Source organism: Gigantopelta aegis, chromosome 2 (genome assembly GCF_016097555.1).
Source record: "Gigantopelta aegis isolate Gae_Host chromosome 2, Gae_host_genome, whole genome shotgun sequence".
Taxonomy (NCBI): Eukaryota; Metazoa; Mollusca; class Gastropoda; order Neomphalida; family Peltospiridae; genus Gigantopelta; species Gigantopelta aegis.
In genome coordinates, this window is record NC_054700.1 from 18,311,434 (window position 1) to 18,425,789 (window position 114,356).

The window sequence follows — 114,356 nt, forward strand, 5'->3', positions numbered from 1 at the left end:
TTGTGAATTACAAGTTTCAAATTGTGAACATGACTTCACCAAGAGGAGAGCGTTCAGGTGATTTATAGACGGTGCACTATCACTCCAATATTGTGAATTACAAGTTTCAAATTGTGAACACGACTTCACCAAGAGGAGAGCGTTCAGGTGATTTATAGACGGTGCACTATCACTCCAATATTGTGAATTACAAGTTTCAAATTGTGAACACGACTTCACCAAGAGGAGAGCGTTCAGGTGATTTATAGACGGTGCACTATCACTCCAATATTGTGAATTACAAGTTTCAAATTGTGAACACGACTTCACCAAGAGGAGAGCGTTCAGGTGATTTATAGACGGTGCACTATCACTCCAATATTGTGAATTACAAGTTTCAAATTGTGAACACGACTTCACCAAGAGGAGAGCGTTCAGGTGATTTATAGACAGTGCACTATCACTCCAATATTGTGAATTACAAGTTTCAAATTGTGAACACGACTTCACCAAGAGGAGAGCGTTCAGGTGATTTATAGACGGTGCACTATCACTCCAATATTGTGAATTACAAGTTTCAAATTGTGAACACGACTTCACCAAGAGGAGAGCGTTCAGGTGATTTATGGACGGTGCATTATCACTCCAATCTCACACGCCCCAACTCATAATTGCACATAATCGATCAATTGTTGGAGCCATATTAAAATCAGTTGTCAAGTGGACGCTAATAGATTAATTTAAAAACACTTGAGCAATGACAAAAATCAAATTCAATCGTGCTTCACATATCAAACCCTACAATGACTACGAATCATAAGTCTACAAATGAATATGAACTAGAAATTGTAATACTTTTCAAGATTTACTACAAATAATATTTGTTTGTTCTGGATTCTTTTTGTTCACGAGTTGTGAAGACTAAGACAGAAAATACTCTAGTTCACAAGTTGGGTTATTTTGCCACATGAACCCTCTTCAGATCTTGTTTAGGACTTCTAATAAAAAGAAAGAAATGTTTTATTTAACAACGAACTCAACACATTTTATTTACAGTTATATGGCATCAGACATATGGTTAAGGACCACAGATTTTGAGAGGAAACCCGCTGTTGCCACTTCATGGGCTAATTTTTTTGATTAGCAGCAAGGGATCTTTTATTTGCGCTTCCCACAGGCAGGATAGCACAAACCATGGCCTTTGTTGAACCAATTATGGATCACTGGTCGGTGCAAGTGGTTTACAGCTACCCATTGAGCCTTGCGGAGCACTCACTCAGGGTGGGGTTTGGAGTCGGTATCTGGATTAAAAATCCCATGCCTCAACTGGGATCCGAACCCAGTACCTACCAGCCTGTTGACCGATGGCCTAACCATGACACCACCGAGGCCGGTCGACTTCTAATGAATGCAGCATTAGTATTGATAGTGGATCTGTGTGTTTATTTGCTAGGTAAAGCCTGTATTAGGATACAAAACTACCAGTATTGAAACTGATGACATACCATGTTGTATATAGCTAGTGGGCGTAATCTTTAGTCTTTCCCAGCTATGGATGTTGTTTTCTTACAGTGGTATATTCTATAATTTTATGTATAAGCACATAGATTTATTAATCCCTGGATTATAGATTTGAAAGCTGTATATCAAACTTCCACATTCTTCATCCATATTTATGGGCCTGGCTATTTCTTGTTCTAGCTAATGCACCAGTGTACTGGTATATCAAAGGCTGTGGTATGTGCTGTCCTGTATGAGAAGGTGCATATAAAAGACCCCTTGCTGCTAATGGAAAATGTAGCAGGTTTTTTCTCCAAGGCTGTAATATCCAATAGCTGATGATTAGTAAATTCCCATTTTTTAATCCAGCCATATTTAAATGTGACCTACTAAGAGCAAGGGGTGGGATGTAGCCTAGTGGTAAAGCACTCGCTTGATGCACAGTCTATCTATGATCGATCCCCGTTGGTGGGCCCATTGGGCTATTCTCGTTCCAGCCAGTGCACCACGATTGGTATATCAAAGGCCATGGTATGTGCTATCCTGTCTGTGGGATGATGCATATAAAAGATCCCTTGCTGCATTAGGAAAAATGTAGCGGGTTTCCTCTGATTACTACTTGTCAGAATTACCAAATGTTTGACATCCAATAGCTGATGATTAATTAATCAATGTGCACTAGTGGTGTCGTTTAACAAAATAAACTTTTTTTTACTAAGAGCAATTTAATAATCCAGGATACACCTAAAACAACACACTTTAAGTTCTATTCATTTTATTAATTTCATGTTACACCACATCATAATATATATAATTGTATATCACAACTTCATGACCAGATATTAGAATATTTTAAATATAGGTAAAAAAACATAAAAACTTCTCAAAACATAAATATAGATTATAAGGCACAAACCAGAGACACAGCCTCCACTCTCCAACTAAATCACAAATATCACAGCTTCTTGCTAAACAATGGTGCGATAAAAAAAACCCTTTAATCTTTAAAAAAAAAGACTTCAGTTACTGACATCAGTTTTATTAAACAAGTATGATATTGTTTATATGATCCGTGTATTTGAAACTCTCCTGGTGCAGAGTTTTTTTCTAATGGTTTGAATGGGGAGCACATGTTGCCTTTCTTAAATCCCGCATTAGGATCTTAGCATTAGGATCTTAGCATTAGGATCTTAGCTGTTCGTGAACACAGTTTTGAATACCACGGTACATGGAATGTTTCTTGGGTTTTGATTTTTTTTTTTTACAGTGAAACAATCAATTGGATTTTGAGACTGACCAGAATTAATAGAAGATTCTTGGGCAAAACAAATAAAATCTTGAGAGGCCGCAATTTGTTGACTATAAGAATACATTAGAGGCTTAATAAGGTGCACATTTCAATAGTGTAGCAAGGCAATGGAAACCTTGCATACCTACCACAGAAATGGTGAAATATGTTCCATCTTGTTGGAGGGGGTATTAAAACAACTGTTTTCCACTTTCAATATTGTGTTTACAATATTCTCATTTATACATGAAATATGATATATATATATATATATATTTAAAAACCTACATTAATTGCTATCAAATTGACATAAAATAAATTATAGTGTAGACACAAAAATAAATATTTTAATTAATTTACAATGTATAATACAAAATGCATATATTATTATTTTAACACAATTTAAAAAATGTAAATACAAAATGTTTTGTCTTCAGTGTATAAAGATATTTATTGTCACTGATTAGAATTGTTTAAACCTAAGACTATATACAACACAGAACATGTTTTGCACCATATATTTGAAATAATTTCAAAGATTAAAATCACATGTTACATTTGAGTTTGTCTTAAAAAAATGAACTAGAAATTGATGTTAACAAAATTGATGCGCCCATCGATAATACACTACTTGCAATATTGTATTATGAATATTATATTATGTAATTACAAATGGGGGTCCACAGCCAAAATAAATGAAGGGAGGACTCATCAAGTATACACAGTCACGGATGCAGGATTTCTGAAAGGGTGGCGGGGGGGGGGGGAGGGGTCCAAATGTGATGACTCATCTCTCCTTTAACACAACATGCTTCTTACAGCTGAACACATGCTCAAATTTACAAAAAAGGGGGGGGGGTCTGGACCCCTGGAACCCCCCCCCCCCCCATAAGTAAGCAACAGTTTAAGAGTAAACCAAAGAGTAGAGTTAGAGTGAATATCAATTGCTTGATTGTGGATGTTTTGTTTTAAAAAATTTACATAATCAAAATAGTCACACAGATTTTTGTTGGCCAATGAAACATCACAATAAATCACTCTTTGATTGGTTGTAACAAATCAATCTTCTGATTGGTTGTAACAAATCGGTCATCTGATTGGTTGTAACAAATTGGTCATCTGATTGGTTGTAACAAATCGGTCATCTGATTGGTTGTAATAAATAGGTCATCTGATTGGTTGTAACAAATCGGTCTTATGATTGGTTGTAAAAAAATCTCTCATCCAACAGGTACTTTACTTGATATCAAATACAGGAATCACATTGACTGAACCGGAAAAAAACATGCACCACGTGAAATGCAATGGAATCTTCTTTTTTTTCATTAGAGGTGTTTCATACAGTGGTTGCACATGTTTCTTTGTTTTTTTACACCAGGTTGTAGTGGAAACTGTATCATTATAACTATTAGTTATATGGACAAAACATTGAGTTTTGTCTCTTTTAACTTTCTTGTTTTAAAGTGAACAAAAACTTTTGATTTTAATTTTAATTAAGTCCATCATAGCAAATAAAGTGTTTTGCTGACACATTTTATTTAGCCTCAAAACAAGAGTGAAAAAATGCTTTTCCCCCCAAGTGTAAATGTTTTTACAGTTTATGCAAATTACTGTCATCCAGTTAAAAATTCCCATTATTTGCAACATCAATTTAGTACCAAGTAAATATCAAAAACTTTAGCTGCCAATCAATTTTGCCACTGCTTTTACAGCTACCACAGATTTGGATGGCTTTGTTACTTTGATTATACACATGTAGAACATCCACAGTCAATAAGTACTCCCAATAAGTTACTGCACTTCCCAAAATGACGTCTCTGAATGGTCACATAATTACTTGTTATTACATATGTGCTTTGTGTGGGTTTTTTTTTTATTAACTTGGTTATGTTGAACAAATGTGGATAATAAATATAAATATTGCCCATCAAATTGCCTGCTGTTGTTTTTGTACTTGGCAATTTTACTAATTAAATATATGAGTATATTTTAAAGGCATATTGTCACGAATTTAAGGACCTTATTTCTCTAAAAATGAATAATAAAAAAAAACCCATTAATTGTTAAAAACCAAATCTAGCTATCACATCACCTTAACTGAAGCATGATGGAGTGAAATCCATGTCAACCCTCTTGACAATTTTTGTTTTTGAATTATGGACCATTGCCATAATTCAGTTATTTTTACAAAATATGATTAAGAAATGGAGTATGGTGGTTATGAAGATGGATGAATAAAGTACATTTAGGGACAAATCGAATTATTTTTGTTCAAGTAATACTTTGTTAGACCATTAAATAGGTCAGTGGTCTGTGACAATATGCCTTTAAAGTTGCTGACTGTCAAATGCCAGGTGAATCTGTGCAGTAGGAGTAACAATACAGATTGTGTAGTAGGTTCAAATCCTGCCAACTGACACATTATGTTTTTTAAATATTATGTTCTTCCTAATTTTTCTTCTCTTTAACCTAACTAATGCTGTTAAAATATAATTTTTTTAATGTGCTACTAAAAAAATTAAAAAACCAATAATATCCAATAATATTGACATCTTTAGCAATGTGTAACGTTTTTTAATTCTAAAATACCAGGGCCTCGTTCCACGAAGTGATCTTAGCACTAAGATCACCGTAAGGGCATAGCTACCTTATGCACTTAAGGTGATCTTAGCGCTAAGATTGCTTCATGGAATAGGCCCCTGGACCATAACATCAGTGATTAAAAATAATGCTTTGCCATGATTTTACATCAAAATAAATGCAGTTGTTGACATTTGGATGAGCTGTCAAGATGCGTACATAAAATATCACAGTTATATAAATAGGAAACACTGTTCTCATGGGAATACACCAAGTCTTACTGAAAACTATTAAACAAAACAAAATGATTTGCTAGTCAAAATATTTTCCATTGTTTTAAAATGGCTATAGATGGCTCTGATTTTGCACAACCATTATACAAATGACTTGAAACGACCCAAGTGATGTTACTATTCATTAAATACTGATAGATTTCTACATTTTCTAAGACGTGAATTGTATTTAGCACCACATTATAAATCTGAATAAGAAAATCATTAGCAAATTCAAGCTCATATATCTGCATAAGACAGTGTTCAAAGGATGTTTTGATACGGTCATGATGGTATGCAGTCATGAATCAGTCAGGTATCACTTCCCAACACATTTCATTTAACACATTAACACATCATTTAAAACATTAGTACAGTCAAACCTGTTCTAGCAACCACCTGTATTAAGCAACCACCTTTATTAAGCAACCACCTTTATTAAAAGGCCATGTTTTGATGCTCCCTTTGATGGCTGCATAACACTGCCATGACATTGCATTGAATAAATAATTAATAACTAAAAATATTTTTCAAAAACATAAAAAAATAATCATATCACAATAAGCACATTACAATACACTCATGAAAAAGTGTTGTATAGTTAAAAGGCTATTTTGAAAGTTACTTTCTATAAATGAACAGTACTTATTTTGTGGTTACTGTAAAATCACATAAATACAAATTTACTGGGGAAAAAAACCCTATCATTTGTTTAGAGTCTATCAATGAATTTGGTCGCAAACACTTTTATAATATACCATTATAATAGATACAATGCTTTTAGTGATTTCCCTAGAAATTCGGCAAGGCATGGTAGACCAAACACTTTGGGGCATTTTCACCATTTTCGGGGCACTTGTTTTTCATTAAAAATACCAAAAAAATTTAATTAAAATAAACATTAATGTAATTTATGTGCTTGCTTTAATAAACAAATGGCAAAAGATATAAAAGGCATATTTTATTAATTAATAATACCTTTTTGGGTGTTTTATAAAGGCAATTTTAGAATTAATTACTGAAAAAGGCTTGTTTAATCTCAGGGCAGCATGGCACTGATTGAGGCAAGATGGCGCTAGACTATTGAGGCATGGTGTTGTACATGCTAAAACAAGCTAGGGAAAACACTAGCTTTATTTAATACTATTTGCTTTCTAATATCACAAAATTATTTACTGAACTCCAAAACAGTTTTTGGCACAGTTGAGAATTTTGTAATATCTTGTCTATAACTTCAAGAAACTCTATGCATTTCTGATAACAAAACAGGCATGACACTAAATATGTATATTTTCAAGCTTTGAATAAAATAAAATAAATGCTAGGTCTTTTTTAATGAATTAAAGCACAGTTTTTTTTATGTATAAAATGAAAATTTGGTTGCAAATGTAAGCAGTGACTCATTTTTCACAATCAGAACAAGATACTTTACTTGACAGGTACATGTACAAGGGTATTAAATATTTTTTATAAATATGTTTTCTGGGGGAGCACAGCCTGACTACTCCTAGAAACTTCACTTTCCACAGTCTATAGGCACCATTCTTCACAACTTTCCTACACACACGCTTGATTGAATACTACGTACACCATATAACAGATTGCTTAAAAAATGTACATTGTAGTACTGGTTTAGTTTAAACTTAAATGTTTTGCATATGAGTAGCATAATCACTGCCTGAACTGATGTGTGGAAGAGTCCATTCTTGGCTAGTGTAAAACAGCCAGCATTGATGTGGAAGAGTTCATTATGACCTTAATCATCTCCGATCCTGAGTGGTTATTTGTGTAGACCTCGTTTACATCTCAAGTACTTTGAGGTACCTGTTAAAAGAAAAGACGAAAACAGTAATTCAATTGATATTTTAAAAATACAAAACAGTTGGAAAAAATGCATCACGTAATTTTGATAAATCTTCTGAATTGTTCAGACTAAGCCAACAGCTAAAGCTGATGAGAAATGGTACATATGTGGCATGGATTGCCACAAGAGACGAGCATCAGTCATGGTTGGAGAGACAAGGGCTGGGAGGTGGAGGTGGACAGCAAAAGAAGTTGAAAGATAGGAGATGCCAGATCAAAAAAGACAAAGGAAAGGGTGCTGTGGATGGGGGGAAATGCTACATACCTACACTTATTTGAACGAAGTTTAGAGTCTATATAGACTGAACTCTTTAAAGACATCATACATGTTTAGATTGGCATATGATGGAGACTTTTTCTCCCATCCGCATTATGTTAAAAGATTCATACTCTCTATCAGAGTTTTGAATCTTAACTAAAAATGTAATAAGCATGGGGCCAGATTTCCTATGGGTTTTTTGGGTTTTTTAAAATCAACATGTATATCTGTTTTTATTTGAAATTCGCCATAGCAAAAATTTGGCAACAAATTAAGACAGGATAAAAAAAATCGTAAATAAACTGAAAATTGGCCTCTTTTATTGCACGTGCTCTTGTCCGCAAATGGTTAAACAAAATCAACAGTTGATGCTATACAGCGGAGACCGGTATTGAGATGGAAAGTCACGGCAAGTAGGAATTGATCTAGAGTGAGCAGAAACATGCACCACAAAGATAAGAAAGGAAATATAAACGTCTCCAAAATCTACATGCAGAAATGCAGGTTATCTTAAAGGGACATTCCTGAGTTTGCTGCATTGTAAGATGTTTCTGACTAATCAATTATTTCTATGATTAAACTTACATATTAATTATATTTTCTTATTTAGAATATCAGTGTCTGTATATTCAATGCATTTCTGGTCATCTTAATATTTGTAAGAAGCCCAAACTGGATTTTGTTTTCAAATAATTTCGTACGTATGAAAAAAACATTTTTAGGAAATAAACTGAAATGTAACCTAGTTAAACATTAGAACGATCAGAAACATGTTTAATGTACAGCCACTAATATTTTATGCAGAAAAATATATTTGATATGTAATTACAATCGTTAAAATCGTCTCTGTTAGTCGATAACATCTTAAAAATTGCAGCAAACTCAGGAATGTCCCTTTAAGAATGAAAATGGACAATATTACTGTACATGTAATAGAAAATAATGGAAGTATAAGTATTAAAGGAAATATAAACAGGTTATGTTAAGAATGTAAACAGCCCATATTACTGTCATGTAATTAAAAATAATGGAAATAAGTATTACAAATCCTAATGTGTCATTCATTTTGTTCACCGGTAAACAGAACAACTGATGAAAACCAAAATCTGATCCAGAAGATAATTTCTAATTTTAAAGCTCAGTTTTGTAAAACGTAAAAATAATCATAAGAAAACAAGCTACTTTAAAATCTAAATTTCAAGTGAAATGAACTACCGTATATCTTCGCCTGTAAGTCGATCTCGGCTATAAGTCGAGTCCCTAATTTCAAGCCCTGAAAACGTATTTTTTTATTGACCCGTTTATAAGTCGACCCATGAAAAACTACTTATAAATATTGAAATATTTCTTATTTTCAGCACATGAGAACAATAATATTTGAACAAAAGAAAATTATTTTACAAACTTCGGTTTTCACGTTTTGTACATCGCAATATGATCAGACTATTCCAATCAAACTATCATTATTACATAGCATCAAAACGAAATATTCCTTTAGTAGAGAGTGAAAGCTGTTTGACTGTTACTGTATAGTACTGTACAGATGGTTTTGTGCACAGACAACAACTTTATTTATAAACACTGACAACAGATCACTACGATAAAACTGAAAGTATCACGTTTTGCCGCCATATTAATACATGTAAGGAGGATAACTCTGGAAAGTACACTGGTTTTTTGTACCAAATGATGTGTGTCCCTATTGCTCTAGATAAGTGAACTGCAGAGATCAGTCTATTTTAAGGGAAAGCTTAGTAATATTCATGAAGTTAATCACCGCCAAAACATTGTTTGAACAACCATTAATGCCAGTGACCAGATTTCAAAATAAACTCAGACAACAGGTAGTTAGTATTGTTTACATTTTTACTATTAGTTATGACTGTTAATTTAACTAAGTGGACTGTTGTTTTGGCATGTGAGTGAGATCGTACGCCTTTTCGCATAACCAAAACCGTTCTAATGCCAAAAAAAATAGGTTATAAAAAATAAATGTGTCAAATTAACATATTTGAGTATAAATACATGGCATACTTCAACAATAAAACTTGTAAAATAATCCCCAAAACAGTAATATTTTTTGGTGAATTTTTTTTACCCTCTTATAAGTCGACCCCCCAAGTTATAAAATAATTTTTGGGTGAAAAAAATTCGACTTATAGGCGAAGATATACGGTAACTAAAATGAAGATTGGAAGGGGGGGGGGGGGGAGGTGTAGATAGCCAAAAAAGCTATTTTAAATTAGCATAATATAGCTTCGTTTGTTAATGTATGTATTGTAATTCTGTATTGTTTGTACCTGAGGGCCTCAGGGAAGATTAGCTTTTGCTAACTGTGTTACCCTCACTAAATAAAGAATTTATTATTATTATTATTATTATTATTATTATTATTATAATGAACTGTAGCCTAACCAATAACACCTTCTAATGTAGATAACTTTTATAAATACTAATCAGGAATAAAAGATAATCTAAAAACACATAGTACAGGAAGAAAGGAAATGTTTTATTTAATGACGCACTCAACACATTTTATTTACAGTTATATGGCATCAGACATATGGTTAAGGACCACACAGATATTGATAGAGGAAACCTGCTGTCACCACTTCATGGGCTACTCTTTTTGATTAGCAGCAAGGGATCTTTTATATGTACCATCCCACAGACAGGGTAGTACATACCACAACCTTTGTTACACCACCGACAGGGATCGATCCTAGACCAATTGCACATCAAGCGAACGCTTTACCACTGGACTAGATCCAGCCCCTTATAGTCCAGTAAAACCTGTCTAAACAGGACCTAGAATAAACCGGCATCCTGTCAAAAGCAGCCAAGTTTCAAGGTCCCGAAATTTCGAAATTCTAAAATGCGACTCTTTAAACAGATTCTGTCTAAAATTGGATAAATATTAGGTCCTCCTCAGTGTACCAAGTAAAACTTTCAGTAATTTATATAGTATTTATATAATTATCAACATGTTCATGACCATATAAATTGTAAGCTATGGAGGAGGTGGTTACTGTCAGCTTATCCTTTTAAACAAACAAAAAATGTTGACAGAAGTATTCTGTACAAGAATAAACATTTTTGATGTATGCTTTTAGAAGGTGGTGGGGATGGGGACAGAGTAAAAAAAAAAAAAAAAGAGTATGGTTTGTATGCTCATGAAAATGTTGATAGTAGTGAATGGTAACAATGGTGAATTTTGTAAGGACAAAAAAAAAAAGGAGTATTTTCTGTTGGGATATATTGACAGTAAGTTTCAAATGTGTCAACACGTGGCATCAACATGGAAGCAAAAGTCTATAACCAATGACTGCACTCTGCCACAAACAATTGATGCAAGCAATGCTTAATTCTTGGTGTACAAAACCTCTCACTCCTCTGGGTACAGGAAGGAAGGAAATGGTTTATTTAACGATGCACTCAACACATTTTATTTACGGTTATATGGCATTGGACATATGGTTAGGACCACACAGATATTGAAAGAGGAAACCTGCTGTCGCCACTTCATGGGCTACTCTTTTCGATTAGCAGCAAGGATCTTTTATATGCACTATCCCACAGACAGGGTAGTACATACCACAGCCTTTGATATACCAGTTGTGCACTGGCTGAAATGAGAAATAGCTCAATGGGCCCACCGACAGGGATCGATCCCAGACTGACCGCACATCGAGCGAGAGCTTTACCACTGGGCTACGTCCCGCCCTTGTACAAGCAGATTCCAGATTTGACAAATTAATCATAAACATCAAATACAGTATGAAGCAGTGAAATATATACATACATGTGTACAGAAGGTGAAAAAAATATGAAGCCTAACCATATATTTTGCATACAAAATTAGACTTTCCATGTAGTCAACTGATAGTGCCATTATTCAATGCAGATTTCAAAAGATCACACACTACATACTGAGCTTGAAGTTCTTTTTATCATTTTAAAGGAACAAGCCCTATATTTTCAGTTCAGTTTAGAATATTATCAAGATGAGAGCCGTGATCAAATATCTTCATTCAAAATCTATGACTTTCCCAAGAAAACCAATGGAGATATTATACACTTAAGAAAAAAGGGCCTTCTCAAGTTATAATGAAGAAAAGGATGACAGAATTTTATCTCGGTATAAAAGTGATATGCATATAAAATTTACAACAATATGCATGTACTAGTATTACAAAGAAACTTAGTCCAGTAGGTCAATGCGTATTTTGTTGACATAAAAAAAACTCAGCAAAGACAGTTTTGTAATTAAATTCATATCACTTCAAATATTTCTTCACCATAATGTAGATTCTAAACAATTCACTTTTTTGTTCCACTACATCCAGCTGAAAATATGAGCTGAACTACACGTATTATGGATACTGCTTGTCGCATAATGAAACAAGAGTATCGGTGAGGTACATGATACGCCCATCAGGAGTTTGATGGAAAACCATATCTATATTAATGAATATTTTACAGGTATGATTCAATTCTAATTTTGTGAAATTTTTTGCAATGGGATGGATGAACAGTTTGTTTTGGACCAACCACCAAGTTGTTCCTACATGTGAGGTTTGATGGTCCTATATGCATCTCTATGCAAGATATGGTCCGGACAAGGATTTACTGTTGTGTGCAGTAGACCGTGAAAAGTAGGTCACAATGACCTAGTAATAGAACGCAACATACCGCCATCCTAAGTTGTTCCTACATGTGAGGTTTGATGGTCCTGTATGCAACTGTATGCAAAATATGGTCCTCACAAGTATTTACTGTTATGTGCAGTAGACCGTGAAAAGTAGGTCACAGTGACCTAGTAATAGTACACGACACACCACCATCCCAAGTTGTTCCTACATGTGAGGTTTGATGGTCCTGTATGCATCTGTATGCAAGATATGGTCTGGACAAGAAAAAGTTAAGAGACGGACGGACAACATCATATCACAACACGACCCATAGATGTTGCGTATAATAAAAAAGTATAGCATAAACACACAAGCATTACTAATTTACTGAGTGTATGCCTATCAGGGCTTCTAGAATCAGTGATTTAAAAAATGTACTAGCCACAATTAAAAATTCACTAGCCGTACTTTACTTTAAGTTAATACAATTTTACTAAATAATAGTAATAATCAGATATGTCACCAAAAGAGGGAGATAGAGCTTAAAAACACTAACATTGGGGGGGGGGGGGGGGGGGGCAAGATATTTATAATTACAAAATAGACATAACTGCTACATTTGACAATTTGTTTTTCACTAGCCGTCGGGCATGGCAATAATAGTTATTTACTAGCCCAACATGAAATATCACTAGCCATGGGCTACCATAATCTAGAAGCCCTGATGCCTATACTACTTAAATCAAATCCCATAGACAACAATAACAACATAAGTGGCTAAAACTGTTACACAGAGTTTCAGCCAACATATACACCATGGATACGATTGCTACAACCCTCACTCTTAAAGTAAATCAGAAACAAAATAGGGGGTTAAGCTGCTACTTTCAGTTGTGGTGCACTTGCTGGAATGGAATGAGAAATAGCCCAATGGGCCATTAACGGGGATCGATCATAGACCAACCGTGTATAAGGCGAGTGCTTTACGCTGACGCTAGCTACTCCCCGCCCCAGACTCTATTAAAGAGTTTTGAGTCTAGACTCTACAACAGTTTTATAAGCATGCATTCAGAATTTGTACCGAGGACAGATGGGTGTGAAACTTCAGTGAATATTGATACATTAACCTACCCAGCCCTATCCCCTGTGAACTAAATGCCTGCAATCACCTTGGCAAGAATTTGTGCCCAGTACTTCAGTGAATATTGGTACATTAACAGAGTTTCCCTACCCACCCCTTCAGTGGATATCAGCATGTTAACAGAGTTGGCCTACCCAGCCCTATCTCCTGTGAACTAAGTGCCTGCAATCACCATGGCAAGAATTTGTGCCCAGTACAGATGAGCCTGAACCTTCAGTGAATATTGGTACATTAACAGAGTTTCCCTACCCACCCCTAACCCCTGTAAACTAAATGCCTGCAATCACCTTGGCAAGAAGCTGAGCTAGCTATAGCCACACGTACATCAAACAAGTCAACTAGATGCAAACAAGTCCACACTGCGGCACACAGCTGGCTTCGTCCGCAAGAGGCCGGCTATAACCTTACTTGTAATTTTTGGCGGATGGACGGAAAGAAGAGATTTAGTCGGAAGGCGTGGCCTGAAACGTTAAACAAGCAGATGTAATATGCTGCACAAAAACAAAGAACAAAGGTTGACAGTCATTGGAAGCATAATATATAGGGATGTGAATTATTTTTTTTTTTTTTTTTTTTTTTTTTAAACTTCTTCAAAAAGTAGGGCTCACACTAAAAAGAATTTTGATTTGAGCGAATTTTTACATATTTAGAGTATTTCAATAAAATTTTTTTTCAAAAGTGGCAAATTTAAAGAAAATTTTATTAGCCAAATACGGTACGGTACTAAATGTTGTAACCACTTTGTATAAAATTTTTTAAAATGGCTAATTTTGTAATAGACAGGGTAAGCCCTAAAAAAGAAGACTGGGTTTGATATGAAATGAGAAAAAATACCTAACCATTTAAGTATGGTGTGGATTTTTCAGTTTTTAAAAATCTTTTCAGCTTTTAAAGTTATTTCAGCCTTTAATTTTAAGTGAATATCACATCCCTGCATATATACATAAATATATTTGAGAAACAAGTAGTTGTCAAGCCATACACACATATATTAAGAACATAAGCATTACAGAACAAAGATTTTTGCAGAATATAAAATATTATATGTACATATAAACAGATCTGACAAAGAAGCATAGATTTTTCATATCAATATTTAAAAAAAACCCGAGTTAATAAATGATGTATTTTAAAATCATAGGCAGAAACAGGAGGAGATTACAGTGGTGCTCATAATTCATTGTTTTTACTGCATTGAATAACGTTTTTAATGCATTCTGATAGAAAAAGAAATAAGGGAAGTTATGTAATATATATTTTTTTTTTTTTAATTCCTCTTTTTGTACGAACGGGAAATTGTGGGATAAAACCACGTGATCTATGATTTAGCCGCCAATCTAGACGCCATTAGAAGTGTGAAAATGGCATAGAGATGATAAGCAGAAGAATAAATATCTGCGAGTTTTATTTCAGAAAGGTCTACAACAATGAGTACAAGGGTTAACCACTCAGTTGTGAAATTATAATATTAGTTCAATAAACCAAATCTCTTGCTTTTTCAATACAAATCTCCTGCTGTTTTCTTGAATAAAGGTTGACAGGTCTGACATGCACTTAACATTTCACCAATACACATTTCATACCTCTTTATTTAAATGTCTGTTGTTACATTAAAAATCTGTCAAACCCATAAACTAAATATATAATCTTTAATATCCAACCAATCAAAAAGTACTTAGTAATTTTGCAATTATTCCTAAAAGAATATTTAATAATTGTATTATCCAAACAAAAATGCTTTTTTAGGGGACGTATCGTTAATGAATATTCTTATGCTCTTTTTTTTCACCACAAAATATACAGTATACAAAATAGAACTGATACATATTATTGATAAAATAATCATATAAGAATAAAATAGATGATTCCTAAAAGAGTATTTAATAATTGTATTATCCAACAAAAATGTTTTTGTTCTTTTATTGGACAATTTTATTTTTTATTTTTTATTGATTTGGGTTTTTTTTACCACAAAATATACAGTATACAAAATGGAACCAATACATGTTAATAAACTAAACACATCAGAATAAAACAGATGATAAATTATAAACAAATATTGTGGACATTTCAGCGTAAAAAATGTGGTAAAAGTGACAAAGTGCAGGTGAGAAGGTGCAGATAAATGCATGCATGCAGGTGCAAAAACAAACCTTTTGGGTGTGGTTAAATCAAGTTTCATAAGAAAATACCGGACAAGGAGTTTATTTCCACATTTTTATCTGTAGATTTTTATACTGTAACCATTTCATGAGTTACTCCTTCAACTAGTTATTTTGGTGAATTTTAATGAATAATCTAAAACTGAAATAAAAAGCCAGACTTTTATTATGAATCTATATTAAAAAGTTATTTTGAACACAACAAAATAGGAATATTTTAAGACAGAATTTTATAACATTGAATGAAACATGTTTTGAATTTAGTATTAAATTAATGCATTTTTTATTTTACAATTACTTGTACATGCAATGCTATAATAATGCAGCAAGGAAAACAGAAATTACATAAGGAAAATGGCTCAGATATTAAGCATAACAAAACCTTGAGAATTACATATGTTTTAAAATATTTTATTTTCTCTAACCTACATTTGTAGCTGTCCCACTCATGAAAATCTAGCTCTCTCACAACATGGTTTCAGGAAAAACACATAAAAAAAATAAATAAATAAATAAATATATATATATATATATATATATATATATATATATATATATTTTATCTTTCACTTAAACATATTCATGAGATAAAAATAAAGATATATAATAAAATATCCACAATACAAATGGTGAAACTGGAGGATAGTGCGTTATGGACATTGAACAGTCACCCACCCTTGCTCTGATGGCACTGCATGGCAGTCAGGGGCAGTGGCGTAGCGTGGGCGGGGCCACCGGGGCGGTTGCCCTGGGCACAAAATTCTGGACTGGTGGAAGGGACTCGGAGAGTGATAACAGTCTACAGGTTAAGGGGTGCGATACTTGCCTTGCCCCGGGCGCTGGCAACCCATGCTACGCCACTGGTCAGGGGAGGCCATGCCCCCTCTTCCAATCACACCTCTTTCTCCTTATCACCTTTATATTTTCGAACAGTGTGATTATTTCGCACCCCCCCTCCATATAAAATCCAATGTCTGATGGCCCTGCTACATGTAGTTGGCATATAAAACAATGACAAGTTGTTAACACAACTATTTCAGCTATACAAGGTTACAAACGAATCACTACACATTTTTACATGAATTACAACTAATTTTGCAGGTAGAATGATGGAAATACATGGTAAAAAGGTCTCAGGTTAGCACATTTTGCCCGAATATCTCTACTGCTTTTGCTCGAATTTGATGATTTACTCCAACAGTTGTCCCCCCCCCCACCCACCCCCACCCCAATCTCATACACTTATGATACTGTATTGGAACTGGTGATGGAAGAACAAAATCTGTTATACTTTTATGCACTAAATGATATATAAATTAATTATTATCTGCGTGAGTATAAAAACATTGTCCAGTTTAATATTATTCTACATGTAGTCTAGACCAAAAATGACCCATGACCTGTTGTTCTTTCTTTTGATATCATTCAGGGCACCGGCCTTGGTGGCGCAGTGGTTAAGCCATCGGACTACAGGCTGGTAGGTACAGGGTTCGCAGCCCGGTACCAGCTCTAACCCAGAGCAAGTTCTTAAGGGCTCAATGGATAGGTGTAAGGCCACTACACCATCTTCTCTCTTACTAACCACTAACAAACTAACAACTAACCCACTGTCCTGGACAGGCAGCCCAGATAGCTGAGGTGTGTGCCCAGGACAGCATGCTTGAACCTTAATTGCATATAAGCACGAAAATAAGTTGAAATCAATCAATCATTCAAGGCTAGCTCTGGCATTCACCAAATTCACCAATTGCGAATTTTGAAAGCAGTTGGTGAATTTTATTTTAGTTTGGCGGAATAATTTCATGTAATAATTGACATTTTAAAGAAAATAACTGTTGATTTATGCAATATTTGAAGTTTAATAGACAATTTGGCGAAATATTTTGCTCACCCAGAGCTAGCCTTGTCATTTGTGTCCAATGAAAGAAGTAAAGTTTGTTTTATTTAACGACGCCACTAGAGCACATTGATTTTTTATCTTATCATCGGCTATTGGACGTCAAACATATGGTCATTCTGACACTTTTTTTTAGAGGAAACCTGCTGTCAGACAGCAAGGGATCTTTTATTTGCGCTTCCCACAGTCAGGATAGCACAAATCATGGCCTTTGTTGAACCAGTTATGGATCACTGGTCGGAAAGCACCAGTGTTTGTAAACACATGTATTATGATTGGCAGATCAGTGATCCATCAAAATTACGAGTATTTAACAAAACATGGTGGATAGGAAGAGATCAGAAATCAATACAAATAATATAAATTACTACTGATATTAAAGCCTCAAAATTTATCTCTTTTATTTAAAGTTGTGTATAATTGCCATTGTAATAATATTGTATAATTTTAGACAACACTTTATATTAATATTACTGTAATGTGAAATATACAATGTACTTCTACAAATGTCTACAAATGGTTTAATCAGAGAGCTATGATAATTAAAATACAAATTTAACAAAAATTACAAGATATTTGAGTAAGTTTTTCTTTATTTCTATAACAACATAATTATATCCTCCCCGCTCCCACAAGGAAATTAACAAGAAAAAAAGAGTAAAATAAAACAAAGCAAGCTATCAAAATAGTAGAAACATGCAACGTCACAGAAACTGTGTCTTAATTATGAATAGGTAGAATGAATGAATGAATGAATGAATGAATGAATGAAAATGAATGTATGAATGAATGTATGAATGAATGAGTGAAAATGAATGTATGAATGAATGTATGAATGAGTGAATGAATGAATGAATGAATGTATGAATGAATGAATGAATGAATGAATGAATGAATGAATGAAAATGAATGAATGAATGAATGTATGAATGAATGAATGAATGAATGAATGAATGAATGAATGAAAATGAATGTATGAATGAATGAGTGAAAATGAATGTATGAATAAATGAATGAATGAATGAATGAATGAATGAATGAATGAATGAATGAATGAATGAATGAATGAATGTTTAACAACACCCCTGCACAAAAATCCACATTGACTATTGGGTGCCAAGCAAAGGTACATGTAAGTATATGAATAGGATTAAAAGACACAAAAAAAAAAAAACCTGGGTCAAAATTTAGCCTTGTTTACCAGTATTCTGATGGATTGGAATAGTGAATTTTAAGTATACTATTTCTTCCGAGAATTTTCTATCCCATTAAAGCACATTTTTCCATTAGTAGCAAGGAATCTTTTATATGCACCATCCCACAAACAGGATAGCAAATACCAAGACCTTTGATATACCAGTCGTCTGGAACCAGAAATAGCCCAATGGGTCTATCAATGGGAATCGATCCTAGATCGACCATGCCTCAAGTATGTGCTTTACCACTTGGCTACATCCAGCTCCTAAAGAGACACAGATAACCAGAGAAAGAAATAGCTTTGGAATGTGAAGATGTGAAAAGACTGTCCACTGAAAGAGAACAGGGCCCCGTTCCACGAAGCGATCTTATCCCTAAGATCAACTTAAATGCATAGGGTAGCTATGCGCTTAAGGTAATCTTAGGGCTAAGATCGTTTCATGGAACGGGGCCCTGATGTCATCAAACTGTATTTAAGCAAAAAGCGTGCACTGAAGAAGAAACATGCAGCAAAACTCATCTACTAGTATATGTATTTATTTACAAAAGCACAAAACAGTAACTAGTATGTTTTATGCAAAGAAGTGCATGCTGAGAATAATATCCTACTACTAATCAGCAGGAAATCCATGAATCCATAAAAGGTACAAGTAAGTTACTTTCACAAAACATAAAGGGAGGTAATAAGTTACTTTCACAAAACATAAAGGGAGGTAATAAGTTACTCTCACCAAACATAAAGGGAGGTAATAAGTCACTTTCAGCAAACATAAAGGGAGGTAATAAGTTACTCTCACCAAACACATTCATGAACAATACTCAGCACTTTCAACAGGCATCATCATTGTAATGATCCAACTTCGGCAAACCTTGCAAAAATATACATGAAAGAAAGATGAAAAACTCTGACAGAAAAAAGAAGTTAGATACCCTTTTTTCTTTTTTATAAATATTTACTTTTATATTCTGTATGCTTCAATCATATTATTAGATATAGTTGTTTTCTGGCTGGGTTTTTTATTGTTTAACAACAAAGTAATTATTGTATAGTTCAACACAATTACTTTAAATGTATAAATACTAGTTGTTGTTTTTTCATCAATAAATTAAAACACATACCGGTATTAATTTTTTTAAAAGAGACTATGAGAAAAATACTTTAATAAATATTAAAGTTGTTGGTTTTTAGGGGATTTCTTTTTCGTTTGGTTTTTAAATACATCTTTTCAGTCAGTTATACATGTACCATAAGCTATAACAATTCTTAGATATGCAAAACAATTATGTTTACAGATGTATACATATGTACTCATATATTATGAATGTTTAAAGGCATATTGTCACAGACCACTGACCTATTTAATGGTCTAACAAAGTATTACCTGAACAAAAATAATTTGATTTGTACCTAAATGTACTTTATTCAACCATCTTCATAATCACCATACTCCCATTTATTAATGACATTTTGTAAAAATAATTGAATTATGGCAATGGTCCATAATTCAAAAACTAAAATTGCCGAGAGGGATGACATGGATTTCACTCCATCATGGTTCAGTTAAGGTGATGCGATAGCTAGATTTGGTTTCCAATGATTAATGTAATTTTTATTTATTATCCATTTTTAGATAAATAAGGTCCTTAAATCCATGACAGTATGCCTTTAAAATAGATGTATGTATTAGAAATATGTATGTATTAGAAATAAATAAGTAAAATGCTAGATAAGTTGCTTGTACGTGTATTATAATTTACATAATATTATATTAATAAATAAATTAGCTTAAGTTAAAATTAAATCCATTTTACATAATTATAATAAATGTTTTCAGACATACATGTACAATTATCTAACCAAGGTTTTACACTCATAAGAAAAAAAGTTGTTTTTTTTGGTTGTTTTTTTGTGTAACTTTTTAATATTTTTACTCATCAAGAAGCCAATATCCAGTCACGACAGCTAAATATAACATTTCTAACATCTCATTATTTGAGGTACCATACAAAATTGCAATTAACTTAAAACTACAATCAGTTTTAAACTATGGGCATAAGAAAAGAAAGCTGTTGAACACTGAATGTACATGTAAGTAATGAGTTAACATGAACAATTATATATATATGCAGCATTTGTTTCCAATACAGTACACAACTACAATAGTGTCATAACTAAAAAGCATCTACAGATCCATTTTTTTAGTGGAGAAGCAATAGAAGTAGTTTCTACGCTAAATGTAGTATGTATATCTTAGAAATAATAAGGTCATAATCTGAATAATGGCTAGGCCAGTATTATAGATGTGGCTATTATAAGTAGAAATATGGGTGGGCCAGTATTATAGAGTTGGTTATTATAAGTAGAAATATGGGTGGGCCAGTATTATAGATGTGGCTATTATAAGTAGAAATATGGGTGGGCCAGTATTATAGAGTTGGTTATTATAAGTAGAAATATGGGTGGGCCAGTATTATAGAGTTGGTTATTATAAGTAGAAAGATGGGCAGGCCAGTATTACTTGATTTGATTATTGCAAGAAAAAAGATGGCTGGGCCAATATTATTATTGCAAGAAAAAAGATGGCTGGGCCAATGCTCATACTAATGATGTGGTTGTCATGAACATATAGATACATGGATCAATGTTTGTTTATGAGTTTATGAATGTACAGACAAATAAACTAATAATCACTGCGCTACTGACATGGTTGAAAGATCGGACGACCAATATTACAACAAGGTTATCCGAAGTTAAGACAGAGAAACTAAAATCATCATACGGATGGATCAATGTAGATTAGATACCACTGACATGTTCCCATGAATAAGCAGATCGATAAATTTCTCAAGTGATGTGGTTGTAATGAATGGAAAAGATGATGACAAAAATGCGTTTTCAATGCACAAAAAGAAGGAAGGACGGAAATATTTTATTTTACGACACACTCAACACATTTTATTTATGGTTATATGGTGTCAGACATATGGTTAAGGACCACACAGATATTGAGGGAGGAAACCTGCTGTTACCACTTCATGGGCTACTCTTTTTGATTAGCAAGGGATCTATTATATGCACCATCCCATAGACAGGATAGCACATACCACAGCCTTTGATATAGCAGTCATGGTACACTGGCTGGAGTGAGAAATTTCACAAAAAGAAGTTACAAGATCAACAAAATGAGCCAGGTGATAGTGCAGCTCGTTAATCTGAATTTATAATGAAGTAAATGTCTGTAGTAATAAATCCAACAGAGATAGATCCTGGGGGGGTTGACCGGGGGACCCATCACACGCTACTTATAAATATTCACGTGCCTCTTTTTTTCTGGCTTTAAAAAACAAACAAATTCTATCGGGTTGCCCTTTTCACGAGATGGTCCATGTGCCCTTTTAGCCTTAGTCCCCCCCAACCCTTAAATAAACCTCCTGGGTCTGTCCCTGATCCAACATCCTTGGAAAATGTCATGCAGCACTAGAAATCCTTGACAATTATTCACTGCTATACAGTAGCGCAAGTTTAATGTCATAAACACATAAACTGTGAAATTCAAAAAGCAACCCTTGTTCATTTTTAAAATAAAATTTTGCTTATGGCCAAGAGTTACATGTATAGTTTGAAGAACATACAAGATACGGCCAACTTGGCCATTTTACAAGCGGTTTTCATTTCTATAGTGGATTACAGGCATAAGGGTGGTAACTGGGTATATTTTCTGCAGGTGAGTAAGTAGGTGCTTACCTCCCCTACCATCAGAGTCATCTCCTGACTCCATGTCGCGAAGAAAACCTAGGTGAGACTTCAAGCAACTGTGAACCAAGTAAAGCATTGATAATCTAAGACTAAGTTACACTAATCAAGTAGAATTACAAGCCGGATGTGAATGACACACAAACTGCGTAATCATCAAATCTAATTATTCTATATTATAACTTTCTAACAGTACTGAAGCAATACTAAATATAAAATTTTATACTTAGACCGGCCTCGGTGGTGTAGCAGTTGAGCCATCGGCCATAAGGCTGGTAGGTACAAGGTTCGCAGCCCGGTACCGGCTCCCACCCAGAGCGAGTTTTAATGACTCAATTGGCAGGTGTAAGACCATTACACCCTCTTCTCTCTCACTAACCACTAACCACTAACCCATTGTCCTGGACAGACAGTCCAGATAGCTGAAGTGTGTGCCCAAGACAGCATGCATTGAACCTTAATTGGATATAAGCATGAAAATACGTTGAAATAAATAATAAAAATTATACTTAGGCCTAAAAAAAAAAAGTCTCTGGTCAGACCAACATTCCAGAATTGATGCAGCTTTTTTTTTCTTTTTTTTAAACATGAAAACAGAAAAGGAGGGTATATTTAGCTTCTTATGTCTGCCTCATCTGCCTAGGTCCATCCTCAATGGCCATCGTGTCCCCTCCTTTGCCTTGGTACCCGAAATATTTTCTTAAACAGTAGCATGGAGAGTTCTGTACAACCCACTGGTTACTAAGCTAGGATTTTCTGTTGGGGGGGGGGGGGGGGGGGGGGCCAACTGAGTAGTTAATAGTCTAAAACTCCTTAAACGGTTAAGAAGAGAATTTTCTTCAAGTTTCTATAATTTTTTCTGGATTTTGCCCCCCCCCCTCCACCACCCCCCGCTAGCTATGGCCCTGTTACTCCTACAAACATTGACGTCAAAACATGGAAATTAAAATTTAAAAAAATGTTAAGACACAGAAGTCTTAATCTATGTGCACGCTGACCAGAGACCAAAAATTTATTTCGGTTGGCCTTAAATATATAATATTTATAAATTTAAATTTAATTTAATTGTTCATATCTATGCAGGTTAACTATGGTACATTTTTATTTTAAAAAAAACCCCAAACATTTTCGACAACTGTAGCCTAAAACAACCAGGCACAGGCACAAAGAAAAAATTGGGTCATAGTGATATATAGCTTATTATAGGGTCTTCTCCAAAAAGACAATAATACACTTTCAACCTGAAAATGGGCACTTTTTCATACTTGCTGCCTATTCACCCTGCTATAGGTACATGTATAATAGAACTTGGGCTTCTATCAGTTAACTGGGCCATTTCATAAGGATCTAATTTTTGTCCTGTTTGGAACACTTTGTGTATTGCTAATATTTTCAAAACTAAAACAATGCTTCAAACATGTGTGATTTAGTAATTATTCCAAGGTCTAGTGTTGTATAAATGCAGCTTTTGGTCTCTACAATCTACAAGAGTATTCCGGATAGGACAAAAAGGAGATTCTTATATAAAGTGACTTAATTTAATTTCAATTTCTTGAGTTTAGGCTTTCAACATCAACTTCAACTTGTGCCTCTCCATTTTCAATTGTCCTCTCTGAAATATGTTTGTTCAACCCAAATGTTTTTGTTAAAAGATCAAGCAATACTAAGTTGTCCCTTTTTAACAGCAAAACATCTGGGGCCTAATTCACTAAACTCTCGCAACTTTGCGATCTCACAGTGCAATGCTAAAAGACTTGCAAAGAGGATGCTTTGTTGTCTAGCAGAGCCTAAGAGACCTTTGTGAATTAGACCCCTGCTCGATTAATAACAAAACTGTCAAACAAATATACTAGGTATTAAATTAAGTACAAAAAATACCATTTTGTCTATATATTGTTATTTTCATTTGACTTGTCCTGTAGGACAGGTTGTTAGAACAATTTACTTGTCCTCCACACAATACTTGTCCCAGGCAAGCGGACAAGCCTTAACACAGAGCTCTGGCACACTACACCTTTTCAATTATCTACAGCAAAACACTACAAGCTGAATTTTGTTTGATTTAGATTGTACCTACATTAAATTTTTAATTCTAAGATGGTTTCATATCTATAATCCGTCCCATCCTCCTACAAAAATGTTTATTTTTGTAAATAATTTCAGTTTGGTTTGACGTAAACAGAAAAGTAAAAGTGTTTTAGAAACAACAAAAAATACTATTTTTGTGTGCAATTTAGAAAATAATCGGTTCAGAAATAAATAACTTAATGTAGTAAATTCCATAGTATGAAAAAGGCGTTCCCTGTAGGACGGATTATAGGTTATTCTTTAATAGCAAAACACTACATGCTGAATTGCATCAAACTATCAAGTACAATTCTAACTAATTTTAGCTTATATATCCACCCTAGATTTTTAATAAAAAGGACAACCTTCAAATCTAGCTTGTTCTAAAACAACTGCTGTGAGATTAGTTTTGGTCTCATATAAATATTTCTTAGACTTTTTGGTATATGCTTATTGCAAATTTTAAAACTCTGTAGATAAAGACATAAGAAATACTGGTATAAATTTCAAATATGTCCTTAAAGTTTACTTACACTATTATAAGTAATAGCGTTTTACTAAATTGCAAATTATTTTAAAGCAACTTACAATTACAATCTAAAAATCATATCTATTGCACTTATTTAGACCTTATTTATGCTAATGAACTCAGGACCCCATTACCAAAATCAATGTTGATTACTGAAGGTTTTAATAATTAAGTTATCACAAGCATGGAATTGTTTGTGAAGTATGTGTAAACCAGTGACTTGTTATTATGAACAAACATTTTAAAATGTTACATAGCCATTATATTTTAGGATATATTATTACATATTATTCATACCTACCTTAAACATTTTCAAATATGTCATAATTTCTAAATCACAATTTTAACAAATGAATATACTTTTGGTTTTCATATTATTTGTGCAAACTCCTGTTCAAACAATGTTATGGTTACAAAAAAACAAACCACAAAGTTAGTGTGAAATTTGCCTTCAAAACACAAAAAAATACATGTGTAGGTTAAACTAATTTAACAAAAAAATGTATCAGAGAGGTATACTTATATACAGGTATATATATGCTTTTTCAGTCCTTGCACAATTAATACTAACCCTTATCTTGAGGAAATCATCAACTTTGTTCTTGAACAAGTGTCCTTTTAGGTATACATTGCATTTATAATTTGTTTTCCCATCAAGAATATCAAGAAAAGAAAATTGCATTTGAACTGGAAAAGAATATATGTTGAGAGAGACAAAAAGTGAGAGAGTAAGAGATGGGGAAAGTCAGATAGAATGAGATATTGGGAGAGACAAGAACAAGGAGAGACAGAGAAAGAAAATGAGTTAAAGTTTCTTTTGTTTAACGACACCACTAGAGCACATTGATTAATTAATCATCGGCTATTGAATGTCAAACATTTGGTAATTCTGACAGATAGTTTTTCCTAATGCAGCAAGGGATCTTTTATATGCACTTTCCTAGACAGGAAAACACATACCATGGCCTTTGACCAGTTGTGGTGCACTGGTTGGAATGACAAAAACCCAATCAGTTGAATGGATCCACCGAGGTGGTTCGTTCCTGCGATGCAAGCACCTCAAGCGAGAACTCAGCTTGTTGAGCAAAATCCCATCCCAAGGAGAGACAGAGAGACATAGATACATAGGAACAGTGAGAGACAGAAAGAGGAAGGAACAAGTAGAGGGATAAGGAGATATAGAGACATAAAGAGAGATAAAGGAACAAGGAAAAACACAGAGAGAGAAAGAGAGAGGGTGGGGGAGAGGAGAGATTAAAAATCTCAATACTTACTTTTGTATAAGTGCATTGATGTCTCGCTGTTCCTGGGAATCCATCAGAGAATCAACAGCAGACGCTTGTGTATGGTCCTGAGATGAATTGGCAGACGGCGAATCTGTCACGTCTTTCAGTCTTGACAGAGTACCAGTACTAGAATTAAACTTCACTTTTGGCTTTGGAGGCGGAGGGGGAGGAGGACCTTTGTGTCCAGTTCGAGGTGAGCTTAGTCCCGTATCACTTTCAGAAGAGTACACTTTACCGTCGGGGGTTTTGGGAACAGTCAAACCAAACGCTCGACTTTTGGAACCAAGTCCCAGCCTCCCAGATGTAAACGTGTGTGAGTTTGGTTTCTTCTCCGGTGTAGCAGGCAGCTGGCTGTGGCTGCGGTATTTTGATATTAATGTCTGCAGTCGCTCATTTCCCTCAGATTGTTGAGATTCTAGAAACAAACATCAGTAATATAAAATAAGTGGGGCTTTTTAGACGAGAGTGGGATTTTAAAGAATAATAAAAAAGGCATTTATCCCAGTAATATTAGTTTGAAAACAAATATAAAAAATTACTGAGTAGTAAATAATTTAATATACAAGCATATGCATTGGACGCAATACCAGGAACTAGAATAGTCCAATATATTAATTCACTTAACAACTTGAGGGACCAATCCATAATCTTCAGAGATGGTATAGGTCATTGCCCCTCTGATGCCCCCCACCAAAAGCTTTTGAGTCCAATAACTTGGTCCAAAGAAAAAGTGAAAATACAGAGTAAGAAACACCTTTAATCTTTCACATTCATAAAAAAAAACCAAGCATAAAATCACATCAAGAACAAATTAAGAAATCTGTAATAAAACTGAACAGTTACCTCAATCTTTAATTCATAATTATAATGGATATAAAATATGCTTAAGAAGAGTACCCATGAGGTACATAATACGCCTGTTATTTGTATCACAGTGACCTAGTAATTGTATGTGAAAAACCACCATCCTAAGTTGTTCCTACATGTGAGGTTTGATGGTACTGTATGCATCTGTATGTAAGATATGGTCTGGACAAGGATTTACTGTTATGTGCAGCAGACTGCAAAAGGTAGGTCACAGTGACCTAGTAATAGTATGTGACACACCACCATCCCAAGTTGTGAGTATATTTAGAAACAACAACAATCAAAACACAATAAGAATTATAGCTATTGTATCTATTTTCTAGCAAACATGCAATTAAACGAAACTAGCAACAAATACATATAAACATGCAAGCAACAAGAACCACCAACACTTAACAGCTAAATGCATGCTATCACATAAAACTCTCACAAACATCATGCAAATAGCAATGCTGAATAGTTTAAACATGAAAATGGTTAAGAACAGTTCTCATAACTAAAAACAAACAATGGCAAACGAATGCTGAAAACAAAATTAATTTTATTTAGGTATTTTTAAAAATATATTAGTCATTTTACATACAACAGAACAACTATGACATTATTGCATGGTAGAGGTAACATTTCACATTCATTACAAAAAAAGAAAAAAAAAAAAGAAGAAAAGATCAATTGCTCTTTTAATGAGTACTTAACCTGACCTCTCACTAAATGCATCCCCCCCCCCCCCCCCCCCCCACCACAACCCATGGACTGGTCCACACATCCCAAAAGCCAATCTAAATGTTTATATATTTATTTTTGAATTTTCCTATTACTTTCATGATGCAGGTTAATAGTAGAATGTATCTCATCATTTAATGTTTCTTTGTGCAATCTGCTAATACACGTTTTTCATTGGATATTTATTATTATTTTCATATAAATTAATATTATAATATTACTTGACTATGTATAAAACAATATCTAATAGCTAAGCATTAAAATATTACCGAAATGTTTTTATCTTTTGAGCATAATTTGAAATGGACAGCCAGATGTAACAATACTTTATTAAAATCAATTTTAATAATTTATGAAACTTAATCATGGCTCCACTGTTATTAAACTTCCACAGTCTATACATTGTATTAAGGTTAAAATCTGAGTGCTGACTCTACTTCTATACATTGTATTAAGGTTAAAATCTGAGCGCTGGCTCTACTTCTATATATTGTATTAAGGTTAAAATCTGAGCGCTGACTACTTCTATATATTGTATTAAGATTAAAATCTGAGAGCTGACTCTTACTTCTATACATTGCATTAAGGTTAAAATCCGAGTGCTGACTACTTCTATATATTGTATTAAGGTTAAAATCTGAGTGCTGACTTCACTTCTATACATTGTATTAAGGTTAAAATCTGAGTGCTGACTCTACTTCTATACATTGTATTAAGGCTAAAATCTGAGAGCTGACTCTACTTCAATACATTGTATTATAAGGCTAAAATCTGAGCGCTGACTCTTACTTCTATACGTTGTATTATAAGGTTAAAATCTGAGCGCTGACTACTTCTATATATTGTATTAAGGTTAAAATTTGAGCACCGACTCTTACTTCTATACATTGTATTAAGGTTAAAATCTGAGTGCTGAGTCTACTTCTATATATTGTATTAAGGTTAAAATTTGAGCACTGACTCTTACTTCTATACATTGTATTAAGGTTAAAATCTGAGCACTGACTCTTACATCTATATACATTGTATTAAGGTTAAAATCTGAGCACTGACTCTTACTTCTATATACATTGTATTAAGGTTAAAATTTGTGCACTGACTCTACTTCTATACATTGTATTAAGGTTAAAATCTGAGTGCTGACTCTTACTTCTATACATTGTATTAAGGTTAAAATCTGAGTGCTGACTACTCCTATATATTGTATTAAGGTTAAAATTTGTGCACTGACTCTACTTCTATACATTGTATTAAGGTTACAATCTGAGCACTGACTCTACTTCTATATATTGTATTAAGGTTAAAATCTGAGTGCTGACTCTACTTCTTTATATTGTATTAAGGTTAAAATCTGAGTGCTGACTCTACTTCTACCTGTTATCTTGAGTCTGAATGAAGAGTTTGAGTGATAAACCAAGAGCTTATAGTACATGAAAATTCTGTAAGTCTATATCTTTATATAGGTCCTAATATTAAATTTCTGTTTTTAATTAAAATATTTTATTTTTTGGGCTTAAGGAAATCCACTGTCACTAAAAATTTATTTTAAATATACACTTTCCCAGAAAATTAATTTTGAGATTGTCATTCTGGCCAAGGTCTATGACTTGTAACATGCAAATCAATCATGACCTTCAAAGTACTAATAACATAACGAAAAAACAAACATGCCATAACAGTGACCCAAACAATGCTGTGACAGTGTGATCTTTAAACTCACAAACCATGACCTGTGACCTGGTGAACACATTGTGCAAACAACACAGACAGCTACGCCAACATCTAGGTGCCAACATCTAGGTACGCCACTGCACCACGACATGGGAGAAACAAACTGCCCGTACTTACTGAAAAAGAACTGCGCTCCAAATAAACCCTTTCTGACGAAGTTACCTGGGTCAGATGCAGAACTCCCTTGTGGGGATTTAGGCTCAAGCAGTTTCTTACTCAGAAGTGACTCAGGTGGTTTGATTCTGGGAATAGTATTGTCCTGTAAAAAATACAAAATTAATTAAATGTTTCACTTTAAAAGAGTTGGGGGGGGGTCTGTACATTATTCCACTGTGAATTGGTCGATTTTAATATACAATGTATATACATTAAACATAATAAATACAATAAGATTTATTTTAATAGTAAAATGAAGTCCAGAATGATATAATAGTGGAAACAGTTACAGTATTTTTCGTATGATATTTGTAATAGTGCAAACATTCTGAATGTGTTCTATCATTGTTTAACAACATTTAACATATTTAATATGTTCAAAACATAACAACCAGCAATCAGAAGTTGCATTTAAAAACTGAATATACAGTAGAATCTCGTTGGGTCAAACTCGGAAGGGTCGAATACACTGCAACACACGAACCAAAAACGAAGTCCCGAGTTAGACTTACACGATTTTGACCGAATGGTTAGGTCGAACTATTCGGTGGGTCGAACACTTTCTCGAGCACCGACGGGGTTTGAGCCAACGGGATTCAACTGTATTTATTTTGGTGATACAAAAACTTTACCTTCTTTTGTTTAAAAGCCTCTTCTAATTCATCTTTTAGAGATTCTGAAAGAAAATAGATTTTCATAATTATATGATATTTAACCTATAATGGACCATAGCAAATGTATATGAAGCCAAAAGAGACTAAATCATTTAGTCTCTCTGCAGCCCCCTCCCCCCCCCCCCCCCCCCCCCCCCCCCCACCCCCCCAACAAGAAACTAAAATATGAGCAACTTTGGCTTCACATTGGTGGACGTGCCCAAGGTGCTATGTGAACCAGTTTGTTTTTGTTGAAAGAGACAGGGAGAGCTTTGCCCCCTGTTTACCTTCAACAAAAACAAAATAAAGAATAATGCCTCTGCACTTTATTTCGTGTAATTTGAGAAAGTATTTGGTGAGATATTAATACAATTGTAATTAAAATACAACTGATTTCAGTTGAAAAAATGACATCACTACGTTGTTTTGTGACGTAGATTGGCCACACTGTCCTATTTCGGCTGTGTTCAACTTCAAGATGCATTGTAAAAACATGCGATGCACATGGCTTCCATTTCTGGTTTGGTATCTTCGTCTGCAGTGAAAAACGTCGTGAAATTTGAAACTACACAGATTGTTTTTCAACTCCTTTTTGATTTTTAGAGGGTGAAGCCTTTTTCCCCCGAAAAAGATTAAATGACCGTAGTGGATTTTTTTTACCCCCTCCCACCTAGATGAAAATTTTTGTCTCTTTTGCTTCAAAATACTTTTGCTACGGTCCCTAAATGAAACATAATTATATGATATTTAACTTATAAATGAAACATAATTATATAATAATTAACCTATAAATGAAACAATTATATAATAATTAACCTATAAATGAAACAATTATATAATAATTAACCTATCAATGAAACAATTATATAATAATTAACCTATCAATGAAACAATTATATAATAATTAACCTATAAATGAAACAATTATATAATAATTAAACATTACTGGAGGTAAAAGTGACTGAATGTTTTAACCATTTTATTTTCAATATTTGAATAAGATAATATTTTAAAAAGAAAAAAAAAGGTAATCATTTCAAAAACATCTATAGTTAAGAACTATCTTCAACATTATAAATAATAAATATAACTACATGTAGCACAAGATTTAACTAGAACTGGTCAATGAACATTTAGTTTCCTATCATATGTAACATAATCCTAAATTTTTCTATCCTGCTTTTAAAATAAAATGTTGATATTCCTTTACTAAGCTCAGAATAAGTAAACGAATGTCTTATACTATTTGAAAGGCAATTATTAACAATTTGGTCTTAAATATTGTTTCCCCAACTGTGTATTTATTTCCTGGTATAAATCATTAGGCTACATTTCAAAGTTCACAACAGTACATGTACAATGTTAACAAAAAGTGAAATGTTATATTAGATTCCCACTACTGTGTATTATACAAGTACCACAGACACACTATACACATAATGATATATAATACACTGCAAACCTGAAGTAGTCTAGCAGAAACAATTTGGCAGCCACACAAAATTTACCAAAACATTACTTATTTCAATACATTTACAAAAATAATTATGTACAAAAAAACAACAAAAACATTTAAGTAGAAACACACTGTATATGACAATAAAGTAATTAACTTTATATAAAATTTATTGTTGTTTTATGGAAATTTAAAAAATGATCTGGCTTCATACAGATTTAAAGAAATAACTTGAAAATTATATATCTTAAAGTTTATATTATTAAAACTATTATTCAATTTGAGCTTAGCGAAAATATTGATATTCTCATTAATTAATTTTAAATATTCCAGTGGATGCTACTGGATGCTAAATATTTTAAATGTGATATATGGTGTAGAGTATAGTTTAAAAAAAAATCTACAGCCAACAAATGAGCAAAGTTCTATATATAGAATTTCCCATAAACAAGACACACACACCACATCCTTTTATATACCAGGGTCCTGTTTTTCGAAGCGATCTTAGTGTTAAGATCACCTTAAGTGCATAAACACCTTACTAGGCTGATATTAGCTGATATTCGTGAACCTGGGCCCTGTCATGAAGAACTGATTGGTACATGTACATTAAAAAAATTCAGTAGGGCATATTAATCCTATGATTTAATATCACAATTAATCACAACACAGTGCCAAACCACCCCAAAAAGCATTGATTGTTCACAATATACAAGTCACCACAGTTATAACCATAGGCGTACAAGCTCCAATTTTTGTAGGGGTGGGGGGAGGCTGGTTTTTGCCCAAATTAAACAAAAATGCCCGAATTTGGTTAACAACATTTATTCATATTAGCATTACTACCAAACAGCTATGTAGGGAATAAATTAAACGAATGAATGTTTAACGACACCCAAGTACACAAATACACATCAGCTATTGGGTGTCACAAATGGTATGTAGGATTGCAAACAAATCACATTGTGCACAAATATCTGTGTCATTTTTGCCTGAATTTGAGGCTTTGCTCCAGCACTAGGGTGGCAGTTGGCCCCCACCCCCTGACCCCCTGTCTCGTATGCTTATGGTTATAACAGTCTAAAAGCATTGTTATGGTGTTACTTGGTGATCTATTATTCTGCGTATTGGACACAACGGCAACTGGCAACAAAGCAGAAGGAGCAGTTCTAGCGAAATACACGTCATGTTTACCAGATTCACTCCTGGAAATAGAGAAACAGTTACAAATACATGTATTATATCAGTCAGTGTACAATATGACTGGTATATATATATCAGTTATAGCGAGATACACGTCATGTTTACCAGATTCACTCCTGGAAATAGAGAAACAGTTACAAATACATGTATTATCAGTTGGTATACAATATGACTGGTATATATCAGTTCTAACGAGATACACGTCATGTTTACCAGATTCACTCCTGGAAATAGAGAAACAGTTACAAATAGATGTATTAAATATATATATATATATATAATATAATATATATATATATATATATATATATATATATATATATATATATATATATATATATATATATATATATATATATATATAATATAATATAATTGCCTAATAAATTCACTATTATCATATACTATACGCTAAATTTTAAGGTCGCTAATATTTTCCGATTTACAGTAACCATTCCCCACAGCTAATATACCTTACAATTTTGGCAATTGTAAATTCTTATTAAAGTTCCTCTACTTTTTTTGAAGAGTATATTATGTTTGCTAGATTCACTCCTGGATATAGAGAAACAGTTACAAGTTAAAGCTAATATTTTAATGTAAATCATAAAATATTAGCAAATTTAAAATTTAGCAAAATCCACGAAAGAGACATATTAGTGACATAAAATATATCAGCCATTAAAAATAAAAATAAAGCTTAAATTGTAGGATCGGATGACTGAATACTTTTAATATGCAGCTTACAAAAAACTTAAATGACTACATAATAGAAACTGCAGTAAAGTGCAGGCTAGATCGTTGAACTTACTGAAAGTTAATATTCAAGTACACTCTACATGTATGTATCATTGAACTTACTGAAAGTTACTATTCAAGTTCTCTGTGTATCGTTGAACTTACTGTGAGGTATCATTCAAGTACACTTTATGTATCGTTGAACTTACTGAAAGTTAACATTCAAGTACACTTTATGTATCGTTGAACTTACTGAAAGTTAACATTCAAGTAAACTTTATGTATCGTTGAACTTACTGAAAGTTAACATTCAAGTAAACTTTATGTATCGTTGAACTTACTGAAAGTTAACATTCAAGTAAACTCTATGTATCGTTGAACTTACTGAAAGTTAATGTCAAGTTCTCTATGTATTGTTGAACTTGCTGAAAGTTAATGTCAAGTTCTCTATGTATCGTTGAACTTACTGAAAGTTAATGTCAAGTTCTCTATGTATTGTTGAACTTGCTGAAAGTTAATATTCAAGTACACTTTATGTATCGTTGAACTTACTGAAAGTTAACATTCAAGTACACTTTATGTATCGTTGAACTTACTCAAAGTTAACATTCAAGTACACTTTATGTATCGTTGAACTTACTCAAAGTTAACATTCAAGTAAACTCTATGTATCGTTGAACTTACTGAAAGTTAATGTCAAGTTCTCTATGTATTGTTGAACTTGCTGAAAGTTAATGTCAAGTTCTCTATGTATCGTTGAACTTACTGAAAGTTAATATTCAAGTACACTTTATGTATCGTTGAACTTACTGAAAGTTAACATTCAAGTACACTTTATGTATCGTTGAACTTACTGAAAGTTAACATTCAAGTACACTTTATGTATCGTTGAACTTACTGAAAGTTAACATTCAAGTACACTTTATGTATCGTTGAATTTACTCAAAGTTAACATTCAAGTAAACTCTATGTATCGTTGAACTTACTGAAAGTTAATGTCAAGTTCTCTATGTATTGTTGAACTTGCTGAAAGTTAATGTCAAGTTCTCTATGTATCGTTGAACTTACTGAAAGTTAATGTCAAGTTCTCTATGTATTGTTGAACTTGCTGAAAGTTAATATTCAAGTACACTTTATGTATCGTTAAACTTACTGAAAGTTAACATTCAAGTACACTTTATGTATCGTTGAACTTACTGAAAGTTAACATTCAAGTACACTTTATGTATCGTTGAACTTACTGAAAGTTAACATTCAAGTACACTTTATGTATCGTTAAACTTACTCAAAGTTAACATTCAAGTAAACTCTATGTATCGTTGAACTTACTCAAAGTTAATGTCAAGTTCTCTATGTATCGTTGAACTTGCTGAAAGTTAATGTTCAAGTACGCTTTATGTATCGTTGAACTTACTGAAAGTTAATGTCAAGACTTTTTGAGAGTCTTGTCTGCTCTAAATCTTTCTTCAAACTTTCATTATGTCTCTCAAGGTCATCTATGAGATTCTTCATATCATGGACTCTTTTCTCTCTATAACAAAAAACCCAATAATGTTGGAATCTTTGGTATATAATTTTTAAACATTATTTAACCATTTAGAACTGACCATTCATTCATCCTCATTCAGCTGACAATAACTATGATAACCAAATGTTTATTTTGTTTAACAACACCACTAGAGCACATTAATTTATTAATCATCGCCTATTGGATATCAAACATTTGGTAATTCTGACATATATAGTCTTAGACACCCACTACATTTTTCCATTAGTAGCAAGGAATCTTTTATATGCATCATTCCAGACAGGATAACACATACCATGGCCTTTGTTATACCAGTCGTGGTGCACTGGCTCTAATGAAATACAGCCCAATGAAACCACTGACGGGAATCAATTCCCAACTGAACGTGCATCAGGCAAACACTTTACCACTGGGCTGCATCCCGTTCATCCATGATCACAGGCACTTGACACAGATTAGTATACATGAATAAAATTCTAAATTTCTTGTATATCAGTAAAGTTGATATATTTCCGCAATATTTTGCTCATACTCTATTCAACCATGACAGATTTATTGCCACTTAACGTGTATTGACATATACCAAAAATTTCGATCCCTACTATATGAAAGACACTTGACACATAGGCCTATTCATAAGCATACTACTATACATGAATACAATTCTAAATTTCTTGTATATCAGTAAAGTTAATATATTTCCGCAATATTTTGCTCATACTCTATTCAACCATGACAGATTTATTGCCACTTAACGTGTATTGACATATACCAAAAATTTCGATCCCTACTATATGAAAGACACTTGACACATAGGCCTATTCATAATCATACTACTATACATGAATAAAATTCAAAATTTGTTGTATATCGGTAAACTTGATACATTTTCCCAACATTTTGCTTATACGGTCTTCATACATGACAAATTTATTGCCACTTAACGTGTATTTACATGTACCAAAAATTTTGATCCCTACTATATAAAACATCTTTTATATAGTAGGAATCAAAAATTTTGGTACATGTAATTACTTGTTAAATGACAATAAAATTGTCATGTATTAAGACAGTAAATTCAATTATTGTGGAAATTTAGATAAATCAACATTAAACACATTTCATTTTGGTATACTCTTCTTCAAATATATTACATTGATTTATACATTTAGTAAATAAAGGATTTCTTCATGAGTATTTTTCAATATGAAAAATATCAACTGAGTATGTCGAGGCTCTGTCGAGACAAATATCGATTAACTAGACGAGGCTGATATTTTACATATTAAAAAACATGAGTAGCAAATTCTATTTATCCTATAACACTTCTAAAATAACATTTTAATTCAATTTTTAGTAAATTACAGCACTAAAGTCGCCACCATTGGTAATATGACATCATCACAATTAGCACAAATTAGTTTGATGAAAACGTTATGCTTGTAAACAAATGACCCATCCACAGCAATGCATTACCTAGAGACCTTGCAAATGTGAATACCATTATTAACTGGGTTAATACACTAAATTATCTCATTGGTTTATTACATGGATATCATGGGTAAGTTATAGGATAAATGATGTTATAATATGATGAATTAAATAACAACATTTGTCAAAAACAACAATAAAAATAAAAAACCTGGCATGTTTGGACTCATTATGTCCCTATATATACTGAAATATATCAGACTTTGAAATAAAAAAAATTCAACTTACTTAAACTGGCATTCCTCCGTAGACTTCTGAAGTTCATTTTCAAGGGACATAATTGACTGATCTTTGGACTCAATCTCTCCCATCAGATCGTGAAGTTCTCCTCGCATTTTGTGAAGTTCTTCTCCAACATCATCCAGTGATTTCTGTGATACAAAAACATCAAGTTTACTTTTTAAATGATACAGAAAATGCTTAATACAATTGCAAATGGTGAGAATAAAAACAATACATTTGGTGTCGCCTAAATAATTTATAGTAGTCAGATGGTGAACAGGTAAGAGTATAATTTGTGAAAACAATGTTGATTAGTCTGTGCTGGAATTTAAAAGAAACATATAAATATTAAAAATAAACAGAAATTTAAATATTAAAAGTAAACACAAAATATAATTATTAGAAATAAACACAACTGTATATATATTAAAACTAGAAAAAAAATCCAATTCTTAAAAACAGAATTTTAAAAAACAACAAAAAACAATGCTCAAAATGTATTTGCAAAAAAAAAATGCAAACAATTTAAACAGTACAAATAAATACATGTCATCAAGTATTATAATTTCTAATTATATAATTAATAAATTTAAATAGTTTTATTTAAACAATCAATATCTTCATTTAAATGATCATATACTCATTTCAAATGTTTATGTATTAAAATGTAGCTAACAAAAATGTGTTACCACCTTGATTCCATTTATTATAACATGTAGTCACATAGATTTAATGTGAAAAACATTTTACAAAAGTCTATACAGCATACACACATGCACACACACACATACACACATGTACACACACACATACACAATCACACACAATTATATGTAACAAGACTTCCAAACTAAGAAATATTCTGTGCTTTTGCACCATAATCCAAATTATATAATAACAATTTTTCTTTGCTTGTGATAGTAATTAATGGGTATATATATATATATATATATATATATATATATATATATAATTTGTTAAGCTTTTATTAATATATACTCAACAGCGAAAGTTTAGCTAATGTTAAAAGAAATGGCATAACATTTATAAATTAACCTATTTTTATTACCGTAATTATATTCACATCTGAAATGTTTACCATTTACAAACAACATAAACTCATCAACCTTTGCCTTAACATAACAGGAGGACCTGCTTTTCTTTCAAGTTTATTCAACCATGGCAAATTTAGACCGTCATAAAAGATATTTGCTAAACTTTCGTTGTTGAGTATATGTTTAGTAATAGGCAGTTTAAATGAAAACAAAACATTTTTTACTGTACAATTTAGAAGTTGATATTACAAATGACTTATAACATGGTGAAGTGATCAATGAACTACATGTATACTTCAAGACACAACAAATCAATTATGTTTTGAGCATTAACTTTCCTTATTAATTTAATATGGTAAAAATATAGCGAAATAATTTTTGAAAATGTAACAAATAATAAAATGTTCATACTAATTTTGGTTCCAATTTTTTGTTTTTTTAACCAGAAGTTAATTTTTGTATCTGTTTTTTTTTGCAATTATAAAATGTTGTGCATTTCAGATGCCCTTTTTGAACCTAAAGTAAAACAGAATTAAAGGCATACTGTCACAGATTTAAAGGTAGAGTAAACTCAAACAAGAGATTTATGTGTTGGAAAGATGCATACCCGGACCACCAACACATACTAACACTTTAACAAATGAAAAACACGTAATTTTAGAGTTAATAAAAAAACATGATTATTCATGCTAACTGGGGGTAGCCATTTTGTTTAGTTTTTGTGACGTCCGGTGGTAAAGCTTGGGGCGAAGTGACATCAGCTTTGTCCATCTGCTCTATGCGTCAGTGTAAACAAATGGTCTAATTTACGATAAGGCACTTCGCTTTCATCAACCTGACTTGTAAAACAACATAAATGACTTGATAGTATAATAAACTATTTAACTAAATATATTTCAATTTGCATCAATAGAACGAAATGGAGTTATAGTATTTTTCTTTTTTTTTAAATCTGAAGAGAAAAAAGCATATTATTAAGCCTATTGGTATGCTACATGTGTACGTTCGAGCAAAAACGACCACTCATGATACCCAAGTGATAATTTTCTTTTCTTTGGGACTACGTAATTGGTCAGTTTTGTTATTTTAGATGGGAAAGTCTACTTAATCAAGGATTTTACAAAATTACTTACAGTAATAAAACAAGACGGCTGATCGATTATGATTAGCGGGGTGTCCACCCTGTGATCTTAATAAAAGAGGCACGTCTTTTTAGTGTGTCTAAACACAGTGTCTGGGGACTGTCTAAATATACACCTGCCAATCAGGAACCACAAGTACAGGCCACGGAAAGAAAAGACCAATTAACTAAGAAAACACTCCGATTATTATTTCAGTACGTGGGTTAATTTATGTACAAACCATAATACAGTTATTTCAACACTTTGACAATGGTGGTTTATTTTGTATTAAAAGTAATATATAATTGTTGCTGGCTTACTGGGAAGACTATTATTACAAAATATTGCGATGCATCCGCAAAAATCAGGTATGTTTTGTTTCTTCAGTTCGAAGACTAATTCCTGATGTGACACGTTAGGTATTACGTAACCACCAGCTCGCCAGAGGGCGTATTCACTGGGATGGTACAAAATGGCTGCGCCCTTTATATATAATAGCTGTCACATTTAACCGTTTTATTAATTAACTATACGATTATACTTGTTGATATTAAGCAATAATGTGCATTATATATCATTGAATATGCATACCAGGTCAAATGCCTTGATTGTCCCTTCCTTTAAGAACCTATTTCTAAAAAAAAAAGGATAACAAGTGAAAATTACATTAATATTTGGAAACCTAATCTAGCTATCGCATCACCTTAACTGAACCATGATGGAGTGAAATCCATGTCAACCCTGTTGACAATATTAGTTTTTGAATTATAGACCATTGCCACAATTCAATTATTTTACGAAATATCATTAATAAGTGGAATATGATGGCTACGTAGATGGTTGAATAAAGTACATTTAGGGACAAATCAAATTTATATATTTTTAGGTAATACTTTGTTAGGATATTTAATAGTTCAGTGGTCTGTGACAATATGCCTTTAAAGTGTAACTCATGTGTAACATACTGAATCAAATATCTGAAGCTTCAAATCAGAATTAAAGATGCATGACCTAGCTAATATGGCTGCCAGATTCAGTGATACACAACTAGAGGTTCTAGAATACGGTGGCCAGTGGCCAGTGGTTTTTAGATTCGGGCCTTTAAAAATTACTTTGTCGATGGCAAGTGGTAAAAAAACACCCCAAAACTTAAACAATAGCAAAACAAATAATACATTCAAAATTCAATTTATTTTTTTATCCCAGCAGATGGGATGGGGTGAATAACCTTCAAATAGTAAATACAGAGTTATTAAATTAGAGAGAAGACCTCCACCACGTCAGAGTTTGTAAACTTTGTAAATATCCAAGCAAATAATCCACCATCTCCGATGTCAAGTAAACATTCTACATGCACAGCCACCAAACAATGTTACAATATGCAGGAAACTACGTAAAGATTGAGTATCAGGTCTGGTGCTTACAAAACATTTACAGTCTAGACTCGAGACTCTAACAGAGTCTGAGATGTGAACGTCATGGTAATGCCATACAAACTGTATGCAGGAAACTACGTAAAGATTGAGTATCAGGTCTGGTGCTTACAAAACATTTACAGTCTAGACTCGAGACTCTAACAGAGTCTGAGATGTGAACGTCATGGTAATGCCATACAAACTGTATGCAGGAAACTACGTAAAGATTGAGTATCAGGTCTGGTGCTTACAAAACATTTACAGTCTAGACTCGAGACTCTAACAGAGTCTGAGATGTGAACGTCATGGTAATGCCATACAAACTGTATGCAGGAAACTACGTAAAGATTGAGTATCAGGTCTGGTGCTTACAAAACATTTACAGTCTAGACTCGAGACTCTAACAGAGTCTGAGATGTGAACGTCATGGTAATGCCATACAAATTGTATGCAGGAAACTACGTAAAGATTGAGTATCAGGTCTGGTGCTTACAAAACATTTACAGTCTAGACTCGAGACTCTAACAGAGTCTGAGATGTGAACGTCATGGTAATGCCATACAAATTGTATGCAGGAAACTACGTAAAGATTGAGTATCAGGTCTGGTGCTTACAAAACATTTACAGTCTAGACTCGAGACTCTAACAGAGTCTGAGATGTGAACGTCATGGTAATGCCATACAAATTGTATGCAGGAAACTACGTAAAGATTGAGTATCAGGTCTGGTGCTTACAAAACATTTACAGTCTAGACTCGAGACTCTAACAGAGTCTGAGATGTGAACGTCATGGTAATGCCATACAAATTGTATGCAGGAAACTACGTAAAGATTGAGTATCAGGTCTGGTGCTTACAAAACATTTACAGTCTAGACTCGAGACTCTAACAGAGTCTGAGATGTGAACGTCATGGTAATGCCATACAAATTGTATGCAGGAAACTACGTAAAGATTGAGTATCAGGTCTGGTGCTTACAAAACATTTACAGTCTAGACTCGAGACTCTAACAGAGTCTGAGATGTGAACGTCATGGTAATGCCATACAAATTGTATGCAGGAAACTACGTAAAGATTGAGTATCAGGTCTGGTGCTTACAAAACATTTACAGTCTAGACTCGAGACTCTAACAGAGTCTGAGATGTGAACGTCATGGTAATGCCATACAAACTGTATGCAGGAAACTACGTAAAGATTGAGTATCAGGTCTGGTGCTTACAAAACATTTACAGTCTAGACTCGAGACTCTAACAGAGTCTGAGATGTGAACGTCATGGTAATGCCATACAAACTGTATGCAGGAAACTACGTAAAGATTGAGTATCAGGTCTGGTGCTTACAAAACATTTACAGTCTAGACTCGAGACTCTAACAGAGTCTGAGATGTGAACGTCATGGTAATGCCATACAAACTGTATGCAGGAAACTACGTAAAGATTGAGTATCAGGTCTGGTGCTTACAAAACATTTACAGTCTAGACTCGAGACTCTAACAGAGTCTGAGATGTGAACGTCATGGTAATGCCATACAAACTGTATGCAGGAAACTACGTAAAGATTGAGTATCAGGTCTGGTGCTTACAAAACATTTACAGTCTAGACTCGAGACTCTAACAGAGTCTGAGATGTGAACGTCATGGTAATGCCATACAAACTGTATGCAGGAAACTACGTAAAGATTGAGTATCAGGTCTGGTGCTTACAAAACATTTACAGTCTAGACTCGAGACTCTAACAGAGTCTGAGATGTGAACGTCATGGTAATGCCATACAAACTGTATGCAGGAAACTACGTAAAGATTGAGTATCAGGTCTGGTGCTTACAAAACATTTACAGTCTAGACTCGAGACTCTAACAGAGTCTGAGATGTGAACGTCATGGTAATGCCATACAAATTGTATGCGTGTGATGTCATTAGAGATTGAGTCTTAGAGTTTTATAAGCACATGTCCTGAATTACCAAGTGTTTGACAACCAATAACCAATTATTAATTAATCAATGGTTTCACTGAACAAAACCAATTTTTATGTAACATGCATGACAAGTCTTTGTTCCAAGGAAATGTCCAATTCTGTTTTTAGATTGCAACAGGTTTAATAAATAGGTTTCCAACATTTTAAACAGAATAATGATCAAACTCCAAGATGGCCACCACCATATCTAACATAATGTTCCAAGTAGATATTCAATATAATGTCTGAGGAGTAGATACAAAAGATTTATTTCATGTCAATAACTGTCCTTGATTAATGGTTAGATTATGGGTTTAATACTGGTATTTTAAATAAAACCAGTTTACTTTACACAAGAGCTGCGATCGAGATGTGCGGAAACTGATGCTAAAATAAACTACCCAGATTATTGTAGGCTGTTTGGTGGTTGCATCATCTAACTCCTGCAATGAAAGTAATATACTTATCTAAAAATAAGCAAAAAACAAACAAACATGAAACAAAAACAACAACAAAAAATAATGATAAAAACCCCCAAAATAATGATTAAAAAACTCTCTAAAAAAAGCTCCAAAAGCCCCAATGTTAAAATGTTAAAGATTTGTATTAGTTTAAAAGGATCAGTAGGTTTATATTTATATTTAAATCTGTAAATTGTGACTGTACTGCATTGAAAATCAACACATTTTGGGGAAATATTGCAATACATTCCTGTTATTCAATGCAAGACAAAGTGAAAGTACTAAGACCACACGAAATACAATGTACAGTGTATCAACACAAATGTCTTACTGCATGCCATTTGAATAAACCATTTCTTTTAAATTAAGTGATTGCTATTTTAAATCAATTTTGTTTTTGTACAATCATTCTGCAAATTTTGCAAATATTTATCCATGTTTGAAAATTAATTTAATGACAATATTAAATACATTGTACTAGCTACCAGAAGTGAGATTTTAGATTTTAAGTTATATAAAGTTGTGCCCAACCCTTGTGTGTGCATGTGCGTGTATATATATATATATACTACATGTATATGTAATAAAATATGTTTTAATACAATGTTGTGCTGTTTGATTGTTTGTTTTTTGTTATTTTTAATATTTCACTGAACTGTCATTCAGTAATTCACGAAATGTTATCTTAACAAAATACATCATGTTGCATGTATACTTGTTAACTAAAAACAAAGAAGAAAAAAAAACCCATCACATATTTTTCCTATCATGTAACCATTTTCAATGTAATTATTACACAAATTTCCTTTAACGTTGACATCCGAAAACAATAAAGTAATCTATTTCTATATCCATGATTTCTTACAAATTGATTTTGAGAAACAGTTTTTAAAAAACAGGACTCGAACTTAAGAATTTATCTCCCACGACAATTTTTAAAATAATAACCATGGGTGAAACGGCTCACTGACGGCAGTTTTGATCCTGCCTATGGCAAGATTTTTTAAAGTAACATTTGCAGCAAATAAACATGTCTGAAAGGTTATTTTCTTGTATGTAGACATTTCAAACATGCAACTGTTAAATATTGGCAGTTAATGTACACCAGGTGCATACATTTTGGCATTGTTCAGGAGCTTTACTAATGACACAAAAATGCTGTTGGTGATGTTCTCTACAATTTATATCTCAATGATGGCAACAGCCGTCAGTGCCGTTTTAAGTTTGAGTCCTGAAAAATAACATACACCTAAACATAAAAAAAAAATCTCCACTATTACTGTAATATCTTAATCTTGCTGTTCTAGATCATTTGTTGTAGGGAAAAACAAAATCCATCTGAAAATAGCAAACATTTTAATACCAAACAAAGTTTGTTTTATTTAACGATGCCATTAGAGCACGTTGATTTTTTTTATCTTATCATCGACTATTAGATATCAAACATATGGTCATTCCGACACTGTTTTTTAGAGGAAACCCGCTGTCGCCACATAGGCTACTCTTTTATGACAGGCAGCAAGGGATGTTTTATTTGTGCTTCCCACAGGCAGGATAGCACAAACCATGGCCTTTGTTGAACCAGTTATGGATCACTGGTCGGTGCAAGTGGATTACACCTACCCACTGAGCCTTGCAGAACACTCACTCAGGGTTTGGAGTCGGTATCTGGATTAAAAATCCCATACCTCGACTGGGATCCGAACCCAGTACCTACCAGCCTGTAGACCGATGGCCTAACCACGATACCACCGAGGCTGGTAAATAATACCAAACATGTCTGGTGAGACTGAAAATTGGTACAAAGAAGGAACCAACAATATGGCAGCCAAATTACCTCTTTTAAACTGTCCAGCAGTGCATCTTGCTCTGCCTTCCCACTCTCGGCATCTGCTAACTGCTGCTGAAGTTGATCCACCTCTTTCCTGAGTTGCTCAACTTCGGCCTCTGCCTGTCTACACCTGCTGGAAACAACATCACTGGTAAAAACACAAATCCACCCGTTGAATGATGTTAGTCTTAACACAATGTCAAAAAAAATAAATATATATTGTGCCCTCCCAAACATTAAAACCCCCACATTAATTAGACACTTGTTCTATCTGCCCAGTCAGCTGATGAACTTGTTTCTGGGGGTTTAATTTGGTATCATGTGATTGGGTGAACTTGTGTTTAAAGGTTTAATAACTAACTTGATATCAGCCCTGGGAGTTAGTAGTGAAATAACTTAACTCCTGGAAATACCTTATCAGCTGGTGAAGTGAATGTCTAATAACTAACCTGATATCAACCTCCTGTATCTGCCCTATCAGCTAGTGAAGTGAATGTCTAATAACTAACCCGATATCAGCCTCCTGTATCTGCCCTATCAGCTAGTGAAGTGAAGGTCTAATAACTAACCTGATATCAACCTCCTGTATCTGCCCTATCAGCTAGTGAAGTGAAGGTCTAATAACTAACCCGATATCAGCCTCCTGTATCTGCCCTATCAGCTAGTGAAGTGAAGGTCTAATAACTAACCTGATATCAACCTCCTGTATCTGCCCTATCAGCTAGTGAAGTGAAGGTCTAATAACTAACCCGATATCAGCCTCCTGTATCTGCCCTGTGAGTTGGTGAACTTGTTTTTGAAGGTCTAATAACTAACCTGATATCAGCCTCTTGTATCTGCCTCCTGAGTTGGTGAACTTGTTTCTGAAGGTCTAATAACTAACCTAATATCAGCCTCCTGGATCTACCCTGTGAGTTGGTGAACTTGTTGCTGAAGGTCTAATAACTAACCTAATATCAGCCTCCTGTATCTGCCCTGTGAGTTGGTGAACTTGTTTTTGAAGGTCCTCCACAGTCTCTTCAAGGCGTTTCTTGCTGCCCTCAACCAGAATCAACTGGCCGTTAATGAGCTGAACTTGTTTCTGCAGAGCATCTCGTTCCTGTTGTACCTTGTGTAATTCCTCTGTGTCTACAGCAGACAAAAATATATGTTCAGTTTTATTTGCACTATATATTTATATAACAGCAAAACAAGACATGAACATTTTTAAGTATTTATTACATATTAACATCATAATATTTGGCGCTTGGGGACTAACTTGGCTATGTGTGGCAACAACCAGGGAATCTAAAGAGGACACCAATCGGAGGGAACCGCATGGTGCGAGCCAGCACTGTGTACCAGCTATCACCAAGAGTACTGACCAATCGGCGGGAACCGCATAGTACAAGTAGCACCCCTGGGAACATCGTGACAGTGTATGGCCAGAGTGCTGCCAATCGGTGGGAACTGCATGGACGGGCACATATGTTTCAGTGTATTACAAGCTGATGCAGAGAACCCTGGATAGTTGCTTGCTTGGGGGAAAATAAACATTAAATTTATAAACTGAAGTAAATTGTAATGTTTGTAAGATAAAATGTTACAGTTGTGTCTCATATTAATAATCTATTAACACAGGAGAAACATCGTAATGCCAAGCAGTTCCTAGGTGAGTGAGCTGAAGGTGGTAGGGGAGGTGGTGGGAACTCAAAAATCAAACATCTAGCACACTGTGGCCCTGATCTGCAAGCAGGAATGGCCGACAGGGAGCCTGTTCTTACATTCTAAAAATAGCTTGACCTCCAGGAAGAGCATGTACCAGTACTTGGTGCAGGGGCACAGATAGGGTGTCTGCTTTTGCTATGATATAAACCTGGTTTATTTACATAAACCTTAACATATAGCTAGCTAATACTGTGCTTTCTGGATCATAGATTGTATGATGTGTACTTATGGCTTTATTACAATTAATAGTGTGGCAGGAAGTGTTATTAAGTTGTAAAAGAGTGATAACATAAGCAATGATATGTTTCAGGCATAAAATATTCTGGCTGCAATGTAATATCAGACCTTGACCATAACTTTTTTCAGTGGTAGCCCACCGGGCTTCCAGTTTATGAAATCTGGTAGCCCTCAGTAAAATTGGTAGCCTATAATTTTAATGAACTTTTAAAAAAGGAGAGCGAAAAACGAAATAATTTATTTTTATTTAAACGTTTTAGGATGGGTTTTTTTTTTAGGTGTTTAAGCATCTTGTTGAATGCAGAGTAACTGGAGGTGCAAAAAAATCTAGTAGCCCGAGATTTTGGTAGCCAAAACACACAGGGCTACTGCTAAGGTCGACCCCTGAATTTCATTGCAGCAAAAATACTAGGTTCTGATTATCTGTTCAATTCAGTTAGGATTAAGGTTAAGGTTAGAGTTAGTGTTAGTTTTAGTTTTAGTTTTAGACATATAATACCTTTAAGTTATATCCTACCATCTACTAGTAATGTGAGGTGCAATATATGTCCATATGGACTCCATGATATACTATGATAATAAAATCTATGAGAAGATACATATAAACGGATCCTTCACGCTATGGCAGAAGATGGAATCCATTCACATCTGCCCTAGGTAGACAACTAACTAAAGGTAATTGATGTGTGCCATTAACAGAACATCTAAACATTAAAGAGACATACCTTAATTTCAATCCGTGAAAATTAACACTAAGTTTAGTTAATCTACAAACCTGTAACACATTTGGATAAAGTTACAATTGAGTGAAACATAAGTCTGTGACTTTGAAATGGTGAAATACCCTCTAAAAATAGACTAAAACTTGACTCCATAACTGTTACTTCTCAGATGAACATGTGTTTTTAAAAATATGAAAAATGCATTTTGTGATATTAAAAACACCAGGATGACCAAAAACACTTCGAATGTATGGAAATTGATAATCTAAACAATAAACAATAAAGTATGATCTAAGTTATCAAAAACAGTTATAATAGTCAAAAATATGCGTTAAGTGTTTAAAAACTAGGGTATGTCCCTTTAACTGGTCATAACAAAATATGTTATTCAGTAAAGAATAAGACCATCATTGTCAAATGTTACCTCTCTGCTGCTCATCCTGATGGCCGTACTGGATGATAAACTGCTGATGTCGGGATTCCAGCTTGTCGTGTTCTTCCTTTAGGCTATCGTAGTCTGATCGCAGCTGCTCGTTTTCTCTCCTCATCCTGATTTAAAATATATACATATAATTACATGTATGTGTTTTATATAAAACATATAAAGAAGATTTTTTCCATTATAACCGTCATTATAACTTTTAACTATAAACAGTCTAACATTTTATTTTTACATGGATCCTTTTAATATTATGACATGTAATGTTAATACAAAATTAAGCATTTATTGTTTATTTTGTGTGTGTATGTGTGTGAGTGTGAGTGAGTGTGTGAGAGTATATGTGTGTGTGAGAGTGTGTGAGAGTGTGTGAGAGTGTGTGTGTGTGTGTGTGTTTGTGTGTGTGTTTGTGTGTTTGTGTGTGTGTGTGTGTGTGTGTGTGTGTGTGTGTGAAATAGAGAAGTCCCCAGAAGTACATGACGTCAAAATCAAAAGTTACAATGACATCATATATAATATTCTCCCTGGGATGTTCTATATTGTAAATATTTCTCAATGATTTTACCTTTCTATTTCCTCTTCTATGTGAGAGGGAACATTTTCACCCATAGCATTTTTCAGACGGAAATTCTCCTGAAAATTAAGAGAGAAAATATTATGATGAGGTGCCAAATTAAACCTTGACAAGGCCCAAGACAAAGGTTTTCTCTTTTAATCATTCGCTCAATGTTTAAGGGACAGTCAAAAATTGCCTCTGCTATAATCCATCATTTTGAAGATGTATGAAATAAAATGTGTCAGTAACTACAAACGCTTAAAGGTATACCGTCACAGATTTAAGGACCTTATTTCTCTAGAAATGAACAATAAATCAAAATTACATTAATTTTCACAGACCAAATCTAGCTATTACATCACTTTAACTACACCACGATGGAGTGAAATCCATGTCAACCCGCTCAACAATGTTAGTTTTTGAATTATGGACCATTGCCATAATTCAATTATTTTTACAAAATATCTTTAATAAGTGCAGTATGGTGGTTACGTAGATGGTTGAATAAAGTATATTTAGGGACAAATCAAATATATATATTTTTAAGTAATACTTTGTTAGACCATGTAATAGGTTAATGGTCTGTGACAATATGCCTTTAAGGACAAGATCTTCTAAATAGGTATTGCATGAATGCAGAACTCTTTTAAGACAATAATTATTGAAACCTGTATAAAAAATTATTAAAAAGAGGTATTTTATGACAGGCGGCTGCTTAATGCAGGTAGCCACAAGAGCAGGTTTGTCACAGGCAATGCTCTACAGCACTGCAAATATACTGATGTCCAAAAGAAACTATACCATACAAAATTGATTTAATTTCCTTTATAATTTGGATAATAAAAATAAAATGGTGGTTAAATATCTTTCTGCTTTTATGGAATGAAATTTTGTTCATAACATGCCAAAACACCACTCTCATGAATATGTATGTTTTAAACATGCAATATATTTAGGTTTTTCTTCGGTAGTCTCTCAGAGTATTAGTATAGTTTCTTTTGGACGTCAGTATAGCTTGAACGCATTTCTTCCTTAAATGTCGTAATTTTCTCTGAGAATACATACAGTACTTCAAAAGAGCACTTCCTTTAAAATCTGTTATTTAATTTAATACAGTCCAAAATGTATTCTTTAAAGAAAATTCAGAACCCAAACATCCAATAATATAACTGAGCACAACATGATACACATTTAATTAACAATTTAACATGTCAAGCATTCTGAGAGTACTGCTAAAGCAATACATGACCCCTACCGGGTGCAACACATTTTTTTTTATCTTCTAAGTTCAAGGGTCATAACTCTGTCAAAAATGGGTAAATCGCCATGAAAGTCAAACTTGAGGCATTGTGGGAAAAAACGTCCAGAAAAACTATATGTGGGACAGACAGACGGAAAGACAGACGGACAGACAGACAAACAAAAGGACTTAGATGAAACCTATAGTCTCCTCTGGTTGCACTGGTAGGGAACTAATAAATATACAGAACTTCACATACGTTGTTTTCAATTCCTATTTATTGCATGAGTTTATTTTGCGCAAGAATATATACCACGAGACCGTGTAGCAGTCAAGTGGTATGTTCTTTCGCAAAATAAACGAGTGCAATAAATAGGAAGCAAAAACAACGCAGTTCTGTATTTATTACATACCTACTTTTATGCTTTAAATTTTTTTTTTTTAGTTTAACGTCATAACAACACTTTGTTAAATATATGATCAAAACTCCTTTCATGGATTTGCTAACGTTAAGAATCATACTCTGTGGTAGCCTTGTGTAATGTTTCAAATATGATGTGACATAATTTGTATATGACATCAGTAAATAAAAGGCACTAACTGGAGTAACATAAAAAGGGAATTCCCCATTTAAAGGTCCGGTTCAGATCGCACATATGTGCGATACAAAATAAATTTATCACACGGTTTTAAAATGTCTTTATCACTATAGTAAGATTGAATAGGTATGTAATAAAAGATGTGTTCACAAGTTCCACGACTTCAAGTTTCTCAGACATTCTGTCATTGATATCCCTCAGCTGTTTGTTGTGATATATTTTAATAATTTAATTAACTATGTGTTCACCTGTTCTATGACCTCAAGTTTCTCAGATATCTCTCAGCTGTTTGTTCTGATAGATTTAATAATTTAATAAACTATCTGTTCACCTGTTCTACAACTTCAAGTTTCTCTGACATGATGTTATTGATATCTCTCAGCTGTTTGTTGGCATCTCGCAGTTCGTCAATCTTCTGTGCTACGTCATCTAAGTTCGGCTGTTTGTAAATCAAGTCACTGTCGATCTGCAACATTTACATTATATACTCTGAGCATTATCCCCATGAAGCTATCCTGGGATATCTAGAGATTTTCCTGAGATTTTCTAGGAAGCTTTCAATACCAGGGCTCAAGCTTATAAAATTTAGAATATAGACTCAAATCTTTAATGACATCACACTCATACAATTTGTTTGGTGTTGCCATGGCATTTAATTAGAGTTTCAGACTCAGTCTTGAGTCTAGACGGTAAACGTTTTGTAAGTACCAGGGCCCTGTTCCACGAAGCAATCTTAGCCCTAAGATCAACTTAAGTGCATAGGGTAGCTATGCACTTAAGGTAATCTTAGGGCTAACATCGCTTAAGGTCAGGAAATGCCTTAGGGCTGAAATACAAAATTAGAAATATAAAAATTAATATCCAAAAGCCTGGAATTTTTAGGATATAAATTATTTTTTTTTTTTTTTTTTCATGCCTGTTCAAAGGTTCAAGATACCTAGGTGACTTGCAGAGCCTCATTCCATGAAGCGATCTTAGACCGTAACTTCACAGCTGACATATGCACTTAGGTGATCTTAGCGCTAAGATCACTTTGTGGAATGGGGCCCAGGATTGTAGGCCCTTGGTCATATAGAATTATAATAAATACCTCACACCTTGATGAACCAGTTGTGAAGACTGTGGCGTACCTAGGGTATGGCAGGTATGGCACATGCCCTGGGCGCCGCGTGAAGGGGGGAGGGGGTGTCATGCCACTGAGCAGTTTCTATTAAAGTCAGACGTTATCTAAAAGATGGGTGTTGGATTTCAGTGCTTGCCAGAGGTGCTATTTTTCGAAGATACGCCACTGTGTGGAGCACTTACTGAGATGGAAAAAAAGTAAAGTTTGTTTTATTTAGAGCACATTGATTTTTTTTATCTTATCATCGGCTATTGGACATCAAATATATGGTCATTCTGACACTTTTTTTAGAGGAAACCCACTGTCGCCACATAGGCTACTCTTTTATGACAGGCATCAAGGGATCTTTTATTTGCGCTTCCAACAGGCAGGATAGCACAAACCATGGCCTTTGTTGAACCAGTTATGGATCACTGATCGGTGCAACTGGTTTACACCTACCCATTGAGGCTTGCGGAGCACTCACTTAGGGTTTGGAGTCGGTATCTGGATTAAAAATCCCATGCCTCGACTGGGATCTGAACCCAGTACCTACCAGCCTGTAGACCGATGGCCTAACCACGACGCCACCGAGGTAATCGATCCTACAACTAATTGCACCTCAGGCAACCACTGAGTTACATCCTACTCTATTATAGATTTAAAGAAACTGAAAATATATATTTTAAAAATACATGTGTATGGTAATACACCCAAATTTTAACTCAGATAGGGTTGTGGTTAACTCACTGACATAAATTAGAATCTAATAATTTTCCATAAAATTGATGGAAAAAAAAAAAAAAAAAAATCTTTTTATGAATATTTGACCTGACCTCTGACATACGTTACTTTCCACTTCATCCCATGGACTGGCCTGAACATGCAGCCAAACAAATGACTAAAATCCTCCATTGTGTTATGGTCACATGACAGTTTTTTTCTTCTTTTCATGTAGTGCCATGGGGCTAGGCCATGGGACTAGGTGGGATTTTTTTTTTTTTTTTTTTTTATTATTTTTTTTTTTAAACGATACCACTAGAGCACACTGATTTATTAATCATCGGCTATTGGATGTCAAACATTTGGTAATTCTGACATAGTCTTAAGGAGGAAACCCGCTACAAAGGATCTTTTATATGCATCATCCCACAGACAGGATAGATCGGTCCCAAACCGAGTGCTTTACCACTGGGCTACATCACGCCCCCCAGATGGGAAATGCCAAAGGTGAGGTCAGGTTATATAATATGAAAACAAAGATTATTTATAAAAGTTCAGCTAGACATGAAGAAAATAGTACTGGATCCATTTATGAAAATGAATATTCATAGCCTACTTAGGATATTGGTAATGTGAAACAAATAAATATTCATAGCCTACTTAGGATATTGGTAATGTAACACAAATGAATATTCATAGCCTACTTAGGATATTGGTAATATGACACAAATGAATATTCGTAGCCTACTTAGGATATTGGTAATGTGAAACAAATGAATATTCATAGCCTACTTAGGATACTGGTAATGTGAAAAAAATTAATATTCATACCCTACTTAGGATATTCGTAATGTGAAACAAGTATACATCTCCAAATTTAATTATACCTTTATGAGTACAAGTAGAAAAAAGAAAGAAATGTTTTATTTAATGACGCACTCAACACATTTTATTTATGGCTATATGGCATCAGACATATGGTTAAGGATCACACAGATATTGAGAGATGAATCCTGCTGTTGCCACTTCATGGGCTACACTTTTTCTATTAGCAGCAAGGGATCTTTTATATGCACCATCCCACAGACATACCACATAGTACATACCACAGCTTTTGATACACCAGTCGTGGAGCACTGGCTGGAACGAGAAATAGCCCAATGGACCCACCGACGGGAATCGATCCCATGCTGATCGTGCATCGAGCGAACGTCTTACCACTGGGCTACGTCCCGCCCCTGAGTACAAGTAGATACAGTGTATATCACAAGAACGTAATTGTATATGAGCAATTATTATAAAGTAAAGTTTGTTTTATGTAACGACGCCACTAGAGCACATTGATTTTTTATCTTATCATCGGCTATTGGACATCAAACATATGGTCTATCTGACACTGTTTTTAGAGGAAACCCGCTGTCACCACATAGGCTACTCTTTTATGATAGGCAGGATAGCACAAACCATGGCCTTTGTTGAACCAGTTATGGATCACTGGTCGGTGCAAGTGGTTTATACCTACCCATTGAGCCTTGCGGAACACTCACTCAGGGTTTGGAGTCGGTATCTGGATTAAAAATCCCATGCCTCGACTGGGATCTGAACCCAGTACCTACCAGCCTGTAGACCAGAGCAATTATTACTGACATACTATAAAAGTGTTTTAGAAAGCAACAAAAAAATGAATACACAAAGTATATCCACACCAACATGTTACAGTTTGTATATGGATGGTATATATGCATGTTAGTAAACACAACTTGGCACAAATTACACCCATATTAATTTGAATTTATATTAAAAATCAATTAAAGGCATATTGTAACAGACCACTGACCTATTTAATGGTGTAACACAAAGTATTACCTGAACAAAAATAATTTGATTTGTCCCTAAATGTACTTTATTCAACCATCTTCATAACCACCATACTCCATTTATTAATGACATTTTGTAAAAATAATTTAATTATGGCAATGGTCCATAATTCAAAAACTAAAATTGCTGAGAAGGTTAACATGGATTTCACTCCATCATGGTTCAGTTAAGGTGATGCAATAGCTAGATTTGGTTTCCAACAATTCATGTAAAAAAAAATTATTATCCATTTTTAGAGAAATAAGTTCCTTAAATCTGTGACAGTATGCCTTTAAATCTTTTCAATTCAATATAATTTGATCAAATGATATGATTTAAACAAGGCTCATGTTTGTCCATCGTATGCCAGTAAGACGATTACTGCATGTTCTACACTCTGTTACTGTTAAACTCTCAAAGCTGATCTGAAAGTAATTAATATTACAATTCCAAATTATTCACCTAAACTACTACTGAGGTATTAAATTTTCAACAGTGAATTAAGAAAGTGTTTCACGAGCGTAGGAAGGTGCCAAAAAGTGTGTGTGAGGCCCACAATTTTATATTTACACACTTTTACACTATTAAAAAGCAAATAAAAAGCAAAATATTTGAAAAGTAGCCGGGCACATGCCCCCCCCCCCCCCCCCCCCCCCCACTTTCTATGCCAGTGTGTTTTATTCTACTTCCATTTTTGATGGTTATTATTAACATCAATTCCCAATCATGCTTAGTGACTTTTCCTTAATTGTAACTATTCCCCAAAAAATAATTTGGAGTCATTTTAATATCCTCTAGAGAAATTGCGTACATAACTCTCCAAACAGTAAATAATAATCATTAAGTAGTGCCATGGGGCAGGCAGAGTTTTTAATCAATAAAAGACAAGAAAGCCACATGGGTGCAAGGAAATACAACCACTGAGGAAGTTAATAAAATCATTATTAATGGCATTCTTAATTACACCAAACTTAAAATGTAGACACTGCATGCCACAAATACAAAGGTGTATGGTTATTGACTATTATTGACTATTAGTTTATTAGTATGTTCATCACCAAACAATTCGGACAGTTAATGTGGGTATATATTTCACAACAACTGCAGACCTCCAGTTTCTCCGACATAATGTCATTGACCTCTTTAAACTGTCTGTTAGCGTCGCGCAGTTCCTCGATTTGTGAGTGTAAGTCATTGTAACTACTTTGTACGAACATCAATTCCCCTTCAACCTTAAAAACAATCAGTCACCATACTGGTAGATAGACAGTGGTTTCACATTGATTTCTCAAACTTAAAAACAATCAGTCACCATACTGGTAGATAGACAGTGGTTTCACATTGATTTTTCAAACTTAAAAACAATCAGTCATCATACTGGTAGATAGACAGTGATTTCACATTGATTTCTCAAACTTAAAAATTATTAATTACAATATGTGTATATATATATATATATATATATATATATATATATATATATATATATATATATATATATATATATATATATATACACAGTGGACTCTGTCCAAACTGGCATCTGTCTAAACCGGCATTCTGTGTAAACCGGCAGAGTTTTAAAGACCCGTCCAGTTATCGTTAATTTATTAGAAATAAAACTCTGTCTACACCGGATACTGTCTATTCCGGACTTCAGATGCAAATTCAAGAACAAAAGAACAGTTTATGTAGTAATTAATTGTTAAAACAATATTACCATATAATTACATTATATACAATGATTTCAAACAAATTAAAACTGATAGTTTGCCAATATGCACACTAGCTGTAATTTTTAACTTTCAAAACCTATAAAAGTTATTATATGATACATTATTAATGTTATTTATTCAATTCATTAAGTTCTACAAATCATATCTGAATTATGACTTTCACATACAGAGTAAGAATATAATTAATTTTTTTAATTGTTAAAATTCAGGAACCAAAAGTAAAAGATTCTTTTGCTCAACAGCACCATTAGAGTACATGGACTGATTTATTAATGATCGCCTATTTATCGTACTGTGTGTCTGAAAACATTTGGTAATTCTGACATAGTCTTAGAGCAAAAGAAAGAAATATTTTATTTAATGACGCACTCAACACATTTTATTTACAGTTATATGGCGTCAGACGTTATATGGTGTTAAGGACCACACAGATATTGAGACAGGAAACCCGCTGTTGCCACTTCATGGGCTACTCTTTTCGATTAGCAGCATGGGATCTTTTATATGCACCATCCCACAGACAGGATAACACATACCTGTACACGGCCTTTGATATACCAGTCATGGTGCACTGGGTGGAATAAGAAATAGCCCAATGGGCCCATCGATGTGGATCAATCCCAGACCGACCGCACATCGAGCGAGTGCTTTACCACTGGGCTACCTCCCGCCCCTAGTCTTAGAGCAAACAGGACAGCACATACCACAATATTTGATATACCTGTTGTGGTGAATTGGTGGGCATGGGAAAAACATTTATTTCTAGATCATTACTAATGATAATGAAACGTAAACAGTTAGTTATTTCTCACCAGCATCTCCTCCTTCTGTCTGATAAGATTGTCTCGGACCTCCTCCAGTTCCTGAATACGGTCTCTGTTTTGACGAAAGATTGAAAAATAAAATTGACAAAAAATAAAACCCAGGTAAGTACACCCTAATACGGATTTATATATAATGTTCGATATTAGACTTAAAGGGACATTCCTGAGTTTGCTGCATTGTAATACGTTTCCGACTAATAAAATATTTCTATGATTAAACTTACATATTAAATATATTTTCTTGTTTAGAATATCAGTGTCTGTATATTCAATGTGTTTCTGGTCATCTTAACACATCTGGTCGTTTTAATATTTGTAAGAAGCCCAAACTGGAGTTTGTCTTCAAATAATTCGTATGTATGAAAAAACAATATTTTAGGAAATAAAATTAAATCTAACCTAGTACAAATATTAGAACGATCAGAAACACGTTTAATATACAGCAAATAATATTTTATGCAGAAAAATATATTTGATATGTATTTATAATTGTTAAAAAGTCTGTTAGTCGATAACACATAAAAATTGCAGCAAACTCAGGAATGTCCTTTTAAAAATTAAAAAAAAACCTGTTATTAATTTCCACCGGTACAATTTGTTGCCATGAATGAATGAATGAATGAATGAATGAATGAATGAATGAATGAATGAATGAATGAATGAATGCAGGGCTAGCTCTGGCAGTCACCATATTTGCCATTTGCAAATTTTGAAAATAACTGGTGAATTTTATTTTGAGTTGTCGAAATAATTTTACTACATTTTATTATAAAATAACTGGTTTTCTGGCATTTTTTAAGTTTAATAAATAATTTGTCGAAACTTTGTGTTCACCCAGAGCTAGCCCTGGAATGAATGAATGAATGAATGAATGAATGAATGAAATGAATGAATGAATGAATGAATGAATGAATGAATGAATGAATGAATGAATGAATGAATGAATGATAGAATGGTCTAACAACACACCAGCATGAAAAATACATCGGCTACTGGCTGTCAAACAAAGATATAAATGCATAAATGAAGTAATAATTAACATCAATATATAAATTCAAAACATTTGTTACCATAGCAAGGATATGAAAAAATATGAAATCTGATGTACCACAGATTTTTGTCTAAACAAGATTGACATACACAGACATAATGTAATCAGATCATGCTGGATTATATAGATGTCACAGAGTACCGACTCTTGTATTGGTGTCAAATATTAATTATGTCATGCAAATTCTTCATCTTTATCAATTTGGACACAAACAACTTAAGAGTAGAAGCAGAAACTTCCATTTTTGTAACCTCAAATGATTATTTTAAATGGTTTGCTTTGGTTTTGTCTGGAGGTTTTATTTGTTGTTGTTGTTTTTTCTTTGGGTTTTTAACTTTTCTATCCCTTAATGTACACTGTCAGACAATTTTCTTTCAATGTTAATTTTCAAAACTATTAAGAACTAACATTCTGAAATATTGAAATATTTTTTTTACAGTGTAAGACAAGATGATTATTTGTAATTTAAAGTTTTCATGACCAATACCTGAGAAGTTCATTTTCACTGCGGAGCTGGTCCACTTTACCACCAAGGTGTTCCACATCATGGAGTTTGTTCAGGCTACTCTCCATCTACAAAACACAATGAGAAAACAACTGCCACTAAAACACTTACTGTCTGAAGGTGATTGATTTACTTCTTAATAATGTAGAGATAAACTGACTGATGGATGGATGGATGGACGAATGGATGTATGGATGGGTAATTCAGTTGGGTTTTGGGTGGATAGGTGGTTTTTGGAAGGAAGGATAGATGGGTGGGTGAATGGATAGATAGATAGATAGATGGATGGATGGAGATGGATGGATGGATGGATAGATGGATGGATGGAAGGATGGGTGGGTGGGTGGGTATTTGGATGGATGGGTGGATGGAAGGATGGGTGGGTGGGTGGGTATTTGGATGGATGGGTGGATGGATGGAAGGATGGGTGGGTGAGTGGGTATTTGGATGGATCGGTGGAAGGATGGGTGGGTGGGTATTTGGATGGATGGGTGGATGGAAGGATGGGTGGGTGGGTGGTTATTTAGACGGATGGGTGGATGGATAGATGGGTGGTTTTTGGACGGATGAATGGATGGATGGGTTTGTGGGTGGTTGGGTTTTGGATGGATGGATGGATGGATGGATGGGTGGGTGGATAGATGGGTGGATGGGTAGATGATGGATGGATAAGTGGTTGGGTGGGGTTCATTTGGATGGATGGATGGGATGCATGGATGGATGGATGGGTAGAGTGTGGGATGGATGGATGGATGGATGGATGGATGGATGGATGGATGGATGGATGGATGGATGGATGAATGGATGGATGAATGGATGAATGGATGGATGGATGGATGGATGGATGGATGGATGGGCGAGTGGTTTGGTGAGTCGGATTTGGACGGATGGATGGGATCCATGGATGGATGGATGGGATCCATGGATGGATGGATGGAGTGTGGGGTGATTGAACTAGATGAAAGATGGGAGAATAAATGAATGGATGGATGTATAGATGGATATTGGGGCAAACTGACTGATAAAAACCATTCAGGGAACATTTTGTTTTCAAAATCTTGATTAGCGATATTTCTAGTCAATTGAAAATTGATTATCAACTACTGTTTAATGTCTTAAAATTGTGTAGCGATCTCTGAAATCTGTGTAGAGAAATGCAGTGTGATACTGAAAAAAACTGTTCCATGCCATTTGAATCAAAGATGAATGGATAGATTAAAAATGTTGATATATAATTAAGTAGTTGCAAATTTAGGCATTTAGAGTACATGAACTATAATAAAATAGAACACAAAATAATAAAACATCATAACATCATACATACACACATATATTTGATATAAAAACATATTCATGAAATATCATAAAGAAGCAAATGTTAGTAAGTGAAAATCCAATACACATATACAAACAACACCATATTTTAATTTAATATCTTTTTTATCTAGCCAGCATAACATAGTTCACCACTTGAGATGTTCAATAAGCTGACATATATTCCAGTCATATTTTATCCTCAACCCCACACGAACACCGTGGGAGAACGCAAACAGCCGTCTAAATCTCTTGACATATTCAAGTTCTGTTCCTAGACCTGTGATAAGTTACAGCCTTACAATAATACCTGAAAATATCTTAAGCTTCTCCTGAGAGGAAGAGTTATGGTGGTCAGAGCATAAATCAATACACAGCTGACTGAAGCAATCTGAACTAGATGACTATTAGAATCAAGTACACTGTACAGCCATGTCATTATACACTGTAGATATTGGAATTCAAAGCAAGGGCAAGAATATGAAACATTCAAAAGCAAAGTACAGTGTACTTATACATTAAGATGTATGAACATGTCGTGATTAACTGAAGAATGTATCAGGGGTGGGAATTGGTGAACTGTAAAAAAAAAAGGAAATCTAGAGGGGTCCCAGAAATTCTTGAAATCCTAAGTTAAAATCTGTGCCATCTTGACAAATTTTGGAGGAAAGGACGATTAAAATGCGAGGAAACGCAATGTTCCATGAGAGGAAAACCACGGATCCAAGGAGAATTCCTTAGTTTGTTTATATGGTAAAAATCCTTCAGATATTTGAAGTGATAAAAAATGTGAAAATTCCATATAGACACAGATGGTTGAGAAATGACCATATTAAAGTTAAGTTTAAAGTTTGTAATTCTAGAACACACTAACATCAGCTATTGGATGTCAAACATTTGATATTTCTCACAGATTGTCTTAGTACATTTTTCCATTGGCAGCAAGGAGTGGGATGTAGCCCAGTGGTAAGGCGCTCACTCGATGCGCGGTCAGTGTGGGATCAATCCCCGTCGGTGAGCTCATTGGGCTATTTCTTGTTCCAGCCAGTGCACCACAATTAGTAGTCCATGAAGTGGCGACAGCGGGTTTTCTCCCTCAATATCTGTGTGTTCCTTGACCATATGTCCAACGCCATATAACCGTAAATAAAATGTGTTGAGTGTGTCGTTAAATAAAACATTTACTTCCTTCATTGGCAGCAAAGGGATCTTTTATTTGCACTTTAACACTGACAGGATAGAAGATATTATCATGGCCTTTGAAATACCAGCTGTGGGACACTGGTTAAGACTGGGCAAAAAATATTTTTAAAAACCAATCAGAGAAGGGAATTCAATCCTACAATCAAAGCACCTTAGGCGACTGCTCAAAAAATGACCATGATGATTTAAACATTAGTTTGTTTTGTTTAATGACATCACTAGAGCACACTGATTTATGCATCATTAACTACTGGATGTGTAATGTTTGGTTATTTTGACATACAGTCTCGGAGAGGAAACCCACTACATTTTTCCCATTAGTAGCAAAGGGATCTTTTATATGCAACATCCCATAGACAGGATAGCACTGGCTGGAACGAGAAGTAGCTGAATGGTGATTTAAACATAAACCTTAACTATACACAGATTTACATCTTGCTAAATTGAGGAGTGGGACATAGCTCATTGGTACAATGCTCGATTGCTGAGCGGTAGGTCTGGGATCGATCCCTGTTGGTGGGCCCATTGGGCTATTTCTCATTCCAGCCAGTGCACCACGACTGGTATATCAAAGGCCATGGTATGTGCTATTCTGTCTGTGGGATGGTGTATATAAATGATCCCTTGCTGCTAATTGAAAAGAGTAGCCCATTAAGTGGGGACAGCGGGTTTCCTCTCGATATTTGTGTGGTCCTTAACCATATGACTGACGCCATATAACCGTAAATAAAATGTGTTGAGTGTGTCGTTAAACAAAACATTTCCTTTCTTGCTAAATTAAAACATTATACAGTACAGTAAATATCATAATATTGATAATATAAAACTCAGAGCTAAAAAAACCCACAGAGCTAATGTAATCGCATGCTGGAATCATTAGTCTAAGAATTACCCCCAAAAGTAAAATTCAAAGCAAGAACCATAAGTACAATAATTTGTTGTTAAACATTTATTTATTCTTCATGAATAAAAGATACTATTAGACAAAAAATGCCAAATTGTTTTGAAAAGGGTAATAAACACCTTTAAGAGAAAACAAACATATTGCAGTTGAAAAAGAACAACCTAAATCAATGAAAAATACAAAGGTATGTGATAAGAAACAATAACAAAACTATATGATAACAAGTTGTTTATCAAACAGATGCAGTGATCTGTTGATCGACTGGTTTGGCCTTTTTGTTTAGATTCACTTATTACATGTCACAAAAAATAGCACAGCTGCAGAAACTACCATTAAGCTGACAGGATATTAAGCCTATTATCGAAAGTCCTCCGAGGTGTTTCATTCCTGGATTTGGCATTAACACTTTAACCATAGAAAAATTAACAAGGGAGATAACTCTTAAACTTGAAAACCAAAAATATGCAATTGTGTTATTCTGTGTTTAATTTACGAATAGTCTAACAGTGGACTCTATTTATGAGGGAATAATAAAATGAACAGGTATGCACAGTATTCCATATTCAGTTTTTATTTTAAAAATCAGAGTTACGAAATGGGACTTGATGATCAACTGCTAAGCCAAAAAATTGTAGGTATATTGGTATGTTTGTATGTACGTACGTACGTACGACCATCTCATTTTCTATTTAACTAAGGCTGAGCTTGAGATTCTGTTATATACTTTAATTCTATAATGTTCTAAAATAAATCTCTGAGGTCCTAATTTTCCACACACTGTCCCAAACCCTCCACTCAACCCGTGCTGTCTTATTTCTAGCAGAACTGGCTTCAGTGGCGTCGTGGTTAGGCCATCAATCAGTCTACAGGCTGGTAGGTACTAGGTTCGGATCCCAGTCGAGGCATGGTATTTTTAATCCAGATACCGACTCAAAACCCTGAGTGATTGAGTGCTCCGCAAGGCTCAATGGGTAGGTGTAAACCACTTGCACCGACCAGTGATCCATAACTGGTTCAACAAAGGCCATGGTTTGTGCTATCCTGCCTGTAGGAAGCACAAATAAAAGATCCCTTGCTGTTAATCGGAAGAGTAGCCCATGCAGTGGCGACAGCGGGTTTCCTCTCAAAATCTGTGTGGTCCATAACCATATGTCTGACGCCATATAACCGTAAATAAAATGTGTTGAGTGCGTTGTTAAATAAAAAAAAAATTATTTCTTTTTTTCTTTGTTTGATGATACCATAATACAGGGAACATTTTGTTCAGTATTACATCATGATTCTCTATGCAAGATTCAGAGAGTAGCACAAATAAAAGATCCCTTGCTGCCTGTCATAAAAGAGTAGCCTATGTGGCAACAGCGGGTTTCCTCTAAAAAAACAGTGTCAGAATGACCATTTGTTTGACGTCCAATAGCCGATGATACGGTAAAAATCAATGTGCTCTAGTGGCGTCGTTAAATAAAACAAACTTTACTTTACTTTTATTTCTAGCAGGCCATATTTTACTTTTGTTAACTTTTGTGACTGTTATTTAAGGTTTTTTTAAAAATATTATAAGGATGTAGACATGCCAAATAAGACAAAGGGTTAACACAACCTGTCAATTTGGCAAGCTGCCATTCCAAAAGAAACACCATCTGATGCCTGGTTTGATAAATATATATATGATGGCAGTGACAAATTATCATCATTAGACTCTTTACAGAGCATGTGTCATAACCTCATTAACAAGATTGATGACGCTACTCAATACAATTCCACTGGCTTTTGCTGTAAATGAAACAAATCAATAATCCAATCATTATTCACACCAGAAGGTAATAGCAGAGGTAAAAACATGTTTACATCTGGTGTTATTTGGTGTATTATAATAATGTGTTATATAACAATACGCCTATGGTGACAGTTTTGTAAATGAATCCACAGTTGAAACACAGCTGTTGATCAGCACATTGCTGGCTTAATTAATTAATAGTTTCTGATGATCCATTTGTGTGCCGAAAGATACAAAAGAGCTCTGAAGTTCTTATTAGTACCGTAAAACTCATCTAAACCAGGGCTATGCATGAAAAGAAAGAAAGAAAGAAATGTTTTATTTAACGACGCACTCAACACATTTTATTTACGGTTATATGGCATCAGACATATGGTTACGGACCACACATATTTTGAGAGGAAACCTGCTGTCGCCACTGCATGGGCTACTCTTCCGATTAGCAGCAAGGAATCTTTTATTTGCGCTTCCCACAGGCAGGATAGCACAACACCATGGTCTTTGTTGAACCAGTTATGGATCACTGGTCGGTGCAAGTGGTTTACACCTACCCATTGAGCCTTGCGGAGCACTCACTCAGGATTTGGAGTCGGTATCTGGATTAAAAATCCCATGCCTTGACTGGGATCCGAACCCAGTACCTACCAGCCTGTAGACCGATGGCCTACCACGACGCCACCGAGGCCAGTTCATCTATTGGATGTCAAACATTTGATAATTCAGATATTATATAGTCTTAAAGAGGAAACCTGGTACATTTTTCCATTGGTAGCAAGGGATATTTTATATGCATCATCCCACATAGCATATAAGCATATACCATGGTCTTTGATATACCAGTCATGATGCACTGGTTAGAATGGGAAATAGCCCAATAGGTCCAAGTAAAAAACATGATTTTAAGGGATATCCAATTCAGAGAGGTTCTGTTCAGTAATCATATTTAAAAAGGGTCCAAAAAAATATGTCTGGCATTGAGTGAATTAAGTTGACAGATGGTCCTGTTTTGAGTGAGTTGCAGTTTATAGAGGTCCAGTTTTGAGAGAGTTGCAGTTTATAGAGGTCCAGTTTTGAGGCAATTGCAGTTTACAGATGGTCCTGGTTTTGAGGCAATTGCAGTTTACAGATGGTCCAGTTTTGAGGGAATTGCGGTTTACAGATGGTCCAGTTTTGAGGGAATTGCGGTTTACAGATGGTCTGGTTTTGAGGGAATTACAGTTTACAGAGGGTCCGGTTTTGAGGGAATTACAGTTTACAGATGGTCCGGTTTTGAGGGAATTGCGGTTTACAGATGGTCCAGTTTTGAGGGAATTGCGGTTTACAGATGGTCCGGTTTTGAGGCAATTACAGTTTACAGAGGGTCCGGTTTTGAGGGAATTACAGTTTACAGATGGTCCAGTTTTGAGGGAATTGCGGTTTACAGATGGTCCAGTTTTGAGGGAATTGCGGTTTACAGATGGTCCAGTTTTGAGGGAATTGCGGTTTACAGAGGGTCTGGTTTTGAGGGAATTGCAGTTTACAGGGTTGGCGCATTGCAGTTTACAGAGGGTCTGGTTTTGAGGGAATTGCGGTTTACAGATGGTCCGGTTTTGAGGGAATTACAGTTTACAGAGGGTCCAGTTTTGAGGGAATTACAGTTTACAGATGGTCCGGTTTTGAGGGAATTGCGGTTTACAGATGGTCCAGTTTTGAGGGAATTACAGTTTACAGAGGGTCTGGTTTTGAAGAATTGCAGTTTACAGAGGGTCTGGTTTTGAAGGAATTGCAGTTTACAGATTGCGCAGTTTACAGAGGGTCCAGTTTTGAGGGAATTGCAGTTTACAGATGGTCCGGTTTTGAGGGAATTACAGTTTACAGAGGGTCCGGTTTTGAGGGAATTACAGTTAACAGATGGTCCGGTTTTGAGGGAATTGCGGTTTACAGATGGTCCAGTTTTGAGGGAATTACAGTTTACAGAGGGTCTGGTTTTGAAGAATTGCAGTTTACAGAGGGTCTGGTTTTGAAGGAATTGCAGTTTACAGATTGCGCAGTTTACAGAGGGTCCGGTTTTGAGGGGTTTCATGGTATAAACGTTTGATCCATTGGTGTTTCTATACAAACTGTAAGACAACATTTTGTTTCTTCTTTTGCTTGAGGATGATCAGATTATGGATTTATATAACTTACTGTGCACTCTAAAAGTTACATAAGCACACTGTTTGACTGTACTTTCCCTCCTTAGCTAACAGAGAATTTCACATGAAATCAATCAAGAGTTTTCATAATCACTTTCAATTTTGATGAAAGTTGGTGTACACGTTTACATTCAATATGACCTCTGATCTGACTTTACCAAAATTATGTTATCAATGATTTTTGCTGGGTTATATTAAAGCCAATAGATTTGGTAATAACTCTGTAAAGGAGGTGATATAAATTTCACCCCGTTTTTGATTGATATGATATAGAATTAAAATTACCCTACCACATACATGTACACCAACTTATCTCATTATCAATTAGCCGATAACAGCTAACCCCAGTTCTGATGTAATTTTATATTGAAACTTGGATTAAACTGCTTTAAAAGGACAACACTAAAATGTATTAAATTTAACTTATCTGTTTTTAAACATGGTATAATTTTTTTTTTTTTTTATCAAAGCTCATATATAGTAAATTGAATTTTACTGTAAACTAGGCCATATTATTTCAATTTGCAACAACATATTAGTAATTAAAAATTAAAGGCCTTAATATTGTGAATAAAAAAGGAAAAGTGGTAAATATTAAAACATGTTTATTGCGTAGAAATCAAATAACTGCTTTTATTTCAAGCAACATGTGTACAACTGGTAAGAATATAAATTATCTCCACTTTGATTTTAAGTATTCAGTAATTTTATATTATATATATAAGAATCTCATCATGAATATATCCATAACTGGTTCAACAAAGGCCATGGTTTGTGCTATCCTGCCTGTGGGAAGCGCAAATAAAAAATCCCTTGCTGCTAATCGGAAAGAGTAGCCCATGTAGTTGCGACAGCGGGTTTCCTCTCAAAATCTGTGTGGTCCTTAACCATATGTCTGATGCCATATAACCATGAATAAAATGTGTTGAGTGCATCAAATAAATAAATAAAACATTTCTTTCCTTTCATCATGAATATTGTTAAAGACTAGAGCAGTGTATGCAAAGAATACACTACTACTGATTCACTGTGGACTTTCTATGCTTCAGCCAGTGCACCATGACTGGTTTATCAAAGGCCGTGGTATGTGCTATCCTGTCTGTGGGATGGTGCATATAAAAGATCCCTTGCTGCTAATTGGAAAGAGTAGCCCATGAAGTGGCGACAGCGGGTTTCCTCTCTCTATATCTGTGTGGTCCTTAACCATATGTCCGACGCCATATAACCGTAATTAAATGTGTTGAGTGCGTCATTAAATAAATCATTTCCTTCCTTTCTTCTATGCTTCAGACAATTAAAATAATAATTTAAAAAAAAGTTTACAGCAGGTCATAATTATATACTATAAAAATGCCATTTTTGTTTAGAAGTGCCCATTTACTCTAGCTGGAGATAAAAATAGTTTTTTTGTTTAATGACACCACTAGAGCACACTGATTATTAATCTTCGGCTAGTGGTTGTCAAACATTTTGACAGCTGGTCTTAGATAGGAAACCTGCTACATTTTTCCACCAGGAGCAAGGCATCTTTGATATACACAACCTTTGATATACCAGTTGTGGTGCACTGGCTGGAACAAGAAATAGCCCATTGACCCCATTGACGGGGATTGATCCTAGACTGACCACGCATCAGGCTAGGTCTTTACCACTGGGTTATGTCCTGTCCCTCTAGCTAGAGAAGACCATATATTACTATTGCATGTACCTTGCTTCTTTTCTTTTTTTAAAGAACCGTTAATTATTTTAGTCTAAGTATGTCTTTGTTGCAATCACAGTATAACACACACCAGACGTATCTGGCTCTTATGCAAATTACTGTTAATTATGACTCTTGGTCAGTTTTATTCTGCAGGGAACATTCTTGATTAGTTGATTATTTCTTGTCAGTTGGAAATTGATTAGCAACTACTGTTTAATGTTTTAAAACTTGTGTAGCTACTCTCTGAATCTTGCATAGAGAATCATGATGTAATACTGAACAAAATGTTCCCTGTATTATGGTATCATCAAACAAAGAAAAAAAGAAATAATTGTTTTTTTTTATTTAACGACGCACTCAACACATTTTATTTATGGTTATATGGCGTCAGACATATGATTATGGACCGCACAGATTTTGAGAGGAAACCCACTGTCGCCACTACATGGGCTACTCTTCCGATTAACAGCAAGGGATCTTTTATTTGTGCTTCCTACAGGCAGGATAGCACAAACCATGGCCTTTGTTGAACCAGTTATGGATCACTGGTTGGTGCAAGTGGTTTACACCTACCCATTGAGCCTTGCGGAGCACTCACTCAGGGTTTGGAATCAGTATCTGGATTAAAAATCCCATGCCTCGACTGGGATCCGAACCCAGTACCTACCAGCCTGTAGACCGATGGCCTAACCATGACGCCACCAAGGCCGGTTTTTGTTTACAAAGAAGTCCACAGATCGTAGTCACAGTTACTGTTACAGTAATAACATTTATTGAACAACTTTGGTGTCAGCTTGAACAAACACTAATCTAAACAGAATAACCTATCACAGACTTAAATAAAATGATTTTCAAAACAAGGTTATAACCAGCATTATAGTGGTGTAGTGATTAAGCTAACAGCCTTAGGTGGTGCCACACAATACGACTGCCTTGTACGAGAATAGCCTAGAGAATAGCCAATTGCATAGCAACCGATGAAATTGTAATGTTTGTCTTGTCAATCAGCTATTCTCGTATGAAGCACTCTTATCATTTGACGGTGCCTTTAATACAGTGAAACCTGCCTTAACTGGATCCTGAAGAAACCGGAATCCTGTCAAAACCAGTCAAGTTTCATAGTTCCGAATTTTCTCAATTCTAAAATGTGACACTCTAAACACAGGATCTTGTCTAAACTGGACAAATATTAGGTAACCAGTAAGATCCAGTTTAGACAGATTTCACTGTATACAGTTGCTAGGTGCTGGATTACCACCAAATAAGTTTTGATAGCACAATTTCTCTCTTACTAACAACTAACAACTAACAATAAACCACTAACCTCTGTCCTGGACAGACAGCCCAGATAACTGAGGAGTGTGCCCAGGACTACATGAATGCTGATTGAAAACAAATCAATAAATAACAAGGCCATAGATATATGTACATAGATTTAAAAACACATAAACAGGCATTGAAATAAACATTGTGTCTGGTAACCCATTTACAGGTTACCATAAAATATAGCCTAGTAACCTATAGGTTACCACAACTACATGAAAGTTAGAATTGAATTCTTGTTACTGCTACTAATTTTAATGCTAAAATGTGGACGTTCTGAAATTGTATCGGTGCATGCGAACATTGTTACGAGAAACGAAATCTGGAAGTAAATTTATCTAGTGGGCACTGCTTAAACGTGGATTGCCGAAATTACTTGCAATTGCACAAGTGTGCATGAACATCGGTGCAATTCGAACGAGAAAATGAAATGCAGAAGTCCGGAATGCATTGCCTGGTTTACGTTTGAAAACGAAACTACAGTTACGTTGAAATTTTTGTCGAGGATGAAACACCGTTCTCGACTTTTCTTATGTGTGGTAACCTCCCGGTAACCTGAAAAACCATTCTCGACTTATTTTGATGCCTATATAAATAGAGTATTTTGTTCAAAACATGATATATTACATGAAATAGTTTAAAACAAAGGAGCATAAACTTAAAAAGCAAAACCATGAACATGTTAATATATTGTAAAAATATATTTTGTGTACATTACCTAATTTACCTAAAATATTTTGATTTGCTCGTAAAAATTAAACTTCGTGACATAAAGCACAAACCACACATTGTTAGCAATTAGCAGAAATGTTACGAAGAGGACTGGTCACAAAATGTATAGATATAAATCTCAATTGGTAAAAACTTAGTCTATATACTGGCATATCTATACTGTCCTACTCTTTAATTTTCTATTATTTTCTGTCATTTATAAACAGTTATTACGTATCTCACTATAATTATATAGTGCTACACGTACCACATTGAATGTGATTTTTGTTGGAAATGCTGCATGGAAGACATGAATTTCTTTAAAAAATAACTTTGGTAAAACACATAACATTCTTGTTTAACCAAAATATACATGCATACATATGACAGTGAACACTGGACATACATGTATATTATACATGTCCATTGTTTTAGGAAGTGCTTTAAAAAAACATCTTCTCATATTATCTAGTTTCACACTAGATATATGAAGAGTTCAGGCACAAAATGCGATATAAACCATTTTCTTTCTAGTTTTTAGTTAAAGCCATTATTGTATGTCAGTAAGGGCTAATCGTAGGCCCGCTGATTTGCTTCAAAACGTGATTGATCCTTATGATATTGTATTGGGTAAATCCCTTTAAAAAAAAATTAAAACACGATATATACGCCAATTAAAACCCCCACTTTTACTGAAAATGAAAAATGGATATATCGCATTTTGCGCCTGAACTCTTCATATATTATATAATAATTATATATAATTATATATCTAAACATAACGGTACTATCTATATTGGAAATATATTTTCAGGTTTTTTTTCACACTCTGCCACTATAAGTCTTTCTACAGACTACCAGGGTTTTATTTAGCCCAGTCAGTAGAGTGCTCGCTTAGAGGCACTCGGCTGTGTAGGATTAAACCTGCTATGGAGGCCATTTAGTTTTTTCCCATCCCAACCAGTGTCTCAAGACTAGTACGTCAAAGTCTGCGGTATGTGCTATCCTGTATCTGTGGGAAAGTGCTTATAAAAGATCCCTTGCTTCTGATAAAAAAAGAATGTGATTTCTTCTGAAAGAAAGAAATGTTTTATTTAACGACACACTCAACACATTTTAGTTACGGTTATATGGCGTCAGACATACAATGTATGGTTAAGGACCTCACAGATTTTAAGAGGAAACCCGCTGTCGCCACTACATGGGCTACTTTTTCTGATTAACAGCAAGGGATCTTTTATTTGCCCTTCCCATAGGCAGGATAGCACAAACCATGGCCTTTGTTGAACCAGTTATGGATCACTGGTCGGTGCAAGTGGTTTACACCTACCCAATGAGCCTTGAGGAGCACTCACTCAGGGTTTGGAGTCAGTATCTGGATTATAAATCCCATGCCTCGACTGGGATCCGAACCCAGTACCTACCAGCCTGTAGACCGATGGCCTAACCACGATGCCACCGAGGCCGGTAAATTTGCTATGGAGGCCAATTTGTTTTTTCCCATCCCAACCAGTGTCTCAAGGCTTGTACATCAAAGTCTGCGGTATGTGCTATCCTGTATCTGTGGGGAAAATGCTTATAAAAGATCCCTTGCTGCTGATAAAAAAGAATGTAGTGATTTCTACTGAAGACTATGAATGAGACATCCAATAGCCGATGATTAATTTATCAATGTGCTCTAGTGGTGTCATTAAACAAAACAGACTTTAACATTCTAACTGTGACATTGACTTAAAAGGCAGTAGGCAATAGGCACCTTAGTTATTATTTTATATCTACTGCAATATTTTCCTAAAAACATACTTGGTTTAAATAGAATATAATTTTTTTGTGTGGCGTGTATAAAAAACACAATAGCTTGTCACCACCTTCTTATACAATCTAGAATAGCCCAAACTACACACTGGGAGCTGGTCTGGATTTGGGTCTGGATCTGGTGAGCATGGTACCAGTCAAAAAGGAAAGTAAAGTTTGCATTGTTTAATGACACCACTAGAGCACATTGATTTATTAATCATCGGCTATTAATCGGATGTCAAACATTTGGTAACTTTGACGTATAGTCTCAGAGAGGAAAACCTGCTAAATTTATCCATCAGTGGCAAGAGATCTTTTATATACATCATCCCACAGACAGGATAGTACATACCACAGCCTTTGATATACCAGTTGTGGTGCACTGACTGGAACCGGACAATCAAAAAGGAAATGCACTGAATCGAATGTCACAAACAACAATGTCATGTGTTTGTGCTGGCAGGAACTACATATAGATCTGGCAGCAGACGTCATAGAACATGTGCTACATTTTGACAGTGCAAGACTCACCAGACGCCTACATTTTTGTCCTCAAGTGGAGATTACTACGGGCCTGGGACCATATTTTCGAAGCCATCTTACTGCTACGAAATGGTAAAACCATTGTAGGTTGTGACGTCATTACAACACATGCCATAGTGATGTCATAGCTTACGACTGTTTTATGATTTCGTAGGCTAAGATTGCTTCGAAAATATGGGCCCAGACCCCCAGATCTAGACCCAGACTCAGACCCAGCTTTGGTGTGCTCTGTGCCTTAATAAACAAACTTGTGTTACACAGATGGAATGGGAAAATGTTTATGGGAACATTAGTAATATTTTTTACAACAAAAAATTCAAGTTTGTTTTGTTTAATCACATCACTAGTGCACTGGTTAGGATGGGAAAAAAACATAATCAGAGAATGGATCCACCAAGGGGATTTGATCCTATGACCCAAGGCACCTGAAACAAGTGATCTATTGACTGAGCTGGATTTCACAACTGATATTTTACAAAAGCACTAAATAAATGAAGGTAATATACTCTTCAAAAAAAGTAGGGGAACCTGAAATATTAATGTTAATATCAACTATTAGTTTGAACATACGTTTTGACCACAGACATCCTAGTAAAGAACGTTCAGTTCTGTTTATCAACACACCGAAACACATGCCATAGTTTACACATGCATCACGCAGTTGCCCCGTACACGTGCATAGGGTGTCATTCTCGATTTTGACAATTTTCAGGAAGGCCGATTAATCACTGTAGAACATTATTTCTGTCAATTGTTTTCATTCTGTTGATCATACAGTTGTTATTGTTTTGTTTTTAGTAATTTTTATTGTTTGAATTTGCGATTTTCTGATAAAAAACGTCAACTTTCAAATTTCACTTCTGACCCTAGTCGTTCTTCAAGATCTTTGGTGGTCATAAAACCTACTATAATACTGAACTACCCATTGTAATATTTGCCCAATTAATTCACTATTATCATATAACCATTCCCCACAGCTAATATACCTTACAATTTTGGCAATTGTAAATTCTTACTAGAGTTCCCCTACTTTTTTTGAAGAGTATATAAAGAATAGCAATATGAGATGAGGGGTATAAAAAGCATTAGAAATGATGCTTAGCCATTAGAAAACACACACACACACAGTGCTCTGCTGCCTGGTTTAGAGTGAAGCAAACAAAGGAATGTACTAAAATCTTACACTTTTCGTAAGCACTTCTTTCTGTGTCTCTAAAAGCTTAATCATCTGTTCGTTCTCAGCCTTCTCCTGAAGCAGACGACGAGTCTCATCTCTATACCTGTAACAAAAAATACATTCTCATCTTTAACCTTCTGATTACTGCAGGCGAGATACCTGTATCTCGCCCGACGTCACAGCTGTCAACATAATGTACACTATATACAGTGCATTCCTCAATTCATATTTCCCACTGTTTTGCACACAGCACTAACTGGAAACATATATTTAACAACAGGAAACAGTTTAGTTTAGAGCATGTCTGCTTTAGTTTTTTTGGGTTTTTTCGGCAAGTATTTTCGCTTGACAACAATGGCAGCATGTCATGGTCATTTTCAGGTATTGAAAGCTGATTGTGACATCTACCATGATAATAAATTTGATTAGTTTACCAACAACGAAAATCACCAAATATTGGGATATGAATCGTAGTTTGTTTTGTTTTTTTATTCTGTCAGAAAACCACTGTTATTGGGAATAATAGACATAAATACTGGCATGCTGGTCACAAATGCCCGTAAGTAAACATATATAGTTAAGGACCACACAGATATTGAGAGAGGAAATCTGCTGTCGCCACTTCATGGGGCTACTCTTTTCGATTAGCAGCAAGGGTTCTTTTATATGCACCATCCCACAGACAGAATAACACATACCATGACCTTTGATACACCAGTCGTGGTGCACTAACTGGAGCGAGAAATAACCCAGTAGGCCCACCAACGGGGATCGATCCCAGACCGACCATGCATCAAGCGAATGCTTTACCACTTGGCTACATCTTGCCCCTCAACCAAAGGATGCATGATTTTCATATTGGTATAAATGTTTATGGCGATGTCCTACCTTTCAACATCCTCCTGTTTTCATATTGGTATAAATGTTTATGGCGATGTCCTACCTTTCAACATCCTCCTGTTTTCATATTGGTATAAATGTTTATGGCGATGTCCTACCTTTCAACATCCTCCTGTTTTCATATTGGTATAAATGTTTATGGCGATGTCCTACCTTTCAACATCCTCCTGTTTTCATATTGCTATAAATGTTTATGGCGATGTCCTACCTTTCAACATCCTCCTGTTTTCATATTGGTATAAATGTTTATGGCGATGTCCTACCTTTCAACATCCTCCTGTTTTCATATTGGTATAAATGTTTATGGCGATGTCCTACCTTTCAACATCCTCCTGTTTTCATATTGGTATAAATGTTTATGGCGATGTCCTACCTTTCAACATCCTCCTGTTTTCATATTGGTATAAATGTTTATGGCGATGTCCTACCTTTCAACATCCTCCTGTTTTCATATTGGTATAAATGTTTATGGCGATGTCCTACCTTTCAACATCCTCCTGTTTTCATATTGCTATAAATGTTTATGGCGATGTCCTACCTTTCAACATCCTCCTGTTTTCATATTGGTATAAATGTTTATGGCGATGTCCTACCTTTCAACATCCTCCTGTTTTCATATTGGTATAAATGTTTATGGCGATGTCCTACCTTTCAACATCCTCCTGTTTTCATATTGGTATAAATGTTTATGGCGATGTCCTACCTTTCAACATCCTCCTGTTTTCATATTGGTATAAATGTTTATGGCGATGTCCTACCTTTCAACATCCTCCTGTTTTCATATTGGTATAAATGTTTATGGCGATGTCCTACCTTTCAACATCCTCCTGTTTTCATATTGGTATAAATGTTTATGGCGATGTCCTACCTTTCAACATCCTCCTGTTTTCATATTGGTATAAATGTTTATGGCGATGTCCTACCTTTCAACATCCTCCTGTTTTCATATTGGTATAAATGTTTATGGCGATGTCCTACCTTTCAACATCCTCCTGTTTTCATATTGGTATAAATGTTTATGGCGATGTCCTACCTTTCAACATCCTCCTGTTTTCATATTGGTATAAATGTTTATGGCGATGTCCTACCTTTCAACATCCTCCTGTTTTCATATTGGTATAAATGTTTATGGCGATGTCCTACCTTTCAACATCCTCCTGTTTTCATATTGGTATAAATGTTTATGGCGATGTCCTACCTTTCAACATCCTCCTGTCCTACCTTTTTCATATTGGTATAAATGTTTATGGCGATGTCCTACCTTTCAACATCCTCCTGTTTTCATATTGGTATAAATGTTTATGGCGATGTCCTACCTTTCAACATCCTCCTGTTTTCATATTGGTATAAATGTTTATGGCGATGTCCTACCTTTCAACATCCTCCTGTTTTCATATTGGTATAAATGTTTATGGCGATGTCCTACCTTTCAACATCCTCCTGTTTTCATATTGGTATAAATGTTTATGGCGATGTCCTACCTTTCAACATCCTCCTGTTTTCATATTGGTATAAATGTTTATGGCGATGTCCTACCTTTCAACATCCTCCTGTTTTCATATTGGTATAAATGTTTATGGCGATGTCCTACCTTTCAACATCCTCCTGTTTTCATATTGGTATAAATGTTTATGGCGATGTCCTACCTTTCAACATCCTCCTGTTTTCATATTGGTATAAATGTTTATGGCGATGTCCTACCTTTCAACATCCTCCTGTTTTCATATTGGTATAAATGTTTATGGCGATGTCCTACCTTTCAACATCCTCCTGTTTTCATATTGGTATAAATGTTTATGGCGATGTCCTACCTTTCAACATCCTCCTGTTTTCATATTGGTATAAATGTTTATGGCGATGTCCTACCTTTCAACATCCTCCTGTTTTCATATTGGTATAAATGTTTATGGCGATGTCCTACCTTTCAACATCCTCCTGTTTTCATATTGGTATAAATGTTTATGGCGATGTCCTACCTTTCAACATCCTCCTGTTTTCATATTGGTATAAATGTTTATGGCGATGTCCTACCTTTCAACATCCTCCTGTTTTCATATTGGTATAAATGTTTATGGCGATGTCCTACCTTTCAACATCCTCCTGTTTTCATATTGGTATAAATGTTTATGGCGATGTCCTACCTTTCAACATCCTCCTGTTTTCATATTGGTATAAATGTTTATGGCGATGTCCTACCTTTCAACATCCTCCTGTTTTCATATTGGTATAAATGTTTATGGCGATGTCAACTACCTGTTTTTCAACCTTTCAACATCCTCCTGTTTTCATATTGGTATAAATGTTTATGGCGATGTCCTACCTTTCAACATCCTCCTGTTTTCATATTGGTATAAATGTTTATGGCGATGTCCTCCTGTTTTCATATTGGTATAAATGTTTATGGCGATGTCCTACCTTTCAACATCCTCCTGTTTTCATATTGGTATATATGTTTATGGCGATGTCCTACCTTTCAACATCCTCCTGTTTTCATATTGGTATAAATGTTTATGGCGATGTCCTACCTTTCAACATCCTCCTGTTTTTCAGCCAGTATTTCATACTTCTCACGGCTATTTCTTAACTCTTCTCGCTGTTTGCTAATCTAAATTACAAAAAAAAGGGCATTAATCAAAGTTGGCAATGCTGCTATATAAAAGCACTTCTGATGTATCACATATATGCTACTCTCGACTCACTAACGAGCTACACTCGATTCAAAACCTATACTAGCTCAATCATTTACCTTTCGACCGACCGTTCAAAATTGCGCCAAAATTACTCAACAAAACTGCGCACCATTTTCTCTTTGGCTTTAAAATGGCTCCACTCAAAATTCCATAGCACCACCACCACCCCCACCTGCCTGCTACCGATTCAGTCGGACTGCTGGTGCTCCCTTGCACCTGCCAGTGCAGGCGGTCCCTCCCCCCCCCCCCCCACCTTTCCTGTCTTGGACAAAGGGGCCGGCCAAGGCCGGCTCTTGTGCCCACGACAGGTGTGCGCTACAACAGCTTGTTCTGAATGTGCACGTAAAACCCTATGACCTGACCTGACCTGATCACATATGCTAGGTCCCCTTAACGAGCTACCCTCAGCTTACTAATCTTCCAATATCAATACGTAGCTGCCCCCTTTATTTTTTGGCGGACCGTTCAAAATTGCATCTAATTTCCTTCTCAAAAATGCACACCCTTTCTCTTTGGCTTCATCCTCTGGGACTCAAAATTCCATAGCACCATACCCGACCCCAGTCGGACTGCTGGTGCTTCCTTGCACTTGCCAGTGCAGGCAGTCCCCCCCTCCATCCCACCCCAACCCTTTCCTGTCCTGGACGGAGGAGTGCCCAGAACAGGCATGCACTACAACAGCTTGTTCTGAATGTGCACGTTAAACTCTCTGATCTGACCTGATCTGATCACATATGCACGTAACTTGATATTGCATCCAACATGTGTTAACCTGTCTACATAATGTTTTATTAGTTAATAATGGCATGACATGAACTCCAGAATTTTACATCACATGGTACATTGTAAACAAAATTGGGAAATGTCCTCCTCTAAATAAAAAAGAAACAAAAAAGAAACAAATTGGCCAATCGAAACATATTAAAATAAAACTGTAAACACAGATTTGAATTACTTATACATTTTATACTGTGAAACCCCTAAAAACCGGACCCTCTGTTAAACTTAACTCCCTGAAAACTGAACATCTCTGACAGTCCCTTTTTAAATATCTGTACAGAATATAACCTCTCTAAACTGGACACCCTTTTTTACCAGATGTTTTGCTTGATGCCATGGGTGTCCGGTTTAGAGGGGTCCCACTGTACTGTAAAGTACAGGTATTACCGGTAGATGTGACATAATAAACAAGAAAACTCACAGTGGATTCCATCTCACATGTTCGGTCTGTCAGATTCTGTAACTCTGCTTCCTTCCAGCTAACAGAAGATGTCAATCGTTCACAGGTATTTTTCCAAGTCTCCATTTCATCCTGCTGTCTGCTGGCTATGTCTCGCAACTCCTCATTGGCTTTGCGCAGTTTCTAAAACAACCAATCAAAAGGAATCAAATATTTAGTATTTCAAAAAAGAAGGTTCCAGGCATGGGGGAGTGGAGGGGCTAGGGGGCTCTAGCCGTTCCAATAATTCTGAATAAAAAATATTATGGGTAGTAAATCTAAAGACAGAGATGAATTTTATTTGTAGAAATTGCATTTGAGGACATCTAGTTTTTTAAATTTTATGGGGAGGCATAAACCCATAGCCCCTAGAAACTTTGTTTTGTGCCCTCGATCTCAATCAGCCCCTCCAATCTCAGTCAGCCCCCTCAATGTTTACTTGCTTCCGCTGTGCCTGAAGTTCTATTATTTATAATTTGTTTTATGTTACTGTTGTCAACTCTCATCGTTTTGGCCTCCATGATTTTCATAAAGACTGGCTTAAAACATTTATTGACTAATAAACTATGAATAAATTATATACTTCTTAAAACACTTCTCAAAAATGCATACCCTTTCTCTTTGGCTTCGTCCTCTGGGTCTCAAAATTCCATAGCACCATACCCGACCCCAGTCGGACTGCTGGTGCTTCCCTGCACTTGCCAGTGCAGGCAGTCCCCCCCCACCCCTCCATCCCTGATTAATTAATTAATTAATTATGACTAATAAACTATGAATAAATTATATACTTCTTAAAACACTTTGTTAATATATTTTAGTGAACAGGAATTCCACAGAATTAAAGGTCTCGTCTATCATAAACTGACTTGGTGAATACAGAAATAATTTGTGATGAAACATTCAGATTAATCAGGCGGGACGTAGCCCAGTGGTAAAGCGTTCGCTTGGTGCGTGGTCGGTCTAGGATTGATCCCCGTCGGTGGGCCCATTGGGCTACTTTTCGTTCCAGCCAGTGCACCATGACTGGTATTCAAAGGCTGTGGTATATGTTATCCTCTCTGTGGGATGGTACATATAAAAGATCCCTTGTTGCTAATCAAAAAGAGTAGCCCATGAAATGGTGACAGAGGGTTTCCTCCCTCAATATCTGTGTGGTCCTGAACCATATGTCCGACACCATATAACCGTAAATAAAATGTGTTGAGTGCGTCGTTAAATAAAACATTTCCTTCAGATTAATCTACATGCATATTTAGTTCTGAAAAAACAAACCCCACCAAAAAACTAACAAAGCCCATTGTTTACAAACAGTTAATTTAATAAACTTTTAATGTTTCTGAATATGCACTGAGAGCCATGTTTCATTGATTTAGGACTTAAACGTTAAAATTTAACATTGTAGCTATATATAGCAAACGTTGATGCTGTCACCAACAGAAAAGTAATACTTACAATTTCAAGTTCATGATTTCTGTCCAAAAGTTGTGACTTCTCATGTCGCAAATCTTTCAATTCAGACTGAAAATACATGAAATTAATAAATGTCAAAGAAAAATCAAACAACAAAAACTAATTTGTTGCAAATGATATTAACAGAAATTAAAATATATGTACAGTCAAATCCACTTAATTGCATAGCCCCGGTGCGTGTCAAATTTATGCCAATAACCAGTATAACTGATTATCTGATAGAGCCCCACTTCCAGATTATAACCAATGGTAAACTTTACAAATGCCTTGTGGACAGTCTACCTTAACTGCAGAACATTGTCTGAATGCCGATACATGTATGCATTTCATTTGTTTATACATGTATTTTAAAATAATAATAAATAAAATAACAGTATAAATGTTGTAAGATCAAATATTTTTGCTAAATATGCTAAATGGTTCTGTGCAGCCGAATTATATGCAAATAACCGATTTATGCTATAAACCGATATGCAATAAAGTGGATTCGACTGTACTAGTCTATTTAGTGGGGAACAGGGTCAACTACATGTAGATAGATTACGAAATGTTACTATTTGGGAGATTCTAGGAACTTCTAGAGTACAGGTATATTACACTTTAAAAAATAGTTTGTTTGTTTTGTTTAACGACACCACTAGAGCACATTGATTTACTAATTATTCGCTATTGGATATGAAAGATTATTTTGGTAATTTTGACATATAGTCTTAGAGGAAACCTGCTACATTTTTCCATTAGTATCAAGGGGTCCCACAGATAGGACAGCACATACCATGACCTTTCATATACCAGTCGTGGTGCACTATCTAGAACAAGAAATACCCCCATGGGCCCACCAATGGGGATCGATCCTAAAATGACCGTGCATCAAGCGAGCGCTTTACCACTGGACTACATCCCACCCCTGCACTGGCTGCAAAGCAACGTACACCACAATTAGGACCAAGTGTTGAACTGTTGTTTACACACATTACATACAGTGTGTAAAACCCCAAAATTTTATGAATTATATTCCCCACACCCTACTGAAACACAACTAAAACACCACCATAAAAATGCATTTTGTCAATGGCCAGTGAGTGGCTTTGGCCACCAGCATCATATTAGTTCCACATTCTTAGAAAAAAACCCCACTCCACATCCAAATATTACTGCTTACACTATAAGGTCTACGAACATTTATTTTTAAATTAACTTATTTCCAGGTTGGTGTTAGGGATATACTGCAGTACTTGGTGGTTATACATGATTATGACGTTGAATAATATTCATTGACATTTTCTATTTGAAATAAATGTATCTTCCCTCAAAAAGGAGGGTTGATTTAATTTTTGTGGTTAGCATATTTTAGCATTCAGAAAAAAAGCATAATTAATATGTAATTAAAAAAGTATGTAATCAAGTAAATTTCAGATTTATTAAAATATGAAATTGCAAAAACAAACTAAAATTGAAAAAAACCACCCAAAATCTAGTAGGCTCAAAAAAAAATTATTAAGCAAAATTAAATGAACTGCTTAAAATAAATGTGAAAAAAGCAAACTACATTAATTTTGTTATAAAACATGTATTTTAAATGATTCAAAGAAAAAAGCTAAATATGTAATGATTTGCTATTACGGTCATAGCTATTAATGAATATTGGGCATGAAATGACAGTTTTAATGAAAAAATGGCACATGCATTTTGCTATTGCTTTATTGCATAAATTTAAAATAATTAAAACCAAAAGTCTTATCTCAAAATCATCCACTTTAAAGGGACTGTCCTGTATTGAGTTTCCTGCATTGTAAGATGTTTCCAACTAATAAAATCTTTTAACGTCTAAAAATATGCATTAAATATATTTTCTTGTTTAAAATATCAGTGTCTGTATATTCAATGTGTTTCTGCATGGTCGTCTTTAATATTTATAAGAACTGGATTGTGTTTTCAAATAATTTTGTACGTATGAAAACATTTTGTTTTAGAAAATAAAATGAAATTTAACCTAGTACAAATACTAGAATGATGAAAAACACGTTTAATATACAGCCACTAATATTTTAAGCAGAAAAATATATTTGATATGTAATTACAATTGTTAAAAAGTATCTGTTAGACGATAACGTCTTAAAAATTGCAGCAAACTCAGGACTGTCTCTTTAAAACAACAAAGTTAAAAGAAGATAAAACTTGATGTTTCGTCTATATAACTATGGACTTACACAGACTTTAAATTTAAAATGTAGTATTTCTATTATGACTAGAATATAATGTCTATAATTGCTTTACCAGATCTCTAATTAATTTCCCACGTCCATTATCATGATCATCATTCTTTTCATTGTAAATAATGTCAATAATGTGGGTTGAATGTCACAATATTTGGCAGCAGTAGACTCGTTAAATAGCAGAACGACAGTGGCGTGACGTCACTAATGATAGGTTTAGTGCTGAAACATACACAGTGACGTAACAAAAGAAGCAATATCTCCAAGAAGAATATCGCAGGAGATATCGCAAATTGTAGTGTCAGCGATATCTCCTACAAAAACATTTAATGGATGATAAATTATGTTATGTGGCCGGTGAGATTATTTTCAACTGACTAATTTCCTGTATTAAAAGAAGTCAGACTGTGCTAATATGCAATTACATGTAGGCCTATGTGCAAAAATGTGTTTTAAAAAATTTGCCAATAAAAATTATTAAATAAAACACTGTATTCTGACTATATTATGTACCTGTCAGGAGTGGAACTATAGACTTGAATTAGATACAAGCAAAACTAACATCAAATATTAGTAAGTCTTTTGATGATAATATAAAAATTGTAAAATGCAAGTAACCTTTTTGGTTATTCAATGTAATAACTATATGTATTAGCCTTAAACCTACATAGACAGCCCAGATAGCAAAAATATGTGTCCAGCAAAACAAACTTGAAGTTTATGCAAAAAAACAAAAACAAAAACCCGTTTTCTACTGTGTTAGTTACTTATACCCCATATTACTAATTGCAGACTTATTGCGGTACTTTCTAAAACATGTTTATACAATTTGGAAATTTATCATCATTACAGAATTAGCCAAAATATATTGGTTGATAAGCAAACTCTTGCATTGTGAACACAATGAAGGAAGGACGACGCACTCAACACATTTTATTTACAGTTATATGGTGTCGGATATATGGTTAAGGACCACACAGATACTGAGAGAGGAAACCCACTGTTGCCACTTCATGGGCTACTCTTTTCGATTAGCAGCAAGGAATCTTTTATATGCACCATCCCACAGACAGGATAACACATACCATGGCCTATGATATACCAGTCGAGGTGCACTGGCTGGAGCGAGAAATAGCCCAATGGGATCACCATTGGGGTTCAATCCAAGACTGACCATACATCAAGCAAACACTTTACCACCGGGCTACATCCCTTCCTATGAACACAATGAACTTAGGTGTGTGTGCTGGTGAATGGTTTGCCCTCAAAGTTATCTGTATGGTTCGTTAGCTTATGTCTGACGCCAATTAACTATAATTAAAATGTGCTGAATGCATTGTGAAATAAAACATTCCTTCCTTGTTATTTTTAAATCAGGAATATAATTGTATTTCTAAACTGTATTCAGGTACATAAATTTAGATAATACTGTTTATAAACTATTGATTATAACTGTCAGTGGTTGCCCAGTTAAAAAACATGAATGAATGCTGAATGGTTGAGTACATGAAAATTCACAAAACATTCTTCAAAGATGAGAAAATAAAAGAAAGTCTGCATTTCCAAATCTGTTTCTCTTCTTAATGCAATACTAGCTTGCCAGCTGCAAAGCCAAATATTAACTAGTTGCTGAAGACATACAAACCTCAATCTTTTTTATACAAGTTAACATGTCACCCGAAGCCTGGATCTACAGAAAATAACACTTAGTTGAAACTAGAATATCTTTTTGGAAAGTAGTATATATTTTGATACACTGTATTTTGTTTATTAAAGAAAGCTGCATCTCATTTTAGACAGTAGTATTTTTTTTAAAGCGACTATCTTGAGTTTTCAGCCCTTGCAAGACTTCTGTTTGTTACCCCCCAAAAAAAAGAGAAAAAAAAGAAGAAAAAAAAAAAAGAGAGCAGCATATCCTGTTTTTTACTGTTTCTTAAAACACTAATTTACCTTAAAATGTTTTAAATGTAAAGCACTAGGGTATATGAATAAATACATTTGGAATGAACTTTGACAGAATTATTTTAAATTTCATTTGGCCATGGTTAGAAATAATAAATTTGTACATATGAAATTATTTTGGACAAAAATCGATACTAAGATTCTACAAAACAGTACAATGTTCAGAAATGTACTGGTCATAGAGATATTCATATTGTAAGAAACAAAATGTAAGTACAAGTATATGTAATTTTAATAATGTAAACATTACTTCAAACTCAGGATAGTCTCTTTAAGAATGCAGCATTTTTTAATGTCAAAGTATGTGAGCCAAATTTATGAGGCCTATTTTTCTGAAATGAAGGTATGTAAGCATAGTAGATGTATTAAATTCGGCCATGTGTGTTTACATCTGTTTGCATGTGTGATGTGATATGTGTGTGTGTGTGTGTGATGTGATATGTGTGTGTGTGGTGTAAAATTTGTGTGTGTGTGTTATGTGTGCATGTCTGTGTGCGTGTGTGCATCAGTGTGTCTGTGGGTGTCTGTGTGTGTCTATATGTGTGTCCATGCATATCTGTATGTGTCTTTATATACGTGTGTGCTCGCATATACAATGTGTTTGTGTATTAGGTAACAATTGCCTTTCGTTTTATTTGCTGATGTTATCAAGTCACTATATTTTTTTTGTAAAACTTTAAAAAAAAAAAATCATTCACCTGACCTTTAATTGAATTAAGATGTGCAATATTTCATGATATACTGTAAAAAAAAGATCAGCAGAAATACTGAAAGTCGCACCGACACCAACTGATTGTTTGTAACAGGTGATTGAGGAAAGAAATCAGTACCTTCACTTTGCTCAGACTCTCTTCCAAATGTTCCCTTTCTCTTCGGTCATCTTCATTACGACTGCATAGCAACTGAACAACAGAAAAAAAACCACAGTTGAATTTCAGTTACATTATTTTCAAATACAAATAATGAGAAAATAATTATAATTCTTTTTTTCAATCCCAACTGATACATAATGACAATGTTTTGTGTAAGATTACATTATTTTTCATTTTCGAAAAGCTGTTTCCTACACACTTTCATAAATTTGTTTTAAAATTCACCTGCCAAATAAAGCAAGAAAGGATACTAACATAATGACACCTCAGCATATTTTAAATGACAGCTACCTGTATTTGAAAAAAAAGAGTAAAGTTTGTTTTATTTAATGACACCACTAGTGCACATTAATTTATTAATCATCAACTATTGGATGTCAAACATATGGTCATTTTGACACAGTCATAAAGAGGAAATCTGTTACATTTTTCCATTAGTAACAAGGAATCTTTTATGAGCTACTCTTTTCAATTAGCAGCAAGGAATCTTTTTATATGCACCATCCCAAAGACAGGATAGCACATACCACGGCCTTTAATATACCAGTCGTGGTGCACTGGCTGTGACAAGAAATAGCCCAATGGGCCCACCAATAGGGATCGATCCCAGACCGACCACGCATCAAGAGTTTCGCCCTCGACAGCTATTTGATGTCCAACATACAGTTATTTAAAAACTATATCTACAGTATAAGACAACAAACTCCCTGCAGACAGATAAACCACTCATACATAACTGTACAAAGGGAGCTTTTAAATGTGCTCTCTCACAGACAGAAAAGCACACATACCCAGTCTTTGGAAAATTGAAGTGTGGTCTAGGATTGATCCCTGTCAGTGGACCCATTGCACTATTTCTCATTCCAGCCAGTGCTTCACAACTGGTGTAACAAAGGCCGTGGAATATACTATCCTGTCTGTGGGATGGTGCATATAAAAGATCCCTTGCAGCTAACTGAAAAGAGTAGCCCATGAAGTGGCGACAGTAGTTTTCCTCTCTCAATATCTGTGTGGTCCTTAACCATATGTCTGACACCATATAACCATAAATAAAATGTATTGAGTGGGTCCTGGAGTATGCCCCCCCCCCCCCCCCCCACCCCCACCCCAGGAAATTTTGAAATCTAGAGGCTCTGAAATACCATTTTGCAGTCATTTCAGGGTGGTTACATACCAACAAGAGGATTTTCTTTAAGTTTCTATTATTTTTTGTAATGTTTTTTTTTTAGTGAGGACAACTGTCCTCCTTTCCTCCCGCTAGCTACCGCACCCGAGGCAAACACTTAACCACTGCACTACATATCATAATTAACAAGACAGTGTAAAATATTTCACCCTTTCGAGTCTGTCGATCTCTGCCTGCAGTCTCTTCTTCTCCTGGTCGGTGATGTTCTGTTGTTGTTCCAGCAGTTTGCTGCTGTTCTCCAGGGAGCTGATACGCTCCAGCGCACGTTCGTAGTACTCCTTTACAGACGACAACTCACAGGATAACTCCTCACAGACCTATAGATAGAGACATGACAGAATGACAGACGCTATTTAATAATGGGCCCATCAAAAAATGTCAACAGTGTGCTTAGTTACAGTGGAAATGAGTTTTAATCATATTGCATACATGTACATTGTTTAATTGTCTTTGTATGCCTGTCTCATATGTCTCATTCTCTTATCCTCTTTCCAGCTTTCTCTCTCCCTCAGTCTCAGTCTCTCTCTCTCCCTCAGTCTCAGTCTTTCTCTCTCCCTCAGTCTGTCTGTCTGTCTGTCTCTCTGCGTGTCTGTCTGTCTGCCTGTCTGTCTGTCTCTCTCTCTCTCTCTCTATATATATATATCTATATCTCGCTCTCTCTTTCTATCTCTCTCCTCTCTCTCTCTCTCTCTCTCTCTCTCTCTCTCTCTCTCTCTCTCTCTCTCTCTCTCTCTCTCTCTCTCTCTCAGATTCTCTTTTTTATTCTGTCTCTCCTCCTTCTCAGTCTCACTTCCTCCATTGCCCTCTCTCAACCTCCCTCCCTTCCTCTCTCTCACCCTCCCTCTTTCTTTCTTCTTCCCTCTCTCTCTTACTCTCTCCACTCCATCCCTCTCTTGCTCTCTCTATCTCTCTCATTAAAAATGACATATTTACATATTTATCATACATATTTTGATTTAAAGCAAAATTAATAAATGCCTATAGTTTGGAAAGTAACTATAGAACAAAAGCAAATACCTTTTTAACTGAATTCAACTCATCTTCCATGTCATTCAGTTCTTCGTTATGATTTGACCTTGACATCTTCGAATGCTGCACGGTCCTCTCCAGGTTATTCAACTGCTCCTCCAGTGACAGTTTGCTCTGTGGTACAATGGAAGAAGGAAACTACACATCACAAAACGACAACAATCTGTGACAGTTTGCTCTGTAGTACAATGGAAGAAGAAAACTACACATCATGAAACTACAACAATCTGTGACAATTTGCTCTGTTGTACAATGGAAGAAGGAAACTACCCATCACAAAACTACAACAATCTGTGACAGGTTGCTCTGTGGTACAATGGAAGAAGGAAACTACCCATCACAAAACTACAACAATCTGTGACAGGTTGCTCTGTTGTACAATGGAAGAAGAAAACTACCCATCACAAAACTACAACAATCTGTGACAATTTGCTCTGTTGTACAATGGAAGAAGGAAACTACCCATCACAAAACTACAACAATCTGTGACAGGTTGCTCTGTTGTACAATGGAAGAAGAAAACTACCCATCACAAAACTACAACAATCTGTGACAATTTGCTCTGTTGTACAATGGAAGAAGAAAACTACCCATTACAAAACTACAACAATCTGTGACAGGTTGCTCTGTGGTACAATGGAAGAAGGAAACTACACTTCACAAAACTACAACAATCTGTGACAGTTTGCCCTGTGGTACAATGGAAGAAGAAAACTAAAAATCATAAAACTACAACAATCTGTGTTTTATAGCTGTAATCATTGAAATAAATAAACAGAATACTTGGGATGGAAGGATGGATGGATGGATGGATGGATGGATGGATGGATGGATGGATGGATGGATGGATGGATCAATGGATGGATGGATGGATCATCAGATGGAGTGATAGGTTTTGGATGTATGGATGGGTGGATGAATGGACAGATGAATGAATGAATGAATGAATGGATGGATGGATGGATGGATGGTTGGATGGATGGATGGATGGATGGATGGATGGATGGATGGATGGATGGATGGATGGATGGATGGATGGATGGATGGATGGATGGATGGATGGATCATCAGATGGAGTGATGGGTTTTGGATGTATGGATGGGTGGATGAATGGACAGATAAATGAATGAATGGATGGGTGATGGATGGATCAATGGAGGGAGGAAAGGATAGGGAGGTATGGATAAATGTTGAGTTTTGGATGGATGTTGGGTGGATGGATGGATGGATGGATGGATGGATGGATGGATGGTATGGATGGATGGGTGGATGATGGATGGATGGATGAATTGATGGTTGTGTGGATGGATGAGTGGATGGATGGATGAATGTGTGGGTGAATGGATGGATGAATTGATGGACGAATGGACGAATGGACAGATGGACAGACGGATGGAGGGAGGGATGGAGGGATGAAGGGATGGATGAATGCTGAGTTCAGATAGATCAAATCCCATAGTCAGTATTAAATAATGTTATCAGTTCATCCAAGCATTAACTTAAAGGTATTAAACATGTTAGATACTCAGGTTAGGTTAGGTCATACAAATCAAGATAGCATCACATAATTTTACACAATATACAAGTAACTTATATATTATGTATTTTCTTAGCCAGAATGATATGTGCTTTCCTTTTCTGTTCACAAATATTTGTCAATAGCTACAAGCCTCTATACACATATATTGTTGAATAAATGTTTTACTGTTACCTATAACAGTTGTTTTCTTCTCCATATGAGGACAACGGGGGTCACACAAGGTATTGACTTGCATTGTCCCAACTGTCACCTATAATAGCTGTTTCCTTCTCGGCAATATGAGGACAATGGGGGTCACTTTTTTTAAGTTACCATTTCTTTTCACAAAATTAATATTTATCATACACTTATTTTACTTAGTACTATCTCAATATGTCAATCATTTACTGTGAAAACAAATTCACATTTAATTACTCTATATACAGTAAATATTTTAGGTACAGTATTAATGTATAATACATTAATATTGTACCTACAATATTTACATTAAATAATAGTTATTATTAATACTTCTTTTTATGCTTATATCAAATTATGTTTCAAGCACGCTGTCCTGGGCACACACCTCTGCTATCTGGACAGTCTGTCCAGGACAGTGGGTTACTGGTTAGTTGTTAGTGGTTAGTAAGAGAGAAGAGGGTGTCGTGGTCTTACACCTATACCCACTGAGTGGTTAAAACTTGCTCTGGGTGGGAGGCGGTACCGGGATGTGAACCCTGTACATTCCAACATTATGTCCGATCTTCCAGCCTTATGTCTGATCTTCCAGCCTTATGTCCGATCTTCTAGCATTATGTCCGATCTTCCAGCCTTATGTCCGATCTTCCAGCCTTATGTCCGATCTTCCAGCCTTATGTCCGATCTTCTAGCATCATGTCCGATCTTCTAGCCTTATGTCCCATCTTCCAGCCTTATGTCCGATCTTCTAGCTCATGTCTGATCTTCCAGCCTTATGTCCAATCTTCTAGCATCATGTCTGATCTTCTAGCATCATGTCTGATCTTCCAGCCTTATGTCTGATCTTCCAGCCTTATGTCCAATCTTCCAGCCTTATGTCCGATCTTCTAGCATCATGTCCAATCTTCTAGCATCATGTCCAATCTTCCAGCCTTATGTCCGATTTTCTAGCATCATGTCTGATCTTCCAGCCTTATGTCCGATCTTCCAGCCTTATGTCAGATCTTCTAGCATTATGTCTGATCTTCTAGCATTATGTCCGATCTTCTAGCATTATGTCCAATCTTCCAGCCTTATGTCCAATCTTCCAGCCTTATGTCCGATCTTCCAGCATTATGTCCGATCTTCTAGCATTATGTCCGATCTTCTAGCATCATGTCTGATCTTCCAGCCTTATGTCTGATCTTCCAGCCTTATGTCTGATCTTCTAGCATCATGTCTGATCTTCCAGCCTTATGTCCGATCTTCTAGCATTATGTCCAATCTTCCAGCCTTATGTCCGATCTTCCAGCCGTATGTCCAATCTTCCAGCCGTATGTCCCATCTTACGTCCGATCTTCTAGCATTATGTCCAATCTTCCAGCCTTATGTCCGATCTTCCAGCCATATGTCCGATCTTCCAGCCGTATGTCCCATCTTATGTCCGATCTTCCAGCCGTATGTCCCATCTTACGTCCGATCTTCCAGCCTTACGTCCAATCTTCCAGCCTTACGTCCGATCTTCCAGCCTTATGTCCGATGGCTTAACCACAATACCACAGAGGCCATTATTTTTCAATTAAAACTATATGTATTTTTTTTCTAAGCAAATTCCCATTTACCGTATACTTACTTTAATAAGCTGTTCCTTGTCGAGAACGAGCTGCTGTAGTTTCTGATTGAGGTCGAATCTGTCCTGAAACAATCTGTCCTTGTCTGCACTAGTGGTTGCTAACTTCGACTTGAGATCCGCTATCGTGTCCTGGTAGTTTTCAATCTGCCGTGAGCTCCTCTGTTTGTCCTACAAAGTCATAAACGCAGGGCACAATAAATCATTGCGTTTCTTAAAGAACAACACATCAGATTTTAACTGAGCTCCTAGACAAATATATACATGTACAATAAGGTTTAGTTTTTCAATATTTGACTATGAAGTTAAGGAAAAAACCCAATCTTTATCACAGATGACGAGAAAGTTAACAGTAGTATTATTGTAAGATTCTCTACGACAAATGTATAATAACTTGTCAGTCCATCGATGTAAGGGATTGTGCAAAAATTATTGGTGTTATTTTAAGAAAAGCAAAATCAGGCCTGCTGGAAAGAGCATGCAGGGTCATATACTAAGTGTAAAGTAATTTTAAATTTATGATCCAGCCAGTGCACAACTGGTATATCAAAGGCTGTGGTATGTGCTATCCTGTCTGTGGGATGGTGCATATAAAAGATCCCTTGTTACTAAACTAAAAATGTATATGTCGAAATTACCAAACGTTTGACATTGAATAGCCAGTGATTAATAAATCAATTTGCTCTAGTGGTGTCATTAAACAAAATAAACTTTTTGAGAGAGAGAGAGAGAGAGAGAGAGAGAGAGAGAGAGAGAGAGAGAGAGAGAGAGAGAGAGAGAGAGAGAGAGAGAGAGAGAAACAGAGAGAGAGAGAGACAGAGAGAGAGACAGAAAGAGACAGACAGAAAGATAGAGAGACAGAGACAAACAGAAAGAATGAGAGATAGACAGACTAAAACAAAGATAGAGACAGAAAGAAAGACAGACAGATGGATGGATGGATGGATAAATGGACACAGAGAAGAAACCCACTAACCTACTAAAAAAAACGAAAATGTTGGAGGGGTTACACTCTCCTACAGACAGGACAGTACATACCAGTCTTTGATGTATCATTAAATTATGTAGCTGCTGATTAAAACAATATGTTGGAGTGTCATAAAACACACATTGTTTTTATACACCATGATTAAAGCAATGAATAGGATTTTCAGCTAATGACAGTAAACTATGTTCCACAAACATCTCGCTAACATCTGTACCTCAATAAATCATGCTCTGTCCCTTATAATGAAAGGTTACTTGACACAGAGAAATGCCAATATTGTGGCACAAACAGAGAGGTTTGTCGTGGACGTGCCAGACAAACAGATACACAGACTGCAGACGTCCACGCCAACCATCCTGACATCTACTGCTGTGGTTAGAAAGAATCTGCAGCAACAAGCATGTTTAAACAGTTCATTTACATTATTACTAGTAGCAGAAAAAAACGAATTAAGTACAATGAAACTTCTTAGTTCAAAAAAGCTTTCTCAGGTAAAAAAAAAGAGGTACAAAACCTCCTCCCATCCTCAGTGTATTCAGTCAAATTTTTTTTTTTAAATTAAAAGAATTAGAAACCATCGGCTTTATTGAAAAGTTGCTTAATAGGTTTTTTTGTGTTTTGTTGGGGTTTTTTAAAGAATTTTTTTTAATTGTTTATATTATCTAACTGTTTTTTTGAAAGGTTAACCATGTCTTAACAAGGATGTATTATACCTAAATGATTTACTGTTTATATGAAAGCTGTAAAAAAAAAAAAAAAAAAAAAATTGAATTTGAAGTAAAAGAAAGTATAAAAATAAATTATTAAATATAAGCAAATTTTGTTACAACTTTAAATATTTTAAGTAAGAGCTATGCTAGAAACAACTTATGACATAGATTTTAAAAAGCAAATAATTTGGCCTTTTTTAAATACAAAGTAAGTTTAAACTATAAACAATGTATTATGTTTTTTACTCTCTTTTTTTTTTAAATATTAAAAAAAATAAAATAATAATAAATAAATAAATAAAAAATGTACGGTATTACATTATAAAGAGAAAAAGTCATGAGTAATCTCAAATTAAAAAACACAAAAACAAAAGTGAAAAATTATGTGATACAGGTACGAAACAGAACTGGATGATCTATAAAAAAAACCCGGTTAAATATTGTAAATATTCTAGAGATTGCAGCTTTAACATTTTGGTCACTTTAGCAAGCAAAGACAAAGCATTTAAAGTATCAATATCTCAGAGATGTATTTCCAAACTAAAAATCAGTCACAAACACTACTACACGACATGACTCAACTTAACGGTTCAATCGTGTCGCATCATATAATGTGATCTAGACTTTAGCAGTCAAAGACAAATGATTTAAACGACCAAAAAAAAAGAAGAAATGTTTTATTTAACGATGCACTCAACACATTTTGTTTACGGATATATGGCGTCAAACATATGGTTAAGAACTACACAGATATAGAGAGAGGAAACCCGCTGACGCCACTTCATGGGCTACTCTTTTCGATTAGCAGCAAGGGATCTTTTATATGCACCATCCCACAGACAGGATAGCACATACCACAGCCTTTGTTACTCCAGTTGTGGAGCACTGGTTGTGACGAGAAATAGCCCAATGGGTTCACCGATGGGGATCGATCCTAGACCGACCCCACATCGAGCGAACTATTACCACTGGGCTATATCCCGCCCCTTAAAGGACCAATACCTCCGAGATGTGTTTCCAAACTAAAAAATCAGTCGCAAACACTACTACACGCCGTGACTCAACTTAACAGTTCAACTGTGTCGCGTCATATAACGTGATCTAGATTTTAGCAGTCAAAGACAAATGATTTAAACGACCAAATACCTCAGAGATGTGTTTCCAGTTGCCACAGAGTCGCTCGTTCTCATCACGCACTGCCTGTAACAGAGTCCTCAGCTCCACCATCTGCCCGGCCATCTCGTGCACCTTCCGACTCAGGGTCGTGTTCTCCTGGTAACAACGGTAACAGTTCTTTTAAAACAAGCTTCAAGCACGCCTGTCCTGGGCAGACAGCCGTCTCGGATAGGGGTTAATGGTTATTTGTTAGTGAGCGAGGTAGAGAAGAGGAAAGAAGGAAATGTTTTATTTAACGATGCACTCAACACATTTTATTTACGGTTATATGACATATGGTTAAGGACCACATATTATATAAACCCGCTGTCACCACTTCATGCACCATCCCACAGACAGGATAGTACATACTACAGCCTTTGTTACACCAGTTGTGGAGCACTGGTTGGAACGAGAAATAGCCCAATGGGTCCACCGACGCTTCATGGGATCGATCCTAGACTGACCGCACATTGAGCAATTTAAGCGCTTTAGCACTGGGCTACATCCCGCCCCAAATTTTGAGAGAGAACATTTTGTCAGATAGATGATAGTAACTGACATTTTCATTGTGCTTACCATTTTCATTGTATTATATTCATTTTTCAAGTTCTTGTTCTCCTCGTCAATGCAACCGAAGCGAGACTTGGTAAGTTGTAGAGCTTCCTTAATGACATTAATCTCATCCTGTGCCAGGTCTCGCTCCTGTAAACAACAATGATGGTGTTAAAAAGAGGATGACAACAATCAATACCAAACACAGGAATTAAACCTGCAAAAATTAAATTATTAATGTACATGTATAACCTTGCTCCTAGACAACATGACAAAGCTATAATACTTGAACCAAGAGTTCGTGAATTTGCAAAGTTAACATTTGATAGGGCACATTGATTAATTGATCATTAAATACTAGATGTCAAACATTTGGACATTCTGACTAGTCTTCAGTTTATTTTGTTTGTTTTGTTTAATGACACCACTGGAGCACATTGATTAATTAATCATCGGCTATTGGATGTCAAACATTTGGTAATTTCTGATACGTAGTCATCAGAGGAAACCCGCTACATTTTTCCTAACTTCATTTCATTCATTTCAACTTATTTTCATGCTTATATTCAATTAAGGTTCAAGCACGCTGTCCTGGGCACACACCTCAGCTATCTGGGCAGTCTGTCCAAGACAGTGTGTTAGTTGTTAGTTGTTAGTGGTTAGTGAGAAGAGAAGATGGTGCAGTGGTCTTACACCCACCCGATCAGTCATTAAAACTCGCTCTGGGTGGGAGCCGGTACCGGGCTGCGAACCCTGTACCCACCAGCCTTATGTCTGATGGTTTAACCACGACACCACTGAGGCCATTGTTTTCTAATGCAGCAAGGAATCTTTTATATGCACTTTCCCACAGACAGGAAAGCATATACCATGGCCTTTGACAGTTGTGCACTGGTTGGAATGAGGAAAAAGCCAATCAGTTGAATGGATCCACTGGGGTGGTTCGATCCTGCGACACAAGCACCTCAGGCGTGCACTCAACTATGACTAGTCTTCAGAGGAAACTCTATACATTTTTCTATTAATAGCAAAGTAGCTGGATTTAGCTTAGTCGGTTGAGTGCTCACCTGAGGTGCCTGCGCCCCAGGATCGAACCACCTCGGTGGATCCATTCGGCTGATTGGATTTTTTCTCGTTCCAACCAGTGCATCACAATTGGTCAAAGGATGTGGTATGTGCCTTTCTGTCTCTGGGAAAGTGCATATACAAAAGATCATTTGCTGCATTAGGAAAAATGTTGCAGGTTTCCTCTGATGACTACGTGTCGGAAGTACCAAATGTTTGACATCCAATAGCCAATGATTGATTAATCAATGTGCTCTAGTGGTGTCATTACACAAAACTATATTTTTAACTTTAACTTTTTGCATACACAGGACAGCACATACCATGACCTGTGATATACCAGTCATAGGGCTCTGGTTGGGATGGGAGAAAAACCTATCAGACAATGAGTCCTCTTAGACTATTAAATCGTTTGATCCAAGCACCACTCTTGTAAACTAAGGTTTTTTTCACTGATTAGTTCAGTGAACATAAGGCAACACACCACCATGTGTCATGTCGATACTTTCTGTAGCAGCTTAATATAGTCCGGTTTAGGAAACTGTTCCTCATAAAAAAAAATACTACAAAATTCTGACATGCTTTTTGAAATCTTTCTTTGATGATTGCATGTACATGTAGGTTGACCTCTGTAGTATTAAAGTAACCCGTTGGTTTGAAGTTACTTGTTACATCAGTACTAACTGATAACAACTGTGCAAGTGGTATGGTGCCACTTGTATAACAGCAACACGAGGCGGTGGTCGGGCATAAGGGCCATTAACTGAAAACTTTTGTGGTCGACCTATGTTGATATTTTACACGGTACATGTCAGTTGAGAGCACTCCCTAAAATTAGTAGTCACATGACCCTCTCGACAGTGTTGTATTTTTCTCAGGATATATTCTGACATACACAATGTAGAAATTGTATTGACCTGCATGGAGTAATTAATGGTGGTGTGTAACCATAAGGGAGGGGTGAGCAACATTTGCTTCCTGCGCCTCCTGTCAAATTTTGAGTCTTGTATACATGAAAACCTACCTTCTGCAGTTTTGTGTTTTCCATCTCCAGTAATGACAAGGTCGAGGTCGTCTGGTCCAGGAGACTGCTTCTCTTCTCATTCTCGACCTCCGTAGACTGGTGCTGGCTCTGTAGTGACCTCAGCTGGAAGTCCAGTGTATTAATTCTGAAATGTCAGAGAAAAATCACTGATCAGTTATTATGTTACTCTGTAGTGACTTTAGCTGGAAGTCCAGTGTATTAATTCTGAAATGTCAGAGAAAAATCACAGACCAGTTACTATGTTACTCTGCAGTGACTTCAGCTGGAAGTCCAGTGTATTAATTCTGAAATGTCAGACAAAAACCACGGATCAGTTATTACGTTACTCTGTAGTGACTTTAGCTGGAAATCCAGCGTATTAAAGGAAGGAAGGAAATGTTTTATTTAACGAAGCACTCAACACATTTTATTTACGGTTATATGGCATCAGTCTTATGGTTAAGGACCACACAGATATTGAGAAAGGAAACCCACTGTCGCCACTTCATGGGCTACTCTTTTCGATTAGCAGCAAGGGATCTTTTATATGCACCATCCCACAGACAGGATAGCACATACCACAGCCTTTGATATACCAGTCGTGGTGCACTGGCTGGAGTGAAAAATAGCCCACCGATGGGGATCGATCCCAAACCAACCGCGCATCAAGCGAGCGCTTTACCACTGGGCTACGTCCCACCCACCCAGTTTGGTTGGAATAGGAAAAAAGCAAATGGGCGTATTGACATTTACTGAATGTGATTAATCGAGTAATCCATCTCACCTCACACTATTGCTCTACATCCAGCCAGTTTTACCCACTGGCATAGGCTGGGGTGAGTTTGGAAGGTTCAGAGGAAACACCACCCTCCCATCCCCCATTGAGGCTAAAACATTTTTTTTCCAGTGCAATATTAGGCTATTCATATTCATAAACGTGTTCAGGGAAAATGTAAATATAAGGGTCTGCTAGATTCATTTTTGAACCCCACCCCACCCAGATCCAGACAAAGCTATATAACTAATTTCATGTCTCGTAACACTAGACAAGTTCCCAGCACCCACCTGTCTTGCATTTCTTACTGCAGTCGGATGTTTTCCAATTAGTTTATCTCTCGTAACACTAGAAGAGTTCCCAGCACTCACCTGTCTTGCATTTCTTCCAACAGTCGGATGTTTTCCAATTAGTTTATCTCTCGTAACACTAGACAAGTTCCCAGCACTCACCTGTCTTGCATTTCTTCCAACAGTCGGATGTTTTCCAATTAGTTTATCTCTCGTAACACTAGACAAGTTCCCAGCACTCACCTGTCTTGCATTTCTTCCAACAGTCGGATGTTTTCCAATTAGTTTATCTCTCGTAACACTAGACAAGTTCCCAGCACCCACCTGTCTTGCATTTCTTACCGCAGTCGGATGTTTTCCAATTAGTTTATCTCTCGTAACACTAGACAAGTTCCCAGCACTCACCTGTCTTGCATTTCTTCCAACAGTCGGATGTTTTCCAATTAGTTTATCTCTCGTAACACTAGAAGAGTTCCCAGCACTCACCTGTCTTGCATTTCTTCCAACAGTCGGATGTTTTCCAATTAGTTTATCTCTCGTAACACTAGAAGAGTTCCCAGCACTCACCTGTCTTGCATTTCTTACCGCAGTCGGATGTTTTCCAATTAGTTTATCTCTCATAACCCTAGACAAGTTCCCAGCACTCACCTGTCTTGCATTTCTTCCAACAGTCGGATGTTTTCCAATTAGTTTATCTCTCATAACACTAGACAAGTTCCCAGCACTCACCTGTCTTGCATTTCTTCCAACAGTCGGATGTTTTCCAATTAGTTTATCTCTCGTAACACTAGACAAGTTCCCAGCACTCACCTGTCTTGCATTTCTTCCAACAGTCGGATGTTTTCCAATTAGTTTATCTCTCGTAACACTAGACAAGTTCCCAGCACCCACCTGTCTTGCATTTCTTACCGCAGTCGGATGTTTTCCAATTAGTTTATCTCTCGTAACACTAGACAAGTTCCCAGCACTCACCTGTCTTGCATTTCTTCCAACAGTCGGATGTTTTCCAATTAGTTTATCTCTCGTAACACTAGAAGAGTTCCCAGCACTCACCTGTCTTGCATTTCTTCCCGCAGTCGGATGTTTTCCAATTAGTTTATCTCTCGTAACACTAGACAAGTTCCCAGCACTCACCTGTCTTGCATTTCTTCCAACAGTCGGATGTTTTCCAATTAGTTTATCTCTCGTAACACTAGAAGAGTTCCCAGCACTCACCTGTCTTGCATTTCTTCCCGCAGTCGAATGTTTTCCATCCTCAGACCTTCCTTCTCCTGCTCTGCCCTCTGCAACACGGCTATCTTCTTTCTGTAATCTCGCTCCTTGAACTTGAGGTCCTCCACCAGAAAACTGTTGTCTTTTGCTGCCGTCTCTATCTTTGACAGTCTTTCATTTTGTAACTGTAAATAAACATAAAAGTGGTCTCTATCTTTGACAGTCTTTCATTTTGTAACTATAAATAAACATAAAAGTGGTCTCCATCTTTGACAGTCTTTCATTTTGTAACTATAAATAAACATAAAAGTGGTCTCTATCTTTGACAGTCTTTCATTTTGTAACTATAAATAAACATAAAAGTGGTCTCTATCTTTGACAGTCTTCACTGTGTAACTGCAAATAAACATAAAAAGTTGTCTTTATCGTTCACAGTTTCATCTTGTAACTCTTAATAAACATAAAAGTAGTCTCCATCTTTGATAGTCTTTCATTTTGTAACTGTAAATAAACATAAACGTGGTCTCTATCTTTGAGAGTTTCATCTTGTAACTGTAAATAAACATTATAGCAGCCTCAGTCTTTAGAAGCATTTCATTTTGTAACTGTAATTAATAAACATCAATGTGGTCTCTATCTTTGACAGTCTTTCATTTTGTAACTGTAAAGAGTAATTATAGTGGTCTCCGTCTTTGAGGTTTTATTTTTTAAACTGGAAATAAACAAAATAACAGAACTGCTGATGATGTTATAGTTGTACCAAATGGCAGCATATTTAGAGAATAACTAATGAGCTACATTGTATGAGGAATTATGAATTATCTGTCCCGAGTGAATGAATGTTGTAAACCTGAGCCTTTGGCGAGAGTTTTACAATATTCATTCACAAGGAACAGATAATTCGTAACTCCTCGTAGCAAGTTGGTTATTCTCTTTATTACCCATTGTCAATTTTAACTGATTTTTAATGTAAAAATTCCTCTGCAGTCTAGAACAAAGCCACAAGCCATTACATCATATAATCTTACGCACATTACATGACGTAATGTAAGTGACGTCATAGAATAACGGCGTTCTTTTTACAGCCAAATGTTTACAGTACAAAATAATACAACTGTATTTGCATTTGAAAACAATTAATTTTATATATTACTAAAGCCGTTGCTTATGAAAATAGACCATTTCATGTTTACGAAACAAATGAGTCCATTTGTTTTTGTAAATCTTTGTAGATCTTATAATGTATGTGTAATCTGACTCATGAATGGAAACATTACATGAATGAAAGTGAAGTTCCAGCCATGGCAAGAAACCAACCAAATGTCGTGATTTTTAAGCCAGCCAATCAGTGGCTGTAGAAGCAATCTGCACACTGTACAAAAATATTACCCTGTATATTTGAGCCCATATGGGTAATAAATGTATATGCTATCTTTGAGTCCTGTGCACATTGCATTAACAGATGTAGGATATAAAAGAGAATAACCAACTTGCTACGAGGAGTTACGAATTATCTGTCCCTCGTGAATGAATGTTGTAAAACCCTCGCCAAAGGCTCGGGTTTACAACATTCGTTCACTCGGGACAGATCATTCATAATTCCTCGTAGCTCGTCAATAAATAAGACAAATAAATCCAGCTAACCGTGAGGGTTTCCTGCGCTTCTTTTAACTTGTTCATCAACACTGATCGTCGGTTTTCACTCTCATCCAGCGTAACACGAAGATGTCGTACAGACTTTTCGGGTGGAATGAACATCACAGGAGAACTAGGGGGAGACAACTCTTCATCGACCGACCCATTCAGTCTTGTGAGTGACCTTGACCTTGTGAGTCGAGAAGGAACCGACATGCTGAAGTCATCTGAGTTGAATAGACGACTCCTCGTTTTGAACGAACTGATAAATAAAAATAATAATAAAATGTTAATAATAATTAATGATCAGGGGTGGGAATTGGTGAACTGTAAAAAAGAGGAAATCTAGATGGGTCCCGGAAATTCTTGAAATCCTATATTAAAATCTGTGCCATCTGACAAATTTTGGAGGAAAGGATGAGTGAAATGTGAGGAAACGCAATGTTCCATGAGAGGAAAACTGCGGATCCAAGGAAGGAGAATTCCCACCCCTGAATGATGTTAATTTCGAAAGATCAGTCTTCTTTTTATATCACTGAAACAAAATTAATATAATATTATTTATTTAACAAATTATTGTTTGATGAGTTTCAATGCATTTTTTATTCATCAATCATTGTATTAAGCATCTAACGTAAGTGTAGTAATTGCAAGTTGCAACACATCCATTATCTCACATCCACCATGAGTAATGGAGACAAAATAGGTCTTACCAATATCATTTTGTTTTCCTACAGACCAACAGGTTCCAAAACAAATATAGCTCCCTCTTTCCAATTCGGTGGACCGATCATAATTGCGCCAAATTTCATTCATTCAAATTGCACCTTTTTTTTTCCCTTTGGAATTAATCCAAATTCCATAGCACCAAAACCAACCCCCGGCCTGTCACCAACCCCGGTTGGCCTGCTGGTGCTCCCTTACACCTGCCAGTGCAGGTGGTCCCCTCTCCCTCCCTCTTTCCCCAACCCTTTCCTGTCCTAGATGGAGGAGCCTGCCAAGGCCGGCACCTGTTACCAGGGCAGGCATGCACTAAAACAGCTTGCTCTGAATGTACATGTTAAACTCTATGACTTGACTTGACAGAACAGTGTTTCACAGATAAAAACTTTACTAGCCAGGACAATCTAATTAAAATTAGTTCCACTGGTTAATTACTATTACCTGTGGATCTAACAGCACCCCGTTGGAGCTCATGTCCAGTTGACCTTTCATTCGACCAATCAAAACCTAACTTATAAAATCATGCTAGTGATTTGAAAAGAATTTAAAAACATTCAGGATTATGCCGAGGGTATACAAAATGATTTGGGTGAATTATGAAGTATGCCCGGAAACAATTTCAATATAAAATGTTATATAAAAAAAAATTCAAGACGGAAAAAAAAAATGTGATGGTATAGCCATAAAATCTGTTTATACTAGTATACAATCCAAAGTTTATTACTGCACTTTTCCCCCTGTTTTTTAATATTGAAATAGACCAACAAGTTCGCCTATTGCATAAAATTAGTCTCGCCCGATATTTTTAGAATTTGTATGCTCCCAAATAACGCTATAAAAGGCAAAGTGTAATTGGTTGAAATTTAAATTGTTATTTATAGATGAAATGTCACCTGGACATGGAAGTCCACACAATGCTGTTAGATCTACTGGTAGACCAGTAGAACTAATTTAAATCAGATTGTAGCCGGGACCAAGAGCTAGTAGTTTGTCGAACTTTGAGGCCTGGATCCATATTTTCAAAGCTATCTTTGCGCTACGAAATCACAAAACCATCATAGGCTATGACGTCACTATGACATGTGCTGTAGTGACATCAAAGCCTATGACAATTTTATGATTCCATAGGGCTAACATAGCTTCAAAAATATGGGCCCCGAATTCAAATAATTATTTCATTCAATTCCTAGTCTTTTAAAACATACTGAAAGAAATGTAATTCCTGTTTTTATCATATCTAATTACAGATACATAGCACTTTATTAATTTTTAAATTCCTTGGTGGCCATCTTGAATATTTTAAATTGCTCAAGAGTGACAACTCAACACCAATCTGGATATCACTATACACACACACACACACACACACACACACACACACACACACACACACACACACACAAACAGCAATTAAAAAAAAAAATACCCAAAACTAAAAAGAAAATCAATATACAAAGAATCTACATGTATTTATAAATACAAAAAATATTTATAAGAATCATGTTTTGTCACATTTAAAAACTAGTTACATCCAAAAGGAAATTAAAGAGAAGATAAAATTATGATGGAGAACACAAAACCGAATAATAGTTACCCAAATCCACTATCGGAGTCTGGAAAGGTCAAGGGCAGGTCATGCATCGCTCGCATTGGTGACCTGGCAGTCATCCTGGTAGGCAGCTGGTCAAAATAAGATGACTGCATACTGCCACGGTCACAGGTCAAGTCATCGAAAAAGTGTAACGTCTGCAAAAATGAAAAATATAGAAATGAATAGAAATAAATTTTGAAAATTAAAACTACAAATGACAGATGTTGGTAACAGACTAACAAAGCTTTTTTGATGACTAAAATCGTATATATTAAAAAAAAAAATTCTTTAAATGATCAGTGTTTGTTGTTTTCCTAATGTTTGTAGTGGCCCAAACCAAATTTTACCTTCCAGTAATTTAGTACATTTGAAAAAATATATATACATATATGTATATGTCCTGTCTGTGGGGAAATGGATATAAAAGATCTCTTGCTGATAATGAAAAAATGTAGCAGGTTTTCTTTGAAGACCATGAGTCAGACAACACAGTACATACCATAGCTTTTGATATACCAATCATGGGACACTGGTTGGGATAGAAGGAAGGAAGGAAATGTTTATTTAACAACGCACTCAACACATTTTATTTACAGTTATGTGGCATAGGACATATGGTTAAGGACCACACAGATATTGACAGAGGAAACCCGCTGTCGCCACTTCATGAGCTACTCTTTTCGATTAGCAGTAAGGGATCTTTTATATGCACCATCCCATAGACAGGATAACACATACCACAGCCTTTGATATACTAGACGTGGTGTACTAGGACCGGCCTCGGTGGCATTGTGGTTAGGCCATCAGTCAACAGGCTGGTAGGTACTGGGTTTGGATCCCAGTCGAAGCATGGGATTTTTAATCCAGATATCGACTCCAAACCCTGAGTGAGTGCTCCGCAAGGCTCAGTGGGTAGGTGTAAACCACTTACACCGACCGGTGATCCATAACTGGTTCAACAAAGGCCATGGTTTGTGTTATCCTGCCTGTGGGAAGCGCAAATAAGAGATCCCTTGCTGCTAATCGGAAAGAGTATCCCATGAAGTGGCGACAGCGGGTTTACTCTCAAAATCTGTGTGGTCCTTAACCATATGTCTGATGCCATATAACTGTAAATAAAATGTGTTGAGTGCGTCGTTAAATAAAACATTTCTTTCTTTGGTGTACTAGATGGGATGAGAAATGGGCCCAATGGGCCCACTGGCGGAGATCGATCCCAGACCGACCGCACATCAAGCGAATGTTTTACCACTGGGCTACGTCCTGCCCTGGTTGGAATGGAGAAAAACACAATCAGAAAATAGGCCAACTGAAGAGGATGATCCTGCAATCGAAACACTTCAGGCAAATACTCTACACAGACTGAGCTAAATCCTGTTTCCACAGCCTTTTAGGCTATTTCTCGATTCAGCCAGTGTGTACCATGACTGGTATATCAAAGGTCATGGTATGTGCCATCCTGTCCATGGAATGGTGCATATAAAAGAACCCATGCTACTAATTTAAAAAATGTAGTGGGTTTCCTCTCTAAAACTAAATGTCAGAATTACCAAATGTTTGACATTCAATTGTCAATGATTAATAAATCAATGTGCTCTAGTGGTGTCATTAAACAAAACAAACTTATTTTTGTTCCCATCTCTAAGACTAAATGTCAAAATCACCAAATGTTTGACATCCAACAGCCTATAATTAATAAATCAATGTGCTCTAGTGGTGTCGTTAAACAAACCAAAGTTTCTACAACACACTACATGTACCTGAAGTGAACATTTTACCACTGAGCTACATTTTACCACTGAGCTACGTTCTATCACTGAGCTACGTTCTACCACTGAGCTACGTTCTATCACTGAGCTACGTTCTATCACTGAGCTACTTTCTATCACTGAGCTACGTTCTATCACTGAGCTACTTTCTACCACTGAGCTACCTTTTACCACTGAGCTACGTTCTACCACTGAGCTACTTTCTATCACTGAGCTACATTCTACCACTGAGCTACGTTCTATCACTGAGCTACATTCTATCACTGAGCTACGTTCTACCATGAGCTACATTCTACCACTGAGCTATGTTCTATCACTGAGCTACATTCTATCACTGAGCTACGTTCTACCATGAGCTACATTTTACCACTGAGCTATGTTCTATCACTGAGCTACGTTCTATCACTGAGCTACGTTCTACCATGAGCTATATTTTATCACTGAGCTACGTTCTACCATGAGCTACGTTTTATCACTGAGCTACATTCTACCACTGAGCTACATTTTACCACTGAGCTATATTCCATTATTTCATTAAAAGGAACAGGAGTGGCGTAAAATGACAAAAACCTATTAGGGTGCTGACCTCTTTGTTAATCAATAAGGAGGGTGTGTGTATGTGTGCGTGTGTGTGTGTGTGTGTGTGTGTGTGTGTGTGTGTGTGTGTGTGTGTGTGTGTGTGTGTGTGTGTGTGTGTGTGTGTGTGTGTGTGTGTGTGTGTGTGTGCGATGAGAGACATCCATATTTCTCCAAATATTTTTACTACAATAGTGGTTTTGACAGAATGATTGGGACAGCAAATCTCTTCCAGCATGCCTACTCAAGCCTGAATAGCTGTCATACCCCATAATAGCATTATCCATTCATCGGACACAATGGAAGGACATTCACTGTGCTCAGATTATATCTAATGATTTATGATCTCAAAATGCGCAAGTTCATGTCAACTACAAGATTTTGTTTACATTAATAATGGAAAAAAAAAAGCTTAAAGGGACTGTCCTTTGTTTGTTTCCATTGTAAGATGTTTTTGTGACTAAACTTACATATTAAATATTATTTTCCTCTTTAGAATATCAGTGTCTGTATACACAAGGTGTTTCTTGTTTTTCTAATGTTTGTAGTTGTCCAAACCAGGTTTTATCTTCCAATAATTTTGTATAAACAAAACAATATATATATAGAGGTTATTATCAGAGTGTTTTTCGGTATCGTCAATATCATATATCTGGCGAGCATAATACATTATTTTTATTCCTAATAATTATATGATATTGACGATACCGAAAAACACAAGGGTAATAATCTCTTTATCATATAAGCTCAAGCTTAATAAAACGTGTTTTTGTAAACTGTACACGCAACTTTAATTCCAGTCTGCCATTACTAGATATTCAAATGACGTAAGAATATATGTCACGATGTGTTTTTGAATGGAAATGATGTCAAACTCGAATGACGTCATTTTGGATGTCCTTACATCAAAATAAAGTTATGCCTAACGTTTTTTGTTTTCTGAATGCTGGACAGCTTTTAGTGTCAAATTGCCATTGAAATGTTTTTATTTGATGACTATGAATGCATACGTCAATCATGGAGTGTCACCCAAGTACGTTTGCTTAAATGTCAATAAACCTAGTGCTGAGACCTCGACTAATTTACATCTAATTTGCAAAGTTATCAAATTCTTAAAGTATGTGATCTGAAAAATATCACATACTTTGATTGCACTGAAAATGTAAGATATTATATGATAAATATAGATATATATATTACAAAGTGAAATGAAAACTAACTTCTACAAACATTAGCACACGACTGCAAACAAATTGGATATACAGATACTGGTATTCCAATCAATGTGTAATTTTAATCTTTTAAAAGACTCTGTTAGTCAGAAACATCTTATAATAACTGCAAACTCGGGCTAGTCTATTTAAATATGGGTTTTTTTGGCATCGTTCACATGTCATTTGGAAAAAACCCCAGAAAACCCCCAGAAAACCCCCCCCCACCAACAAACACACAAGAAATCTTTTCATGTGATAACATGAAAACATGCAATATTGTATCTATAAAATATACATTGTTATGGCTTGAATCAATAAAATACAAAATACAAATACAAACAAACAAACAAAACCCCCAAGAGAATGGGTTGGTTTTTTTAACAAAACAAAAAATGCATACAAAAATTCTTTGCATTTTGCTGGGAAGCAAATATTCATCAGTGATTAAAAAAATAAAAGATGATCCATTTCACAGACTTACTGCCTTAACAACATTATTAAGCCTTTAATAACCCATATACAGCACAAAAAGGTACCTCTATACATACTGAACACAATACACAGTTGATAACTGTTGCATAATTCAAAACACCATTTAATTCTAGCCAACCATGGAAGATAATTTCCTGACAAAATTGATTTACGAGGACTTAATCGGCAAGTTAATCATGAAGAGGAGATAAAATCTTGATACATCACAGACAAAAAGACCAGCATTCCTGTTGGAATTATCTATATTTTTTGTTGTCCCATCTAGCTGCCATACATACATGTACATTTAGATTGACCCAGCTCAATGGTAGAAAACTGACCTGGCTCAATACCCGAGGTGCTAATTAATGGTTGTAGGATCAGATTATTTTCATTCTAAACAATATTCTTCAAATGATAAATAGCAAAAAAAAGAATGTTTAGTTATGTAACTCATTTGGTGTTAAAAAACATGTGCGGTGTGTGTGTAAGCATGTGTGTTGTGTGCGAGTGTCTACGTGTGGTGTGTGTAAGCGTGTGTGTGTGGTGCGTGTGTAAACATGTGTGTGCCTGTGGTATGTGTGTGTGTGTGGTGTGTGTGCATGTCTATGTGCATGTGCACTCACATGTGTGTTGTGTGTGTATGTTGTGTTTGTGTGTTTTGTGTATGTTTAAGGTACATGTATGTGTGTGTGTGTGGTGTGTGTGGTGTGTGTGGTGTGTGGTTTGTGTGTGGTGTGTGCATGCATGTAAAAGGAAAGCCCTGCACTTTTGCCATATACATGTAGTTTAAAAACACCATATTAGTTCCAGTTGAAAACAAAAACACTTCCACTGCAGACACACACAAAAAAATTTTTTTTTTTTTTTTTATTAATTAATAAATAAATAATTAAATAAATACATTTATTTATAAATAAATACGTTTATATATAAAAAATAAAACATAAGAAAACACAAAAAAACATCAAAATAAAATGCACCCACGGGAAAAAGAATATGTCACTATACTACCAATATTTCTAATAAACTGACAGTAAATGTATTGCAAAAAGCCATCTAAACTGCATAAAATATAGTTACCATAATCCACAAAACTGACATATAACAAGGTCATAAATATTCTTCAAGGAACACCCCAACAAATGACTGTTTATAACTCTTACAATAAAAGTCAGTCCTTTAAACTTTCCAAACAATAACAAATGCATGCTGAGCACAACACAATGAAAAAAAGCAATTAACTTTAATAGTCAGGATTCTTGCTTCCATCACAGTAATTAATTTCATGTTCCCATGAACACTAATTGTCCTGTGTGTGTAAATTAAACATCAGCTTGTGTGTATGGTCATGGCAACTTAAACAAGCATTTAGCATGATACAGAAATGGATATATACTAAACCCCATTAATTGCATGTCTGCCTGAACACTAGCAGTCCGTTATGTGTTAATTAAACACCGTATGGTCACGGTAACATAAACAGGCAAGCACCCAGTGATACTATACAAGTCCTGTGAATTGATGCCTGTCTCGATAATAGGTAATCAGATGTGTTTCACGGCTAGACCTGAGACAATCAAGGTAACAATCAGTAATAACATTTACACTGTGCTATATGACCGGCCTCGGTGGCACAGTGGTTAAGCCACCGGACTACAGGCTGGCAGGTACAGGGTTCGCAGCATGGTACCGGCTCCAACCCAGAGCGAGTACTTAAGGGCTCAGTGGGTAGGTGTAAGGCCACTACACCCTCTTCTCTCTCACTAACCACTAACCAACTAACAGCTAACCCACTGTCCTGGACAGGCAGCCCAGATAGCTGAGATGTGTGCCCAGGACAGCGTGTTTGAACCTTAATTGGATATAAGCACGAAAATGAGTTGAAATGAAATGTGCTATATGGCAGATATCAATATCAGGTGCAGATCTAGGAGAAGGAAGGAAGGAAATCTTTATTTAACGACGCACTCAACACATTTTATTTACAGTTATATGGCATCAGACATATGGTTAAGGACTACACATACATGTATACTGAAGGAGAAACCCACGGTCACCACTTCATGGGCTAATCTTTTCGATTAGCAGCAAGGGACAAGATAGCACATACTACAGCCTTTGATGTTCCAGTCGTAGTGCACTGGCTGGAGCGACAGATCTAGGGGAGTAGGTAGATATCATGAATAAGGTGTTTATTTCCATTACAGAAAGGGTGCTGAATCCTTTTTGTTGTTATTTTTGCAATTTCAGGTCATCTTAACATTCAAATCTAAGATGGCCATTGTCTACCATATTTATAATTTAAAAATGCTGGAACTTTTGAAATATTCGTGCCAAATCACAAATGAAGATAACATTATTGTAAGATAGTCCAGTAGCACTGCTTGGAGTGTGTGGGTGGGGGGGGGGGGGGTGTTCAACCCTGAAAAACCATGCTGCAAATGTGCCTGTAGGGGGATGTGGTGTGGGGTGCAAGAAGGGAGGTGTGTGTGTATCATAAAAATTGAATCAAGGTATAATAATATCAGGTCTACTCTTAACAAGATAAAAAGACTGCTTTTAAACTAAAAATGCAATCTTTTAGTATTTTTCTGGGGGGGGCAAGTGCTACTGGGCATGGCTGTGAGATCAATATCAGAAACCCCTGAAGACAATGACATGTGAACAAGTAATAATGATATTAACTATACACCAGATATCAATATACGCCAGCTATCAGCTTGGATCCTATCTCAGTAATGGCAGGACTTGAAACCCAGCCGTGCTGTTTATAACCATTAAAAAGGTGATAAGAGATAAAATGGTGGTCATGGTGATAAGGTAAACAAATTGAGTATTTTATAGACTGGGAAGTTGTAAATGTTACATAAGAGGATATATAGTACCAGTCAATATATATATATATATATATAGTTTATATATTGAGATGTGTGTGTTTGTGTGTGTGTGTGTGTGTGTGTGTGTGTGTGTGTGTGTGTGTGTGTGTGCATGCGTGTGTGTTTGAGTACAAGTGTGTGTGTGTGTGTGAGCATGTGTGAATGTGTGTGTGTATGAGTACGAGTGTGTGAATGTGTGTGTGTGTGTGTGAGAGTATGAGTGTGTATGTGTGTGTGTGTATGTGTGTGAAATTGAGTGTGAGTGTGTGTGTGTGTGTGTGTGTGTGTGAGAGAGTATATGTGAGTGTGAGTGAATATGTTTGTGTGTGAGTGTGTGTGCGTGTGTGAGAGTGTGTGTGTGTGTGTGTGAGATTGTGTATGTGAGTGTGAGATAGTGTGTGTGTGTGTGTGTGCGTGTGTGCGTGTGTATGTATGTGTGTGTGTGTGTGTGTCAGTATGTGTGTGTGTGAGTGAGAGTGTGAGTATGTGGGTTATGAGTGAGTGAGAGGGTGGATGGGTAGTTGAGCGAGTGAGGGTGGGTGAGTAAATGAAGGAATGAACAAACAAACAAATGAATGAATAAATAAATAAATAAATTAATTAATTAATAATAAATAAATACACATATTAATGAAGAAATGAATAACAAACAAACAAATGAATGAATGAACGAATGGACTTAAAGATAGTAGGTACAGATACTAACTCTATGCATGCATAGCATGGCTCACACTAGAACAAATTTTGTTAAAGTTTGTTTCATTTAACAACACCACTAGAGCACATTAATTTATTAATTATTGGCTATCAAACATTTGGTAATTTTGACATATAGTCTTAGAGAAGAAACCTGCTACATTTTTCCATTAGTAGCAATGGATCTTTTATATGCACTATCCCACAGGCAGGATAGCACATACCACGGCCTTTGATATACCAGTTGTGGTGCACTGGATGGAACAAGAAATAGCCCAATGGGCCCACCGATGTGGATCAGTCCCAAAACAACCGTGCGTCAAGTGAGCACTTTACCAAGTGCTGGAATATGCACTTTCCCACAGACAGGACAGCACATACTCCAGCCCTTTATATATCAATTATGGGGCACTGGCTTATAAGAATGAATGAATGAACCAATGAACAAACAAATGAATGAATGAAAGAAAGAAGTGTTTTATTTAACGACGCACTCAACACATTTTATTTACGGTTATATGGCGTCAGACATATGGTTAAGGACCACACAGATTTTTTTAGAGGAAACCCACTGTTGCCACATAGGCTACTCTTTTTTATGACAGGCAGCAAGGGATCTTTTATTTGCCCTTCCCACAGGCAGGATAGCACAAACCATGGCCTTTGTTGAACCAGTTATGGATCACTGGTCGGTGCAAGTGGTTTACACCTACCCATTGAGCCTTGCGGAGCACCCACTCAGGGTTTGGAGTCGGTATCTGGATTAAAAATCCCATGCATCGACTGGGATCCGACCCCAGTACCTACCAGCCTGTAGACCGATGGCCTGCCACGACGCCACCGAGGCCGGTCATGAATGAATGAATGAAAAGAAACACCTATATTTCAGCTTCCAACTTCACAGAAGTGGGACAAGAATACTAATACAATGTACTTGTCACTTTCATCTCCTCTATATTCTGTCACAATGCGACCACCTTATAAAATGCTAATAAAACCACTGCACAGAAAAGCCAGTGTTGTAACAAATCCAATAAATTTGATAATTCAAAACTACAAGTCATGCAATAAAATTGACAATCTGTATTCAGCATGTTGCTACTGCTTTACACACAAATACTCCTGCAATACAATTACGAACTACACTCGATCAATGTTAGATCAAGTCACTGTGTGTAATCTGGTCACAAAGAAATCACACAGGCATTGCAATTAAGGAGTGCTAATTTATGCACACACCGCTGGTAACTATACTCATGGAAAAAAGTTCCTGTGCATCATTAAAATTTCAGTAAGACATTTTTAAAATTTAAAAATATTGTGTTTTACATATAAGTACTATTTATCTGTTAAAAGTAGAGTGATCTTCTCCTGCCTTCTGAACCTGACGTACGGTATACACAATGCTTGGTGCACCGTCGATGACGATGTAACAGAATAGCGTATTGAAGTTCTGTCATGGTCGTACTTTGTGATCACCTACTCGGATGCGTACAGTTCTTCCACCGATTGGCCTTAATTCAGGGATGTATTGGGATGTTAAACTTGGAATTTTCAAATGATTCCATATGTGTACCCCCTTGATGTTCACGATTTGTTAACGTAATGTCACGTGTCGACTCCCTAAACATGGAAGATCCGTAGTATCCCTAAACTGTCGAGAACATCTCCGCACAGAGTGCATAGTTTTTTGATAAACACCAATCAACACCAAAATTACCAACAACAACATTTGTGCCATTCAAACCTCAATCATACCCATCGTTCAAAGAAGTTCATTTTCTGTGAGGCGTGGCATCACACTGACGATGATCAAATACCAACAAAAGTATTTTTCTGAGTGATGAGAATCCATACAATAGTTTTAAAGTCCAATGATAAGAAAAATGACGTCAGACAGGAGCACGTGACCAAGAATGCTAGTAATGCAACTTGTGATCACAAAGTATGAATAGCTCATGCAACTGACAGGACACCGCTTGAATATCGAAGGGGAGTGGTTACACGTTCATTTACTGAAATGTTTATGACCAGATTCCAGGTATATTATATACTATATGCAATCATTTGGTGCACAGGAACTTTTTTCCATGAGTATATAATACAAACCTGTTAGTGGTTCATTAACCAAAATCCAAAAGGTTCAAACTTTATTTTGTTTAACGACACCACACAGGCACATTAATTTATTAATCATCGGCTATTGGATGTCAAACATTTGGTAATTTTGACATATAGTCTTAGAGAGGAAACCTGCTAAATTTTTCCATTAGTAGCAGGAGATCTTTTATATGCACCATCTCACAAACCGGATATCACATACCAAGGCCTTTGATATACCTGTCATGATGTAATTACTGGCTGGAACGACAAATAACCTAATGGGCCCACCAACTGGGATCGATCCTAGACCAGCCGTGCATGAAGCGAGCACTTTACCACTCGGCTACATCCCACCTCTGTAATCTTAGAGAGGAAACCTACTACAGTTTTTCATTAGTAGCAAGAAATCTATAATATGCACTTTCCCACAGACAGGACAGCACACACCACAGCCCTTGATATACCAAATGAATGAATGAATGAATGAATGAATGAATGAATGAACCAACCAATAAATGAACAAATGAATGAATGAATGAATGAATGAATGAATGAATGAATGTTTAACGAAACCCCAGCACAAAAATACACATCAGCTATTGGGTGTCACAAATGGTAAGTATATGAAAATAGTATTTATATATATGTATGTAAAACCACAGTGTATGAATGAATGAATGAACTAACAAATTAATGAATGAAAAGAAACACCTATATTTCACCTTCCAAGAACACTGAATACAATGTACTTATCACTTTCATCTCCTCTATATTCTGTCACAATGAGACCACCTTATAAAATGCTAATAAAACCACTGCACAGAAACACCCATGTTGTAACAAATCCAATAAATTCGACAATTCAAAACTACAAGTCATGCAATAAAATTGACAATCTGTATTCAGCATGTTGCTATTGCTTTACACACAAATGCTCCTGCATTACAATTACGAACCCCTACACGGTCAGTGTTATATCAAGTCAGTGTGTGTATGCAATACAATTACGACCCCCACTTGGTCAGTATTAGATCAAGTCAGTGTGTGTATGCAATACAATTACGACCCCCACTTGGTCAGTATTAGATCAAGTCAGTGTGTGTATGCAATACAATTACGAACCCCACTCAGTCAGTGTTAGATCAAGTCACTGTGTGTATGTAATACAATTACGACCCCCACTCAGTCAGTGTTAGATCAAGTCACTGTGTATGTAATACAATTACGACCCCCACTTGGCCAGTGTTAGATCAAGTCACTGTGTGTATGTAATACAATTACGAACCCCCACTCGGTCAGTATTAGATCAAGTCACTGTGTGTATGCAATACAATTACGACCCCCACTCAGTCAGTGTTAAATCAAGTCACTATGTATTTAATACAATTACGACCCCCACTTGGCCAGTGTTAGATCAAGTCACTGTGTGTAATCTGGTCACAAATAAATCATGCAGGCATTACAATTAAGGAGTGCTAATTTATGCAAACACCGCTGGTTACTAATTGATCTCACATTGATCATCAACTATTGGATATTTCTAATATACATGTATAGTCTTACAGAAAACAGGTTTTGTATGTTTTGTTTAACGACACCACTAGAGTACAATGATTTATTAATCATCGGCTATTGGATGTCAACCATTTGGTAATGTTTACATACAGTCTTAGAAAGGAAACCCACTACATTTTTGCATTAGTAGCAAAGGATTTTTTATATGCATCATCCCATAGACAAGACAGTACATATTATGGCCTATGATATACCAGTCATAGTGCACTGGTGGGAACCAGAAATAAGTCTTAAGGAAAGGCCACACAATACGAATGCCTCATACAAGAATAGCCAATAAAATAGCTGATTGTGACAAGACATTACCATTTCATCAGTTGCTATGCAACTGGCTATTCTCATATAAGGCACTTGTATCGTGCGATGGGGCGGGACGTAGCCCAGTGGTACAGCGCTAGCTTGATGTGCGGTCGGTGTGGGATCGATCCCCGTTGGTGGGCCCATTGGGCTATTTCTCGTTCCAGCCAGTGCACCACAACTGGTATATCAAAGACCATGGTATGTACTACCCTGTCTGTGGGATGGTGCATATAAAAGATTTGTTGCTGCTAATCAAAAACAGTAGCCTATGAAGTGGTGACAGCGGGTTTCCTCTCTCAATATCTGTGTAGTCCTTAACCATATGTCTGACGTCATATAACCATAAATAAAATATGTTGAATGCGTTGTTAAATAAAATATTTCTTTCTTTGTATTGTGTGACATTGCCTTTGGAGGAAACCAACCCTAAGTTCAGCGATGTAGTTATCTGATTTAATGTGAACCGCATAAACCAGTCCAATGGATGTTTTTGTGCTCTGTCTGGCTGAACGCAGCACAGCTGTGTTTTTCCATTAGTAAAAAGAGATCTTTTATGTGCACTTTCCCACAGACAGGACAGCACATACCACAGCCTTTGATACACAAGTTGTGGTTGAGATAAAAAAAAATAAAAAAATCAGAGAGTGGCTCCATCAAGAAGGTTCGATCATACAACCTTCTTGGTGCCCCACAACTTGTGTATCAAAGACTGTGGTATGTGTTGTCCTGTCTGTGGGAAAGTGCTTTACCAACTGAGCTGGATACCACTTGCACCAAAATTAAAAAAACAAAAAACAAGACCCATGTGTATATATTTGATTTTTCTCTTTCCTATCATATATACATCTAATCAAACTTGCATACAATTGAGGTCAAGAGCGGTTTTGAAAATTTATTACCCACTTGGTGAACATCAAGGTGGGTTTTAAAAACAAGCATTCTGAGAGTAGTATTGTATTAAAGCAATACAGAGCCCAAGAAATTTTCGTATCTCCCAAGTTCAAGGGCCTTAACTGTGTGAAAAATGGGTGAAAGTCAAACTACAGGAATTTACAGATTTTCAGACATATATTACATACCCCGAAGGAGGGTAATAAATAAAATAACATACTCATGGATGAATGGTTGGATGGGTGGGTTTGGGTGGGTGGATGGATGGATGGATGGATGAATGGATGGATGGATGTGGATGGATGTGTGGGTTTGGATGGATGGATGGATGGATGTATGGATGGATGTGGATGGAT

The 114,356-nt window shown here is 35.7% G+C and overlaps 1 protein-coding gene across 7 annotated transcripts; it reads right to left on the reverse strand.

Moving 5' to 3' along the window:
- Positions 1-6,670: 6,670 nt before the first annotated feature.
- LOC121382319 (nucleoprotein TPR-like) lies at positions 6,671-101,678 on the reverse strand. Of its 7 annotated transcripts, XR_005959155.1 has the most exons (30): positions 101,530-101,678; positions 99,222-99,474; positions 97,581-97,762; positions 95,301-95,445; positions 93,236-93,361; positions 92,648-92,773; positions 89,807-89,974; positions 86,466-86,591; positions 85,598-85,765; positions 84,221-84,292; positions 79,195-79,260; positions 77,725-77,886; positions 76,359-76,438; positions 72,940-73,036; positions 58,291-58,376; positions 56,741-56,804; positions 50,842-50,976; positions 48,681-48,748; positions 48,101-48,225; positions 45,961-46,138; positions 45,017-45,143; positions 37,180-37,322; positions 35,347-35,463; positions 33,096-33,196; positions 30,515-30,558; positions 29,844-29,985; positions 26,394-26,820; positions 19,567-19,638; positions 13,922-13,974; positions 6,671-7,443 (listed from the first exon to the last, which is right to left on the reverse strand). XR_005959155.1 is itself a non-coding variant. In XM_041511919.1 (29 exons), exons 1-29 carry the CDS (start codon positions 101,637-101,639, stop codon positions 7,400-7,402), a joined length of 3,735 nt encoding a protein of 1,244 aa, XP_041367853.1. In that variant the 5' UTR covers positions 101,640-101,678; the 3' UTR covers positions 6,671-7,399. The 7 variants fall into 7 exon arrangements, 6 of the variants coding, with proteins under 6 accessions (XP_041367853.1, XP_041367846.1, XP_041367876.1 ...); XM_041511919.1 differs by lacking the exon at positions 19,567-19,638; XM_041511912.1 differs by lacking the exon at positions 19,567-19,638 and having other exon boundaries at positions 13,801-13,974.
- Positions 101,679-114,356: the final 12,678 nt, after the last annotated feature.

Coding starts and splice junctions, on each gene's coding strand:
- LOC121382319 (XM_041511912.1), bottom strand. CDS start 101,639: ATGCAGTCATCTTATTTTGACCAGCTGCCTACCAGGATGACTGCCAGG. Junction 95,446..97,580: donor CGGGAAGAAATGCAAGACAG/GTGAGTGCTGGG, acceptor CTGACATTTCAG/AATTAATACACTGGACTTCC. Junction 56,805..58,290: donor AGTGAAAATGAACTTCTCAG/GTATTGGTCATG, acceptor TCGTCAAAACAG/AGACCGTATTCAGGAACTGG.